The sequence below is a fragment of the Hoplias malabaricus genome, chromosome 17 (assembly GCF_029633855.1).
Source record: "Hoplias malabaricus isolate fHopMal1 chromosome 17, fHopMal1.hap1, whole genome shotgun sequence".
Lineage (NCBI taxonomy): Eukaryota > Metazoa > Chordata > Actinopteri > Characiformes > Erythrinidae > Hoplias > Hoplias malabaricus.
In genome coordinates this window covers 26,715,249-26,837,144 of record NC_089816.1, presented here as the reverse complement: position 1 = coordinate 26,837,144, position 121,896 = coordinate 26,715,249, and the positions used below count along the sequence as shown (strand labels likewise).

At 38.9% G+C, this 121,896-nt stretch overlaps 9 protein-coding genes across 18 annotated transcripts; 4 read left to right on the top strand and 5 right to left on the bottom strand.

Moving 5' to 3' along the window:
* Window positions 1-204: 204 nt before the first annotated feature.
* pcdh20 (protocadherin 20) lies at window positions 205-5,039 on the top strand. The gene is made up of 2 exons (XM_066649720.1): window positions 205-244; window positions 1,281-5,039. The coding sequence occupies exons 1-2, from the start codon at window positions 221-223 to the stop codon at window positions 3,807-3,809; spliced, it is 2,553 nt and encodes an 850-aa protein (XP_066505817.1). The 5' UTR covers window positions 205-220; the 3' UTR covers window positions 3,810-5,039.
* Window positions 5,040-13,889: 8,850 nt separating this feature from the next.
* Window positions 13,890-21,513, top strand: plp1a (proteolipid protein 1a). The gene is made up of 7 exons (XM_066649350.1): window positions 13,890-13,974; window positions 16,229-16,415; window positions 16,985-17,141; window positions 17,391-17,559; window positions 19,169-19,242; window positions 19,401-19,466; window positions 20,276-21,513. Exons 1-7 carry the CDS (start codon window positions 13,971-13,973, stop codon window positions 20,354-20,356), a joined length of 738 nt encoding a protein of 245 aa, XP_066505447.1. The 5' UTR covers window positions 13,890-13,970; the 3' UTR covers window positions 20,357-21,513.
* Window positions 21,514-22,540: 1,027 nt separating this feature from the next.
* rab9b (RAB9B, member RAS oncogene family) lies at window positions 22,541-26,606 on the bottom strand. Of its 2 annotated transcripts, none has more exons than XM_066648992.1 (2): window positions 26,427-26,606; window positions 22,541-25,524 (listed from the first exon to the last, which is right to left on the bottom strand). In XM_066648992.1, exon 2 carries the CDS (start codon window positions 25,481-25,483, stop codon window positions 24,875-24,877), a length of 609 nt encoding a protein of 202 aa, XP_066505089.1. In that variant the 5' UTR covers window positions 25,484-25,524; window positions 26,427-26,606; the 3' UTR covers window positions 22,541-24,874. The 2 variants fall into 2 exon arrangements, with proteins under 2 accessions (XP_066505089.1, XP_066505090.1); XM_066648993.1 differs by lacking the exon at window positions 26,427-26,606 and adding an exon at window positions 26,230-26,414.
* A 345-nt stretch (window positions 26,607-26,951) lies between these two features.
* Window positions 26,952-31,060, top strand: fut11 (fucosyltransferase 11 (alpha (1,3) fucosyltransferase)). 2 transcript variants are annotated; one of them, XM_066649528.1, is made up of 4 exons: window positions 26,952-27,152; window positions 27,922-28,605; window positions 28,807-29,429; window positions 30,406-31,059. In XM_066649528.1, the coding sequence occupies exons 2-4, from the start codon at window positions 27,922-27,924 to the stop codon at window positions 30,551-30,553; spliced, it is 1,455 nt and encodes a 484-aa protein (XP_066505625.1). In that variant the 5' UTR covers window positions 26,952-27,152; the 3' UTR covers window positions 30,554-31,059. The 2 variants fall into 2 exon arrangements, with proteins under 2 accessions (XP_066505625.1, XP_066505626.1); XM_066649529.1 differs by lacking the exon at window positions 26,952-27,152 and adding an exon at window positions 27,316-27,523 and having other exon boundaries at window positions 30,406-31,060.
* Window positions 31,061-31,123: 63 nt separating this feature from the next.
* Window positions 31,124-55,291, bottom strand: znf185 (zinc finger protein 185 with LIM domain). 2 transcript variants are annotated; one of them, XM_066649526.1, is made up of 39 exons: window positions 55,135-55,291; window positions 52,122-52,181; window positions 51,640-51,760; window positions 51,437-51,547; window positions 51,285-51,317; window positions 50,981-51,040; window positions 50,775-50,822; window positions 50,104-50,187; window positions 49,827-49,907; window positions 49,117-49,176; window positions 48,834-48,944; window positions 47,268-47,366; window positions 45,988-47,031; window positions 45,720-45,779; window positions 45,276-45,374; window positions 44,995-45,096; window positions 44,512-44,607; window positions 44,253-44,351; window positions 43,927-43,995; window positions 43,258-43,344; window positions 43,067-43,135; window positions 42,433-42,495; window positions 41,297-41,380; window positions 41,073-41,144; window positions 40,923-40,979; window positions 39,705-39,788; window positions 39,481-39,552; window positions 39,330-39,386; window positions 37,676-37,747; window positions 37,473-37,529; window positions 36,545-36,580; window positions 35,011-35,070; window positions 34,478-34,546; window positions 33,739-33,771; window positions 33,354-33,422; window positions 33,195-33,254; window positions 32,539-32,595; window positions 32,123-32,225; window positions 31,124-31,633 (listed from the first exon to the last, which is right to left on the bottom strand). In XM_066649526.1, exons 2-39 carry the CDS (start codon window positions 52,129-52,131, stop codon window positions 31,535-31,537), a joined length of 3,747 nt encoding a protein of 1,248 aa, XP_066505623.1. In that variant the 5' UTR covers window positions 52,132-52,181; window positions 55,135-55,291; the 3' UTR covers window positions 31,124-31,534. The 2 variants fall into 2 exon arrangements, with proteins under 2 accessions (XP_066505623.1, XP_066505624.1); XM_066649527.1 differs by lacking the exon at window positions 45,988-47,031 and having other exon boundaries at window positions 31,126-31,633.
* Window positions 55,292-58,542: 3,251 nt separating this feature from the next.
* On the bottom strand, window positions 58,543-65,594 carry nsdhl (NAD(P) dependent steroid dehydrogenase-like). Its single transcript, XM_066649354.1, has 8 exons — window positions 65,537-65,594; window positions 64,884-64,938; window positions 64,590-64,751; window positions 64,281-64,427; window positions 63,351-63,479; window positions 62,974-63,116; window positions 61,468-61,570; window positions 58,543-59,872 (listed from the first exon to the last, which is right to left on the bottom strand). Exons 2-8 carry the CDS (start codon window positions 64,902-64,904, stop codon window positions 59,540-59,542), a joined length of 1,038 nt encoding a protein of 345 aa, XP_066505451.1. The 5' UTR covers window positions 64,905-64,938; window positions 65,537-65,594; the 3' UTR covers window positions 58,543-59,539.
* Window positions 65,595-66,541: 947 nt separating this feature from the next.
* Window positions 66,542-68,890, top strand: cetn2 (centrin, EF-hand protein, 2). The gene is made up of 5 exons (XM_066649221.1): window positions 66,542-66,721; window positions 66,947-67,105; window positions 67,188-67,316; window positions 67,398-67,535; window positions 67,697-68,890. Exons 1-5 carry the CDS (start codon window positions 66,719-66,721, stop codon window positions 67,784-67,786), a joined length of 519 nt encoding a protein of 172 aa, XP_066505318.1. The 5' UTR covers window positions 66,542-66,718; the 3' UTR covers window positions 67,787-68,890.
* A 2,478-nt stretch (window positions 68,891-71,368) lies between these two features.
* Window positions 71,369-78,718, bottom strand: gcna (germ cell nuclear acidic peptidase). Of its 4 annotated transcripts, none has more exons than XM_066648434.1 (13): window positions 78,079-78,553; window positions 77,828-77,921; window positions 77,508-77,685; window positions 76,252-76,315; window positions 75,848-75,897; window positions 75,669-75,735; window positions 75,509-75,588; window positions 74,695-75,102; window positions 74,410-74,569; window positions 74,134-74,272; window positions 73,913-74,048; window positions 73,204-73,408; window positions 71,369-71,942 (listed from the first exon to the last, which is right to left on the bottom strand). In XM_066648434.1, the coding sequence occupies exons 2-13, from the start codon at window positions 77,912-77,914 to the stop codon at window positions 71,717-71,719; spliced, it is 1,800 nt and encodes a 599-aa protein (XP_066504531.1). In that variant the 5' UTR covers window positions 77,915-77,921; window positions 78,079-78,553; the 3' UTR covers window positions 71,369-71,716. The 4 variants fall into 4 exon arrangements, with proteins under 4 accessions (XP_066504531.1, XP_066504532.1, XP_066504533.1 ...); XM_066648435.1 differs by lacking the exon at window positions 78,079-78,553 and adding an exon at window positions 78,572-78,718 and having other exon boundaries at window positions 71,704-71,942; XM_066648436.1 differs by having other exon boundaries at window positions 71,704-71,942; window positions 78,075-78,553.
* A 746-nt stretch (window positions 78,719-79,464) lies between these two features.
* Window positions 79,465-95,415, bottom strand: ogt.1 (O-linked N-acetylglucosamine (GlcNAc) transferase, tandem duplicate 1). Of its 4 annotated transcripts, none has more exons than XM_066648460.1 (22): window positions 94,985-95,415; window positions 92,262-92,442; window positions 91,749-91,992; window positions 91,569-91,637; window positions 87,995-88,115; window positions 86,937-87,012; window positions 86,638-86,833; window positions 86,364-86,504; window positions 86,144-86,244; window positions 85,887-86,040; window positions 85,157-85,258; window positions 84,779-84,958; window positions 84,504-84,662; window positions 84,180-84,269; window positions 83,943-84,068; window positions 83,687-83,857; window positions 83,437-83,553; window positions 83,184-83,348; window positions 81,133-81,285; window positions 80,648-80,900; window positions 80,447-80,570; window positions 79,465-80,353 (listed from the first exon to the last, which is right to left on the bottom strand). In XM_066648460.1, exons 1-22 carry the CDS (start codon window positions 95,019-95,021, stop codon window positions 80,173-80,175), a joined length of 3,141 nt encoding a protein of 1,046 aa, XP_066504557.1. In that variant the 5' UTR covers window positions 95,022-95,415; the 3' UTR covers window positions 79,465-80,172. The 4 variants fall into 4 exon arrangements, with proteins under 4 accessions (XP_066504557.1, XP_066504558.1, XP_066504559.1 ...); XM_066648461.1 differs by having other exon boundaries at window positions 92,262-92,412; XM_066648462.1 differs by lacking the exons at window positions 91,569-91,637; window positions 91,749-91,992; window positions 92,262-92,442; window positions 94,985-95,415 and adding an exon at window positions 89,376-91,528.
* Window positions 95,416-121,896: the final 26,481 nt, after the last annotated feature.

The window sequence follows — 121,896 nt, the reverse complement described above, 5'->3', positions numbered from 1 at the left end:
GTTTTCTTGCTCAAATGGAAGCTGGTAATTATTTTGTGAAGAAATGTAAATAGGAATGTGGAGAAACCAGTCTTTTCTAGAGAAGCGTGCCCCTTTAACACCTGCTGCTGAGGTGAGACAGCTTAAAAGTTCCCGCCCTCTGAAAACCTGATCGTACTTGTGCTTCTTCGAGAACGGTTAATGTGGACATGGAGAATGGGAAGAAGCAGCTCGAGGAAACATGAACGTGGTGTGTCTGTTACAGGTGGGTTTCTCTGATGAATTATGGTTCCTATTTGTCCGTATGAAATATTCCTTTAAAGGTTTTTCATTCCAAACATTTTTTCCTTTGAGACTGCACCGCTAAGCAGGGGTTAAAGTCTGTGTTTTCTGTTGCGTGACTAACACTATGAAAGCCATTTGATAAAGGCAGTTGTAGCTCCTTACAAGTAGTAATGCAGTTCCTTAAAATAATTTCTAAGCATGACTTAATTAATAGGGCTTAGAATATAAAAAAAAAAAACTTAAAAAAATTCTGAATTATGGAAAATTTTATGAAATTATATCTGGGAATGGCTTTGAGGATTTTCTTTTTCTATCAACATATATTCTTCACATTTATAAGTTCTTTTATATTATCTCTCATTTATTTTCTATCATTTTATATTGATAGTGACCTTGGGTGTTTTGTAAGGTACGTCTATAACTAGTTTATTTATTTGTTTAAATGCATTGAAGAAAAATCTCCATTGTAATCTCTGTTACAGAAGATCATTTTTAGTAGCACTTACATGTTTTGGAAAATACCTCATGTATTACTTTTTCCAAACGTGATATTATTTTATTCACAGGTAATTACTTAATGCATTTTTTCATAAACATTAAATGTCAATTATTTGAGCTGTTCTGTAAAGGCTATTCAGAAATGTGTAATTCAAATGCCATGACCCTCTTGTTAACCGTCATGATGTAGTTTGTTATTTAGGCTAAATGACTCAGGTCTTGCCTAAACCTTATGCCACATTTCACTGATTAGGCATTGGGTAAAATTGTATTTGCATTACATTCAGATATACCAGAACAGATAATGTTCATGTATGAACTGTGCTTCAGGGAAAATGTAAAAGGTTGTAAGTGAGATTCATCCTTCACTTAGTGGGTCAGGAAACAGAGCTGGGCTGTCATCCTTTAGCTGACAAGTGTGCCTTTAAACATTGAGTAATTGTAGTTAAACTTTCATATGGAAAGAGGGGTGTTGCTTTCTTCTGTCTGCTAAGCCCTTTCTCTGGTTCTCTTTGTAGAGGGTGCTTCTGGTGGCATCTGTCAGGCAGATCATATGCCACACGCTGCAATTCTCGACACCGGAGGAGCAGGTGGAAGGAATTAATATAGGCACTCTGAGCAGAGCTTACTCCCCTCCATACCAGCTGCTTGGTAGAGGATATTTGAGAGTGAATGAAGAAACAGGGGATTTGTATACGACAGAGCAGAGAATTGACAGAGAGAGCCTATGTCCATCTCAGGAGGGGACAGAATGTACCATCTCAGATGAGGCACTTGTGGGCCCTAATCAGGAGGTGGTGAAAATAATAGTTATTGTGGAGGATATTAATGATAACTCTCCTTATTTTGAAACTAATAAAATTCTCTTAAAAATTCCTGAGGATGTATCGGTTGGAAAGAGGATCCTGTTGGACGATGAAGCTTGGGACGAGGACGTTGGCAGCAATGCAAAGATAAGCTACCATCTGGAAGGAGCTGGAGGCTTCTTCAGTGTGACCCAGGATGGGTCTGCTCTTGAACTGGTTGTGCAAAAAGCAATGGACAGAGAGATTCAAGATGAGCACCACATGTTGCTTGTTGCTGTGGACAATGGTTCTGTGGCTCTGAGTGCTACAGCCTCTCTCATCATCTCAGTGTTAGACGTTAATGATAACTGCCCAGAGTTCAACCCCAATAATCCTCCCACAGTTACAGTGCCAGGAGGAGCAGCACAGGGCACAACTGTGTGCCAGGTTAAGGCCACTGACCGTGACCTTGGCCACAATGCTCAGATCACCTACTCCTTCAGCCCTCAAATTTCCAAGCGGGCCAAGACCCTCTTCTCTCTGGACCAAGTCACTGGAAGGGTCAGTTTAGGTGTGGATGTGCGGTTAGACACCCAGGAGGAACATGTGCTAAAAGTTGTCGCTAACGGCCCGGACTGTCCGTTCGTGTCAACACAAGTAACTGTATACATGCAGCCGGTGGAGAGCCCGGAGCCAGCCTTGGAGATCAAGTTCGTGGCGGAGTATAAAAACCAAACAATAGTGTTACGAGAGAATGAGCACCCTACTGTCTTGGCCCTTTTGGGGCTGAGAGACCCCTCAAGCAATCAAGGTGTTCTGTCCTTGGAGGCAGACGGCATGCCATTCACTTTGAAAGAGCAAGCAGGCAACTATCTGCTTTCAACATCAAAGCCACTAGATTTTGAACTGTGCAGTGACTATAACGTTACTGTCGTTATAAGCGAAGCCCAAGGCAAACGTGTGCATGCAAGAAAAGTGATCAAAGTGGAGGTTGAAGATGTGAATGATAACGCCCCACATTTCGAGCTGCCACACTATCAGGCAGAGATAGAGGAGAACAATAAACCTGGTGTGGCTTTAATACAAGTGAGTGCAACTGATGCTGACAGCCAACTCAATGGCAAGGTGTCATACTATTTAATTCACAATCCTCCTATCTTTAATATTGATGAAACCACAGGTATCGTGTCTGTATTAGAGCCTTTGGACAGGGAACAACAGGGTGCTTATGTGCTCACAGTACTGGCCAAGGATCAAGGCTCTCCATCTCTAGAGGCCTTGGTATCTGTATCCATAAATGTGCTGGACCAGAATGACAACGAGCCCACTTTTCACAAGCCACATTTTGTCTTCTTTGTCTCTGAGAACATTCAGAGGCTAGGCCAAGTAGGGAAGATCGGAGTGATGGACGCAGATGAAGGGGACAATGGAAATGTCATAGACGTGCGTGTTCTGGATGAGGACACTCCCTTTGCTGTGGACATGTCACAGTTGACACTTCGCTGCACTGCTGAAGTGGACCGGGAAAAGCATGACCGTTATGTGTTAGTCTTACTGGCCATGGACGGCGGGAACCCTTCACGTTCATCCACGGCTTCTGTGACCATTTTTGTAGAGGATGTCAATGACAACCAGCCTCAGGTTATCCTACCCAGCAGCAACCTCTCCTGCCAAACCATATCTCCCAGTACTAAGGCAGGCAGTATAATCACCAAGATTTATGCTGTTGACCGTGACTCAGGCATGAACTCAGACATCACCTACCACATCACAGCCAGGGAGCCCGCCTGGCCAAAGCTGTTTCAGATTGACACCCATTCAGGGAACATCACACTAAGCCAACAACTAGCAGGCAGTGACATTGGCATGCACCACCTCTTTATTGTTGTGAGAGATGGGGGACAGCCAGTGCCTTTGCAGGCCACAGTGTGGGTAAACCTGCTAGTCAATGAGACCTTGGAACAATGTCACCTTTCCACCATTCCTCCATTTCCATCTCAACCCTCAGAACCCTTTGTGCTCTCAGCAATGGAACCACACAACAACCAAGTAAAGTCTTGTACAGAACCTCCTTGGTTCATACTGCTCTGTGGTCTGGGTTTGATGGTGTTCTCGTTCTGCATGCTTCTAGCTGCCATTGTGATTTTTGTGAGATATAAAAATCTGATTCGCAAAAGTAGAAGGAAAGAGCCCCATGAACTTAATCTTTTAGGCACGAGTGTGGGAAATGACTCCATACATACTTTTAATTATGGGAAATGACCACATGCAAGTTTTTACGTGTGGAAAAATATCCACATGTAAGCTTTTAAAGACATCTGTGATTCTGCGGAACTGAAGTTCTCTCTGGTTTGTTGACGTTTCTGCAGCTCTGTGTCCTTTAAGGTGACACGAAATGTTCATAGAAGAAAACGGCTGTTGCTTATGTTTTTTTTCACTGTTTGAATTGCCACACAGAGGAAGCCTACCATGTCTGACCAAGTCACTTTGTTTTCTTTACTTGTTAACTGACAGTAGGCTTTCATAAACAAATCAGGCCTGTTTCCAGCACCCAAAAACTTATTACAGTCATGAATTATATCAGAACTATATATTTTTTTAGCTGTACTTAAAAATACAAATGTTCAATATACAAATGTAATTTGGCATTTATTTCCTGTGTATGACCTTGCTCCAAAAGCAGGGTAATATCCGTAGAGCTAGCTAAATGACAAAGAATATAACAGTACTTGGAAGGAATTTTTCCAATGTCCAGTATGACTGAAATTTTAATTTGTAAACAAGAGATTTGCAGGAAATTTGGATGAACCATCACACAGCTCCAGGGGCCTGGAGGTTGTGGGTTCGATTCCCGCTCCGGGTGACTGTCTGTGAGGAGCTGGTGTGTTATCCCCGTGTCCGCTTGGGTTTCCTCCGGGTGCTCTGGTTTCCTCCCACAGTCCAAAAACACACGTTGGTAGGTGGATTGGCGACTCAAAAGTGTCCGTAGGTGTGAGTGTGTGAGTGAATGTGTGTGTGTGTGTTTCCCTGTGAAGGACTGGCGCCCCCTCCAGGGTGTATTCCCGCCTTGCGCCCAATGATTCCAGGTAGGCTCTGGATCCACCGCGACCCTGAATTAGATAAGCGGTTACAGATAATGAATGAATGGATGAACCATCAGTACAGTAGTGCCACATTTTAAAAAAAAGACTGTGGAAAAATGTGAGTACAGTTTGGTTTTCTATTTCAATGTTTGCAAAAACAGTCAAAGATATCAAAAATACTTGTAAATATGCAAGTTATTGAGTTAATATGCATGGTTGTTATTAACAGTGTCCCTGTATGTGGTCTACATTTAATCATATGGTAGAATGCTGTTCTACCAAGGGGTCCTTTGTAAAAGCTGAACTCCTTCACCCTTTTGTGAGCTTTTTTGAGTTGTCACAAATCTGCTAATGTTATACTGTGGTATAATTGTATATACATGTATTAAATACAGTTTTTATTTGGATATTTTACACCCTCAAATTCAGTTCAGCACTGTGTTCCCTTTTTTTTATGTTACACATTTACTTGCTCAGAAAGCATATTTAGCTTATGAAAACCTTTTGCTTCACGTAACCACCCGGCGAGCAGTATCCTGGCTTAATGTGTTTTTAAAAGAGGGACCTATTGAAAGATGGACTTTAGCACATTCCATGCAATGGCAGAGAATAACAGTTCAGTCTTGCGTCCAGACTTCTGTTTCTCTACCGCGATCATCCAAAACATTAAAGGAACACTAGGTAACACTAGGTATTTTTGCTCTTGTGCACCCCCTACAGTTGGAGTGCTGAGTCTGGAGTAGAGGCCCTATTCCCCCTACTAAAGTACAGTGGAGATACACAGTGGTTCTGAAACTGTAATTGTTAAGGTTAAAAATCTACATAGTTTCCTTTTAAATTGATAATTATACATTCATTGCTCATTTTATCTGCTCTGTTGACCCTGTAGGTGCACTCTGTAGTTCAGTTACCTTGTTGCTGAGAAAATCACCCAGCCCAATTATTCCTGCTCTCTGGTGCTTTTATGAGGTTCCTGACTATTTGAAAAACAGAGTGAAAGTGGGCAAACACAGTATACAGATAGACACGTGGACTACAAACTAATTGAAGGAATACAAAGTGTTACTCTGTAGTCAGTGGAGCTAAGAGAACAAACAGTGCGTGAAGAAACAGAGGTAGTGATACCGTTATCGCTAATTTGTGTATTTATAAGTAATTACGTATATAAATATATCTGTCAAGCCAATCTTTTTTAAAATACAAAAGAATTTGTCTTTTTATACGTCTGTTTGCATGAGTATTTTTCCTTTTGCTAACCCTGTGTTTATTGGAATGAAGCTGGTTTTAAATCATCACCACAAAAAAAGAACTCTGATGACAGGCCAATTAAAGCAATGATTGACGAGTACCCTTGTTGTAATTATTCTTCACAGTCATATTTTATTTGTCCTGTCACTCAGAGAACAAACGCAAAACTTATATGCTCCACGTTATCTGATGTCCCATTTTCACTTGAGTCACGATACTCCAAGCATACTCTTCCTTAATTTACCTCCACAGTTATCATACTGCCCACTACTCATGCTAACACTGAGTTGTTCTGGGAAACTGAGCTCTGTTTCTTAAATTCGAACTCAGCATTTAGGAATTTCCACCTGCTCTATAGCTGTATTATTTCAGCTTTATTTTACAGGACCTCTTTTTCTTAGTTCAGGGGGCTTGCAAAGGAGAAGCACAACTGTGTGTGGACTGATTGATGTATGTAAAGATTTGAGTGGGAATCTAGGCATGGTGAATTACAGATGGTTTTAAGACAAGTAAGGCGTGCATCCGAATTAATGTGAAAGAACAGGCATCTCAACCACAGGAATGCACTCCACCTACTAGGAAATTCATACAAACCACTTTTCTTTCACTGACAGGCTTCAGATTTCCTTATAATTTCAACATACAATGATAAGTTACCGTAAACATTATCTTAATAATCTGTTTACTGTGAATTGCAAAATTTACTCTTCAGGCATGAAAAGCAATGTCAGTGGTTTACTCTTTGTAAAGCAGAAATGAGCTTCTGTGCATGTACACACCCTTTACATGTTCTAAATTGAAGTTTGACAATTTCTCTGGCTTTTCTGTAAGTTGGGTACAAAGATTTGGGTGGTTTAAAGTTCAATAATTATGCTAAGAGGATAATAAATGGGTCTAGAGCTAAAAAAAAAATCTAAAAGACAAAAGCAGGGATCAGCCAGTTATTAAAGGGGTAGTTTTCATGGTGTGCCTTTTTGGGAGAGCTAAATGCTATTAGCTAAAAGACTGGTCAAGTACAATGGTTGGTAATCCTCTAGTTACCCTCAATTAGAGCTCTCTCAGATTGCCAACAATAATTGGTGGAAGTCTCAGGTGCTAACATCCACAAAAGGATCTAATGTTTCTCTTGAAGTGAGGTGATGAAAATCCTTCAAGGTGCTGCTCCGGGGGGTGGGGGGGGTGAGCTAGGGGGTGGCACTGGCAGAGTGGTGAGAGAAAGTTCTTCTCAAGTCTCACTGCTCCCCTTCATCTGATAGCAGCCGTTCTCACCCCATGCAGGCGGATGTGGGCCAGTGTCGCCAGAGGCTTGCCGCAATGTGCTCCATCTTCACTCATTCAAGATAGACAGGAGTCATTCTTGAAAGAATCAGACTGCGTAGTCAAAAATACAGTCCCATGCTATTTCGTACCCACTTAATTTGAGCCAACTGTTTATCATATTTCATATGGGAGATTCCTCAGTGACTAAATCTCTCTAGATTTACACTGAAGACTCTTACTAAAATTAGCCTTTTTTAATTTAAGCCCTTGTTTCTCTCAGTTACTGAGTTGAATGTGTTAGTCCTAAAATGTACAGCCATATTATTTAAGCACACTTATAATAATAGTCCAATTTTAAAGCATTTCAAATTAGAGTGAGAGTCGGTGAGGCTGAAGTACAGCTTCAACTAAATGACATTAGTTTTAAAATGCCAGCACTCACTTCAAATTCAGATGCTTCAGCTTGGTGCTGTATAATAGCTACTAAGACCCTTACTACAATGTGATTTTGTGCTGCTTCTTTCTTGGAGTGCTGAGAATTTAGAATTTTCCTGCTTTCTCACCCGAGTCTCTCCTATAACATCTCTGGTCCAACAGTTATGTGAGAGACAAACAAACATTAAATATGGTGAAAACAACAGTGGGGAAGAAAGGATGGAAAAACCCATGGAAATTGGCTAAAATCAGCTTCTGCTGCTCATTATTTGGCCCTTGCGCTGCACTGAGCTGTGGCTCATTCTCATTTAAATGAACAGTTGGTGAAACATGTAGTTCTGAATAGGGCTGTTTAGACAGGAGGAGAATGGTGCTGTGGAGTGTTATCCTTGTGGTGTTTTGCCTAAAGTGGTAATTTGATCAACGACGACAGAAACTTGATATATTAAAACAACTACAAAATGTCCCTTTTAGCACTTTTTTTTCAATAATTATAATTATTTTAAAGCATTTTTATATTCAGCAAATGGCAGACTCTCAAACCCAGAGTTACTTACAATTCTAATCTTACCCAAGGACTCATTCATATCTCAGGGTGTGAACAGCTTATCACTTTTGTTCACTGATTGTACTGAAGTGGGGTCAGATCAGTTTATCAAACACTGCACCAACTGTTTTTATCAAACGGTGCTAGAAAAGCATGAAAACAATATTTATATTTTATTTGTAAAAGGAAATGTACAAGCTGTTTGTGTAAAACAAGACTAGACAAGCTTGGTTATGCCAGACTGCCACTGACATCAACACTGGCAATGTCACACAGGTGTCTGTGACAGAATACAGAACGTACTCCTAGCCATCCCACAGAAAAAAAAAAAGACCAACTAAGTACTGATTGGGAACAATAATAAATACTAAGCTACTTTAAGATTTGTTAATAATGCACATATGAATGTATACATAGTCTGTTCTTATGCAATAATTATATTTGTATGTTAACCTGTGTTCAGATTTATTACACAAATGTAGGTTTCATACCGTCAAAATACAGATGTTTTCATCTGTCATTAAAACTAATCTATTCTGCTGTTTTTATATTTTTGTTTGGATATTTTTGAGTTCAGTCACTATGTAGTGCATTCTCCACAGAACTGTCAATGTTCACAATTATTGTGCTGGACAATACATAAAATAAAGCAATGTCAGCTCGATGCAGAGATGCAGCAAGATTTGTGCTTAGTTATGCAAATATCATAAAACAAGATGAAATTGATATTTCCTTAATCCAATTAAGGATGCAATTACAGTAAACTGATATAAATGCTGTATACTGATCTATATGCCATTCTTGGATCATTTCAATAGTCAAAAATCTGCGTTTGCTGATACTGTTCGCATCATCACTGACACAGAAAGAATCTTTAACGTTTATCTTTAACACTGATATTGCAGCACGAATTGCCCATATTCATTAGGGAATCAGGTTAGAAGGTATATTAAGATTTGATCTAGTCACCAGGAAACCTTGATTCTTCAAGCATTTCCAGGTATAGAAATATGAGACTTGACATTATCTTGAATAAACATAAGTGTTCCCTTTTTTCTTGCACAATGACACACACCACTGGCAAGAACTGCTTCTTCAAGAGTTCAGTTTCACTCCATTTGCACACAAAAATGGCCCATGGGTTCATTGTCCATAATACTGGCCTCTGTTCTCTGAATTTAACCAAATTCATGCAGTGAAACACACATTTACACACACACTAGTGAGCACGCTAGCCACAGTGCCCAGGGAGCAGTTGGGGGGGTTAGGTGCCTTGCTCAAGGGCACTTCAGTCATGAACCGACGACCTTCCGGTTACAAGCCCAGTTCCCTAACCACCAGGCTACGGCTGCCCCCAGAAATGCAAATGTACAAACAAATTCAGACAGCAGTATTTTTTTATGTCATAGTCCATAGGAAACAATGTCTTCAACTTGCGTAACAGAACTAATAAATAAAAGATGCGTAATAATTCTAAACACCCTGCACACAGCACTTTATAGTGTTTATAAAAATGTTCAGTGTCTAAAACACAGACAACTTTTAGAAGTAAAAATATACAGCAGCCTTAACAGCTAAATATAATACATTTAAAGTATAAGTAAGTATAATACAGTTTATAGAGTAGATGTTTTTTTGGTCCATATTGTTTTTAAAGAAATGTTCATACCACCAAATTTACATATCTGAAGATGAATCTTAGAATCTTCTGCTTCTAACAGTCCAGTATGGGGGGCTAGTCCATTATTCTAAGGCCACGAGACTCTTCTTTGTTCTAAAATTTAATCCAGAGCTTAACTACATATTCACACCACTGACTGATTAATGTATTGAGGAAGCAAGTTATTTTCATTGTTACTGGTGGTTCTGATTCCTTCATAGGCTGAATTACTAACTATTAGCTAATAATTGGTGGAGAACCTAAATTATTCAAATGATCCAATAAAAATGTGTGAGGTTTATATTTTGTCTACTTGTATTAATATTTATATTTATATCATAGCTTTCATAAATGTCAGGACATGGAATTAAATGTGCATTAAAAAAAATTAGATACCATGAACAACGTACTTGGACACAGATAAAAAGTGTTGACCTTGAAAATAATATAATTTAATATTAGCATAGAGTCTGAAAACAGGAATCGTGAAATCTGACCTTTTTTTTGTGATTCCTGCAAATACTTGGAATGCCAACTACTTTTCACTAGACTTACCTTTGCTCCTCATTTGAAAATAATGGCTCTCACTATAGTTTGCTGGACAATTAGAGTTCTAGTAATGTGATCATTTTAAGACTGTCATACTTCAGAAGAATTCTTTTGCATCTCTCCCAGGATATCTTTTGATTGTACAGCTTTCTGTTTAATTGATGTTTGAATTCAACATGTCAGTAATCAAGCCTGAGTGAGGTTCATTAAATTGATTCTAATTATTAACTCAGTTTGGTTAATGGTTTGATATAATCACTATGACAGAAATTACTATTTCACACACACACACAACCAGAAATTTACATACACTATATAAAAAGACACATATGCATGTTTTTCCTCACTATCTGACATGAAATCAGAATAAACCTTTCCCGTTTTAGGTCAATTAGGATTACCAACATAATTTATATTTGCCAAATGCAAGAATAAAGAGAGAGAGGGAATTTTAAGGCAATTTTATTACTTTCTACAAAGTCAAAAGTTTACATACATTTCATTAGTATTTGGTACCATTTCCCTTAAACTGTATGACTTGGGTCAAACGTTTTGGATATCCTTCCACAAGCTTCTCACATTAGTTGGTAGGAATTCGGGCCCATCCCTCCTGACAGAACTGGTGTAACTGAGTCATGTTTGTAGGTCGCCTTGTTCGCATCTGCCTTTTCAGCTTTGCCCATAAATTTTCAATGGGATTGAGATCAGGGCTTTGTGATGGCCACTCCAAACCAGTTTGGCAGTATGCTTTGGGTCATTGTCCATTTGGAAGACCCATTTGTGCCCAAGCCTTAATTTCCTGGCTGATGTCTTGAGATGTATGTCTTCAGTATTGCCACATAATGATCTTTCCTCATGATGCCATCTATTTTGTGAAGTGCACCAGTCCCTCCTGCAGCAAAACAAACCCACAACATGATGCTGCCACCCCCGTGTTTCACAGTTGGGATGGTGTTCTCAGGCTTGAAGGCTTCTCCCTTTTTCCTCCAAATGTAACGATGGTCATTATGGACAAACAGTTCAATATTAGTTTCGTCAGACCACAGGACATGTCTCCAAAAATTAGGTCTTTGTTCCTGTGTGCATTTGCAAATATTTATATATATTATATATATATCTGGCTTTTTTATGTTTCTTTTGGAGTAATGGCTTCTTCCTGGCAGAGGGGCCTTTCAGCCCCTGTCGATACAGTACTCGTTTCACTGTGGATAAAGACACACACTTACCAGCTTCAGCCAGCATCTTCACAAGGTCTTTTGCTTTTGTTCTTGTTTATTTATTTTTATTTTATTTTTTTTTTGGAAGAGCCAAGACATTTAAATGTAAAAAATGTACAAAAATATGAGAAACTGAACATTCAGCTACTAATATTCATGAATTTAGCCACAAGGTAGTCCAGTTCATGCAAAGAAGCACATCACAAATATGCTATCTGCTTGTGTTGCCATTTGCCCTAAAGCCTGAGCTACATATCTAGTTACTGAATACTTATATCATGCACCATGTATGCATATGTATTTTATTACTGGGAATTCCAATGGTTCAGAAACTTGTCTGCATATTTAAACCATTAAATGTAAGCACAGCGTTTTAGAGTGGTTTGCTGTGACATGATGACATAGAGAAACTTACCGAGTCAGATTTGTTCACAGCAGTGTTGAGCATTTAATGCCTTCAGAAAATACCCTCAAAGACATATTATTACATGTCAAGACAGATATTATTACACGCAGTTAAATGTCTTCTGACTAACTTTCTAGAAGCATTAAAGGCATGCCACTGCTGGGACCAAATGTATGTGTATATAGGGTGATTATTTTAAGGGTCCCTGGGCAACACATTCATTCATTCGTTTTTTTCTGTAACTCTTTCTTTCATCCTGGTCAGGGTCATGATGGGTCCAGAACCCACCTGGAATCATTAGGTGCAAGGCAGGAGCACAACCCGGACAAGGTGCCAGTCCAGCGCAGGGCATAATACACTCATACAACAGTGGGCAATTTTGTTTAGCCAGTGGAACTGTGCAGAAAACCCATGCAAATATGTGGAGAACATACAAAATTCCTAAGAGACTGTGACCCAAAGCAAACATCAAACCAGTAGCACCACCGTGCCACCCTGGGCAAGAATTCTAACTAACCCTCTACCCTGGAAAAATTGAGAAAAATTAAACGAGAAATAATAGAACTATCCTTAAATTTTCCTATTCTCTGCCGGAGAGCTATTCTTGCTCTTCATCAGTATTCCATACAAATCAAAGCATGTACACTGCGAAAGCAACCATATCATGTAATGCTCAACTACTTGGAAAATGGTTTCCTTTTGTAATGTAAAGATTTTATTTTTTATTTTAACAAATTATTTTTTTACAAATAATATATTTTTTCTTACTGTTCTGTTGTTTCTCACCAATCAGAATTTATCTGTCAGCTTTGGGCTTACGCTACGCATACCACACAGAGGGGATATTGGAGAGGGCATGTTTTGAACTAGATTTAGTACAGAACCTCCAAGGCGTCCAGGTGTGTCAGTATAGTGGCTGTTACTCTTAAAGGTTCTTGATTTAAACCAAATGAATACACCAGAAATCAGGTGCCTTCAATTGGTACATATGTCACAAAAAAGGCCTGGAAGTCTTACATTTAAAAAGATAACTCATTATTATTGCCTGGAGTAGCCTGAGATGGGCACTATATGTATATGGTGGGTGACTACAGAGGCTTGGGGTACATTTTCCACATCAGTAAATTAAAGAGAGATACAGAGAGAAGGAAAGGAAAGATATCCTTACCGATGTTTCACTTCACTAAACTGTAACACTGAATTACAGACCTACATTTTATTAAGTTGAAGTCATTTTAATTGCTACTTTCTCTTTGTAAATGAGTAGGCTTTGTTAGTTAATTCCATGCAAATGAATGTCACTTCTCTCCAAAAACTTGAAGCAGCCTGAGTTTCTGGAAGCAGGGAACCTTGACCTACTCATTCTTCTCCGGGTTACACTCGGCCCAGTGCTCTCCATAGTGCGACCACTGCAGTTCATTGAAAAGCGCCATTCAGCTGCCATCAGGCTCTCTGTTCATTGTTTGAGAACCAGACGCTGTGGCTTGTCGCCACCCGTATTCCGCCAATCCCCGCCCCTCAACGCAGTGATTGGCTGAGAGTTCACACACAAAGCAACCAGCAAGTCACCAGAGCCTCTATAAAGATAAAGACAAAATGGTTGCCTATAATAAGAATAGATTTTGCACATTCTCGAAAATATCTTTGTCGCTACTTGTAGACACAGGGTGTTGTATTATTGATAAAGTGTTACAGTTCAATAACGTTTTTTAAAAAAAGAAGAATGTAATTTATCAGTTATAAACGAATTACGATGAATTTACAGGAACAAAAGTGACTCGAATAACTAACATACATTTTTAAAGATAAAAAAATAAATGTAATTAGTGGAAGGGGAATAAACCGGGCCTGTATACTTCTAACCAATCACAGAGCAGTATTCAGGCTTTGTCGGAAAACGGGTTGAAAAGAAAACTAACAGCAGGCCTAGAGACGGAGACTGTGGAAGGACCCAGACACAGCTGATCTTCTCAACTCAAGTTTGCGCTGAGTTTCAGTCAGAGCCCGTCCTTCTAATAATGGGTGAGTACATCATATTTCATTAAAAGATTGTGTGAGGCGTTAAGGCCGTTATTTGTAGTAAATATACGTGAGAAATGAAGTTTAATGTCCATAAGGATGCCACTAAGTATTTGTCCCACTGATGTAGTATTTAAATATGTGTCCTGAAAAGTAAAGGTAGACATTCTGAATGGACAAATATCACTCCATGCAACCTGTGTCCATGTTTCATTAATCATTTGCTTAAATGTATCTTTATACATGAGTACGGTTTGTCAAAAGCACAAAAGAACAATTTTCTGTCTGTTTTAAATGTTGCCTTCATCATTAATTAAAATGAGGATTTTTGGTTGCTTTTCAGTTTTTTCAAGTATATAGTAATATTATTGAAAAGAAAAGTTGAAAGTATATTATTAATTTAAAGCATTGTCAGAAGGCTGCCTGTTGTGTATTAGCAAATACTGGGCTAAAAAACAATTTTTAAAAACACAAATAACACTAATTTAAGCAGAAGGAATATACAAAATAATGGCTTAGAATAATTAAACCTTTCTGAATGACTGAATATGCATGTTTTTAAATTTAATATTAGAAAATGTTTTCAGAAAAGCTGCTTTACGGCACCCACAATGTTCCAATAACGGACACTAGTTTAATTTGTTTGTTCTGGACTGTCCCTGTAGACTTTGACTAAAACATTTGGCAAGAAGCTATCCCCTCCTACTGATATTATTATGTGACCTAAAAAACAGTTGTTAAGTTTACTGTAATAAGTTCTGTTCAGTAAGTTTCTGCAATGCGCTAAACTTACATTTTGCGCATGAAAGAGCCTAAAGGCTATTCCACATTTATTTAGTGTTTTTACTGTGAAATTTCCATTGTGTAGTGTTTGTAAAGTGAACATCTGCCCACTCAGTTTTAATGTTGCCTACACCAACATTGATTTTGTGCATCCTCAAATAACTCTCAGATGAATTCCCTTTAAATATAGAGCCTGTACAAATGGAGTTTAGAGGAATGCACCTATTACTGGAGGGTCATATATGAGTTGTTTTTTTTTACAGTTGGGCAGCAGCAAAGTCCATCATTATCATGTGCAGTTAAGCTCCTACTTAAATAAGTTTTTTATCAGTCAGAAATCCCAAAGCCTAGCATCACTGGTGCTTTTGCACATTAGTCTGGCATCCTAGCAAGGCTGAATTCCACCACTTCTTCCCCAACCCCCATCAAGTCTTCTATCTCTCCTTTAGTCACGAGCCACCCCCAACCCCCCAAAAAGCCCAATATCAGCTTTCAAAAGTGGATCTGTTTGTGGCTGAGGTGGCTGTGGCCTTTTGTTTGTTTGACATTGCTTGCCCTTGTGTCGCTGAGCTGCTCAGAGACAAAGGCCATTGTCAGTGAAGCCACAAAAGGAGACACTCTCCCTCAGCGCCTTGGTCCTCCCTCTTTTCTCACACTCTCGTGGCCAGGCGTGCTCCATCTCCCAATCACTACACACTGGAGAAATCCCCACTTTCCCGTTTCCTCTCTGCTGAGCAGTTTTATGACCCCAGCTGGATGTTCAAACCAGCGTTGTGTTGCGTGTGATGGAATGCCTCAGTGTTTTGACCTTGGCATGTGTGTACATTTTTAGTGACATGGTCACTGTGGCCTTTGGTTATGAATGGAACTCTGTATTAGATCCCAGTCTGAATTTTTTTAACAATTGATGTCACAGCAGTAACAATGATTAAGGTCCTTAGAAGCCAAAGAAGAAAAACTGACCCGAGGAAACGTTTGAGAAATAATATTATTATTGATTTGATGATAATTGGCTTGAAAACAAACTCAAATATCCACTGGCCCTCGCCCTATAATAACTCACACTGACATTATGTAATATTCTGAAATTCAAAACAAATGAAACAAAAAGCTTAATGGTGATGGAGATATAGTCATAAATAGTACAGTGTATTCTAGGGTATAGTGTTGCCTTTAGAACCCTGTACATCCTTTTAATATGAATACGTTGTAATATAACTTTGTAATAAATTCTGCCAGAAATTTTGTCTTTTAAATGATATGATGAAGTCACAATGTTAAAAGACGTCCATAAAAATCTATTTTGATTTCAGGTGGACAATTATTACATGCGTTTGTCCCAATTCTTGGGAAACTAAAGTAGGTAGAAATAAAATATCACTGAAGATGGGTTATGAGAAGCACGTGTTAGAAACATAAAACAAAACCCTCAGATAATGATAATGATGTTGTTGATGAAACTTTTGGGTTGCAGGTTGTAACAAGTGCTGCATGCGGTGCCTGGGAGGAGTTCCCTACATCTCCCTGGTGGCCACACTCCTCTGCTTTTCTGGCATCGCTTTGTTCTGTGGCTGTGGCCACCAGGCTCTCACTGAGACTGAAAGGCTGATTGAGAACTATTTCACCCGCAACATGCAGGACTACATTACTCTGGCCTACCTGTAAGTGTCTATATTTATATGGGCCTCTCTAGTACTTTGCTGATAGAGTCCACAAAGCATACACCTCTAATGCAGAAAGACTTTTTGCACCATGTGTATTAAAGTGTAGCATTAGCTGCATGTTATTGTGCTAAATGTCATTGGCCTGTTTAGCAGTGGAAGTGTGTTTTCTCGATTGCACTGTCAAGTACTTTAGAGATTAGTCAACACTGTGTGTGATTCAAAACGAATCGTCCAGCATCAGTTCCTGACATTACTAATGTGGTGTGAACTGCTGAATGCAGTCAAATCCTCACTGTAATGAATAAGTAGGAGGAGGCAGGATTTGAGGAAAGAGAGAATTAGAAGAAATGTATGAGCATGTATCTACACACATTTAGCCAGATTACATAGCTGTATCATGAAGATGAAGAGGGACTTCTTTCATTATTTAAATCCTCACATCTTTCAATCCTGCTGTGTGACCATTATATTCGAGAAGGCATGTTGACAATGTCCCTTTAACTTTTAATATAAACTCATTTTAAACTTTATTTGATAGCTCTTTCATTTTTCACTTTCTTCCTCAGTATTGAATATTTTCAGTACATTATCTATGGCTTGGCGACCTTCTTTTTTCTCTACTGCATTGCGCTGCTTGCTGAGGGTTTTTACACGACCAGTGCAGTGAGGCAAACGTTTGGGGAGTTCAGGAGCACAGTGTGCGGCCGCTGCCTCAGCACTACGGTGAGCTCTGTGTGTGTGTGTGTGTGTATTTCTGTGTTTGAGAGAGAGAAACGTTTTCTTAAGAAACTTCAAAGAATGTTCCACAGGCCATTTTCCTGGATACCATCTTTAAAAAATCCTTCTTCAGTGATCATTTTAAGGAATGCCCCCAAACTGAATCATGAAAAGAAACTGAGAATTGATAAGAATGTAAAGAACATTGTAAAGATCATTATCTTCAGCTTTACTCATATATCTTTTCATTCACAGTTCATTGCAATCACGTATTTCCTGGCTGTCATCTGGCTGCTGGTTTTTGCCTTATCTGCACTTCCAGTCTTCTTCTTTTACAACATGGCCACCACCTGCCACACCATAGACGTCCTTTCAGAGACACCATCGAGCATCAACCAGCTGTGCGTTGACGCACGACAGTATGGTAATGAACTCTCACTTGAATCTTTTAATAACTTTATCACACCTGTTGTGCCTCCTGTCGGCACCAGAATTTGATTTGGCCCCTTGATACGCGATTAAAATTCCAAGGTTGTGTCTTTTTTGTGGTGCAGTAATAGGTGGGAAATGAGGCAATTACAAGCAAATGAACTGTGAGTAATTGGGAATTGCCCTGATGTCTAAGTCTGATTCTGAATATTTGTTCATGGACCCTCCAGAATTAACTTATTCTTACAGATTTGAATTCAGTCAAATACAATAGAGTTGCATTATATGCACTTTTTGTTACTTGTATACAATATACAGCTGACAATGAACCAAATTATTTTAATACATTACAATTCCCAAACGATCGTCACAGTTGTTGCTTTTATATTGTTAGGCAAAGTTATCAAATATATGAAAATCAGTGCTATAAAGCAGTAACTGCCACTTCTTACTCATGCAACAAATGTGCAAAATGCCTTTGATAATAAATTCAGCCGACAGAACACAGCCAGGCTTTATCTACAAATTGGTATCCCAAGGAACATTGGTGAGTCTCCCCAGGAGAGGCCCACCTGCCAAACTTTCCCAAAAGGCATAGAATAGGTACAAATCACAAGGCTTTCTAGCTTCAGCTATCAGAGTAAGAAATGGACCAGTAAAAAACGGTATTCGTTGAGGAACAGCAAGGCGGATAATACAGCTTACAAACAAGAAACATCAGTAGTGAGTGAGATTTCTCTAAGCCTTTAGGAATACTTTTCAATGGAAAGATCAGTCTGAAGTATAACTTTATGGACAACACAGGTTCCGTTGTTTCTGAGATAACAACATGGCAACATTCAAACATCCTGGTGCTTTGACATAGTTAAAGATTTCTGACAAGAAAATGATCCAAAACAGATAAGCTAATCTACAGCGGGATGGATGAGAAGAAACTACGTGTTTTGAAGTTTTGGAGTGGCCTTATCAAAGTCCTGATTTTAACTCAATACGGGCACAATGGCAAGGCCTCAAACAAATGTACAAAGATATCTGAATTAAAGCAGTTCTACAAAAATGTGGTCTCATATTCCTCTGCTACAGTATGAAAAGCCAATAAATAAATAAATAAATAAATAACCGTCTCTAACAAATATGCAGTGATTTAGAAAATTAGGAAGGCCATTTTTGTTTTTCATGTAAAGGTAACATTTAATTTATTTATTGCAGAAGTGTTTAGAGGTCAAGTATTTGTTAAAAGTAAAAGAAACACATGCTTTTCATTCTTTAAAGGAGCAGTGAGCTTTTTTTGGGTGGTTATTATTTATGTATTGAAACAGCTATTGTACTCACATCTGCCAGAAAATTCTGTACTCTACAAAGAACACACTTGTTCATTCAGGTACTCACCTTGTGTGTTAAACATAAGCAGAAAATTAGTAAGCATCATTAATATTCATATTAAATGTGACAAAAGCATTTTAAGCAAATGTGGTCCCATTCTTTCAGAGACTTTTCTTTCACTGAGGTTAATTTGGGACACCATCATTGTTACATTATGATTCATGTGATGGCGTGCAATAAAATAATAATTAAAGAAATCAAAAACGTCTTGCATCCTTCAGGTTTGCTTCCATGGAACGCAGTGCCAGGGAAAGCTTGCGGGATGACCCTGTCCAATGTGTGCAAAACAAGGGAGGTAAGTCGTGCCTCCGGGCGTAGTGTGATTCCACATCTCTGTGATTCCTCAGAGAGCCAGCCTCAAAGGCTTGGCAGAGATGGAACTGACATCAAACGTTAACGCTGCACCTAGAGGCATCACAGTTCTGACTTTGTGGATTCTGTCCTTCTTCGCAGTTTTTCCTGACCTTTGATCTCTACATCGCTGCCTTCGCTGGAGCCGGGATCACATTATTGGCCCTGGTGAGTACAAGGCCCAAAAAACGCAGCACACAATTAGTCATGTGTCCCAGTGACGGCATACAGCAGCTGTAGGTGTACAAGAATTCAAACCCTCCATTGGTTATGAGGTCAGCTGTGTGTGTCCGAGCTTAGAGCCGTTCCCGTTATTGTGAAAACAGCTTTTTGTGTATTTTATAGTTTGTGGTATTTCAGAGTTGAGTTGAGAATGTCATGGCATTGTGATGTATGCAGCTTGTGACTTTTGTCTCATTCTCTCAGCGTTAACTCAGCACAAAAGAGGTTTTCTGGGTTTTAATTTTCAGATCAGTCATTAATTACTGTGCAAACTAAAATATCAGAAAATCTCCATAATTGTAATGTTTAAACAGGAGAAAGGAATATATGATAATTGTCAGTGGAAGGCAATGTAAAAAGATTTTTGGAGCATTTCTATTGGTCCATTCATGGTCCAAGTAAACTAAAAAATCAACAAACATGGAGATACATTTTCTTTAGGACAGTGACGTTATACTGAGCATTTTAAATGTTATGATGCATTATATTCTTCTTACTATTCATGACAACTACAAGCTAAGCACAGTATTTATTTTATTTCCTTATATTATTATTATTCTCTTAATGTTTCTATTGATGGGATTCAAACCATTCTGATAAAGACTACTTTTAAATAATAATAATAATAAAAAAATATGGTAAACCATTAAAAGGTAATTACTCCTCTCTTTTCTTATGGTCTGTGGTGGTGTTGATAAAACTGACTCTGTCATTCCTCTTGGATTCTCTTTCTGCTTTTCTCTCTCTTTCTTTAGCTCACATATGTGGTCTCCACTACCTATAATTTTGCCGTGCTGCGCTATCTGGGGAGGAAAGGCTTAGCGCCACGGTGTTAGGCTTCCTGCACTGTGCAATCCATGCTGTCCACTCTGTTACCACCAACAGTGCACGACATGAGACATTCGAAGGAATCCTTTTACCCACCTGTCCAAGCAAACAGCCTTATCTCTGTCTAAGACTTCGGAGGAAGACTCCTCCAAGACTGACTCATTCTTTTGATGCCTATTAAAGACGCCCAGTTGAGTTTTTGTCCAGCAGGTGGTGCTGCAGTTCTGAACCACTGAGCCTTGTTGTGTAAGTTGTGAGCAATGGCTACTGATTAACACTGTTTGAAATGTCACTGTTTGGACAAAACCTTGTTTCTCCATTTTGGTTTTTATTGAGGGAAATATAAACTAATCAAATTGACTTGAAATAAATGTGTTATATTGACTACAGCTAAAAGTTCCATTTTGGAGAAACAAGGATTTGTCACAACAACTAATGCTCAGATTCTGCTCTACAGTGCCTTTTCTTCACTGATGTGACATCGTCAGTTGTGACACCACACCTAATCTATTCATGTTATGGTGTTTAGTAGAATTCAAATATTGGTATTTTTACTTTACTTTCTTTTGCTTTTTTTATGTAACTACTTGTAAAAGGCGCTGCTGTTTTTATTTGTGTTGTGATTTGCGAATCAAAATGGCATTCTTGTGTCTCTTAAACTAGTGCCTGCATCCTTTCTGCATACGGGATGCTAGTTTTCTTTAAAACCATCCAGTGTGGATGTCCTCCAGTATGACTTTAGAATATTCCCTTAGTTTAGTAGACTCTCCATTGTATGTGTGGATAAATGAATTAGATAAGCCATTTGGCAAGACGAAGATTAGCATTTACTTCGTGGTAATGTGTTATTGCTTGGGGTGCACCAAAAACAGGCCTCTCATTTTGCTGATGACTGGTTACTATAGTGACAGTCTTTCACATCTGGTTGCTATGGTGCCAGACAAACCAGTGTGCGCCTAGTTGCTGTGACTTCAGCACTTTTTTCTCACAGTCTTGAGAATAATAGAGGCAGACCCGCATAGTGAAAGGACCAATCAGAGTAGGCTCCTGTTTCAAACCCAACACCCAGGGTCAGCAGACCCCTACAACAAAAACAGGGGCAGAAAAACTGGATGAATAGAGCCCTGGTGTGCCTGGGATACGTCTAGGAGTCCTTGAGTTTGAGGGTTATTTCAGGCCGCGGTTTGTAAAAGTTGTGTTGTAAAGACGGTTTGGCAGGGGTAGGCTTGAGTGTGAGAAAATATCAGGGACTTTATACAGAGGACCTCACATTGACGGAGGCTGCAATGGAACATTTTTAATATTTCAGAAGGCATCTGTCATATACTATTATTTATTAGAGGGAGACTTCAGAGTTGTGTTGGATGGATTTGGCTCCCCCTAGTGTTGGGTAAATATTCATGTTGAAATACTTTAAGCTGGGGCTTTTTTTTCCCTTCCTTTTTATGTCCCTGTAACAATCAGGAGAGAATGTGTAGTTATTGTATAACATTTATTAGCTAGCTAGATTTGTACTAATCCTAATTAAAGTTTAGCCTACACTTTATTCATCTTTTTTCTGCTACTAACAATATTTGTTAGAATATTCTTTTAATAGTGCTTGTAAATTATAAGGCCCATGCTGTTTCCAGATATAACCTTTTGGCTGAGTATGTGTTAGCCCGTTTACATCCTGATTATAGGAGAACTTTGGTAATAAACAAAGTAAAATATTCCGTTTGTTTCCATGTGTGATAGAGCGCCCCCCAGTTCAAGTTCATTGTCCTTTGCACCTAGCCACATGGCAGCTTCTGCTGAAAAATCTACAACCCAGACGTAAGGAGAAGAAACAGTATGCCATGTTTGCTCTGATCATAGCAGCTGTGGCTGCTCCCTTTATGCTCGCAGCATGGTAATCCAAGCTTATTAGAATCACTAATGAGTTAAACTTTGTTGTGCAAGATAAGAGTCATACAAGTTAACTATTATTTTGCTACATATTAATAATACTGAGAAATAGTTGCTCATTTTGCATTTACTTTGACAGGAATGTGTTATGTTGATTATTTAAGGTGAGTCAGATGAAAACATTTTACAATTATGAAAGAAAAGACACCCATTTAGACATTCTCACATATAGCTCTTAATATTTTCCTCTGTTTTAAAAGAACTAGACTTTTGTGAAGAAATGTTCAAGGACACGCTGTCGTTTGTAAGGTTTATTCATTGCACTGGCATTGGATGCTGAATTAGTTTGCTTTGTAAACAAAAGCAGTCTTGACCTCTTTTATTGCACTAAGGAAGAGGTGGGAGACAGTGGGTTAGATCTTTGAGGAGCTGCCCAGCCATTCTCAGGCATCGTTACACAACTTGAACTCAGTTCAAAGCACATCAAGCAAATAGTTTGCGACATTAGAGACAGCAATTTTCTACTATGTCAGTACAGCATTTATGAATGAACACCCAGTGCAACATACACAGCATCTGACATCAGCTTGCCATCGATTCAGGGCAGTGATCACACCCATAGACTGGACCCACAATGTCATGTCAAGCATGTGCAGTTGTAAATAGTAGCCTGTGTGATGAAGTTAAAAAAAAAAAACAAGTTTACTATCAGTGGACTCTGTAAACCGTAAACCATAACCCAGACTATATGCTTTAACAGAATGTAATGTTAATAAATTATCACCCGCTGAAAGTAAATAAACGTAACATGTATCAGAGATCTAGGTTTTAGTCAAAAGAACATAGATAAACAACGTTAACAAACTCAACAGGCGTATCTGTAAACTATTCTCTTAAAATAGTCCGTTTCAACAACGGCATAAGCAGGTACCATGAATATTCCCTGGAATGCAACATCTGTAAAAATTTAAAGACTAAAACAAACTAATAAAACCAGATCAGATTCACAGTGAGCACACTGTTGCTGCTTATTTTGGTACGTAAATTTAAAAATACCGTCAGCATCTGGCAGTTAAATACTGTTTTCCAATACAGAGAATAAATATAGCACAGTGCCATTTCTGTTTCACAGTGAGCCATTCCCACTAAACATTGAAAGAGCTGTTTTCAGTGGCAATGAAAGGTTGGATGCCCAAATGAGCCCCGCCCTAAACAACTGGCAATATTGTAGCATTTAGCATTATGCTGTTTACATGCAAGTGTGAGCAGATGAAACCTTCCTTCAGGTTAATGCAAAGCAATGTTTTCAGGCTTTGAGAAGTGAGCAAACTTTTTTGAATATTTTAAGTGGAAGGGCACAAGCTACATCTGGTGCTTTGTATAAGCAGCACTAGTATATATACACAACTTTCAATCGGGTAAGATGCCACTCAAACTGGAACCAGATGTTAATAGTCTGGTAGAACACAGCAAACAGAAGGAAATCATGTTACACTTCAATGATATCCAAATTTTAAGTACCAAAGCTGGATAGTTTGACAGTCAGAGACTACAGGACTGTTCACAAGTACCATTTGTAACACTAAAAATAGAGTTAAATGCAGAACACCAGGGCAAATGTGCTTTGGTTGTTACCTTTTCACATTCAGATTAGATTGAACGGAGGAAATTAAAAGGGAGGGAACGGATAATGCTAATTATTCCTCAGTCCAAAAACAGGCAAGTAAAAGAGACTGAAGAAATTAGCCTTTTTTCTGCTTCTAAAAGATAATATGCTGCATTGAACCAAATTAAAGCTGACTTAGTATTAACTGCGTCAGTATGCTCTAATATGATAGACTAAATATGGATCCATACCAAACTATAGAAGGACATTCAATAAAAGAGGTTTGGGGGGTTGGAGCCCTCACAAATCTACAGAGAACAAATACAGCCCTTATTTCCAGCATGACTTTGCTAGAACAAGATCAAAATACAGTGTACCAATTCACACAGAACCGCTCCAAATTATACAACAATCTTCATCTAAGAATAAAATAATAATAATAATAATAATAATAAATGTGTACCACAAAGTTATTCTAACACTTAGTAATGCAAGGCCAATACCCATTCAACTCCACATCAGAGAATATTCCCTTTTCCCCAACACTTTTCCACATACACTACAACACTTTCTTATAACAGAATTTGATTTCTGATCAAATCACAAGCAAATATATGATATGATGTACTGGCAATACACCAGGAAAATACACTGTTAAACTAAAAGGACTGTTAACATTGGGTTAAGTGAGATTTGTGCAACAAATCTAACTGTGCTCTTGAGGATGGCAGAGTGCTGTGAAGAACACAGGAGCCCCGTGATCTCCAGGGTGAGTGAAAGCAGTGAATGTTTGAAAACCCAACACAGGACAAGCACAAGAGCCTTTGGCAGAAAAAGACAATCTAGACTATGGCATAATGAGTACCACACACATACGTAAAAGTACCGTAAAAGTTATTCTGTTACATCTGTAGCTAAGTGCACAAACAAGGCAAACACCTGTTCCTACTTCATTTTGTACCACAAGCTCTTGCAAGTGTGCAAGTATGGGGAGTCCAGCTACTGCAAAGGCACCATGGGAACTGCGGGCACCTCAGCAGCAAGAGGAGCGTGGTGCTTTACGGTTGCCATGGAGGTCAATGGTGCTGCTCAGCAAGGCGTGGTCAATCTGATCTTCATTGGCCAGCACCTCCCTTACAGCTGCCTCAAAGGCGGCACTCACATTGGTGTCGTCTTTGGCACTGGTCTCAAAATACGGGCAGCAGCCGTTCTCCTCGCACCATGCCCGGGCCTCATCCTCGCCCACTTCACGGTCCTCCTTATCAACTTTGTTGCCCAGCACCACAAATGGGAAGCGCTCAGGGTCACGCACATCTGAGTAGTACATGAACTCCTTCTTCCAGCAGCCCAGGTTCTGAAAGCTCTGCAGGTCATCCACAGCGAATGTAAGGAGGCAGCAGTCTGCACCACGGTAGAAAGGAGTGCGGAGGCTCTTAAAACGCTCCTGACCTGCCGTGTCCCATATTTGCAGAGTGACTAGGCGCCCATCCACCTCCAGGTCTCGGTTCAGGAACTCCACGCCAATGGTGTGGAAGGATTGCGAATCAAAGCGGTCAGTCACATAGCGATTCATCAGAGAACTCTTCCCCACCCCACCATCACCCAGTAAGATAACCTTCAGAAGGAGACTCTTCCCACTCATGTCGCCAGCGAAGGCTGGGTGAAACACAGGCTCAGCATAACCTACAACACACACAAAAACCTATTAAATAAGAGTCACGGTTATTCAAACAGGGGTCCCAAAATCAGTCTAACCTTTTTGCAAGTGGGCAGCAAGCATGCTGAATGAAGCAGAGAACTTCAACTTCAACAAGAGCTGCGGTTGTGCAGTGTTTGACTGGGCAGATGACCCTGAGACTTTGGACAGTGTACATTCCTCTTGCAGGGCATGCTCAGATTGGATAACTAGAGTCATTTGAGGAAATGTGTTTGAGAGATTGGCTAAATGCAGTGTTTGGGGACCTAATTGACATAAACATGTTATTCTGGGGAAATCATATGCCTTATTAGCATACACTGCATTAATTATAGACCTTGTACAAATTCAAACATGCTGAATAAAAGACAACAATCAGATTATGTATAATACATGTGATAATTTGTTATTTATAAGCATCCAAATATAGTTTTGAGTAAACAATAACGACTCATTAAGATAAGGACACTAAACAGGAAAACGTGATCTTCCTCCTCTAGCCCCTTTGCGCATGCGCCCAAAGGGCTGACAGGCAGCAGTATTATTTTCAGTATGCAACTGTTGAAACTGTCCTGTTTACGGATTTGATTTGTCTGACACAACTCCCAGGACTTAAATTATAACGATACAATTTTATGTGTCTGTAGTCTTGGTTTGTACAGCTACTAATAACGAGTTTTGCAGAAACAAACCGTAAACCCCGGAGGCTAAGGTTAGCCTTCAGTTTAGCTTCATCATCCTCCGCGTTGTTCAGGCGAAATAAATGCCACTGGACACGTCTATGGATTCGAATTGAAACACCCTCTGTCCAAACAGACGCCGAAAACATCGCACAAACCCCGAAGCCGGGAGTTGTTTCACTTGTGTTTGAGTGTTTCTGTTTCATTACCTCATTCTGAGCGATGGACGCGCGCTGCCGAGATTTTGACGCGATGCGCGCGTGCGGTCTGCGTCCACGCGCGCGGTCCTAACGTCCATTCCCACTTCGTACCATAAAAAAAACTCCTTAAACATATTTTTGGAGCACAAAACACGGGAGAGATCAGTGAGTCAAACGTCGGTCTTCGTGTGTAACTGCGTGAATCAATTCGAGCGTTTTGCACTTTATTTACTTTTTAAAAGCTGGGAATAGATTCTAAAAGAATCGATTCTCGTTTCTATGCCTTTAGTAATTGAGAGTCGACTCTGAAGGTTCAGACTCGATTCCACAAAATAATATCCCCCTAATCTCGTTTATAGATAAGTGTAGTACTCTTATTATTAATGTATTTAATTATTTTTGCCAGATGTCTTTCTACATGTTCTGGATGTTGGTTATATTGCTTTAAGTGGCGATTTCATTCATTTTCTTTCAATTGGAATCAATTTTGAAACCAATCTCGGTTTATTCCAGGTGCAGAGGCATAAACGCATCCCAAACTGTAGGTGGTGGTAAAGCGCAATTCCTCGGTTACTCCCTTAAAAAATGGAGATGGAAGAAGATTCTGTAGACACTCATTTTTGATTGTAAATAAATATATTTATCTTTAATGTCATTTTTAAACAAATAAAACCAAAGAATCTTCGGGTTCCGGAAGTGAGACTGTTTCATGAGCAGCGAGGGGCTTTTGTCCAGGTATTTTTCGTTTAATTTTACGAACAGGATGAAGACGTGGAAACGCTGCAGGAAACTTATCTAGCGGCTCCCACTGATTGTGTGTGATGTTTTGGGGCTTATTTCTTGTTTTTAAAAATTAAATTCTCTCTAGGTCAGATCCACATGTGTACATTTGTGAAGAGTTGAACAACAGAGTGGCTAGTCTAGATTCTGTTGTAATCTAACGTTTGTCTTTTGTCCATTGTTACTTTGATTTATCATTTATTTGACGAGAAATGAGTCGGTCAGTATTGTTCAGTGCTGGTGTTACGAAACTGAAAAATGAAGTAGTGTCCCAAGAATCCATCTCGCAGGAAGTTATAACACAAAATGGATGGTTGTTTTGAGTAGTAAGTAAAATGACCATATTTGTATTGTAGGCATTGCATTGTTAAACTTGGTTCATATCATTCTGGAATATTCAAAATGCCTTAACACTTTTATTTAGAACAGCTTCACAAGGGGGTGCAAAAAAGTGCTGTGTCAAAGACACCATGGCCCTTATTCATCAAATTTGAATATGAACAACTGCACATTTGACCGTGCTGAATGATCTATGACGCCTGAATATTTTGACTAGTGTGTGATTAAATAGTGCTTAGATTTTTTTATTTTTGGTATTTATTTAAGAAGTGTATTTTATAAAGAATTGTATGAATGTGTTGTGTGATGAATTAACCACAAATCGTAATGTCAAATGTGTCTTTTGTCAATGGGAGAAACCAATCCAAATGTTTTGCCTCTCTAGATGGGTGTGAAAGCTAGGCTTGTGTTGTCTTGGTGGCTTGTGCAGCTGTGGATCCTACCATGCAGAAGTCACGAGCTGGTAGACATGGCAGACAGAAGTGTGTTCCTACCCCAGAGTGCCCTCTCAGATATGGAGTTTGTATCTGTGAGTTCCTATCGAGGCCCTGGCAATAAGGACCTGCGCAACAACAAAGAGTTACCCATTATCCTGTGGTGGAGCGCCAATCTCTTCCCTCATTTTCCCGGTGATACTGAGAGGGTGGACTGTGCCCATTCGTCCTGCCTTGTCACACGCAATCGCAAAGTCCAGCTGCACCGCCGAACTACGGCCATCATCTTTTACGGCACAGACTTCAGAGCCTATGAGGCACCTTTACCTCGTCTGCCCCACCAGACGTGGGCACTCTTCCATGAGGAATCACCCATGAACAATTATGTTCTGTCACACAGCCCAGGCATTCAACTCTTCAACTACACTGCAACGTTCAGGAGGGAGTCGGATTACCCTCTTACTCTGCAGTGGCTGCCATCACTGAGCTACCTCCTCACACCTCCCTCAGTCTCTATTCAGGACAAGAACCGCTGGAGGCAAGCTGGCCTGGCTCCAGTGCTCTACATGCAGTCCCACTGCGATGTGCCTTCAGACCGGGACCGCTATGTCCAGGAACTTATGAAATACATACAGGTAGCTTTAACATAAATGTACTTAAATGTTTGAAATCCCTTTGTACTATTAATATTTGGTGAATTAAAAACGTAAATGATCATCCAGTACATGAATACATTGTAATAAGAAGAATGTGTTAATTTATATGTCCCGTAACAATTTGGATGTACAAAAATATTCAGTTGACACAGATGTGTGTTTATGTTCACTGTTTTGTAGGTGGACTCTTATGGGAAGTGTCTCAACAACAAGCCCTTACCAAAGCATTTGGAAGACACCAGCACAGCCACTGGGGAGGACAGAGAGTTTATGAGCTTCGTGGCACGGTATAAATTCCACCTTGCCATGGAAAACGGTTTGTGCCCTGATTATATGACCGAGAAACTGTGGAGACCCATGCATCAGGGTTGCGTGCCCATCTACAGGGGCTCATCCTCGGTAGCTGACTGGCTTCCAAATGCACATTCTGCCGTTCTAATAGATAATTTTGCATCACCTCAAGAACTAGCCGAGTTCATCAGTGCTCTGGATAAGGATGACGAGGAGTATTTGCACTATTTGGAGTACAAGTCACCCAGCAAGATCACCAACGTCCGTCTCCTGGAAGGGCTGGAGGCTAGAGAGTGGGGTGTCAATGACATGAGCAAACCCAACTACCTGAATGGTTTTGAGTGTTTTGTGTGTGACCAGGAGAATAAACGACTGGCAGCAGTCAAAGCTCACAGAAAGGATCCTGAGAAGTATTCTGCACCCCAGCCAAAGATGGCCAACATCAGCCATATGGGCTGCCCACTGCCTAGACCTGGCTATGGACCCATAGAAGGAATTGACGCCAATGATAGGTAAGTTTGCTCGTTTTCAAATGCTGCATTAGAATTGTTAGTAGTAAATGTGTAACTGTGATTGCACCCATGACTTGATTTTGAAAACCAGTAACCACTGTAAAACAAATTTGTAATCTTATATTCTACCATGGGCGGCACGGTGGCGCAGCAGGTAGTGTCACAGTCACACAGCTCCAGGGGCCTCGAGGTTGTGGGTTCGTTTCCCGCTCCGGGTGATTGTCTGTGAGGAGTTGGTGTGTTCTCCCTGTGTCCGCGTGGGTTTCCTCCGGGTGCTCCGGTTTCCTCCCACAGTCCAAAAACACACGTTGCAGGTGGATTGGCGACTCGAAAGTGTCCGTAGGTGTGAGTGTGTGAGTGAATGTGTGTGTGTCTGTGTTGCCCTGTGAAGGACTGGCGTCCCCTCCAGGGTGTATTCCCGCCTTGCGCCCGATGATTCCAGGTAGGCTCTGGATCCCCCGCGACCCTAAATTGGATAAGCGGTTACAGATAATGGATGGATGGATATTCTACCATGATTCATTGGCAGTGGCAAAAAAAACACTCATAAATCTATATTTAGCATATTTTTACTCTTTACACGCTGCTGTAAATATAAAGGGTTTCTCATTTCTGAAGATATTAACAGCTTCCATAGCATGGATAGGTAATTAATTAAATGTTGAATTTTTCTTTATTTTTTTATATTATATTTTGTTATAGTACTGACTAATTTGGTCAGGATTTTTTTTCTTCATGTTTTTATCAAGGAAAAATATTCTTCACTTCATGAATGTAGCGAGTAAACCCTTTCTTTAACACCTTAATGTGGTTTTCAGTGGGTTGAAAATCCCATCTAAAAAAATCCACCTGTGACAAGTGCATAGATTCAGAATTTGCCAAAAGAGAATTGCGGTTCCTGTAAGAATAAAGGGTTGTATTTTTCTTTTTCTTTTTCTTATCCTGTATTCTGTATCCTGTACATGTTTGTGTTTAGCTGGCTTCAGATGTGGCCACAAGACTACTGGCAGAGCCTGGACCAGGCGGAGGGTCTGGTGTCGCTGATTAAACACAATGAGTCTGACCCTGGACTGCTATGGGAGCACATTCACAGCATGGCTATAAGGAGAGGCAGCGGCCAATGACACTCTCCAAAGAACTAAGTTACCTCATGATCTTGTGTTTGGGAAGGAAATTTCAAATTGTGGACTACTATTAATGTACCAAAGTATGCCCTCTCTGGCTAAAGCCAAAATATCAAAAGCTGGAACCCAAGTTCTGTCCAAGTTCCACGTGAGCTGAACTGAGCTGCTTGTGATGTTATTATCTACAACTATAGGTCATTCATGGGCATGACTGAATATAATCATTTCCATGTTTCCTTTGTAAAGTGTAATAGCTTTTTTTAATGAGTGTTAATGGAGAAACTTTTCAACATGATCAGCAAAGGAACAGGATCATTCTTGTTCTGCATTTATCTCTTCAGCTGTTATAAACAAGCCCTTCTGTGATTTATGAATAATATATTTTTCAGGCTGTGGAACTTGCCATTTAAATTCAGCTGCTGTTCACTTTAAAAGATCAAGTTGAGTAATGTCAGGTAGTGTAAGTCTTGCAGGACTTAGCTTTTTACATGTGCATATTTATATATTTATATATATTTTTATATTCTGAATATTTTGTATGCTGAATTGTCAATTAAACAGGATATACATAATAAACTTTATTTGCTTTGTCATGATATGGTACCATAATATATGATAAAACATACAATATTTATTCACAGTTTAGAAAAAAAAAATACTCTGCTTATAAAGACTGAAACAACAAGAAATCCAATATTTTTTTAATTGCTAAGTATTATAATATGAAAAGAAAATAACCCTGAAACTAGACTATTCCTGCCATTTTCCCCACCAAAACATAAACATTTATTTTAAAAGAATTATATGACTATATTAAAAAGAGTAATTGTATTAATAGTAACAATCTACTGTAGATACGCAAAAAAAATTAATGCATATCTTTCTGATTAAACTTCAAAAAGGACAAAATCTCAGGACATAAAATATCTCAAGATGTCTACATTCATATCTAACATTCACCGGTCGTGAAGACGGAAGCTGCTAAAGAAGGTTGGCATAGCAGCTTTCACAATGGACTGTCCCTCGGTGTAGAAACATGTTGTGGATGAAATCTCCCATTGGTTTACTGCAGATACCACACTGAGGAAAAAGATGTTAAGTTGAAGAAGTTAAACTTCTGAATTCAACACAATATCAGAACTGACACCTTTACTATATTAATAAATATGCCTGTTTACATTAAGCATTGTTCTTTGTGGCATATCATTAGGAAGATATAAGTTTAAAGATTTCCCAAAATGTTCATAATAATCAGATGTTAACAGCCTCTAACGTTTTTGGCTAGGTCACCATGAACCAGCATGCTGTGGAAATAATATTCATTGGTAAGATTATGTTATGCTATTTGAACAAAATCTCTGTTCTCTTGTATTATGCTGACATACATATTGTGTCATAAAATTCACACTTAATTGATGAATAGAAGGTGTCACAAATGACCGAGTAAACATTTGCAGCATTACCTTCCATTAAAATTTAAACACATTTTCACCTTCTGTAAATTTATTATTTTGGAGGTTTTGTTCAAACTGTGATTATAAACAATATAAATTCTGCCTTAAATAGTACCTTGAAGCAGTCAGGATGGCAAGATATGTTGAGGTGTTCAATGGTGATCTTAGCATCATTCCCCACAAAGCCTCCACAGTATGTGCAGGCGGTCATGTTTGTGCTGGTGTTCAGGAAAAAAACAAGAATAGAAAATTAGTTCCTGGTAAATATCAGGAGTAATTCTAAGGCATAACTAATCCAGTCACTCATTCAGTAAGTTAGGAGTTTCCAACATTAGCTGCACTGCTTCACAGAATGGGAAATAGGACATTGTTTGTCATATTCTGAATGCACTGATATTATTACATATTCAGAGTCCTCGGTGTTTCATAAATGCTTGAGAGGCCTTTTGTCATCCAGCATAATAGCCTTTCTAATATGGTCCTCCAGGCCGCGGGCTAGCCTTCATTAACCTAGCTAGTCGCATCTATTACCTGGGGGGGCTGCTGTATGCATAGCTGGAGCTGGTCGAGGTCACGTAATCCAAGTCGCTGTGGGCGAGAACACACACATTGGCCTTTTTAATACAAGATGATAGCTTCATTCCCTGATCATTATATTGCTCGGTCCACTGCACCGCCAAATTGAACACAATAACCGCTACAATTGCTTTGTGTTTTGGTGATATGATTAGTACACTTGCACATTGGCATGTTTTATTCTCATGTTATTCAGCATTCAGCTGCCTGCTGGAAGGTGTGTTTGACCAAAGAAACCATATTAAAACTGAACCGTGTAAATATTTTATTAAAATTAGAGGCAAAAAAATGCTAAGTAGCATGCTAAATGTAAAATAGGAATTCAATATTTTTTTAGCCATTCAATCAAACTGAAGGTCACAAATGAATATACAATACTACAACATTATACAGATGGGTATATGATGCAGAGTACACATTTAAATATTAAAGTACAAAAAAAAACAGCGAGGGCATTTCTTTTTTCTTTAAATGTCCCTAAAAAATATCATGTAACATTAAGCTTCTATGAAACTGTGATTATCCATTTTATACAGCTCTATGAATTACATTTGAATAGTTTAAGATTAACATAAGCCCAGATTCTATTCGCAAAATGCTGTACACTCTACCTGCTGCTGTATGTGGAATGCCCAGGTGTGTTCACATACTCTTTGACGTAAACAAGGTTCCTGAAAAAGGGGAAAGGTCAAAAGGTGCATGAGTTTTATAAATAAATTAAAACATTATTAACAGGGTATAATTTAAACATCTAGAATATGATCACATACTTTTTACTGTCAGTATCCTGTGGCTCCAGTACGCTCCTGTCCATCCTTCTGGTGTAGGCTGTGTAAGTACTGTTCAAGAGAAAAGAAAGCATTGAAATCACCAGGAGGTAAACTGCTTTACACTGTGTGCTTTAACACTTCAAACTCCCTGGACTTACTGGTATGTTATGTTATTAGCAGAGCTTTTTAATCTGCATTATAGCTTGGTTTTGCACATGTAATGAAGTATGACAAAGGCCCGTTAAAAAGGACTGTTAACATGATTTTACACCATAATGTAATCACATAACTTTTAGACTAGTTTGGTGGGTTTGTTCTATCTATTCCTTTAAATGTTTTCTAAAAACTGCTGCAGATCGCTGTTTTAAAGAATCATTTTACTTACCTCTCCATTGGGTCTGGGTCAGCCTTTGTCTCCCTGTGAAGAAATAAAATACAACTGATGAAGTCACAAACCACAACCCAGCCCTTTAAACCAGGTGTGTTTAGTGTGGATCTGTCCTGCATTAAGTGCAAGTGTAGAGATAATGCCGGCTTGGGCCTGAACCTTGACTTCTTCCAACAAATTTAACCCCTCACCTGCCACATACACAAGTGGCTATTCAATTGTGCTCTTTATTTTTATTTTATTTTCCATACTAGACATACATTGCTAACCATTAATCAAGTCTTTGGTGATATATGGCAATCATAGAATCTTTAAAATACTGTTATTGCATTTTAGTCAAATTTAATCCAGCTTCAGAGATATTTAGATACACATTGTAACACACACATTTTTTAAATATAATGATTTATTACCAGGCTGCAAGTGTAAGTAATTATCATGATATTACACTTTAATATCAGCACAAGTCTAGTCAATATGCCTAATCCATATTTTACTTTTGTTGAATTTAATAATTATTATCACAATCTAGATCATGGTGTGCCATCTTCATTTTTACTAGAATGCAGTGACATCAAGTCAGAAGTAAGTTATTACACATAGTAATATAAACAATTGCAAAACCAACCACATACACAGTGCATACTGTATTATAGTGAAACCTGGAGCGTATTATACAAAGCCAAACCACATATATTGAAGTGAATTGCTAGAGCCAGATGATGTATGGGTGTACCTTATCTCTGTTGCAGTGTTTAGAATAGGAGATGTCCATCTGTCCCACGGGGAGGTTTTGTCAGATGACCTAAGACATGGACATAACAGCTTCAGGTGGATACATTTCATGCATTGTCAATACATTGTGAAAGGTCAGTGGTGATGCCTGGAAAGAGTAATTGGATATACTTCAGTGGTAAAGAAAAGTAGAGGATTTGCTATTTGGTAAAGCTGGCCATGTCTAGGCTACTTTTATGGAAGCACCAATGTACAATCAGTTCTAGGTCACCAAGCCAAGTGTGGGCATTAATAATACAAGCAATGTGACTATTGTGGTGTGCTCAGGCATGAGAGCAGGAGACAGAGTGAGTGAAACAGGAGAGAGAGAGATACGAGTCACTCCTCAAATGTGACTGAAACGGTCTGCTGCATGCTCCTCTGGCTCAAAGACAGCATTCAAAGGTCACACACCAGACACGCGCACATACACACACACACGCACACACACATGCTCACTGTAGAAAATGTCCACTAGAGGCTTTGATCACTCACCTCTGATATGTGCTGGGCTCACTGCTGTCAAAATGCTGCTTTGAAGTGTCAGTGCTGAGGCTGGAATGCACAGAAAGGGACAGTTGCATGTTTGTACTCAGTATGCACCTTTGGAAGTGCCATTACACACAGGTGTTTCCCTGACATGGTCAAAACGCTTTACAAATGCATTACCTTGTGATATCTGTGCCAATTGGACTGACTTCTTCAGGCAAGGGACTCAGGGCTTTGGCAGGCAGATCCCCATTGTGTAAATAAAAGTATACGATTTTTTGTCTGTGTTTACCTGACCATGTTTTTTATTCACTAGGGGCTGAAGCTTAGTGAGTTGTCTACATACATTCTTTGGCCACTTTTTCCAAAATGGCACAGTGCAAAAACCAAAGACCATTCTTAGCTTGGTTTCCCATTCAATTTGCCCTACAGTAAGTAAATCCTTTCTCAGCCAAATCAGAATTGGGTTTTGGATTGGATATTGTACCAATGCAAATTATAATATCAAATGTATTCTCAATTTACTGAGCGCACCCTTTGCCCTTTAGTTCAACTTTTGTTATTTGGGAGATAGTCTTGAATTAATTTTCTGCATCTCATGAACCAAGCAATCCTTATCAAATTCAGTGATGTTGAGGTCTGGGTTCTGAGACGGCAATTCCGTTGATGAGACAACATCAGCAGCCTTTTGTTTGTTTAACAAATTTTCTTTTTCATCTACTTCCTATTATTAGTAAACACTTGACAGCTATATGCTCTTTCAGACCCATGATGTTTAGCTGTCTTCTCACAGTCAAAGTATAGAGAAACATCAGGGATGTTTTCTTTCTATTTCAGAGCTAAACAAAGGGAGGTGTTTTATCTTGGCCATAAAAGATGAACGCTAATCCAGGTGTACAAACCCCTTTTTCATTCCTTTTTAAATTGCTTTTACCAAACCATACCATATCATTGCTGCAGTCACAGCCTCTACTATTTTAGAAAGACCTTACACTACAGGACATAATACCCCTATATAATAGCCAATGATGGGCACTGTTCAGTAGAAAAAGTGTTACACAATCTATGTTGTACTTATTTTGACATGTAATGTAATAATGTAGGTCTACCTAATAAACTACCAACACTGAAAATAATAAAGTTGAGCTTGAAATCAATGAGACATAATCAAAGGGCTAGGATCCATAGCACTGAATCAGTTCACATATCAAACAATGCCAATATGAAGATTCTTTTCAATCAATCAGAGCCATCATTGTTATTCCAGAGGGAATCTCACTCTTATAAAAGCTCTAAATCATCTGTCATTATCATCTTTGAGCTTATGTGTGTTGTTCTCTGGACTTTTCATTCCCCCGGGCTCAGCTATGTCATAAGCTCTGTAATTATACTGATATATCGCTGAGCTGTTTTGACATTGTCCTTACATTCATCCTGCCCACCTTTCACATTACTATAATTATTATCACCATCACCTTCATCACCATCATCACCATCATTCAGCTGTGTTATTTTTTTTTCATTGGGCTTGTGCACATACCTGTCCAACATCAGAGGATCAAACAGCTCAACAGGGCTGCCAGAGAAAGAGACAGAGAGCGTTGTGTTTGTAATAGGTGTGATGTGTACACAGATGATTGCATTACATTTGGAAATTGTCACCTTTAAGCCCAAATCATTACCTCTTTGTGCTCTCGTTCACTATCGCAATAGGATCAAATGGATCAGCAGAGCTCAAAAAAACAATTTCACACTGATTTCACTCTGAGAGGCGAGCACACACTTTGTCATATGCAAATTGAATTCTGATGTGACTGTTAATAGGGACCCTCTCAATTCCACACAGCTATGGGCGGAGTTAGAGAGGCCTCTACTGCCCCTATTGGACAGTCAAGTGTGGCACAACAACACCATGCTCTTTCTCTTCTGATGTGTGTAATACGTAATAAAAATGTTCAAAAATTTGAAGACACCTATTCTAATAAATGAAAATTGTTCTATGTATATGCTCCATAAAAAGCCTTTAAACTTTAAACTGCAGCATTTCTAAGGTAGTCTTAAGGAATCAATCCTGTCACCTTGTGGGGCATGGATTTTGAACTCCAATCAAGGGGCAGAAGTTTAAGTGGAAATAAAGTCAGGGACTAATCACTTATTAAAAGATCTGTGCATCCTGAAAGAAGGTAAAGATGTACAGCTCCATCTCTTACATCTAAGCCACTTTTAAAAGAATTTTTTTCTTGGAAATAAGTTGAAGGGGTTCAGCTAATGACGGGACAGGACATTAATTCAATAAACACGTATTGTTATTTTTTATTCTTATTTTTGGCCTGAAATATCACCAAATCCAACAATTTTCTGTAATTTCATATTGAATTGTTGCTATTGCTTTGAAGTTTATTAGACAATATTATTTCTATTTTATTCTTCCAAAAAGAACAATAAACACAGTCAAAGTGTTGATGTACCTCTTTGTCTCCTCCACAGTTGTTGTCTGAACTTTGCTTTTTGTTTTGTCTGGGAGTCTGGGAGGATTAGAAAAGTAAAAACAAAACATACTATTACAAAATCAATATGCATATGCAAAAATCAGACACATACAATGCCTTGATTTTATAGCTTTAACATATGCTCTGTTTATGAAATTTCAGTATGGAAAAAAAAATCGCACTTGTCCTTTGTGGTATCATCAAACTCAAGAAAATCCGGAAATATCTGAGTCTTCTCTGATTGGAACAGTGAGCTGAGAAAAAAAAACAATGACATGAAGAGATCACAATACAAGGCCTATACCAGTGATTCTATATCTAAATAGGTATTTTAAAATAATAGTATTTTTATCTATAATCAACTTTCCCACAATTTTGATGCCATCTCTGTGTAATGTATTTGTAAGATACAGTGTAAATATTACTTTGTGTTGAAGAGGAGTTCCAACAATTCTTCAACCAGATGTCTGCCTCTAAAAGCTTTTTTATTATAGGAATATATTCGAAATGAATATGAATACACCGCTGGATGCGTGGGACATTATTTTATGACAGCTCTGAGATACAGAGGCATTACAGGGCACGATAGTAGATTTACCACTGTTTTGCCAATAAATATAATGAAAGAGTATTTGGATAGTAAACAGAATGGTTATATGAATGTTATAGATATCCCATCCCTTTGCTTCTGTCACAAAAACTGTTAAGAAATTAAACAGGTTTCCAATTTTCTGTACAATTAACCATTTTGCATCTAATCACTCTGAATAACAGTTTGCATTTTAATCAACTGAATTTTGGAGCTATTCTAAAACATCACTGGAGTTCCCATTTAGGCTTCTATATAGCAAAAAATGTTACAGGTACAGTTGGAACTTTGGGTGGGGTTGGGGTGTCAGCAAGGTCTTGTACAACTCCATGCATAAACAATGACATTATACATTTAGGTTATTTTATGAATTATGATGAGTATATTTTTATATTCACCACAGGAGTTTTGCATACACTTGTTATCCACTCATTAGCACTGTATTATTCAAGCTCTAAAAACTTCAGATAGCTATGTTTTTCTGTCTGAGAGTGGAGAAGGAATCCTGCATAAAAAAGCATGTTCCAAAATAGTTCCAGGGAAGTTAGAAACTGATCTATGATTATTTCAACATCATTAATTTCTTTACCAGGTCTTGCGTTAATATAGAAACAACAGCACAACTGTTGCATCACTGCAACATTAATATGTTAAAATTCCTAAAAGCAAATGCTTTTTCATTCTATGCCACATAAAAGCCTCTGGGAAGTCATTTGTGCTAGATAGCTTGCTGTAAAATTATGTATTTTATCACCTTTTAACAATAATATCTGAACTGTGGATGGAAACAAAATATCGATATAACACCTAATGAATGTAAAATAACCACATTTGTGTGCGCAGAAAAAAGGTACACAGAGGTACATTATTGTCACTTAAGATACCAACAGTGTAAATGTAGATTTAAAAGTACAACAATGGTTTTAAAGTCCAGTTTTGTTCCTTAAAGGTACATTACATACTCTTCTCCAGAAGGAGATGTGACTATTTGAAAGCTTTCATTATAGAAATGTGTAAAATAAAACAACACCATATAAGTTGAAATTAAGTGTATGAAAACATCACAGTCAATATACAGTTATAATATTAATAATAATAATAATAAAGAACAATTATGTTCCCTATTTAAAGGCACTAAATATGTACCCTTGAGGGTACCACCACAGCAACAGTTTTTCGGACAAAACTATAGAATTCCTGCAGAAATCCTACAGAGAAGTGAATGTAAGGCATGTGCAGGACAGTACCTGTTGGGTGTGATGACCTCAGTTTTGGTGGTTTTGATGGTGACTGTTTCTGATGAACTATTAAAAGATATAATTGCAGAAGATTAGAAAGATAAAAACCCTCACCAATAAAACCCTTCTCCAGCATGACCTAAATCAAGAGATTCTGTACCTATTTGTGTCCTTTGACTGCACAACGGTTTGGGTGGTCTCTATCTTGGGCATTGTTTTATCAGTGCTCAGTCTGAATATGAATCAGAGACAAGATAATCAGATAAAAAGTGATAAACATCTAAAAATATTTAATATGATCAACAATATGAAATGTTGTCATTTCTAGATCCCTTTAATTGTACAATGTATACGACCTTTAACAGAATAAATGAAAACCCTCACTTGTCAGTGTTGGTGTCAATGGGGATTACATCAAATGCTAGCAAGTCCAGAGACGTTTGAGTCTTCTTAGATTTGGGCAGATATCTGTGGGCGTAGATGAGTATTAGGATTTAATATGCAAACTGTTTCATATTGTTTATGAACTTCTGTCATAAGAAAGAAAGCCTTTAAGGTGATATTTTAAAATTTCTTGGCCACAAACTATAAAAAAAGACCACCCACTCAGTAATTTGTGTGCTGCCTAATTCAAACAACATGGGATAAAATGAGCCGTTCTGGAACTGTTTCCGAATCTTACACATGGCTAAGAGACATTTGAATAATCGCACCTTGTCTGAGTCTGTCCAATCAATATTCATTAAATATCTGTATGTACCTGTGAAATTTATATCTGGTCTTAAACAGATTATGAATATGCTTATTTGGACTAAAAATAGGTATCAACAGAGTTCTGTTAATTTTATTCAGCACATATATATATATATATATATCATAATGTTATGACCACCTCCTTGTTTCTACACTCAACACCCATTCTCTCATCTGTACTGATCACGCATGAGCATTTTGTAGTTCTACAATTAAAGACAGTAGTCCATTTATTGCTCTATATACTTTGGTTTTCAATTTTCACCCTATTCCTTAATGCTCAGGACCCACAAAGGACCACCACAGTTATAATAATAGTAATAATAATAATAATAGTAATAATAAGTTGGGGGTTCATGTTTCACTCCGGGTGACTGTCTGTGAGGAGTGTGGTGTGTTCTCCCTGTGTCTGTGTGGGTTTCCTCCGGGTGACTGTCTGTGAGAAGTGTGGTGTGTTCTCCCTGTGTCTGCGTGGGTTTCCTCTGGGTGCTCCGGTTTCCTCCCACAGTCCAAAAACACGTTGGTAGGTGGATTGGCGACTCAAAAGTGTCCGAGTGTGTGAGTGTGTGTGTTGCTCTGTGAAGGACTGGCGCCCCCTCCAGGGTGTGTTCCTGTCTTGCACCCAATGATTCCTGGTAGGCTCTGGACCCACCGTGACCCTGAACTGGATAAGTGCTTACAGATAATGAATGAATGAATAATAATAAGGAACAATTATGTTCCCTATTTAAAGGCACTAAATATGTACCCTTGAGGGTACCACCACAGCAACAGTTTTTTGGACAAAACTGTAGAATTCCTGCAGAAATCCTACAGAGAAGTGAATGTAAGGCATGTGCAGGACAGTACCTGTTGGGTGTGATGACCTCGGTTTTGGTGGTTTTGATAGTGACTGTTTCTGATGAACTATTAAAAGATATAATTGCAGAAGATTAGAAGATAAAAACCCTCACCAATAAAACCCTTCTCCAGCATGACCTAAATCAAGAGATTCTGTACCTATTTGTGTCCTTTGACTGCACAACGGTTTGGGTGGTCTCTATCTTGGGCATTGTTTTATCAGTGCTCAGTCTGAATATGAATCAGAGACAAGATAATCAGATAAAAAGTGATAAACATCTAAAAATATTTAATATGATCAACAATATGAAATGTTGTCATTTCTAGGTCCCTTTAATTGTACAATGTATACGACCTTTAACAGAATAAATGAAAACCCTCACTTGTCAGTGTTGGTGTCAATGGGGATTACATCAACTGCTAGCAAGTCCAGAGACGTTTGAGTCTTCTCAGATTTGGGCAGATATCTGTGGGAGTAGATGAGTATTAGAATTTAATATGCAAATTGTTTCATATTGTTTATGAACTTCTGTCATAAGAAAGAAAGCCTTTAAGGTGATATTTTAAAATTTCTTGGCCACAAACTATAAAAAAAGACCACCCACTCAGTAATTTGTGTGCTGCCTAATTCAAACAACATGGGATAAAATGAGCCGTTCTGGAACTGTTTCCGAATCTTACACATGGCTAAGAGACATTTGAATAATCGCACCTTGTCTGAGTCTGTCCAATCACAGCACTGGACCAATGTTTATATGAGAGCACAAAGATGAGGTTAAACAGAGTTAGAAAAACAGGACTCACAAAGGACCACCACAGAGCAGGTATGATTTGGGTGGTGGATCATACTCAGCGCTGCAGTGACACTGTGTTGTGCTGGTATAAGTGGATCAGACACCGCAGTGATGCTGGCATGGACAGTGAGTTGCTACAGACTCACCAACACCACATCAGTGTCAGTGCAGTACTGAGAATGATGCACCACCCAAATCATAGCTGCTTTTTGATGATCCTGTGTACTGAAGTGTACAGTGTGAAAGGGGCAAACAAATTATGCAGAGCAACAGCTTACAATCTGTAATTGTAGGACTATGGAAGTGCTGTTGTCGGTGGAGCTGAGAAAATGGACAGTGAGATGTATATATTCATTATTTATATTCATACTGATATTGGGATATTAACCTTATAATCTGTAATATGTCATTTAATATGATATGAATCTGTCAAAGTGTTTTATAAAAATTGCTATGGTTAGTTTGGACATTCATGCTCATCTAATCATGCTATTCCATTACATTAGTATGTGGGTGGGTGGAACCAGTGACACATTCATATCTCCAAATCCTGCTTGGCCTGTTATCCCTACATCCTCCTACACACAAGTCCTCCCTCGAAATTCACATAAAAACTCCACAAGAGACTCAGCCAGAGCTATTTTCATCTCTCTCTCTCTCTCTCTCTCTCTCTCTCTCTCTCTCTCTCTCTCTCTCTCACTCTCTCACTGCATTCATTCTCTCACCTGTCAGCTCTTATCAACAGCTCTGAATCAGAGGGGAGACTGTCCATAGGATTCTGAGGTGAACTGAGTAGTGAAAGGGGGGAAGAGAGAGAGAGAGAGAGAGAGAGAGAGAGAGAGAGAGAGAGAGAGAGAGAGAGAATGTGTTAACTATGTGTGAAATAGAACACAAAAGCTCAAACATGATGGCACAAGACAAGAGGGAGGTGATGTAGTTTCTCTGCAGTTTTCTTTAAAAGGGAACTGCAGCCCAGCACCATTCTTCCTTTTCAAAATCTCTGCCACTAATAGAGCTCTAGTGCCCTCCTATGGACATTTTATTTCTGCTTCATAAAATGTTAAAAGGTACAATATATGTCTAAAAACTTGAATGTAACTACTTAAATGTGTATACATTGTGGACAAGTATTCACTTGTGCAACGGAACAACAGCAGAACTGTGTTCTCTGGAGTCATCATCCTACATCTCTGGGATGAGTTGGAATGGCTTTTGTAATCCAGACCTCATAATCAACCTCAGTCCCTGATCTTACTAATGTCTGCATAGCTGAATGCCATCAAAATCTCACAGTAAGCAACATTTTTAGTGTGCACATTTAGTGCAGTGCTTTTGCTGAATATTATGTGTCACACGGACCTCTGTGTCAGACCAAAAAGTTCATCATCACCCAAGACTTTGGTCTTCTCTGCCAGGTTTGTGTCAACCCTGAGGAAAGAAAGGAGGGAAAACTAAAGATGAGATGAGGACCTAAGCTGTTAAGGGTAACAGTGGAATATATGAAATACTGGATAACAACTTCTCTTTGATATCATCACATTCTAGCTTGCCTTGGTTTAGGAGTTGGCTCTGTTTTGGGTGTTGGTGTTGGTTTTGGTGTGGAAGGTGTTTTTGGTGCACCTGGAACAGCTGGCACACTGAAGAAAAGAGAAAAGAGAACTCTTATCATAATGAAAAATAAATAAATTATTCATTCATTCATTCATTATCTGTAACCCTTATCCAGTTCAGGGTTGCGGTGGGTCCAGAGCCTACCTGGAATCATTGGGCGCAAGGCGGGAATACACCCTGGAGGGGGCCCCAGTCCTTCACAGGGCAATACAGACACACACACACATTCACTCACACCTACGGACACTTTTGAGTCGCCAATCCACATACCACCGTGTGTTTTTGGACTGTGGGAGGAAACCCACACAGACACAGGGAGAACACACCACACTCCTCACAGACAGTCACCCGGAGCGGGAATCAAACCCACAACCTCCAGGCCCCTGGAGCTGTGTGACTGCGACACTACCTGCTGCGCCACTGTGCCATAAATAAATTAATATATCATTATTTTGTAGTAAAACAGAGATATATATATGAAATAGGCTCAGTTACACTGAAGAACAGAAAAGAATGACAGAGATAAGAAATAAGAAATAAAGACCTACTCTTGTAATAACAATAAACATATATTAAAGTTGTTGCTGAAAATCATGTTTCACACTGACCTCTGAGTCAGGCCAAAAAGATCATCATCATCCAAGGTTTTAGTCTTCTCTGCCAGCTTTGTGTCAACTCTGAGGAAAAAAGTTGCGAAAAAAGGAGAGATGAAGAAGAAAGCGTTAAGCAAGCCCTGACTCTTAAGTGTGACGGTAGACATGTTCAATATTGTGGAACGAGGATACCAATGTCAAAATCTTAATCATGACATGTTTCTCCATTACAATGCCAGTATTGCATTTTAATAATTATATATTTTGCAGTGGATTGATCAAAAAGGTTAAGAAATAATTAGATAATAATTTATTTTTAATAATGGCACACTCTAGCTTACCTTGGTTTGGGAGTTGGCTCTGTTTTGGGTGTTGCTGTTGGTGTTGGTGTGGATGGTGTTTTCTGTGCAGCTGGAACAGCTGGAATGGGCTCAGTGACACTGAAGAAAAGACAAAATAGCAGACAAAATAAGGAATAAAGATTTATACCCGTAATAAACCAAAAAAAGATGAATAAACAATTATTTTATTATTATATTTAACCCAGCATTAATTGTAAATGTATACATGCAGATATCTCCTGTAAAGTAAGAATAAAACCTTGGTTTAGGGGCGGGCTCTGCTTTGGGTGTTTGTGCTGGTGTTGCTGTTGGTGTGGATAGTGTTTTCTGGGCAGCTGGAATGGGCTCAGTGACACTGAAGAAATGAGAAAATAGCATAGAAAATAAGAACTAAACACCCGTATTTATAGCATAAAAAGATAAAATAATATATCCTTTTTTAGTACAACAATAATTGGTATAATTGGTGTGAGCACAAACTCTTTTTCTTTCTAGGAATGACACTGATTAGACGCTTTGTATTACACTTACTGCATTTGTTCTTTCTAGGTATAAGCACTTTCTAGGTATAAACTCAGAGGGAGTTTGAACTCTAACCTATTTGTACTAGCTAGGATATATATTCTGTCTGAACACTTTCTGAAGCACATTTGTGAGTCACTCTTGCTAAGAGCATCTGCTAAATGCTGTAAATGTAAATGCATAAATATATGTTGTATCTACTGCAAACTAAGGATAAAACCTTGGTTTAAGAACAGGCTCTGCTTTGGTTGTTGGTGCAGGTGTTGCTGCTGGTGCTGGTATGGATGGTGTATTCTGTGCAGCTGGAATGGGCTCAGTGACACTGCAGAAAGAAACAAATAAAATAGAAATAAAGACCTACACATTTAATATATATAAAATATTATTTTATTATTTAATTCTTAGCATATTATTATATTTAATTAATTAATATGTTATTTTCAGTGCAACAATTTTGTAAATGGATAAATATATGTGTCTAATATAAAGTAATGATAAAACCTTGGTGTAGGAGTGGGCTCTGCTTTGGGTGTTGGTGCTGGTGTTGGTGTAGCTGGGGGTTTCTTTGCAGCTGGAGCAGCTGGTACTGGATCTGTTTCACTGAAAAAAAGGAGACAGAATACATTTAATTAGAATTGCAAACTTGTTATAAATAAACAGGCTATTTTATATTTGCTGTTGTTGTTAATTTCAGCACTATACACATGTATACATCATCTATGAAAATATAATAAGCCTTGGTTTTGGTGCTGTGAATGATGTTTTCTGTGTAACTGAAGCAGCTGGAGCAATTGCTTCAGTAACACTGAAGACACAGCATAGGTATTTTTTTGAAATAATAATGTAATATCAATTTTTAGAATTATCACATAAACAAACCTGACAAGACTATGCTAAAAATAGCTATAATAGTAATATAACATTAATATAGTAACTGAAATAAACCTTGTTGGTGTGGATGGGGTTATCTGTACAGCTGGAACAGCTGGAATTGGGTCAGGGACACTGAGAATAAAGAAAGAAGAACAAAATGTAAGACATGGACATCTAACTTGGTGCTGCTATGATGATAGACAGTTCCACGTACTCCCTAAATATGTCACTAGACAGAGATCCTATACTATTGCTGTATTATTAAAAATAAAGCAAGTATTTTAATACTGAAGACTAAGAACAGAGAATGGAATTACATTACAAGATAATTATAAAGCACCTTGTTTTAGCAGTGGGCTCTTTGGGTGTTGGTATTGATGTCAGTGTGGTTGTTGGTGCTGGTGTTGGTGCTGGTGTTGGCGCTGGTGTTGGTGTTGATGTTGGTGCTGGTGTTGTCACTGGTGTTGGTGTTGATGTTGGCACTGGCACTGGTGTTTGCACTGGCACTGGTGTTGGCACTGGAGCTGATGTCGGTGTTGATGCTGGTTTTGGTGTTGGTGTTGATGTTGGTGTTGGTGCTGGTGTTGATGTTGACACTGGTGTTGGCACTGGTGCTGGTGTTGATGTTGGTGTTGGTGCTGGTGTTGATGTTGGCACTGGTATTGGTGTTGATGTTGGTGCTGGTTTTGTTGTCACTGGTGTTGATGTTGGCACTGGTGTTGGTGTTGGTTTTGGTGCTGGTGTTGATGTTGATGTTGATGTTGGCACTGATGTTGGTGTTGATGTTGGTGCTGGCGTTGTTGTCACTGGTGTTGATGTTGGCACTGGTGTTGGTGTTGGTTTTGGTGCTGGTGTTGATGCTGATGTTCGCACTGGTGTTGGTTTTGGTGCTGGTGTTGATGTTGGCACTGGTGTTGGTGTTGATGTTGGCACTGGTTTTGGTGTTGACATTGGCACTGGTGTTGGATTTGGTGTTGATGTTGGCACTGGTGTTGGTGTTGGATTTGGTGTTGATGTTGGCACTGGTGTTGGTGTTGGATTTGGTGTTGATGTTGGCACTGGTGTTGGTTTTGGTGTTGATGTTGGTGTTGATGTTGGCAATGGTGTTGGCATTGATGTTGGCACTGGTGTTGGTGTTGGATTTGGTGTTGATGTTGGCACTGGTGTTGGTGTTGGATTTGGTGTTGATGTTGGCATTGGTGTTGGCATTGGTGCTGGTGTTGATGTTGGCACTGGTGTTGGCGTTGGTGCAGGTGTTGATGTTGGCCCTGGTGTTGATTTTGGTGCTGGTATTGCTGTAGGCGTTGTTGTTTGTGTTGGTGCTGGTGTTGATGTTGGTGTTGGTGTTGTTGTGGATGGAACAGTTGGACCTGTTTCAGTGACACTGGGAAATGAGAGAAAGCAAGACAGCTTTACACATATCCACAGATGTGCTGTTCAGACCATATTACACTGAAAGGGATAATAATGTGAAAAATCAGACAGAAAAACCAGACAGTGAGATGGACTAGAGACTCCCAACGTAAGGTTACAAAGTTAGGGGTTCCAGTAAATTGGCCACATGAACACATGAATGAATGAATACATTTAGACCTAAATTAAGATGAGAGAGTAATAAACCTCGGTTTAAGAACGGGCTCTGCTTTAGGTTTGGGTTCAGCTGCTGGTGTTGGCACTTCCTTGGCAACTGGGGCAACTTGAGTGACTGAATCAGGGACACTGAAAAAAATTATACACAAAATGGTTCTCAGAAAATTAAACAATTCTGCCAAATAAATACATGCTTTGTCTCCACTGTTTTTAGGTTTGTACGTAATTATATATAAATGTAGCCAACAGTTAATTGAAACTAATATCCACCAATTACTCATGTATGAATTAATTTGAATAATCTGTAACAGCTGAACATCAGCCTAAGTGTATAATGCTAAATTCGTAATGCTACTTTCCTTAGCATTTGACTGTCAAGCTGTGCAAATGTTGAGATGATTTGGAGTGGATTTTGTGATCCAAAAATAATTATCAAACATCAACATTTGACCTCACTAATGCTCATTGAGATTTCTGGATTACTTTTTTGCCTGAAACATTGTTTAATATACTGTTGTTAAATATCTGCCACATGAATAATTACAGTACCAGTCAATCACATGGCAAATACCTTTCTTCATTTTGAATAAGGAAAACACTGTAAAAGCTCTGTTTTGGCTTTGGTTTTGGGGGCTGTGTCTGGGACTTTCTAGCCTTTGGAGCTAGGGGAGTGACTTCAACAACTACCTTGGAGACACTGGGGAAGAGAAAGTTAAGCACAGAGAATGAGATATGAATGACTGTGATATCTCAGGAATCTTTGAGGGGAGAAAATGAGGGTACATATTAAATGCGCATCCCAGGAGATCACACTTATGATGCTCTCTCATACTGTTTTTTGTATTGTTATGCAGTCTGGGGTGCTACAAAAAAAAATCTCCTCACAATGAGCATAGTAGGAAGAATGAAGGATCTAGAGTGAGAGAAATAGAGGGAGAAAGTGAAAACCCCATGAAGGGGATCATTCGAGGAAATAAACCTGGGCCGCATGCATAAAGAGGACAAGAACAAGAGGGTTGATACAACAACCGGGGGTTTTTCTTTCTTTTTTGCGATCAAAAAAGAGGTCCCAGAACAGCAGGCCAACACTCAACTTGTTGGTGTCATGTCAAAAATTGTAATTTCACCATTTTGTTTCTGAATAGCTGTTAAAAATGGCAGACACTTTTAAAAATTTGTGAATATAATCAAGGCTTTATGTTTTATGAATGATAGTTACACTTATATAGGGCTTTTTTAGTAACTCAATCTGCACCATTACACTCATCACACTACAGCTGTCAGTAAGAAAACAATAGAATTTTTTTTTTTTGGCAAGACAGGGTCAAACCTCTACTATTTTCAAGGAAATCTATCTATCTATCTATCTATTGTGCTTGTCTCTGATTTTAAACTGACTGGCTTCTCTTTTATCCTGATATTAACATACATGTAGTTTACACTGTTAAAATCTACATTAAACATGTTAACTGGACTAAACTATATCAGTATGCCACTATATAATATTTGTTTGTTAAATATAATACAATTGTTTAGGGTTAAAGCAAAATCTATAGGATTCTGTGGATTCTGGTTTAATGAGGACTAATAGTGAACCTCTGTTCAGCAGCAGGCAGTGACTGAGGGGCTGGAGAAGAAGGAACTGCTGGGAGGTCGGCTGCTTTAGGTCCAACTGGATCACTGTCCTCATCATCAGTGATAATGACCCTACACACACACACACAAACACACACACATAAACACACACACACAGAGAGAGAGAGAGAGAGAGAGAGAGAGAGAGAGAGAGAGAGAGAGAGAGAGAGAGAATTAAGGATAATGTCGTATAACAGACTGATTTCTACGCATGGAACTTTGTCACAGAAAACAAACTGATTACCTCTTAGCAACAAAAGATATGACTGGTGGCTCAGAGCTGTTTGGTTTCTCTGGTGGAGCTCTAAAAAACATTCAACATAAATCAATAAACATCAGCCAATAAATGAAAATCAGTAAACTGAAAATGAATATGGAGAGGAGTGTGTAGAGACCATGAATGGGTTGTTAGATAAATCCATTATAACAAAATTATAATTTGGTCTCAGTGTCTAACTATACATGTTATGTTGAAACAATTATCAATCTCTGTCATTTATATTTATGCATATAATTGCCAATTTTATCATGAACATAAAATATAGTTTAATTTTATGTGTACACTTTCATGATGCTTGAAAAACTTGAATGCTTAAATTAGGACACATATAACTTGTATATATTGCCATCATTAAGGAAAGATGGAGTGCTTTTTTCCCCCGTAATTCATCAGTTTTCCAACACATTATTTTCAAAACCATTTTCACTCAGTTTTGACAAAGAAAAAAAATATATATATGTATAAATATTCTAGTTGCACTTTTTCCCATTTTCCGAGCCTTGGGAGGACCACAGAAAAGGCTCTTGTGGTCACAGCTGCTGAGAAAAATGAAAATAAAAATTGCACACCCATCATTCTTGCACACCAAAATAGGGGGACGCCAAAAAAAAGAAGAGGGTTGCAAGTGTTTTTACAGGAAAAGACTATAGAATATCTATTAGCATCAAACATACTCATATTTCTTTGCAGCTGAAAGTACATATGATCTCTGCCTGGCTGCTGAGGTTTTCAGGGCATTACTAGCCACCTCTGTCCTAAACACACACAGAGCAGAAAAAGAGAAGCATTAAGGGATATACTCATACCTTATATTAGCTAGTGGAACATTATGAACAATGGATTATATGTCAAAAATTTACAGAACACAGAAGAGATCTGAGTGAACTGATAAGCCCTTAGCTTAGTTTAGCATTCTCAGTCGAAAGTACAGAAACTGAAAGTTCCCCTTACCTTCTGTCCTGTTCCTCTTTACTGATTGTTGGTTCTTTCTCTGGAGCCGGACTCTCCACGGTTGTACGAACAGTATGAGGAGCACTGGGAAGAACAAACAATATCCCATAGTTCATACAGTTGGACAGTGGGATAATTCTGTCACTTGTGGAAGAAGGGATATTTTTTTATGATTGCAATTTGACAAAACACTTTTGTCCTTTATTTATATTGAGTAGAATATAGATGTATGTCTTAGCACAACTGACTAAAATATATCGTTCTAATTGTGCAATTAAATTTGTTGGTATGCCATTGTGGGTAAGACCACTTTTCTTTTTATCAAACCTCCACTCGGGTAAGCCCAAAAATATTACAGAGCATAAGCAGAGGTAGCAAAAGTAAAATGTAAAAGTAAAACCCTGCCTGGCTAATCTCACCATCTCAAATATCAGAACACTTCTGTCTTAAAGGATTTTTTTAAATGCTTGCTTTAATAATTCAAAGAATGTTAATGAATGTACTGAAATGTACTGAAAATAAAACTTCCAGAGGAAACCAGGTGTCCTCAAATTGCAAACTCTACTTATCTGTACTAATATTTATTGCATTATATTGTGGAATCATAAATGTTTAGATTTTTGTCATTGGTTAATAAATGACTCAGTTGATCAAACACATTAGATGCTTACATTTTCTTGTATGCTTCTGATGGCTTTTTGTTGAAGCCAGATGTTCCACTAAGAAAGAGGGGGCAGAAAAATAACACAGACCAAATTCTTAATATGAGAAGATCTTTATCTAAATCATTTCATCAAAAGAATTCACTGCTTGAAAGTTCCTCTTTTCTGCCGAATATTGCGGATACCTCACACAATTTAAAGGACTGACTACATACATGTGGCCATTGCTGGGGTTCTGTGGAGCTGGTTTGTTGTCTGTCTTTGTGAAAACTCCTCTGAAAGAAAGATGTTGGAGTTCATAGCTTGCAACGATATAATAACACTGTCTAATTCTTATAATATCACTGCTGTACGACCAAAACCTTGTATCTCTGTTAATAAGCTGAAAATACCAAGTGTTGTTTACACCATGTGAATGTCATAATGAATAAACTAAAAATAAGCTTCTATCATAATTAAAGAAGTTTGATTCTTCTGGAGAAACAAGGTTTGGTCACTCAGATAAGTGTCCTCACTAACCTGATCAGGTATCCAGATGTTGGTGTTTTAGGACTGTGAAAAAGTGAACCAAAAACAATGTCATGCACACAGTATTTGAAATATGGTCCAACCCATGGCCAGACATTCTTTCATGAAATAACGTGCCAGAACTGAAGCGAAGGTTTGCTGACCTGTCTGTGCTGGGTTTAGGCTGAGACTCAGGCTCCGGTTGGGTGGGGGTGTTTTCTAGGGCTGCATCATTGAATGCACCATTGAGACGACCTGCACGCACCTCTGCGAGCCTTTATAGGACATTTAGGCAAAGAAACATTATTTTTCATATGCCTATATATACATATATATATAGAAAGACCATTAATCTCTCTATATTCACCATGGCTTCTCTTCCACCTCCTCCTCTTGATCAGGATCTCTACGGCGCTGGATCCAGCTGTTGTCATTTTTCAGCGTTGTGCGGACTTTTGTCTTCCTCAAAACAGACTGTCGGTCTCCCTCTAGACTCACACACACACAAAATCAGCATCTCTTAATTTCACAGCTGTCCTGGTTATGAATTTGTAGCAGAAAACTAAATATGAATCAGCACCAGCTCAGTGAAACCTTTGTAAATAGACACACAATGTAGAATAGTTTTTCCTGATGACACTAAATGTGATATGTTGAATGACAGGTTTTGACTCTTACTACACCCTGCTGTGGTGTGGCTTTTGAATGAGGAAGGACAGTTGTGGTATTCATGCACACATCACTGATTTGCCTTCCATTACTCATCAGAATTCTGGGCTTGGTACAAAGAGCCTTTGGTGATTGCATTAATGTGTGTAAGAGGGGAAAATAGCAGTACATACAACATACCTTTAGACATAGCTGACACTTTTCTATATCCAACGTTCACCTGTAATGAAAGCCTGGTTCCTGTAAGGAAAGAATGTCTGCTTAAGGTTTGTTGACATGAAGAGATGTACATTTACAAAAGGCATTTCATCCTAGGATCCTGGGATGCTTCTTTTCATTTCTTCAGAGTAAAACACTTTTGTGTGGGTGATTCTGAATATAATAGCATAGGGAATAGTACCGACCTGATTTCACTAATGCTACTTAAAAGCAGTATTCCACAGAATTAGATGCAAATGTAAATACGTCAAAGAAAGCAACTGCCTAAATGATAACAATCTGGAACACATTAGGCACTTTTTTAAAGGACAGTATTGGAATTTACGAAATTTGACCTCAACGACAAATAACGGTTTACTCTCTGGGTGGTAGAACTCCTCTACCTTTTCCTTTTATTTCCGTTTATACAGCACAATACTTATTGTGCAGGTAGAATTCTTCTCTAAGCATTAAGCTGTGCAATTATATTGTATTAGTGGCTGTTCAAAAAAATGATAAAGCTTAGAAATGATGTTTAGAGGAATGTTAGTTTAGTTGTATTGTGTGACTGAGAATTGGAATTAAATTGGGTAAAATTATCCAGATACTTTTTGTGGCCACTGTATAACATGTGCTTTCTGAGACATGAAACATAGTTTGACCTTTGCTGGATATAACAATCAATGCACACAAATTTCCTTTTATACCATTGAAGTTAATAATCCAACACTGGTTTGTTGTCATAAGGTGGCTTAGGTATTCCACGTATGTAGCTAAGAACTAATAGATAGATATAATTATATCTATGCGTATATTGTACGCATAAATCATCACACACCTCAAATTTTACAGATCTACTAAGAAATCTAAATTTTTTTGTGTGTAGAAAATATGCAGGCAGATTTAAGCTCAGATTTAAACAATGCTAACTTGCAGACTGCAAATGTATATTATTGTTCACTACTTGTAGCTTTGTAGTTGCATTCAAAAACTAAAGAAGCAAACTTCAACACCAAATTGTATTGTTTGCTTTCAGGGACATGAGTTACTTTTAATGCTGCCCATGTATAGGGGGCTATTTACTCAAATCTGAAATCTGGAATTCCTGACTCATTGCTCAGAAATGTCATCCAGCCTGTCCCACCACTTTCTAACCACAAGCTCTCTCTCTTATGCATACATATTTAAGATAACATACATTGTGTTTCAACCTCAACTGTACGACGGTGAAAAAAAAAAACATTTTGGAATGATGTGAGTTTCCACATAAAATGATTATACAAGCTGCAAAGCTGATATTTTAATTATCCTGGTTATTGATGAAAACAAAAGTAAACATTTGGTTAAATACTTAAAAAGAGAGCCACTGAAGTTCTAATAATTACAGTCAGTGTGCGGGCAAAAACACGTGCAGTATTACATTTTGTATATTTTAAGGAGCACAGCAATTATTTTTGACTTTCAATCAGATGTTTCACTCAGTTATAACAGGGTGTGCAATGGCCTGCTATATTTACACCCAAAACAATAAGCATAGCTAAGCCTCAGCAAGCATTTTTGCTAACAACATTTTTTACATTTACTATAAGAACGCACAGGATATTGGATATTACCAGGGCTGTCGCAATAACTAGACATTCAACTTATTGCATTAATGTATCTTATTTGTTCTTTTCATATTTGAATTTCTTACATGTTACAAGTGTTATGACAGATTTAGAGGGCAGCACTGAATACTGTTTGTTTACTTGAGCTCAAGCTACTCAGTTGAGACACAACTATGCAAAGCCCAATGATTTGGTTAATTGCTAATCACAATTATAAAAGTGAGTGTGTGAACATTTCACACTTTTCCTATAAAATGCATAAAATGAATGAAGTGGCAGTGTTTTTTTGGCAGGTATAGAAAGAGTTTAGTTTATGGCTTGCTAATTAAGGACACTAGTTCTTAGATTCAAGTGCTCAGAAATGCTTAAATCACTATCTTTGTTCTGTTTTTCCACAACTAAAAATCCAAGAGATGAAGCTTTATTTCTGTGAGAGTAATGTAAATCACAGTGCCTGTTTAAATTTCAGTGCTTTTATTTGCTATTATGGAGTTCAGATCAGATTTTAAGAACCATTCAAGCAGGAATGTAAATAATTCCAAATGGTTAGGGCAGTTTATAAATCAGTGGGACTGGTATGGCAATTATTTTTTTCTACTTCAGTAAGATTCCTATCTGAACAGTCATTGTGACCCAATACACATTAACAATAGTGGTATCCAGTTAAACCAAATATGGTCAGCTGTAATTGACAGTGGTTCTAAATTAAGGGGTAGAGAATAAACAAATGGGCTTCTCCCTGATTGAGTACATATGACTGAACCCAGGAAAAGTTGTAATGGGCTTCAGCCATTGGTGAATCTCTCCAGAACTGAGGCTTCCAAATGAAAATGGGAACATTACCCTAAAATAAACATTAATTATTTATAGAGTCACTGGTCTGTACTAGTAAACAAATCACAACACGTCTGACTGCCTGGCCCAAGCCCATGCTTCAGCATAAACAGAGCCTTGCACCAAACAATGCAGTGCTAGATTAAACATTGCGACACTGTCACATGAAACAACTTTCAAACACAAACAGGCAGGACTGGATGAGAGGGAAAAGAAGCAGTCATGGTGAGCAAACAGTGTGACAGGCAAATTGTTATATGAAGGCAAACAGTCTTAGAGCAGCACTTACTGTCAGAGGAAAGACCCATAATAAATGCTGCTCTTATATCATCTCCCTTATCCCTAGTGCCACATTCTTTAAGATTATGATAAGCATATCTCAGCCCAGCATGCTTGAATATGTCCCTGTGAAAAGGGCACAGGTGTGACAGGGTTTAGCCGGCCTGATAAAGGATGGTTAATAAAGATGTTTAAAAAACACAGCACTAATCAGCCGCCATGTTGCTCAACATTAGTCAGAGCTGAAGCTGAACCTTGTAACTCAGTAAACGTACCTTATCGTAGAAAATACACATCCAAGTGCCTGAAGAATTGCCAATTTTGGGCCCCAGTGGCACAACTGAGGCTGGATGAGATGAAGGACTGAACAGCAGGAGTATGTTCTAAGTTAGTACACACACAGAGTGATACTAAGGAAGGCTGCCTGTTTGACAGTTGTCTACTGAAGTGAGCAGGTCCGGGCGTTGGCACACACGGACTAGCTGAGCCAGTTAGAGAAGCCTGGCTGCCCAAGGTAGGCGTGTGCGTGTGTGTGTGTGTGTGTGTGTGTGTGTCTGTGTGTGTGTGTGTATGTGTGAGTGTACAAGGGCGTAACTGGAGGAGTATCATTCTATTTACCTAAATCTCACTTTTTTTTTTCTGTGTGTCATTCACCCAAAACAAAGCAAAGACAAGTGGTGTGTGAGCTCTCACACAGGTCCAGGATCAGTGCCAATTTCCTATCATGACCATCCGAGGCCAAGGCACTCATGCAGCTCCAAGATCAGTTATTCAAGTTCAGGATGTCTCCTACCAGTGGGTCCCAAAGGGACCATCTGCATAAAGCTCACTGAAAAACTTGCATGGTGTGCGTGTGGTTTTAATTAGAGCAGGGCATCAGGGGAATACAGTCACATCATGATCAAAAGCTTTCAAAAACTGCTTTCAGTTACAAAAATGGCTTATACATTGGATGCTGCAAAATGATTCAGTGAGGAATGTTCAGTGTAATTCCAGGGCTTCCCTGCACTTTTTAATTGGTCTTTTGAGATTGTGCTTTTTTTTTTACTATAAGCATCAACAAAAGAACAATGAATACGTTTCTAAATATTAATGTTGAAGGGTAAATTGGTGTCTGGCATTATTATAAAATATATTGGCTGAGAATACACAAAAAAGTAGAAAACAATTAAGGTACCTTCAAATTCTCAGTAGAAACTTAGTTACACTACTCAAAAGAAAAAGCAAAGAGTGTAAACATTCCTGTCAGTACTAACTGTTCAAAAAAATGCAAGAGGACAGCTCACAAAACCACTTTTCCTTGACAAGTGATTTCCCACCATTCTGTCAAACTAATGATATGAAAGATAACAGAGAATCCAGCCATCATTCAGCAAAAAGTAGCCGCATGACCTGAAAACAGCACGAACAGCTGTTACAAAGAGAATAATAAGCAATGAACTGCACTGTCACCCTCACCACTACACCCTTCTGCTAAAAATATTCAATAATACATGCTCTAGAAAAAAAAACTTTTTTGAAGCAGTGTACTCTGACCACACTCCAAAGAAAGGAATATGAGCTTGTCCTGTTTGGATAATGAAGAGTTTTCTGTATGATTCAAACAACACAATATCCTCAGTGAAGTATGGTGGTGGGAGCATCATGATCCAAACCTAAGAAAGCAAACTATGAAAAACTTGTCTTGGCCAATCAACTGCATTTGGAGGCTACTGTTAGTGAGCCTGTGTGTGGAATCACATCTGTGCTGCCAGCAGGGTAGGAAAGAACCACTGAGTGGCTCTCTGTGGAGATGTGGTGACAGCATTATTTACCTCTGGGACATGCAGTGTTGTCAGTGGTAACACAACATAGAGTGAAAAGGTGTGGCTCAGAATATAAGCAATGCAGTGAAGCAATGCAGACTATTCAGTAACCTTCTAGAACTGTGTGAACAGCAGAAACGTTAAGATCCACCACCACTACAGATAGAGTACACTGCATGTCCAACACTCTGAAGAAGCTGCACATGAGCTTGTCACAATGTTCAAGGCCAGGCATCAAGTACAGAGGTATGAACTCATTCAGCACTGCAGTGACACTGGGTGGATGGAGCTCTACCCAATGAATCTGACATGAATGGAGATTGTGATTCAGAACTAATCAACCAATAAATCTATCTGACCTCACTCACAGAAATGTTTCAGCATCTTATATAAAGACTTATCGGAAATTAAAAATAAAAATGTAGAAGCTGTTACTGCAGGAAAGGGGGACAAAAAATAAATACTAGATGAAATGGTGTCTAAAAGGTTTTGGCCATGTAGTGCAGTACCCTCTGAAAGCTCAGGTTCACTGCTTGTTTTGGAGAGTGAGTCAAATGAATTTATTCGTGGTGTAGAGTTTGTGACCCTTGGTTTGTAGCAACTCCAATCTATAGAAATCAGTTGATACATTAAAAAAAACACTCTGAAAGTCTTTGTTTGCATCTTAATGCAATCCTTGAATAATGCAGAAATGTAATGCCCAGAAGCCAAAAGCTCTTGACAGAAGTTGGGAAACGCTGTCCTACAATATTCATTAACTTAAACTGCCTTCAGCAAGTGCAGTGTGTTCACATTTTAGTGAGAATCCTTGTAACAGTTTCACCCCATCTGCCACCTACTTCCACCTCACCAATGGCAAAAAAAAAAACAAAAAACAAAAAAAAACAGGTTGGACGACCTGGGCTCATGGCCGTGAGTCACTGGCTCAGCTGTGGCGTGTATCATTGTTCCAGGAATGACAGGTATCTCATCAACATCCCCCCCGTCAGAAAACGAGAGCAGGAATCCCAGCAATGTGCTGCCAGACAGGCTGAGCCGCATCACGTCTGCCTGGCCACTGTGATGTATTGTGATGGAGTGGAGATAAATGGGTGAAAGGATCAGAGAGGGCTGAAGCAGGGCGTTTGTGATCACGGGCGTGGAGTGGGAATATGTGAAGTGCATTGTGCAACACAAGCATGAGGCACAACTCAACCATCCCTGTTCTCTAGAACTTTTTATATTGTTTACATTCTTCTTCTTAAAAATGATACAGATACTACTTAAGTTCAAGTTAATACATGCAATGTTACTACTTAAGACACTCCATACGGCCAGTTTGACAAATCTGTAATCGAGGATAATACCCTAGAACCAATACTGGAACATTTCTATGGAATTTTGATAGCATCTGCCATGAGAATATTAATGATGCCAGGAAATTAAGTTGAATTAGTTCTGAATTCCAAACACCACTCCAAATCATATGAATGTTTTTGGAAGGAGTCCCATTATTCCAGAAAATACAGTTCCGTTGCCACACAACCAAGAGCTAGGGGTCTTAATACCCATCTATCCCACACTTAACATTGGACATGGTGATTTCAAACTCATGTGCAGCCACTCCGGAGAATGCCAATTCAGTTTATTCTTTCTACTGAGATTATACACAAGGCACGTGTGCACAACTGAATGTCGTTTCATAACGGATGCAAATAAAAACTGTGGAATTACTGATTCTAAAGGGTATTTACAAATTTTAAGCTTAAATTGTTTATTTTGCTTTCCATTGTTTGATTCCAATATATTGAAGTTAGAGTTTCCAAAATATCCTTAGATTGTGAACATGAATTCATCAAAATATATTTATTATCTGAGAAATGTTAACAAATAGGGCGGCACAGTGGCGCAGCAGGTAGTCACACCGCTCCAGGGACCTGGCCTGGAGGTTGTGGGTTCATTTTCCGCTCCAGGTGACTGTCTGTGAGGAGTTGGTGTGTCCGCTCCCCGTGTCCGCGTGGGTTTCCTCCCACAGTCCAATAACACACGTTGGTAGGTGGATTGGTGACTCAAAAGTTTCCGTAGGTGTGAGTGAATGTGTCTGTGTTGCCCTGTGGCAAATGGCGCCCCCTCCAGGGTGTGTTCCTGCCTTGTGCCCAATGATTCCAGGTAGGCTCTGGACCCACCGCGACCCTGAACTGGATAAGGGTTACAGATAATGAATAAATACTCACTTCTTGTTCCATAAAAGACCATTTGTGCGAATACCTTTAAAAATGGCTAAAGAACCTTAAGGTCTAGTGATGGATTTTGAACATTTCTTCACACACATTTCTCAAACACATTCTTTATTTAACCAACGTTGGTTCTTCTATGTCATCGCTAAGGCAAAAGGTAGTACTCACAAAAAATGTATTCTGAGACACAGCAAACGGCCCTGGCTAGTTGAAAATAATGATTATAACAATTCATATAGACCACAGTATAGGTCTAAGTATAATATTTGGACAAGTATGAAAAAGTGCTTTGTTAATATCAGGCCACCATTGCAAACACAACTAATCCTGGAAATGTATCAAAAGACTCAAACTGTAGTGTCACAGCTGCACCAGGGCTGAGATTCACAAAGCATCTCAGAATACAAAAGCTGTGTTTGTATTTGCCTTGCAGCCAAGATGTGTGTACACAGGCAGGAATTTGACTGCAGATGAGCATTCACTCTATACTTTATGAATACTAGCACAGAAAATATAAATGGCAGTGAACCAACACAGCAGCCAGCATTGTAAAGTATGAGAGACTAAATAAACATAATTTGACATCATACTCTATATATATTTCTATAAATACAGTCCCACAAACAGCCAATGCATTTAAAATGGGTTTGGTAAGAAAACTAGGCTCCTCTCCTTAGATGTGGGTAGCTGACCACAGTTCTGGTGATAGCGTCTTGTAAACGGACCAGAGGCTGGTAGCCCATGTCCTGTTTGGCCCGTGCGCAGCTGTAGTAATGGTGGGTTCCAGCCAAGGCCACACGCATAGGGGTGAATGTGGGCTTTATGGTTACCAAGGGGCGCAGCAGCAAAGTTAACAGCCAGAGCAGCAGAGCTATTCCATAGACCAGAGTGTAAGGCAAGTGGTAGCGAGGGGCATCGTAGCCCAGACCCACCAGCACCTGAGACATGAAGTCCCAAAAGCGGATTGGTTCATCATTGGTTATGTGGTAAGCCTGTATGGAAAGCAGAATGAAAAGATACAATGGATTTTTGGATGACTGATTTAAATCATGTTAACAGTTAATATCCTGTACCCAGCTGATAACAGCTGATAAGACAGTTGTCTTTTGTTAGAAGCTATACATCTTAAACTTATTGGTATAGTGCAATTCAGGAATAGTGTGAAAGCATGGATCAGACAGGGCAGTGCTTCCAGAGTTTTTAAACACTGTGTCCACTCATTGTCCAACCTATTAAACAAATATTAGTCAAATTAGTGACAAATGGCTCATTTCTTGCTGCACAGTGTGTGTTGATCATTCTCTAGTCCTTCCTTAGTGGTCACTGTATGCTGCCCCCAGGACACTTTTGTTTGGTGGACTATTCAAGCAGTGAATACCTGCTGTGTGCTGGTCCTGAACATTGAAGAAGAAAACAACAAATGCACAGAGCAATAGATGTGCTACAGTCTGTAATGACGGAAACAAAAAGCGCACCTGTATGGTCACTGTAACTCACTACATGGACAGTGAGTGCAGAAACACTGAGGTTGTGTCTGATGTATAACTCTATTGTCTAAATGACTAAAAATATATTTTAAATGATTAATCAAGGAGTATATTATTAATAGGAATATGAATAGAAAAGTGCTTAATGAAGTCAAGAATAAATCAAATTTAGTGGGTGGATCCCAACTCCGGTCCCGTGTTTACTGACAATCTTCCGCAAACAGGTGACAAATCTAGCACACATTAACCCTGGTATTTAACTCATGAATTGAATAAGGTGTGTTTGAGCAGGAAGGTCAACAAGTTGTTGAGGAAAGGAACTACGGGGCACCTTAGCAGAGTATTTTATCAGTTTTCTGGTCCATTATTTCCTCACATTATTGTCTGAAACATGTATTATTTAATATCTAAATTATCTAAAATTGTATTGTAGTTCTCTTTGATGTGTTGTACATTCATTCACATTTTTGCCATTATTGTCCTTCAGTCACCTAAAAAAAAAAGAAAATCACATACACAGCACTGTCATGTTCTTCATGCTACAAAAGCATGTATTATTCATCAGGAATGAGTACTTGATTCCTTGAGAAACATGTTTAATAATGTCCCTTGAACTGTTAAGGTTTAGTGAGGCTTTGGCTTGGTCTAATAACCTCTTCTCTGAAATGGCCCATTGTGTTTAATGTACAAGAGACCTGCAGCTGCTTTATCTTATGTCTGAAACCTCACGCTGTGATCTAATAATGTCCTAATATGTGCACTGTAGCCTGTAAGTGATGTTTTGTACAGGCATGAGATCTGCAGCACAGAGAGCATTCAAACAGCTCAGCTCAGTTTATACTGAGTAAAATGAATGTAGAATACAATAAATGTAGTAAAAGATGTAATTGGACTAATTCACAGGAAAATAAATATCTTCCTAATATTTGCATAAAATACATTTATAAATAAAATTTATAAATGTCTTAAATCCAACAATGAATGAGTCTTGCCTCTGCTTTTTAGGGTGGTGACTTTCTTAATCTTCAAAACACACTATGTGTGATGTATGCTCAAGTTTCCTCTTAGTCTTCTGTATTACCAAGTACACACACACTCACCTTTCCACAAAGAGGGGAGTCTGACTTCAGTTGTTCTGCAGCAAGAACGTGACCATGGACGACATTCTCCACAAAAGTAAAATCGACCAAATTTGATCCATCTCTGAAAAAAAAAAAATTCACAGAAAAGTCCACATTATGTCCCCAGTTGGAAATATTAATCTACAGCCCACTGTGCTGTCTAATGGATGGAGGCAGTCAAATTAGTTCTTGTTGCATATCAAATATTGATCTGATCTTTCCTTCCAAGCCACAATAGTGGGATCTGCTCCTTCCTTTTTCTGATTCAGCTCATGTTTGCATACCTTTCATCATTTAAGCCTCCCACAAAAAATATGATTTTGTAGAGGAAATGGATGTGAAAATAAAATGTATTTGATTTGTTAAATCTTTCTAAATCTGATTTGATTTGACACACTCTACATTTTTTGTGCGTTTCATTTGTGCAATAAAACATAGGCCATTTCCTTTTGTGTTTAACCCTTGTGATTAAATGGTTAAATATGTTTGTTCTCACATTAATGTATTTGTGCACACTGTCATTGTAATTTCATATATATATATATATATATATATATATATATACATAAAAGTTTACATATAAGAACACTGTCATATACAGGACATTATTAAAACCAGTTAATGCACTTGTGCTACTTATTCATTCATTCATTATCTGTAACCCTTATCCACTTCAGGGTCACGGTGGGTCCAGAGCCTACCTGGAATCATTGGGCACAAGGCGGGAATACACCCTGGAGGGGGCGCCAGTCCTTCACAGGGCAACACAGACACACACACACACACATTCACACCTACGGACACTTTTGAGTCGCCAATCCACCTGCAACCATCCGCCAATGCACCTGTTTTTGGACTGTGGGAGAAAACCAGAGCACCTGGAGGAAACCCACGCGGACACAGGGAGAACACACCAACTCCTCACAGACAGTCACCCAGAGCGGGAATCGAACCCACAACCTCCAGGTCCCTGGAGCTGTGTGACTGCAACACTTCCTGCTGCACCACCGTGCCGCCCTTGTGCTACTTATTTAAATACAAAAATCACAATAAATTTTTGACAAAAGAAAAATGAGGTCTAGTGCTTGAGGCACATGGCTTTCAGAACATATCAGGACATATATGTGTATGTGTGTGTGTGTGTAAAACAAATGGATATGACTGATGCTCCCCATATCCCTGAGGCCTGTCTGCCACCTAGTGGTTTTATGGTGTAATGCAACAATTGAAGTGGCCTGTAAAAGCAGTTTCTTTGTAAAACATACAGCAGTTCAGAGTTAAATGTATCAGTGTCTACTCTAAAGCTTAGAAACTCACTTTATTTAAAGAAAAGCTGGAAGTTAATGCTTTTGAAATACAACTACAACAAAAAAGTTGAGACTTGGAAATGTTTGGAAAAAGGTGAAATCTGAATATCCACTTATGTTTAATGGTTAAAGGAGCTTGAAGGTATTTCCTGACTCGCACAAATGTGCTCCCACCTACCCAATGATGAACTTCATCTTGCCTCGCCGGGCTGTATCAACAAGAATGGGCACAAGCTGGGGGTCTCGAGGGCCAAAGATACCATGAGGACGAATTGCCACAGTGAAGAAACCCTCCTCTTTACTGCAGGCATCTAAAACCAGCTGCCATGCAGAGAGGAAGGGAGAAAGAAATTATTCGTCATCCACATGATCTGACCTTGTATTTTAGTCTTTGAGGCAACTTTAAGTTTCATGTTTTCTTTGCACTCAAGTAATCATAATAATCACATTCTTGAACTGAATCAAATGGAACTGGAGTAGCAGCATAGTAAAGCAGCATTCATGTGGTGAGAATGTATCATCAGTAGACAAATTGCTTCAAAAAGTCATATTTACCTTCTCCTGTTGGATTTTGGTCTCTGTATAATAGTCAATAGGCTTTTTAGCGTAAGGCAAATCCTCTTTTCCATTCTTAATATCAGTTCCTTCAAACACAACACTAGCACTGCTGGTTAGAACTAGTTTCTGCAAACATAATACAAATTACATTTAGATTATAGAACTGGAGTCTCCTATTAGGGCGGCACGGTGGTGCAGCAGGTAGGTGTCGCAGTCACACAGCTCCAGGGGCCTGGAGGTTGTGGATTCGATTCCCGCTCCGGGTGACTGTCTGTGAGGAGTTGGTGTGTTCTCCCTGTGTCCGCGTGGGTTTCCTCTGGGTGCTCCGGTTTCCTCCCACAGTCCAAAAACACACGTCGCAGGTGGATTGGCGACTCGAAAGTGTCCGTAGGTGTGAGTGTGTGTCTGTGTTGCCCTGTGAAGGACTGGCGTCCCCTCCAGGGTGTATTCCCGCCTTGCGCCCGATGATTCCAGGTAGGCTCTGGACCCCCCGCAACCCTAAATTGGATAAGCAGTTACAGATGATGGATGGATGGAGTCTCCTATTTAAAATCCTGCAGTAATTACAAATATTAAATCCCAACTATGTTTTGCTTCCTGTGCTACATGGAATTGATCTTTTCAAGTAAGGTTGCTCTAGCAATAGGAGCTACAGTCTGAGTATGTGGAGGTGCTGTGTAGTACCGTTCAGGTTTAATAGGAGACTTAATTCTGTGATATCATTTCAGCGTGCAGGAGTGTTAGCTAGTTTGTAGTGTATTGGTAGAACGGAGGATCCAACAGTAACACATGATTTTAAAGGTCTATTGGATGTGAAATCTCCATCTACTCATTCCTAGTACAATGCCAACCGTTCTATCATTTGGTCAGAGAGTACTAGCAAAGTAAACAAAATCTAAAAATGGATGAGAACATCTGGTTGTTGACCTGGACTCCAGCCTCTTTGCAGGCTTGAATGACTGTACGTGTGCCCTCGACATTGACCCTCTGGAACAGAGCCTGGTCATCACTGGAAGGAGCAGGAGAGGCACAGTGAAACACTAAAGATACATCTTTCAGAGCGAGGAGTAAAGCCTGGGGAAAACAAGACAGAAGAAATAAAACAAGGTATAAAACCTATGTGGGATGTCTTAAACTACACTGCATATTTGAAATGATAAAAACTCAAGTGGAGTGTGTAAGGAAAGATGAATTTCTTTACTGTATCTGCTCTTCAAAAATGTACAGTGATCTTACTTGTTTATCGCAGAGATCTCCTTTATGAAATGTCACTCCAGGAAGCTCATAACTTTGTCTGATGTCATATACAGCCACAGAGTATCCTTTGTCCACTAACTTCTCAACAAGGTGTCTGCCCAAAAAGCCAGACCCACCAATGACAGCACACCGCCTGCTGCCCTGGGGAGAGGAAAACATTAAGCCAGCATATGATCACTAGACAACTATCAGAAATGCATTAAACAGAAATTTTATTGTATGCAAACATGCAGTAAAATCTAAGAAATTCTATTATAATAGTTGTTAACTCACCTGCCGTATACGGGTCGTCATAGTTTTGTACTCCCCTAAACAATGTGGAATAGTGCTGAAAGACAATCACACATTTAAGTCTTAAATGTAAGCTGCGCCAGTCCAGCAAGACACCAGTGTGGGGGCCTTATGGGCAGCAAATTTTGTTTACAGGTCAAATGTTATTGTCAGTGATAGGACCAGAAAGGATTAGACATCATTAGAAAGCTCATCTGAACTGTATGCAACACAATATGGAACCATGTGGGGCTCATATATAGAAATTAATGGGGCTGCCAAGATATATCTGATTTATGAAGCCCACCTGGGTCACACTATTAACCCATCTGGAACCCAGCTAATCCAACCCATGTGAGTCCCAAAGGTGGGATATTAACTATCACCACTACTGTCAAGAATTCAGGGGGAGTTAGTTGCTCTACAAATAACCATTTCACATCAAACCATTCTTAATGACTTTGTTTACGTTACAACTGCTGAACTGTACATTCGAGTTTCTTTTTTTTAAGTTTTCTGTCCCTTTTTTGACTAAAATAAGTACTTTTTACACACAAATACAAATCATAACAACTTCAACAAGCACACGCACAAACAACACAGCTAAGGCTCTCATACACAGAATGTATAGTATTCTTAAACAGTTTCTCACTCACCTGTAAAACCCAGAGTAGAGCTTGAAGCTTGTAGCGTGTGAGAAATATATGGAACTCAATCGGCAGAGACTGGGGGACGCTCCCATTGGCTGAGCGCATTCTCTCCCGGCGAAGTAACATTCAAGTCAGACCAATGGGAACGAGCTGACGTCATATTACCTCATCCAAAGGACTAATCAGCTCGCAGTTCTGTCTCAGAGCCCGCCCCTTTAGAGGGAGGATGAGCCTTTAGAGGTGGACACTAGAGCTGCCCTGACTTTTTGCACACATTTATTTAGAAGTCAACGTCTGCTATTTTAGAAAGGCTACAGATTGAATTAAGTTGTCTAGATTTACCCTAGATGTGGCCTATAAAAAAATATATTATCATTTTAATGTTATGTTATTAATAAGGACATTCGTGCAACAAATGAAAAATAACGTTTCCGGAAATTTGCAACATTTTTGATCTGTTTATTTGGTTATATTTTGCAAATATAAACATAATTTTAATGTGATACATGTAACACTACAAAATAAGCTGTAGAAGCAAATTAACAAATATATATATTTTTGCACTTTACAAAATCTACAAAAACTAAAAATAGGATTATTAATAAGTATTTCATTTAATTCTGTTTCTCTATTAAACGCATTGCTCAGAAACACGTCCTCATACTTACCACATTCAAATTAAACGTATACACTTTTCCATTCCGCACTGTTTAAGACTATGCTTAGTATTTGAAACGGCGCACATGACCGATCCTAATATGACAGTGTGCCAAATATTTCATTTGTTGTTCATTTTTAAAGATAACGCATGCTTGTGCGTTTGTTTCTACGCATAAATCGTGTCTACTAAAAAGACGCATTGTTTATGCGGGAGAAACTGAAAACACTATAATCAGATCTATGCTGATCTGTAGTTCATTGAGAAGGTGGGCTTGAAAACCAGGGCAACCAATCAAAATCACCGAAGCCCACCCAGCCAACCGGAACCCACCGAGCCGAGGACGGGGTGGAGGGAGATGCTGAGAGGGAGAATGTCGTGAGGCTCAGGGATGAAGACTCTACATCCATCACAGGGGACATAAATCTGCTCATTCGTTTGATATAGAGACGAGTGATACCCTACACAAAACATACTTTAACGGCGGGTGAAAAACAGCTCTGATCGTTTGGTTGCTTCTCGCGGATGTGATGGTAAGAATCATAAACAGTGTAAGTGTAAATCTGTATTGGAAAACTGAATACTGTCGAGGATGCAGCTTTCAGGCTTTACGTGATTCGTGCCGTAGATCTAATCCTGGGCTGTCTATAGGCTCCAGCAGCTTTCTTCTTCCATGCGTTTTAAAAGGTGGTTGAATTATCAGTATAATCTGGCTGATGTGTGATTTATTCACTTCCATTGCCAATTGTTTCTATCAGGCCACAAGCGCCAAAAGGCCATCTCTTGGGGCAGTAGCTCCTCGTAAGAAAAGCAGTCCGAAACCCGAGCTGACAGAAGAAATGAAGCAGGAGATAAGAGAGGCCTTTGAGCTCTTTGACACGGATGGTTCTGGACACATTGAGGTGAAAGAGCTAAAGGTGAGGTTTCAGAAGTTGCTGTGGAATAATGGTTGACATGTTTAGGCATTCATCTTCATTAATAGAGTTTTTCATTGAGCAGGTGGCCATGAGGGCCCTCGGGTTTGAGCCCAAAAAGGAAGAAATCAAGAAAATGATCTCAGATGTGGACAAAGATGGCACTGGCAAGATCTCTTTCAATGATTTCCTCACCATCATGACCCAAAAGATGGTGAGATATAGTTTTGGTATTGAGTTAAACTATGATTACTGCCAAATAAGTTTGTTTACCAGTTGGTTGTCTTCTCTCAAGGCTGAAAAGGATTCAAAAGAGGAGATTCTAAAGGCCTTCAGACTGTTTGACGATGATGAAACTGGCAAGATATCATTCCGTAACCTAAAGCGTGTTGCCAAAGAGCTGGGGGAGAACCTCACTGATGAGGAGCTTCAGGTGAGTCCCTTACACACTCATCACACCTAGTGATGGTGTGTGGTGCAAAGCTAGTCTGTAATTACATACTATAAGATGGGCTCTGCGTGATTTTTGAATCATAGCTTATTGCAAAATGCAAATCTCCATGGTTTGATATATTGTGCACACTCCATCTTTAGGAGATGATTGATGAAGCAGATCGAGATGGTGATGGAGAAGTGAATCAGCAGGAATTCCTCCGTATAATGAAGAAAACATGTTTGTACTGAATGAGTGGATTATATTAAGTATAAAGGGGACCGTCGTATCAGCAGTGCTTTAATCCAGCAGGTCATTTGTACAGATTTCAGTAAAGTTTGTAAAGCTTTTACTATGTACTGAGGACATAGTAAAAAAATGGTCATCAAGCTAAAGATATCACAACAAATATGGTTAAAAATATTGTAGCATGAAAATGGCGCTGCTTTTATAAACCTCATGGTTGATCTGGCTGTTTACCAAATTCATATTTATATAAAAACAACACCAAAACCTTTAGTTGTTTAAAAAGACATGATAAACACATTATCCTACAATATGGCCACGAACCCTCCTCATTGAGATCTACTTCTGCAGAGTTCAGATATGAATACACATCTTGTATGGTGCACCTGCAACTAACTGAAAAATGATACTTGCTCTAATTAAAGCAGACTTGAAAAACAATGAACCCTTTAAAATGTTCTGTATTCCTGTATAAACACGACCTAAAGCACTGTCAGGTGTTGACTAGTCAGAGAGGTGAAGAAACCATTTAAACAACAAGACAATATCAAACCCAAGTCATTTATTCACTGAGTGGCAGAAGAATTTGAGCTTCAATGAATTTACTGGGAGGTTCTCAGATGAATTTCTCAGTATTTAACTTGAGCTGATGGAGCAAATAGACCCTGTTAGTAGTAACCCAAACCTGCTCCCACATGGTCTTTGACAAGGGACCATGCACTCTTAGAGCTTCTGTTCTTCTGCAGTCTGCATTACCTTCCACAGTGCCTAAGACTGGCCTTTGGTGGTACATAGTATATTTTGACCTTAGTGTCAACCCCTTCTGAGGGATTTTTCTCTACCGTGCGCAAATATTTAGCCTGACTGTGCTGCTTGCTACTCCTCTGGCCCTACTTCAGGGAGTTCTTTTGTGTATAATTCTTGTGCCAATCTTGTTGTGTGCCTGAGCTTTTGAAAGAGGGAACTGTAACACCTTCTTTCTTAGATTCACAGCTGTTCTGTAATCTTGTAGCTGTATTTCTCCACTTTGTAACAGATGTCTACTCTTTATATGATCTATTCTTTAACTAGTATTAAGTGTTTTGTACAGAGCATAAATAAAACAGATCAAGCAGTTGTTCTTGTCAGTGCACATTGCCCTCGGTGTGTGTCACCTGCACATTATTAAGCAGAAAATGAAACACTTAAAGGTCAACCCAACTGTGCAAACAATGACACAATTGACTAGTAGTTAATCATAGTACACACACAAAAAAATGTTTTTTAAAAAATTCAATACCTTTCCATTTCACTTGTTCAGCTGAAAGCACTTAATTATGTACACACACAAAAGCATCTGCACCTAGGCTACTGCAGTAATTCACAATAAAAATGCTGTGTGTACAAAGCAAAGCAAGATTTCTATAGAAATGGAGAACAAAACATTGCACACAAACATTTTCAAACACATCCTGTATTTGCATTCTACTAAATTATTTGTTACTAAACGCTCACTAACCTGCCACTCCACTATCATTTCTCTTTTTAAATGTTCACTGTTATTGAAAGGATGGATATAAATAAAATATATACATTAAGATACATTTTTATAATCATGAAATAATAATAATACTTTATTTTTTTCTGAGATAAGTAAAGAACATATGAACAAGACGGTCCATGCAAACAAACCCAGAACACAAGAAACTACCTGAAAGAATATCTTGTAACATCAGTGCACATTAAAGTTTACATTTCTATTTTAAGATGAAATTCTGTTACAACAGCAGTGTTCTGATACATACTGAGTATCTCTTCAGTACCTCTTTCCTCTTTTGCTTGGGTATTTAGGACAAAGCAGCTGCAGACTAGCAATAACAATGTTATAATGGGTCTCCAGTACCCATGTATGATGCTGTGAAGTAGTAGTGCTGTCATAACGGCCCAGGGTCCACTGGTTATCATTTTGTCAAATTATTAATTATAGATGCATGGGCTGAAATGACTACAGATGAAAAAGTAACATTCTCAGTGTCCTCAGCTAAACAAATCCATAAGCTACAATGAAAAGCCCCACTGCTTTTTAAAGGCTAATTTAGTTAGTTTCATTGCATTACTTTATCGATTCACATTGACACGGTTGCATTGTCTGATTTTCTTGAGCCTGTACCGCAGCTGCCTTGAGCGATATCCATACACGAGAGGTATAAGTGACACTGCCACATTGTAAATAATATTAGCTGTCAAGCCAAAAATTTCATTGTGTACAGTGAATGGAAGAATTTGACTCTCCAGCACCACAAACACCAAATATATGAAAGATTGCACCATCTGCAAAATCAAGGTGATTGCTGCCCGTCTGTACCTGGATACCAGACCCCTTGTGTCCCAGCACAGAAAAGCAAAGCAGACGAGCATTATCAGATAACACAGAAATATTACTAGCATATTAGTCAGGAGACAAAACACGTTCAGAGTGAGTTGAGAGGACAAACATGGCTCCAATACCTGGTAACTGCATCGAGGCAAGGCAGCATTCACCTGCACTATTCTTAGAGCCAAGCACAGTTCCATTAGTCCCAGTATCAAGGCTAGAATCCATATAACAGCTACAGTGGCACGCCGGAGCATGAGGCTGATCAGGGTCTCGTAACGTAAGGGATATTTAACAGCCAGACAGCGATCCACAGAAAGAGCTGCACTGACCAGCAGGACCACAACAGACAAACTGTAAGATACAAACCAGAAGCCCAAACAGTGTGTCACTGGAATGGTCCCAATAAAAGTAAACATGGCAGTTTTGGCAAACATCACCAGCAGCTGGAGGTTATCACAGAACAGTAAGTGGATCAGCAGTAGGAACCGAAATGTACTCAGTAGAGAAGGATGATGAGAAATGACCAGGAGGAGAGGCACACTCAGCAATATGTTGGTTGTGCAACTCAAGCTCAACATGCTGAGCTTGATGACATGATAAATGTGCAAGTCCATCTGATGTTGGTTCTCTAATCCAGTCTCATTACAGAGCCTCATGATGTCAACTGTAGTACAAACAAGAAAAGAGAACAGGTCTGAAGTCATTCTTAGTTTACAGAGCTATTGTCCAACTATACGTTGTTCTTTAAAAATCTTAAGACATAAGTCACTGAGGAAAACCATTTGCAAAATACTTGGTTCATGTTTATTTTGTTCCTACTGTTAATACAGTTGACTTGGCTGATAGTAACTATTAAGTAAAAGAATATTTGATTTAAAACTCACCTATCAATCCAGTTCTTCCTGATTTACAAGAGCCAATTACAAATAAATCCACAGTCTCATACTGAAACAGAACGATAACATCAAATCCAAATGATCTCTAGAATTTAAATATAAAACTATGGCCCCCTCCCTCAAGGGAGCCACTAATATTTATTCAACAAGGTGCTAACAGCCAATACCATGGTCTATTTACCTAGCCACCTAAACAAATACTTTTCACTTTCATGAAACCAAAGAAATATGCTCCATATGTAAACAGATTTTGATTAAGCTCTATTCATTCACAGGTTAGATCTGTCAGTGTGGTTCTATATTTCAATATTTCAGTGAGAAATGTAGTTCCCTTTATTGAAAATAACATTTAAAGGCTGTAAAACATGAACATATAAAATAGAGAAGATTTTGTAACACACAACAATACACACAAGTCACATTAACAGCATATAATTGAAGTACAAATGGTATGTTTTTACAGTTAAACGAATCTGAAGCATAATGCCCAAGGCAAAAAGTGGTTTCACTGTAGTATGTAAAGCCAGCAAGATGTCATCCACAGTCTGTTCCCCACAATTCATGTAATTGCAAATCAGAACAGCGAAGGCAAAAATATTCAAGCTATAATCAAGTAATCTTGCCCACAAATTTGATGGATTCCTCTTGCAGGACAGTTGAAGACACGTGAGGCTGATTTAAGATCAGCTCTGACTGAGGCGCGTCTTGCTAGCAAAGTCCGCACTGAGCTTCCGCATGACATCTGCATGACTTTGCCCAGCCTGTCGAACTGTCCCATAGTTCTCCTTCACAAAGTTGGCGAATGGCGTAGGTTCCCGGGACTTGCATGGAGTGAGCAGGACGAGCTGCCCAGTGCACAGGGAACACACATACTTCTGAGTGTCCAGTGACTTTGAGTGACGGCCAATCCTGGAGAAAATCACAGAGATTTACTTTAATATACACATTTGCATTCAAAGATTTTTGCACAGTTCCATTCAACTGTTATTGGCAATTAAATCAGCAATAAACAACAACACTGAGATCAATTCAGTATCAGCTGATATCTGCTTAAAACCAGGCAAGTCCAGCTTTACTTGAACACAATCATCTGCTAAGTATTTTAAACACAAGTATAAGAGAGGTTGTATTAATTCTTGCGTGTCTAAAATCTACAAACCTCTTATAAGACGAGCATGAGAGTTATTTAGACTTGTGGGTAGCTTGTGCTGTGTTTTGAAAAGTGGCATGTGATATCTTTTATGATTCATTCATTCATTATCTGTAAGCGCTTATCCAATTCAGGGTCGCGGTGGGTCCAGAGCCTACCTAGAATCATTGGGAGCAAGGCGGTGCCAGTCCTTCACAGGGCAACACACACACACACTTACACTCATACCTACGGACACTTTTTGAGTCGCCAATCCACCTACCAAAGTGTGTTTTTGGACTGTGGGAGGAAACCGGAAACCCACGCGGACACGGGGAGAACACACCAACTCCTCACAGATAGTCACCCGGAGCGGGAATCGAACCCACAACCTCCAGGTCCCTGGAGCTGTGTGACTGCGACACTACCTGCTGCACCACCGTGCCGCCCCTTTTATGATTCATGTTTAATAATTTCATGTGATTCTCCCTAGTTAAGGACCTAACAAAACATATTTAAAATAATAGGAATAAAGTAAATGATAATTCAGATACTCCAGGAACCTGGAGGTTGTGGGTTCGATTCCCGCTCCGGGTTACTTACTGTGAGGAGTTTGGTGTGTTCTCCCGGCGTCCGCGTGGGTTTCCTCCGGGTGCTCCGGTTTCTTCCCACAGTCCAAAACACACGTTGGTAGGTGGATTGGCGACTGTGGTAGGTGTCCGTAGGTGTGAGAGTGTGTGTGTGTGTGTGTGTGTGTTGCCCTGTGAAGGACTGGCGCCCCCTCCAGGGTGTGTTCCCGCCTTGCGCCCAATGAATTCAGGTAGGCTCTGGACCCACCTCTACCCTGAACTGGATAAGCGCTTACAGATAATGAATGAATGAATAATTCAGATAGGTAACTCACACTGTTGGATTTCATTTTTATGACATTAAATTGTGAAACCCTGTCATTCTATTGTAATTATTTTAAATAGGACAAATGTACCATCTAGTTTGTTATTTATGTTTTTAATTTTTTTTTTAATAGAGATGGTCACTTACGTGTTCTTGCAGCGGTTGCACTGATACTGGTACTTGTAGTTGATGTCGTAGCTGTGGCAGCGCGTGACCATAGGCAGCTCAGGATGAGCCAGTGTGGCTTTACGTGCATAAACCTTCCAGAAGGGCCCATGACCATCACGCACATTGTTTATCAGCCATGTAGCCGCATGGCACATTTCATGAACTAGTGTGTCCCTTAAACGATCTAAAAGGGAAAAGGACATCAACAAATGAGACAATATATTTTACACTGGTTAAAATTAAATAAATAAATAAATAAATAAGCCGGGCTACACAGTAAATGGTTTCATCATCATCATCATGAGCAGCAGCATGCTGGAGGTTCAAGTAAGGCAAATTAATTCAAAGATATGCAACAACCCATAGCAGTGTATAGATACACACACGGTAAATTCTGTATCACAATACTTAATAAAATACTGGAAGACATTTTGCTTTTATTATATTTAATGTTGGTTTAATCTATTAATTTCCTAAATATGGCAATACATTTACTTGTGTAAGCAATGTTGTTTTTTTGTGGAGGAAATCAATATGACTACATTAGCAGCAGAAGGGGCAGATCTGATAGTAGCAATGGAAGAACACTCCCTTATATACTGTCAGAGCTTGTGTTTCGTGTGACCATTTGTTGTGGACTCGATGTCCAATAGTGTCAATGTTTTAATAACCAGAACATCAAAATTACCTGCAGAGTCACAGACTTTAACCGATAGTTCAATTCGGGCATAACGTTTGCCAGTGACACGCTCCTGCCCTGTGATGCAATATCCGGCTGTTTTCCTCATTTTTGTATTCCAGGTCACAGACATGTCAGTGGGCAGCTGTCGGAATGGACATTCTGAATTAGCACCGCTTACCATTATCATATGGCTTAATTACCAGCATCAGACAAGCTCACATACTGACCTTGCTCTCGAACACACTTGTGTTATACAGTTCATAGAGTTTCTTGGTGAGCTCCTCTTTGTTCTGTTTAAAGCTGCGGCAGTACACAAAGCTGGGAACAGCCAGAGACTGCAGGAAACAGCCTGGAGTTTTACACACCCTGTCAGATTTAAAATATTAAATTCTATTTACATCTCTGCAAATTAAAAAGAAACATTGTCTATGCAATCTTCCTGTAAGAGAATATTAATTTAATAGCCAAAATAGTACTTTAAAAAAGTAATAATAATTTTCTACCTGCTGCTGAAGCCTGCCCTGGGCTCAGTCTGGCTTATAGGTCTGCTAATAGGGAGGTTTGCTGGAGTCTTGTCCACACAGGATACCTTAACTGCTGCCCGGTCACTCTGCTTCTGATCTTTGACAGTTGGGGTCACACAGGGTGTTGTGGCTTTATGCTCTAAACAGAGGAAATCAGCTAGACGTTAGAAGCCAAATGACAACAAACTGTATACAATTACAAACTGCACACTTAAAGCTTTCCCAAATTTTCTACTGAACTAATAAAAGGAGCAATGGTTTCACCTGCTGGAGGCTTAGGAGAAGCATGTGCACTACTGCTTCCTAACTTCTGATTTTTTCTGATGCGGTCTAATAAGGACTGGAACTCGTCCTCTGAGCTGACTGAGTCATCTCGCCATCCTGTGTGTGTGGGAGGAGCTGAGGAAGGCACTGGTGTGTGGACAGAAGTTAGAGAGGGAAAGCATGTCTTTCTAGGTTCACATTCTTTACTGGAAATGTCACTGTCCTGTGAAGAGGGCCTGTTTGTGGGTTGGCTCGCTGGCTGACCGTGCCGAGTCCTCCAGGTGCTTTTGATTACTATGTCACTGTCGTCGTCACTGTCACCGAGAAACACTGGGGAGTCATACTGAAACAGTGGTTTCTTCTCTTTCCTTTGCAGAGACTTGGGAGTTTTTGGGGTCTTTGTTTTACCTGTATGTAAACATAGCATCTCAGTTAGTGCAAACCGCTTTCCTGGAAAAGTTGTCAAATTATGTAAAATACAATGAAAATGGCTGAATCTCAAATGTCTCCCTACACCCAACGTAATGCATAGTGTGGCTCATAAAACAATGGTTTTATGAAACCAAAAGTAGTGCACTGTATGTGTGATTATAAAATTTATATAAAAACAGGGTGTTGCTGTCATAAAGTTCTAAATTTATATTTATAAAATAAAAAATTGTGTCAGTAAAACTTTGGAAGCCTTTTCCATGTATTAGTCTGTGAAAAAAAAATATTCTATAGAATAAAATAATAATAAAATCATACAATTGGTGATATGATAATACATGAAGAAAAACATACAAACTACTGCAAGAGATTTTTTAAAGGTTACCTTTAAAAACAGATGGCTTCTTCTTCTCTATAACAAAGTCTTCATCGGAGGACAAATCATCTACTATGAATTGTTTGAGGCTGTAAAATAACCAATTATTCATTATCTCTTAATTATCACAGCTAATTAAATCTTAAACACTAGCAAAGCGTTCACAGACCTGTTGTCACTTCCACTTCCAGACTGCAAGCTGAGCTTAGTTTTTGGTGTTTTTATGCGACTCAGAACTAAAAAAAAAAAAAAAAAAAAGTTTAAACACTTTTCAAATTCAGTCATTAACATGAACCACACACATAATTGAAACATATACAGAAAAACAACCAAGCAGAGATAACTTACAGTTTTCAAAGCCATCATCGCTGTCTGAGGATGAAACAAGTATAGGCTCCCTAAAGAGACAAAGTGATGAAGTATCTTTGTTTGGCACAACTGAAGGAAAATGATTACATGCTCAGTCAAGTCCGATGCCATGTCCAAATAAATTACCTGAACATGCCTGAGGCAAATCATTATTTGATCGTCTGTCACATTCAACAATAATTATTAAAATCTTCTAATGATTGAGCAGTGTTTTTATTATTGTATTGATTTAACCCAACAAAGCACCAACAATTTAAATCAAATAAATTGTTGGTGGTGTGATTTCCTCTAGCTTCCTGTTTGGGTTTCATGGCAATTGCTATTAAAATAGTGTCAAATAAATAAAAAGGAAATGAGTTGCAATTATTAAAACCATGGCCTACCTAACTTCCTTAGCAGAGGAGACTGATTTGCAAGCAGGTTTGATGTTAGCCCTGTCTGCAAGAACTGAAAATAGAACAAAAAGACAAGACTGCTTATTATAATCACATAATTCCTTTTGTGCCTTCACTGGGACTGAGAGATACATTTTTATATTGAAATTGCCTTTGAAATGTAACCGTTTTATAATCTCAAACGCTGAAACTGTCTGCCTTGTTGCATGCTGTTTGCCACTCTGGGAAAGATTCTAGATGTCCCTAGAATAGCAGCCTTTTGGCTCAACGTAAAACAATGTGTTTGTCTCTCTCTTTCTTCGTGTCCTCCCTTTTCATCACCTCAAACCTTCCCTGACCTTTATACCCATCAGCATGCCTTTGCCAGGTTTTTCCTCACCTAACATGAGCCAATAGTTAAATAGTTTAAAATGCAAAACAATTAATTAAGATTTATGGCATGGCAATTTCTTCAGCTTTCATGGCTCAAGTTAGATAAAACAAATATGGTATGCTGTTCTTCTTTGACATTTCCCCCAAATTGTATAGCTAAAGTCACAAAGACAGACTTAGACTTTATTGATCCCACATCAGGGAAATTCACTTGTTACAGCAGCACACAATCTTAAGCACTGGACTTAAACACTTACATACGCACAAACATGTAAACCCATACAACCAATACAGAGATCAGGGGATTAAGTTATTGCACATGATTATTCACATTGTCGGGAAAAGGGCAGAGGTAGTAATACTGGTAGTGCAAAGACAGATAGTGCAAAAAAATATATGCAAGATAATAGTGTATATTACATTTTGTGAGTGTTGTATAATCTAACAGAAGTGGGTATGAATGACCTTCGGTATCTCTCCTTCCTACACTGTGGGTGTAACAGTCGTCTGCTAAAGGAGCTGCTCAAGGCCCCCACTGTCGCATATAGGGGGTGAGAGGGGTTATCCACAATTGATGTCAGTTTTGCTAACATTCCCCTCTCCCCCACCTCCTCTATGGAGCCCAGAGGACAGTCTAAGACTGAGCTAGCCTTTCTGACCAGTTTATTTCGCTTCTTCCTGTCCCTATAAGAGCTTCCACAGCCCCAACAGACCACAGCGTAGAAAATCACTGAAAGCACCACAGTGTCATAAAAAGTCTTTAGCAGTGTCCTGCACACCCCAAAGGACCTCAGCCTCCTCAGCAAGTGGAGACGACTTTGGCCCTTCCTGTACAAGACATCTGTGTTTATTGAAACAAAGGGCTTACTTACTTTGATTAAAATCATCATCACTAGAGTCCAGATGCGAGAGTTTTCCTTTACCATGCTTATTCTCCTTGCCTAAGCTGCCACTGTAGGATAGGAGCGGCTTGCACATAGAGTCTCCTCCCAAAGCAGAAGGGCTAGCCACAACAGGATGCCTGCTTTTCAAGGTCTTTTTTAACTGAGTCTACAAGAAGATTAAAGCAGTAAAGGTGAAAATTGTTATTTTTTTCTAAATTAGATTGTCACCAAAAAAAAAAAACCTAAAAACATATCAATATGTTTTTAGGAAATTAACCAATTATTCATAAATTATAAACAACATTTACATCGTGAACTCGATGAAGAGCCCCAGGTCTGTCCCAGCCAAACTTTTCAGCAACTTTCTGAAAGTGATTCTGATTACTGGGCTCCATCTGCAGTCTGTAAAAAAGGAAAGCAAACAGGGTAAAATACCACTGACCTCTTCTTAACTTAGGTTCTTGCTTGTGTAAGACTATTAATATATATATATAGAAATTTATATATATATTTAATACTATACTATATTTAATATCTGATACAGCAGGTAGCTACCTACAGATTAAAATTAATTTAGCAACAAGTTCTCAGATGGTGTCTGTACTCTGGACAAGAACGGTGGTCTCTTTTTTCGCGGTCTCTATCCGTTGACTAATTGGTAAGAAATCCTCAGTTTGCCGATGGAAGTAATACATTGAACGGACACTTAAATACTCGTAGTAACATTATATTAAACCCAGATGTCGCGTTATAAACTTCTAAATACTGTCCCTTTGACGCGTGATATGATATGTTCATTAATTTGCGTTACATTTATGTTCGCATGTATAACTATCGCAATGTTAAAACGTCGCAGCTGACACTCACCGACCGTTAGCGACCGGGGTGACAGCACAGCGCTCTTAGTTGAACAAAGCTCAAATCATTTTGCAAAATACATCCATGAGTCTAACGAACAATCATCGGAGAAACGCTTTTGCTTCGTGAATTGAGTTAAGCTTTGACAAATGTGATAGCACGTGTTTAAAGTGTGTTTGAATATCAAAACAAACCTAAGAGATTCGCGGAGGTTTTAAATTTTACCTCCCGGAACTCGTCACGACTTCGGAACTTCCTTCCTGTCGAGTAGTTTACACTGGGATGTGGCTCCGTCCCAAACATACGTTTAACCCTGTCCCATTTCTTCCCTCTGCGCCATAACAGCTATAACGTATAGGACACAAGTGCGCACTCGCAGCAAGTTGGGAACGAGGGGACAATGGGTCCAGAGAAAACTAGGGTTTGTTAGTGCTAGCATGTTTGTCGTGGTGAACGTAGCTAACAGTCAGTGGCCAGGCTAAGCGTTTGTGCTTTGAAACCGCACAGTCCACAAGGCCCTCTTTAACAGGCAAATTCAAATATCCAGACTTTCGTAAACGTAGACACATATAGCTTTAACATTAGAATTCCCTAAATTAATTGGTCTAAACAGCCCAATATGTTGAGAACCTCAGAAGTGTGAAACGGGTGCATAAAGGAAATATATCTTTCACGCCTCCACTGTCACAAAGCAATCTTTTCATAAGGGTTTACCCATATCATGCAGCCCTGCTTTGAGACATTAAGTTTGTTAGAAGGTGATAATGACCCCACCCCTTCCCTGCATCAGCAGAATGCAGCTTTGACAAGTCCTGTTTTTGTGCCTCGTTTGTCAGGTCCGACCAGTCTATCGTCTCGATTCTCAGACTTGGCTTTTTACAAGTGTAATTATGCTGCTCCAGAGCCAGATCAAGTAAAAACAAATCCCAAACCCTGATAAGTTTTACTTATTCAGAAAAATCTAAAATCTTGCTCAAGGTAATGCAGAACATTTACAAGAACATTTAAACTCCTCTGATAAAGAAATGTATAAAGTAAACACGAGAAACACACATTTGGAAGCAAGGTACAAAACTCATTTGAAGGTTTGCCACATTTCTTTATTTCAGCTTAAGTAAGAGCCTTGCAGAACTTCACTGACAGCACATAAATAAAATTATCAATAGGAAGACAGTGTACAAACTGAAGACAGCTTAGAAAATACTTACCTACACCTGTCCTGGTAAAAATAATAAAACCATTTAGCAAGAGGGGTAAATTCTGGGGTAGCTTGCAGGCCATTTTCACTGTGTACTTAGAAGCTGTTCAGTCGAGCTTGTCCATGTAGATTTTGAGTATGAATGATGAAAAACAATACAACTGAAAGTTTTTTCATTAAATGACATAAAAAGAATTAACATATTGGCATCAGTGGGGGAAAAAAATGTGATCACTCCCATCCAAACACATTCCACATTATTTTAAGGTCATGATGAACAGGATAAAACTGATAAAGCAGTATATCTGCTAACTACAACGGCTTGTTGTTGTTTTTTTAAAGCCATTCATTTATTTTAGTACCATATCACAAGTTCCAAGGTATATCACTGTCCCTCTGACCCATGAAAGAAAAGCCTTCATCTAAAGACATAGATCACAATGTGACATTAGGGGGTCCTTGAAGCCCCTTCTCAGGCTCTATAGAGTCTCTGACACAGAAGAATCTGGGACGGGAGGTGCATGGTATTCAGTTTGCATATTGAGGGAAAATGTCTGGTGCAGTAAGGGAGGGTGGGCCATGCGACTGCAAGACAGTTCAGGAGGTCTCACTGCTCTCAAGTGTCTGCATCTTGACCAGGTGGTCTGGTTTAGCTCCAGTGGCGTGGTGGTCCCACATCTGCAGGTACAGCCGTTCCAAATCTATGGTGTACTGCTTGGTGTTGAAAAGTGGGCTGCAGATGCGCTGCTTCCAAACACGGGAACGAACCTTTTTCAGGCTACAGAAAAAAATGAAAATAATTTTTTTAATGTACACCCTTTTCCTTTGGAAATACATGTGCAACTGAAAGTAACTGAGCAAATTAACTTACTACTCCATGTCTGTGCCAAGCTTGACAGCAACATCCTCATACTCCTGTCGACTTTGGGCAATGAGCTCAGGACAGCCAAGGCAAGTCAACTGAGAGGCAGCCACTCTGGAGGCTAGAGTCTCACCTGCAAAACCATTTGAACGTCACATACATTGCCTTTTTAAACATCTTTTGAAAGTGGAAATAAAGGTGGTGTCTCACCTGGCATCGTTACCATGGGAGTGCCTGCCCAAAGCACATCCATGCCAGTGGTGTGACCATTGCAGAGTGGCGTGTCAAGGCACACATCGGCCAGCTGGCCACGCCTAACATGCTCCTCTTTGGGGGCTACTGGGGAGAAGATGATGCGATTGGCAGGAAGGCCCATATTCTGGGCATACTGCTGGATGTTGGGCTCACCCACAGCAGGAAAGCGCAATAACCAAAGCACACTGTTAGGCACTCGTTTTAGAATCTGTTAAGGGGGGAGGGGGAATAATAATAAAAAAATGGGTTACTGTAATTTTCATTTCATTTTTGACTCAATCAAAAATTTGACTCATGACTCAATCAATGCAAAAATCACAACTTGACTTGTGACATGCTGACTTATGAATATTCAATGTATTTTCTGTTTGTAATTCCTGACATTACTGTCCAGTTGGCTTAAGTGTAGATTTCCACATATATATTTTGCCAGTGCTTACATTAGCCCACATCTGCAGAGTCGGAGGATCAATCTTGTAGAGTTGGTTAAAATTACAATAGACAATGGAGTCTTCTGGGAGACCATACTGAGAGCGGGTGGTTACCACAATCGTTCTAGGAACCTCCTCTCCTGTAGCAGCCTTGTTGTTTATCTGTAGGGGACAGAAAAAGGGGGAAAAAAGGCATCAAAAATGTACTTGTGTTAACAAAGAATATCGGCTTGTGCTTTGTTTTTTTGAAAACATTCAGACTGAGGTTTGCCATTTGTCAAAATGCATTTAAACAAGAACAGTGTGTTGATGTGATATATGAGTCACATATCAGTCATACCATTTAATGTAGATTTGAGCTCAATAGTTTAACCATGATTAATACATTTAAAAATATTTAACATCAAGTGCTGTTTGCAGTTAAATTATCTAAAATATCAGCTAAAAATAAAAATAGAAAATAAAACTAATAACAAACAGGACACCCAATACAAAATTGGCTATTTGCTTACATGTAAACTGAAATAAACAAATACTGCACCCATCCCATGTTCAGTTAAAAACATTAAATGAATGCTCATTGTACACTATGGATAAGCTCCAAACAATAAAACAAACTCTTAAGCCTAAGAGCACAAATATTTGCTCACAAGCCTCAAAGTTCCATCTTGTCCCTGGCTCCCAAATAGAAACATCTGCATTAATTGAGGCATGATTCATATAAGCAGTTAAATGAAATACTGGTATGTAGGGCTGAAAGATTTATCACTTTTATTTTGAAATCCCAAAATATTATCAAGACCACTGCCTTTATATCTTATGAACATGGGCATTCAGTTTATAACTGAGCCACCAAACACTCCTATGCCTGACCACATGTCATGGAATTAAATTTCAAAATTTAAAATCGAAAATCACAATATTGTTCAGGAAAAACTCAATTATATATTTTCCCCAAACCGTTCAGCCCTACTGGTAAACTGGCCCTTGATTTCATGCAGTGAATTTGATTACTCAGCTGTGCTCAAATCTCCACTTGTTTAAACGTGATACAAGCGTTTCATGAACCAGAATATGAGTAAGATGTATGTCATTCAGCAGTCAAATCCATACTCATTTACAGGCCATACAGACAGTTTAAAGATTTTATAGTAGCTTAATATCTCCACAAATTAACTTTTCCTAGGACTTGTGCATTGATTTTATTGTCCCCAGGTAAGGCAGAAAATGAAAACAAATCTTGGGCGCACACAAATGCTTCTTAGATTTTTACTTAGTGAAGATATGTTTCTTGCCGAAAAAGCATAAAGTATTTCTGTCCAACTGACAGTCTCACCATGAGTCACTAATCTATTGTTAAATAATTATGACAAATACAAAAATCAGTCTGAAGTTGAACTCACACAAACCATCCAACTCGACTACATCCCATGTGTGTCATATATAGCTGTGCGAAAGGCCCAGGTGATTTGAGGAATCTGATAAAGGACTACTATAGCACATTCTCCCCAGAGCGTGCTCTTCTGCACCAGCTAAAATGTCCTACCTGCAAGGCTACAGTTCCAGATACTACAACCTCCTCGAGAGTAAAAATCTGAAAAACAACAACACGTAGTGATATTCCATCCCTGTCCACTACGAAAATAGCGTAAATTTAAAGGGTTGGTCTTGATCTTCCTGCTGTGATTGAAGCACCAATTAAGAACTCATGCAGATCTGAAAGAAGGGAGAGTTTTTTTTCCCCAGCATGAACTTGCGGGAAAACAGAAATACCATTTCATTCCAATATTTTTCAATCAGAGAATCCCTCAAGCAGAGTTAATGCTACCTGCCAAACCTCTAGTTATCAGCAATGTCAATTAGGACAAAATTATGATTTCATCGCAATACATGTTAATGACTCCACAAATCTAAATAATTACAAAGAGCATCAACATGATAAAACACAATCAGAAAGAAAAAAAAATTCAATAAATAATAATATTGCAGCACCCACAGACAAGAAGGCAAATAACTCCTTTGCCAGCAGGTTTTGAAGACTAGTTTTTGGAAGACTCTACCTGGGTAGTAGCCAGACCATTGCTGACAGTGAAACTGTTGATTGTGACTTGGATCTGGCCCTGGTTGATCATGTTGATAATGGCTTCAGCTGCGGTGTTCATAGGGATAACTGGCATGGAGAGGGTTCCATTACTGTCTGTGGCTTCCTGGCCATCACACTCCATCTGCAAGGAGATCAATTGAAGAAAACATCAACAAAGCATTTAAGTAGATGTAAAAGTTTGGAATCTAAATCAGGTATAAATCACGTACCTTGATGACTTTGACATCCGGCAGACTGTCTAGGAAAGCCTTGAGATCAATGCCATTCAGCACAATGCGATTGTCGAAAATGTGTCCATTAGACTTGAAATCAATCACTGCTTTTTTCTGGGGGGTATAAAAGTTAACAGTAAAAAATCTGAACACTGAAACACTGGCCCTCAAGTCAACAAGAATAATTCTTGTTGTTGAAATATCTTAAAATATTACAGCAGCTTAAGCTAATCAGATATTGTCTTACCTTGAGGTGGGGGAACATGTTGGCATGATCTCCAATAAAGAATGTATGAGGCATGTAGGCCATCTTCTCAGAGTACTGCTCACTCAGCTCAGCGGGGGAAGTTTCCTTATCTGTAATGATGTAGTCCATGAAAGGTGCTCCACTGGTGCCAGGATATCCAAGCCACATAGCCTGAAGAAAAATTACTACTGTTAATCAGCAATAATTTTAAAATCATACATATGAATAATGACCATGACAATTACCAGTTACATACCTGAATGGGAGCTGGGCGGAGGGCAAACAGCTCATTGCGGGCTCCCTTGGTGTAGCCATTCATGTTTACAAGGATGTGAACCCCATCTTGGTGAATCCTGTCTGCAGCCTTTCCATTGCAAGGGATCTATGCAAAATGAAACATTAAGAAAGCAAAACAATGAATGTGGAATCATTAACAGAAATGCAAGCAAAGCCAAAGACATTATATTCTGCTTTATGTCCTGTGTTCTCTCACCTGGGAGAGGTCAATAAAGTGATGTGCCTCAGCCATCACTTTAACTCGGAAGTTAGTGCTGTCATCGGGACTGAGGGCATAACAGAATACCTACAAACAAAATGAAAAGGAAAGGTATTGAGACTTTTCAAGCACCATGTAATTGGAAACATCAGATGTACACTCATCAACCATGACATTATGACCACCTCTTTGTTTCTAAGCCATCCTTCGAGTGTTTCATCGGTGGTAACTTGCTGCTGCCCACAGGATGCTTTTGCCTGGATAGTTTTGGCTCATGGACTACTCTCAATGTTATGGCTGATTGTAACAGACAAAACTCACCTCAAACTTTTCAGAGTTATGCATGCCAGGAATGGACTGCATGAGATGAGAAGTTGGATGGTTGCCAAAATCTGAGCTGACATAGCCAATGCGTAAACGTCCTCCACTTGTTTTAAGGTCCTTAGGATGCTCATAGGAAGGTTTATGAAGAGCATTGATCTGGAACAAATTCAACACATTATCTATTCAACTGAAAGCCAAACATCCTTATATTACCCTAAAAACATGCAAAAATTTGGTGTGTAAATATTTGTTTATACAAGGCAATCTTGTACCTTATCCAAACAGAGGTTGCCATGTCTCTCAGCAATGGCTTTGCGGAAGCCATGGGAAAGAGGATACAACATGCTGTGGTGGGGGTGAACTGAAGGCAGGCGATTCTTTTCAAGCTGGTCAGCAACAATGCTCACAAGTTTCTTCATGCGTTCATCATAGTCAGTCCAGTCACACACAATCTGAAAAAGAACACAGTTTGCATTGCCATGGCTGAAATTAAATTGGCACAATTTAAATGTGAATCATTGTGAAAGATGTAAATTCACACAAAATGTGATTTTTTTCCCTCTCAGAATTGATATCACAGTTTTCAAAGAATCTTTGGCATCTAAATATTTTCAAGAATATGTAAATATTAAATAAAGCAAAGTACATACCTGAAGACAGTGAGCAAGGTTGCAGTAGGCATCAGGAAAGTCGGGCTTGAGCTTCAGTGCAGTGCGGTAAGATGCAATTGCTTCTGGAATATTTCCAGAGTCCTATGGAGTGTAATATACACAGTAAAAAAAACACTCTGAAACTAAGATAAAAATAAGAAAACCTTTGCTGGCGGAAGGCTGGTTCATATCTATTACAAATACAGAAAAACAACCCGCCTGTCTGCATGATGACACAAATACACCTCGATCACTCACTGGCAATGGTAGATGTGTTACAGAATTAGGAATAAGGTGTCTAGACCGAAGATAACCTGCTTTCTTAGAATGTGTCTTGAAAACATATGCATTTGTTGATGTTTTTGTGTTGTTTGTCATACAGAACTTGTACTTAATATTTTGACAGGAAAATAAACAAATGTGTGTTCTCTGATATTTGCACAGTGTTGTATGTGTGTACTATCTACACCTGCACTAAAATAAGAACCTTAGTGGTGGTGGTGGTAACAACATCACATAAATGGTTTTTAGGCATGTGGACAGAATGTCAAGAGGATTATGAAGCGAGGATAGTTCTAAGCGAGTCACTTAGAACTACACAGTTATCAGAGACAGTGGCACTAGTGGTAAGAAGCAATGCAAAGAGTTCAGTGCTAATGTGTACACACCATGCTGAGTTTGCACCTGGGTTAGGTATGAATCAGCTTTAAAGGACAGTACTAAACAATACCTTGTGAATGGAAGCCAGGTTGCTATGAGCATCTGCGAAAGCAGGGTTGATCTGAATGGCACGTGTGTAGCACTGCAAAGCCCCTTGCACATCCTGCATTTCCTTCAGGGTGTTTCCCATGTTGGAGTAGGCATCAGCAAAAGTGGGGCTGATTCTATGGGTTGATGGTTTTTAAGGTTAATTTGAGAAACTATTAGATTACTAGTAACTACTACAAATTAGAAACTAAACAAAAAGAAAGGGAAAAGTAAGCTTGCCTAATAGCTTCTTTGTAGTGCATGAGTGCTTCTTGCAGCTTGCCCTGCTGCTGAAGAACACTGGCAAGGTTGGAGTGGGCTGCAGCAAACTCTGGAAACACCTGTCAAACACAAACATTTCTTCAGGAAATAGTACTTTTTGAAATTTCTCCAAAATGGTTTCCATAGACTGCAGAAATAAATAAATAAATAAATAAAAAATAATAAGTCACAATTTCACCTCCAAAGCTTTTCTGTAAAGTTGCACAGCTTCCTCAATATTGCCCTGCTCTCGTTTGATGTTGGCCAGGTTGTTGAGAGAATCTGCATGTGTGGGGCACAGACGCAGTGCAGTGTTGTAGCATTCCTCTGCTTCAGACACCTGACAGAAGGCAGAAAGTTAGCATTATTCAAGTACTATTATTATAATAGTGTAGCATTATTACAGCATGAAACTTTCAAAGACATCAAAATACATAACACAGGATATACTAGAAGAAAACATAATTCCTTACATTGCCTTTCTCCTTCAGTGCATTAGCAAGGTTACAGTAAGCATCAGGAAAGTGAGGCTGCAGTTCAATGGCACGTCTGTAGGTGTCGATGGCAAGGTCAATTAGACCTTGTTCATAGTAAACACAGGCAAGGTTACCATGGACCACAGCATGGTTGGGGCTTAGACTGAGAGCTCGGAGATAACCAGCAACAGCTCTGTAATGAAAAGAAAATTCAGAATATGTGCGAATTTCACGATAAATCAGTGATTAAATAAAAGTAATGTTAACATTATTAGGGGAAATGCAAAAATGCTCACCTGTCAAAAATACGAGCTTCTTTAAGAACATTGCCCAAATTAATATAAGCATCCAAAAAGTTAGGATCCAAAGTTACTGCCTGCAAAACAATCAAGCATACAGAAATATGATTATAAAGCTGCACTGCATCAAAGTCATTAGGGGTACAATACACAAATTTCACAATAAAATACATATTGCTGTTTTTGCTCCATGATACAATACATTTTCGATACAATATGGAGAAAGAACATGATTTTAATTTCCCTTTTATTTATTTATGTAGAGGTCAAAGAGGCCAATACAAATGCAACAGTATATTTGGAAAGTATGACTGGTACCAAAAATGTTCAGAACATTTCCATGAAAATAAAAATATATACAAATTTGGGACATGGGGCTAACATAAGTTCTATCTAAAAGCAGAGCTGTAGTTCCCAGTTTTTCTTCACTGACCTGCTGCTCTCAGCGGTGCAGCAAAAGAACCCCCTGTAGGAGGGACTGTGACTCCATTGGCTGCTGACTGGCTAAATAAAGATGGCGACCATACAAGAAGTGCTCTGTTTAGGAGCTGTGAAGCATCTGCCCCACACTGCGGTTGAGAGAGAGCTGCGAGTTTGTCTCAAACAATTGCCATAACAGTGTGATCCCAAAAATACAGAACAAAACGTGTCCCATACGGGTTAAAAACGGAACGCATCTTTTAGTGTCCAAATACGGAACGATTTTTACGGGACGGCTGGCAACACTAGTTCCAGCTCTTGCTCTCTCCATTAGCCATTTCAAGAATAGCATGGCATTGTTTCCCAAGTAGCGCTAAACACTACGCATTCCTATTACACACCATGCCACTAGAGGTCGCATGAAACTACAGCATGTCTCAGAACTATGTCCTGCTCTGCAGATGGCTGTAACTCAGTAGCACGGGTTGACAAACAGCTCAGAAATGTTTTTAAACTAAAAATCTTAATGTATTCAATTCACAATCGTATTCGTATCGTTTTGAAAACCCCATATCAAGAAAAAGAGAATATTACTATGTTTTGTGACACCACTAACAGTCATGTATGTAATTCACTTGCCTTCTCAAAATGGTGAATGGCCAGCCAGATCTCTCCCTGGGCATTAAACACACAACCCAGATTGCTCCATGCCACGGCAAAATTTGGCTGAGTCTCGATTGCCTTCAGGTAGCATGCCTTAACAGGTCAACAGTAAAAATAACAGGAGGAAGAGGGGCAAAGAGGAGCAGTAGACAGGGGAGATGGGGTTGTAAAAGAAAATAAAAGATTGAATAAAAAAAAAGAAAACAAAAAGGGCAGAGAAAGCCAGAGTCAGTATCCATTCTCCAAAAAGCAAAAAGTGAGTCTACAGCGTGGGCTCGCAAGCGCATCAATCTGCCGCGCTAAGCTGCACGCTTTTTCCTGCGCTGCGCAAATCTGACCAGCATCTCCACTCCAACTGACATTCTTCAGTTATGGTCTCGTCACAGAAAATTATTATGAGACATTTTAAAATAACCTTAATTTGAAATTTAGTATTATACTAGTAAGGTTTAACACATTTAAATTTTCTAAACCATATCAAAAGCAATATCTGACAGTATTAACCAGATTACATTCACAACCTTAAATGCCTGTGCAGTGTGTAGATGGAGGTCCCTGTAATGCAAGCGCAACAAGCCACACGGGCGGCCATTGTCTTTCGCCACGCCGCGGTCGCTGCTAGCGCCTTGTCTGCTGTTCGCTCTCGCCAGCGCTTACTCCGGCTCAGAGTGCAGACCACAGACCTAGAGCCAAGTACTCCAATCCCACCAGACTGGCACACACTCTGAAACCCACCACCCATCAAGAACTCCGCAAGGGAGGCCAAGAACAAGGTCAATTTGATCTGAATTCATGTAATGACACTATAATGAAAATATAACACAAACAACTAATGTTACAAATGTTGCCAGTGGTTTCCTGTGTTGGGCTTGGGGTCCACTGGGTGCCATGCTAGCAGGGTGGGCAGGCAGGTCTGCAGTCCACAGGCCGGGAGGAAAGGGGAAGGGGAGTGTCTGTTTCGCATGCGCGTCTTTGGGTCGCATTAGAGGGCATTGTGTCGCTGCGCAGCCCCTGCGTCGCTGCAGACTCACAGCGCATCATCTGCTCAGAACGCTGCAACTCCAAATCAAGAGGAAAAAAAATGATAAAAACAAACAGGAAAAAATAAATCAACATGTAAGTGTTAGAGGGTTTTTACTGTGTTTTTGTTTGTTTACTGCATCCAATCCATGTTTCTTTTAATTACTTGTTTGGGTGATGTTAAGTTTTACAAAAGGTAATACAAATAATACTCTTTTCTCAATTACTTTTTTTGTTCTTCAAAAGTAGCCACAAGACAGAAGAACTCAGGCATGAAGTAGTTTTTTTTTTTTTTTTTTTTTTTTTTTTTTTTGGCAGTTACAAACCCGTTACCATATTTTTGGACTTTGTCTGGGGGGGCGGCCGCAGCTGGAAGAAGAGGAGAGGACTGATGCTGCCCTAGTGTTCCTTTCCGCCGGACCGCACCTACGCAGGAATAGTGTCACCCACCTGAAACCTTCTAAATAACAATATCAGTGGTGGAAAAAACCAAAAGAGACAAAATAAGAAAACAAGACCGTTAGTAAAAGTTGGCAATCAATACATTTGTTTCACATGGACATGAAAAAAAAATCTATTCACAGAAACAAACCAAGAATATAAATTAATAAAACATCCTACTCAATTATCAGTCATGCAATGGTATACGATTTCAAAATTTCAAAAGCGAAAAGTAAATGCTTATAAGGGAAGAGAGAGAAGAAAGGCTTTGTGTTTTTGTTATTTAATAAAAATATCATAATTGATTCTTCTTTCAAATGTAGAAAAAAGGAGGGAAGCTAACTGGCTTGATCTTCCCCAAATTAACTGAACACATTTCTTTGATGATAATATTAATCAATGCATTAATCATAATGGGAGAGACAAAAAATAAGAAAATACTCATTAATTATTTTCTTTTCTTTAATTTAATTCTTGGTTTACATGGTTTAATACATTGTTTGCTTTATCCTGTCCTGCCTTCTTGAATCCTGGCCAATGGGTAAAGAAAAAAGCCTGTGGTTTAATGATTTGTATCTAGATGCCTCCACAGCTCTGAAATAAAGAGGTCAATGCTTGTGCTGCGCATGTGTATTTCTTTCTCTCTATTAACGCTCTTACGCGTGCAGTGGAGTGCAGATAGGGAGCTGCATGCCTGGCACAGCCCAGGGCTAATATCACAGTGCTGACAATACATAACACCCAAAACATCCCAAATGCAATTTAGCCATTCTGCAATGAAGGGAAAAGTACAACAAAAATGTTTACAACATTCAAACAGTGGGCAAAGGGGGACTTATTTGTTAAAGCACTGTGGAACCCTCAGAGAGCATCAGTAGGCTTGGCTGGAGGGTCAGACAGGCAGCTCTAAGCGCGCACACTCCACGGGCCCTGAGCAAGCGCGCGGGGGGTCAGAGCGACAGAGCCAATGTGGTGGGTGCTGGAACCCCAGTGCTCCTCCCCACTCCTCCCCCCTGGGGCAGAAATAAGAGGGCTTCTAACCAGCGAGGAGAGATCTCTCTCTGCATCTTCATCTGAGTCTCTTACAAATCGACTTAAGGTGGTGGACCCAATAACAGCCTACATAAGTAACTGTCGGTAGGGCAAAATGTAAATAGAATATGTAAATCTGTAGTGTTAGCCAAATTATTTTTCCTAAGCCTTCAAGAGTATGTGAATGATAAATTGCTCAGTAGAAAATAACGAATCGGAAACATGTCTGTGTTAGAAGCCATCTTATTTCCAGCATAGCAAGATTACTAACTTCATATCAGTCCATTGTGTTTCTTTCAAGACCGAGCCAGCATAATCCCTCCATAACACTAAAGCAACAACATGCCAGAACAGCAGTGTGTGTTAAAAGTTTCTCCCTTTGGTGAGACACAGAAGGCCCTCAGCCTTTCTTCCTGTATGAAAGGGCACTGACATAGAAGCCAGGCCAGGATGAAGTACAGTGTTTAAACACAGAGAAGCTGGAGTGAGACAGGGCAAAATAGGCAATGGAAAGAAGAGGGGAGGGGTTAATCTAATCTAGTCATTAAATAAAAAATAAAAAGAAAATAAAAAACAAACCAGGACAACAATAGCAGTAGACATGGAGTTTCCATTTTTGGTTGTAATGAAGGTGTTTGGGGATATATTTGGGGTAAAAAGGGGAGACAAAAAACATTCCCAATGATAATGATTTGTTTTCCCCAATTTAAAACTTATGGGAGTATTCAAGGGCTCTGGGCTGTGTATACAGCAGGGCTTAGACTAGGCCTGTTGAGTAGCATAGGGAGTGGTGGCATGGGGCTAGAATGGTGGGCCAGGGTAAAGGTGGGCAAAGGGAATGAGTACAGAGCACTGTACTCAAAATAGAAAAAAGAAAAAAACAAAAACAAACAAAAGGCCTTAGTGTTGGGTGGAGAAGAAGCACTCACACCAAATGAACAAAAGACTATGTGTTAAATTATAAACTAATAAATACTTTAAAGAAAAATAAATAAAATAAATAAATGAGGAAACAAAACAAATGCATGCACAGGCTGACATGTCAAAACAGACCTTTGCTTCTTCCAGGCGTCCAAGAGCTTTGAGAAGGTTGCCCAAGTCGCTGCGCACACAGTAGAGATCCTACAATGAAAAACAAATATCATAACTATCAATCAAACCACAGCTACTGTATAGAAGGATAAAGTGCTAATTTTGTATTATGGCTGTGAAACTTGCATTGTGTGAACTCACAGGATTGTATTGGAGAGCAGACACATAAGCCTGCACGGCTCCTTCCATGTCCCCGGCGGCAACCAAAGCTGCAGCCAAGTTGATATACCCATCGATAAAATCCGGCTTAAGTCGGAGTGCGTGGCGATAGTGCTCGATAGCCTCCTGCAGTTGACCACGCTCCTTGTATACGTTGCCCAGGTTTGAGTAGGCCTCAGCTAGCATGGGATTCTGCTTGATGGCTAGAGTACTGAAGTGTGCTGACCTGAATGACATACATGACCAAGAAAAGAAATTGAATGCAAGAAAGTCTCTAAAGCACCTAAAGTAGATAAATCAGCTACTCTAAAAGAACATTACTTCATTAGACATGAGACATACAAGGTATTACACATAATTTCTTGCACTGTCAAAAAATCACCAGAAAGACCCCAAGTAACACTCTGGATTTGCCCATACATCCTTAAAATGTAGAAGGGGCAGGCTCAATTTTCTCCAGACAAAAAGGACACAGGCCTTCCCCAACCACCTCACCTGTCAAGTCTACGGCACTGGAAATGGATGGAAGAAAGCAGCAGCAGGACGCCAGTATTGTCAGGTTCCTGCCTCCACAGCTGCATGCAGTGGCGCTCTGCTGCCTCAAAATCGCCTGACTGATACTCGCGGTGTGCCAGCTCAGCCAACCCTTGGAAGGAAAGCATACGTTTTGTAGGTTCTGTGGCACCAACACAACCCGAAGGAGGAGGGGGGAAAACAACATGTTAGAAAAATGGAAATGAAGAAAAAATAAAAATGACAAGAACAGAAATGATGACTTTTTTTTTTTTTTAACTCAAGCAGACATGCTAGAAAATGCTATGAGTAAACTGGGTTTCTCAAAGCACAAGATGGCAAATATAAAAGGCATACTAGAAAAAAAGGACAAACAAAAGAAAATTATTTGCACGCACAAACTAAAACAAAAAAAAGATGTTTGTAAAACAGCTTAAAGAATGAGCTCAGGCCAAAATGAAAAATTGTCTTATGTTATACTATAGTCTCACTGAGAGTGTATTGTTAAGTTTCTTGTATAGAGATGTATATTAACTCCTGATGATTAAATCTTGATTAGTTTTAAAAGCTGAACTCATTCTTTGAATAAAAGAAAAATGCAGATGTAAGGAAAAGGCATGCAAATGAGATTGACAAGACAGTGGCAACTGTGAAGAGAGTTTTGGTGGAAGTGAGAAGCTGCAAATGGATACACATCCTCTGATACAAAAGTGTGTCCAATCCTGATCCCGATCTATTATCTAGAATTTCTTCCACAAACAGTCAATCATTTAAGTGCTTTATTTATCATCAAACAATGTTTTTGGGTTTTTTTTAAGACTAGCTGTGTCAATCCTTTGTGTCAGTATTTACATCTACCTTAGAATTTCAGCTCCCCACCCAATAAGACAAGGCTTTATTTCGAAGAAGATGATAAGCTGTTGTTTCAACTGAGTTTACTGAATATGCTAAATTATTTTATTTGTTTGTTTACGTGTTGGGGGGCACGGAGGCAGAGCAGGTAGAGTCACAGTCACAGTGCTCCAGAGATCTGGAGGTCGTGGGTTTGAGTCCCACTATGGGTGACTGTAGTCTGTGAGGAGTTTGGTGTGTTCTCCCCATGGGTTTTCTCCGGGTGCTCATTTCCTCCCTCAAAAACACACGTTGGTAGGTGGATTGGTGACTCAAAAGTGTCTGTGTGTGTTGCCCTGTGAAGGACTGGCGCCCGCTCCAGGGTGTATTCCCGCCTTGTGCCCAATGATTCCGGGTAGGCTCCGGACCCACCGCGACCCTGAACTGGTTAAGCAGTTAGACAATGAATGAATAAATGAATGTTTGTATGCTTGTAATTCCACAATTTCGGATTCTACAGCTGGGGTACCACGTGTGTTTGAAAATTTACAAATCCTTGTGTAAGGGTATAGAAAAATAAGTAACGTGTTCATAACCTACAAGCATATTTCAGATAAATATATTTAAAGCTGCACTATTTAAGTTTGGCAAGTTTGGGTGACTAATTATCTCTCTGATGGAAAATATAAGTGCTCAAAATTGTGAGTTCATATATGGTAAAAGAGTATTCAATGATTATAGGATTAGAACTGAAGAATTGATTAGAATGTATAGAATTAGATTGGTGCCTAAACTATTTAATACAAATTTTCAAAATGAAAAAAAAAAAAAAAAAAAAAAAAAAGACATCGCAAATGATTGGCTAAACATTTTGAGAAAAATATGTTAATCTTTTAGGCTGTGAATGAGCCTCTCTCGACAACATTTTGGACATATGTTGTATTTGAGAAAAGGGCATGCCTCTCTTTGCCCAGCCCCCGCATCAAAACAGGGTCAAAAATGAAGCACAATGAAAAACAAGATGTTCAAAATAAAGAAAAAGGAGCAGAGATCCAGGGAAAAAACAGATTAAAAAGGAAGAGGAGTGTAAATAACAATGAAAAGTGGTTTAGTTTGTAATTATGCCATTTCTACAACTATTAAAAGACAACAAAATAAATCCATAATTTATGGCTTTAACTGCTACTAAAGAAAGCTGTATTTTCACCTGTACTTGTCCCCAATAAATACAATTTTTTTTAAATATATTATCATTGAATTATGGAATTTAAACCCATCACTTTGATAATGAATTGGTTTAACATGCTCATCATGATATATTTTAGGTTATGAAAATTGTACATTTACCTGAACATTTACTGAACTCTGATATCTGCACACAATGACATCATAAATTTATATTTGTAAAAAGAATTTTTCATTTTTTACCGCTGTAATCCAAACTATTATCAGGATGTCCTTTAACCATTAGCAGCTAGGATACTAACAAAATGCATGCTGTACATTTGCTGACTCTATACTAAAGACCCAACCCTATTACTCATTTAAGCTATAACATAACATACTACAATACGTACTAAGACACTTCAAGCAACACATTTAATATGCACATGTCTTTGACATCATATTTAGTCATTTATGGCAGTATGTGTCTCGTCCCACCATTTTTGGGTGGTAATTGTTGTAAATAGCACGAATTTGAGCCTAATTTAACACTGAAGAGATTTAATCTTTAATTTTAGGAGTTCCAGTGTCTAAAAACCCCTCGACGTTTGTAAATTCCTACACATATTAATCTACTACGAATTAGTTCAGTGCGTAAACGTTAAAGGTTTACAGGAACCCGTCCGCAACGTTTCGTTGGTCACGTTTACCTGTGCTGTCGGCCACGTTTCCCACTGAACTCGCCATCTCCTCTTCGGTCCTCGTGTCTCTCTGAGCGGTCGACAGTGTGACAAAAACAAGCTCTAAACTACAGAGTCAAATTGGTAACAATAACAACGGCTCGCAGCCCCCTGACGAGAGGCAACGGAAAGCGTTAAAGCGTTAATATATTTAATACGAATTTTACAAACTGTTGGAAACCGGTTTTACAGACAGTCGACCTCCGAGTTCTTCAGATCACGAGTTTTTAATCGAAGGTAGACTCTGAATTCACCTTATTTACGACTCGTCTAAAATCATTAACAGTTTCTCCTTATTCTTGTACAATGAACTGCAAACCTGTGAATATTGCGGCTCAAATTTAATCAAAATCAGTCACACTGTCGATTATTGTCGTAATCGCAGTTCCGTTGGTAACAATAGCTTCAACCGAAATGGCGGAATATGGACGGAACTTCTTTTTGATATATAAAAAATAGACCATGCTTTTTTACTTTGCCAATTTGTGCAAGAAGATAGATAATATTTTGTATTTATAATTCTACATTCAATTAATAATTAATATTGAAAAAATATTTAATAATTAAAGGAGCATTCCCAAAAGCATTTTGGCGGATGAATATAGCAACATTCCGTTGTCACGCTTCGATACTTGGCCCTCTTGGTATCATTGCGCCAACTACTGCGGTAAATTCAGGAAACGTCCATTTTCCGCGGAAGGGGAGAGCACCCTGAAACAGCAAAAAAAAAATGTGTAAATGAATTACTTGACTAAGTACTGATACAATCATAGAGGTATATTCTTCTATGTGCGATATTTAACATTTTTATAAGATGAAAATATAAGCAGTGAAATAAAACAAACCTAATTTGTAAAACATAAAAACGTGCTAAATCGCTCAGCCCATTGTGAATGATGACGATGATAGATTTAGTTCATAAATATTCATTTTGTTCGCTACTAAGTAATGAACGTATCAGTTTATTGAGTTCATTAGTTCAGTTTGTTTATTATGTTATTCCAGCCTTGATAGGCTAAATAGATACATTTTCTGTTTCTAAATGTCTATGTATACGCAGCCCAGAGCCATTGTATACTCCCATCAGTTTTAAATGGGGGGAGGAAATAAATTCCTTGAAAATATATTCGACAGCATATTGTGCATATTAAAACATCTGTAAATACTATTTTGTTCATATTGGCAGGACAGTGGGGTTACAGGTAGTGTCACAAAGTTTATATTGTGATAGATTTACAGTTCACGTGAAGTATTATAGTACTCAACCAGTATGTACATTTTTTTCCAAGAGACTATATGAATAAGAAACCTACAACAGAAAAACTGTGAAACATGGATGGCTTATTTTATGCTACATGTCAAATGTATTCATTCCAAGCTCTTTAAAAACCATTAATGACAACAAAAATATCTTCTCTCCATATGCAAAAGTGTTTTGGTAAATACACTGTATATATTTTGATTTATTATATGAGAAAATGTGCCTGGAGTCAAGTGCTACAGTAGTAGATTTTCTGTTTCCACATAACTTTTGGATATAATCATATGGCTAAAAATTTGAGTTTTACAACTAGAGGCCAGTAGAGGGCAAAAGAGGAAAGGGAGCTAGACTGAGACTGCCTTTGCACGTTGTTCCTTTCAGTAAAGCTAGTAACTCATTATAGTACTTTTTAGAGACCTTAGGATTTTCACATTTTCTTTAGATTGTCTCTGCCTTTATATATCACACTTGATTTATGAAAAATATATATATATACTGTCAGCAACCACACAAAATTTGAGGGGTACTGTGTCCGCAGAACTGTTGCACAAGTGTTTCTTTAAAATTGTATGTGAAAGTATAGTCTATAGGTTCTTCGTGTATTTAACCTGGAGCCCTTGATGTAACTATTCACATACAAGATTTGTAGAAAATGTGAATCAATATATATGTCAGTATTGGCATCAAATAAGCCAAGTACAACATTGCACTTTTAGGCAGAACAGTTTATTAAGTGGGCAATTCACATTTATATATAACATCGGCTTAGAAATCCCCTGCCCAACAATTGCAAAGCACTGGAATCACACAAGCAACTATTAACAACAACTGTTCTTTTTGCTAAAGTTCACAACATGCTTTCTATCACATGTGGAGTCCCATCCTAAGTTGTAGCTATTACAGCAACCAGCAAAAGTCTAGGGCGAGTCCCAGCAATGTCCTGAGTTGAGTCGAAGTAAGGGGTCAGCACCATCGTCTGTATTCTTCACCTCTGTAGTGCTGGCTCTTTGTCATCAGGAAGTCCACAGTGTAGGTATTATTGATACCTCAGCAGAACTTGTGCTCCAAGGACTTCTTCTCCACAAAACTTTATTGCCTGTTATTTTATGTTATATTTAGGAATGGGCTATTTATGTTTAGACAGACTTCAGCTGTGTTCTTCCTGTTGGACAGTGTGCCAGACTGCTTAGTCGTACTGGTCATAGAGTTGTTATAAAGCTTTCCAAAATAATGAAAACCTAATTAAATGATACTGCTCATCTCCTGTGATGGAGGAAAGAGAACAGTGACCAGTGTACTCCCTCCTCACTTCCCATCCCCCATTATAATTTCAATTCATTTCACAAAGCTTTAATTTCAGTCAGAAAAAAATCTCAGACACGCACACGAGGAAAGCAAACACACAAGCAACTTATTCAACCCCATGTCTTGCCCTGGCCTCTTGGGCTGATTGACATGTCAAAAGAGCCCCTGAAGGCTCAGGCCTCTGATGTGAGAGTCTCATTAACTTCCCTAGTTTTTCTCCCAGAGCCCAAGTGCAAAATTGTTTGCCTCTCGTCAGCTCTGTATGGGAAAGGGTTGACATCATCGGCTCGGACGGTGCAGCAGTGTGTGCCTAGTTCATGTTGCTACAGTGTGAGAGCTTGCCCTGGTTACCCCACTGCCCACCACACCACTTGGATGTTGCCTTGGGAAAAAAGCGATGGAAAACGACTTGGAGAGTGATGTCATATTTGTGTCTTTGGTGATTGCATGTGACATGCTTTATCTTTGTGCAGGCTTGGTGTACACCTCTCCTTTGATGAGCCAGTGCTGGTTTTTCCACCCCATTGGCTCTTTCCCATGGATATTTTAGGCAACACGTGAACCCTTGGCAGGTCATGTATCTAAATGTAGATAGGCTCCTGTCTGTGCTCCTGAGGTTTGGGCATGCTGCTAAGAAATAAATGGAGCAGACTCATTCACTAATTTTCTAAAATTTGTTTTTTTAATTGTCTGATTTGAAGTCTGAGATAGTGGCCCACATATTTCAGGTCGAATCAGCTCACAGTAGCCACAAAACAAAGAGCATATTTATTTCAGCCGTGGACATATAACACGTTCCAGCTAGGGTGTTTTGCGGGAGACTGTGTATTCTCTGAGGGATATTTGCACAGTCATGGTGACTGCTGTGTAGACAGTGCAAATGCATACTATTGAAACAGTTTGCACCTCTTATACATTCCCATGAGGCACACTAATTGATGGTTGCTTGCTCTCATTTTACTTTTCCATGTTATACATTGTAAACGTAATGCTTTTCCCATGTACCCTGTGGTGGAGACCGCTGTAAAACTTCAGAGGACTACCACTGATACGTAGTTTGTCCTGTGTTCAAATCCAGTGTTCAGTTCAGTCCCTGATATATCATGCTATTTCCAAAAGTAAACACAACTGCCATATTTAAATGGCAGTAAATATAGAATAAGCCTTAAAGAGGACTTCCACTATATTTCATTAAAAGGAAAATCATATTCTACAGAATTTATATACCACCATTATGTATAGAGTTTTATATTGTATGGACTTAATTAACACAAGCAAGGTCTTCATTAACAGACACACACACATACACACAGAGCTTTAGCATTGACACCAACTAAACTTTTGGGAGGAAAGAAAACTCTCTGAGGCTGGAGGATCTCAGGTAGTAGGGGGTCTAGGAACAACCCCAGTGCAAACTCATCCTGGACATTTACATTTGGGGTAAGCCTGCCACAACATGATGCTCAGGCAAGCAGCTATTTCTGTCCCACTGTTGAATCTTTGGCTGCAGTTTCACCAACACTTATGGGGCTTGGGCTTAGCCAAACTACCACAGGAGTGGAATATCAACTCAACAAATTGCTGAATTTATCCGCTGGCAGGTCAGTGGACACTTGTAACACCACTTCTTCAAGTGCCACTCAGAGCTGCAAGACTGTATTCTCATCCAAATATGCCCATGGGTGTGCCACATATCCTGTCTGCTTTCTGCCACTGTGCAGTTGGCACTGCTGGACTTTTGTGCACTGCGTTTGGGGGTTTCATCATCCTCTGCCCACTCAGTGCCATCATCTGCCATTGTGCTATAGCCACCATCATGTTCCCAGTTGTCACTGGGCTCAAAGATCATCAGTGTTTCCAGCTACAGATAGCAGCAAAGCTTATGACCAGCTAGTTCCATCAGGAACCCCATTCACTCTGCAGCTTGAGCTTTGAAACCATCCTCATTCGGGAGTTCAAGCCCTTAACTTTTATTTCCTTAACATGTTCCTGCTTTTGATATGAATTTAGCAAATTTGTTAAAGAAGGCAAGATTGATTTGGCTCTTAATAGCTAAATGCTCTTTATTAACAGACCAGAAGTGGTAAAGTCAGATCCATAATTGGTTAAATGGTTCTTGGTCCAAATTATTCCCAGAACTTAGTGTTAAATGCATTGACAGCTCTGAGATGGTTTGAGATGATTAGAGAAACCTGTGCTGTTCTGATAAATACAAAATGTTCTGGAGTGAACTGAACAGTTTCTTATTTGAGAATGGGGGACCATGAATCAGGTGAACCACATAGCCCTTCTTCCTTAAAGCTCCACTGACATATAGGCACCAATATGTTAGACACCTAAATATTTACTGATCTTATTAGGATAAATTAGAATACTATGAGTATTATCTTTCTTTTACTACAGTCAATAATGTAAGACAAAATTGGCTTCGGTTTGGCTTTTTAGTTTGATCTAAATTTATGAGAATCTGATTTCTTATTAGCTACATTAGCTTTATAGCTCTAATGCAAAACTAATTAACAAACATTCATCCTTCAACAAGGCTTGGACGAGTTTAGAGACATACCGTATATGTTGTTTTTAAGTTATCGTAAGATATTGATGAGTCATGAAGTGTCTAATAGTTTTCCATGACCTTATACTGTGTGAAAGTAACCGAAACTTAAACCATTAAAAGGGTTAGCACACCCTATAGAGGTCCTGTAAAGTGAAGTATTGGTCATGTGATGGTCTTCTTTTGGACATAGAGACCCAGTACTGTTTTGTTCATAAAGACAATATTGAAAGAACCCATAAACAATTAACAAGATATCCAAGCTAGCATTAACTCACAGGTTACAGAGCAGGGTTTAGCATAATGGAGGAAAATGGGCTTAACAAAATAGCACAATAGCTTTGTTATTATTATGAGTGAATTGGCCTCTAGAGGCCAAAGGTTCCACCACATCCACATTCATTTTCCTTAGAGTCAATAAGAAAACATAATAAAGGGATCACGTCTAGAAAAAAATAAATGGAGGACAAACATTAGCCCAAATATATATATATATATATATATATATATATATATATATATATATATATATATATATATATATATATCTTTTAGCACAGTGTTAACATGGTTTTACGTTTTCATTTTTATTCATAGCAAAAATTATTGTTTAGTAGTTTAATGCTGTTTATACGGGTTTTATTTAATGTTCATTCAACACCATTTAATCAATCAAAAGTTTCTTTCAGCATTCATGATTCATGTCCTGAAGATCCAGTTTTTAAGTACATACATAGTATATTGTTGTTCAAAACTATTTTTATAATCTGCCCTTGATTTACAATATTTTTTTACATGGTTACTCACCTGATGCAGCTCATGATTCCAGTATATTCCAAATGACAGATCTAGGGAAAAACTTCAAGTGAATGTAACATTATTTATTCATTAATTTATTTCATTAAAATGAGAAAAACACTGACCTAAGCATAAATGTACTCAAAAAGTGTAATAAGCGTACTTTTCTGTTTCTGTTTAGAGAAAATTGCCCTTTGTTCAGGGGCAGGCAATATAAAATCAGCTGCAATTACACTTAGTGGTGGTTTCCCAGGCAGGGATTAAACCTAGTCCTGGACTATGTTTACTACATTTGAAATTGACACTTTTTCACTACACACTGCCTACTTGCTGCATGTTCCCACAATGTTTAGATGCAAAAAAAGCTTGAGTCATCACCAGGCGACTGAAGTCTGCCCCACACAGCTATGTAATTCAGCTCTAGACAGACCATTCCAATATTCTCACCTGGCACAGTCGCTAATTTCTGTGTTTATAATTTTGTGCCAAAAACAGTTAGTAATGGTGGAGGGGGAAAAAAAGAAAACAGAAAAAATGCCCTGACTGCCAGCTGCGAGCTGTTAAATATCAGGTGTTGGGTGTTTGATTCACACCTGTGTCCTCTGTTTAATACTGTTGTAAGATGTATGTCTGTGGGAGGGGTGGGCATGAGGGGCGGGAGGGGGGTGTGATGCACAGCTTTTATAGCCTTACATTTTGTGGTCAGATTTAGTTTGCCCAAACAACACAAGAATGTGGAAATATGCACCATTTTAAAACCTGGGGAGATTCTGTTTGAAGTCACAGGCTTTTTATTGCTACAGAGCTGGAAACCATACCAGGTTTCCTGTAGATCTATGGCTCACAGTTTGTAATGTCTTGCCTTCAGCTATTACTCAGACATCCAAATAGCAAGGCCTCCACATTCCCACTGTGGGAATATCTGATTCACAAATATTTCCTCTCTTTCATAGGTCAGTTATAGAACCACTATAATGTTCTTAAAAGCGACTTTCATTTGTTATTCTAAATATCTGTTTAAGTAAATAATTAGGGAGTAAACCAAGTCATTTTGAATGATTTATTGAGAAATAAAAAATAGAAAATCTTCAAAGTGTTGTTGATAGGAACCAGAGGTCTGTGAACTGTTATTGTTATTGATATTATAAGGTTTAAACACATAAGAAGATGCATGTAGGTTATCTGGTCATTTTGGATAGTAAATAATGTGGAAATATTTTCATTTCAGAAATCTTGACTCTTGGTTGATTTAAATCAAGCCAATATAAATGGCATTGTTTATATCCCAAACAATATATTATGCAGATATTTTAAATGAAAATGTCTCTTGAATAAGTCATTAACACTATCTAACATGACTACTCCAGTCCACTCTTGTTGTGTACATACAAATTGACAAAGATTGATTGTTTCTGTGGCATTTAAACAATTTTTGTTATTGTATATTTAACCTAAAGTGTTGGTCAATGCGCCCTGTGAAGGACTGGCGCCCCCTCCAGGGTGTGTTCCCGCCTTGCGCCCAGTGATTCCAGGTAGGCTCTGAACCCACTGCGAACCTGAACTGGATAAGCGGTTACAGATAATGAATGAATGAATGTTGGTCAATGCAGGCAAAAGAAGTAATCACAGACCAAATCCATAGTCAACAAACAGGAACAGGCAGACAGGCAGAGAAATATGAGAACTAAGAACATTGTGGAACAATGGCTATGTGAGACTTGTCAAAGCCAGAAACAAGAAGAGTGAATATAGAAAGAAAGAATGATCTTAAGGTGAATTATATTTAGTATGAAAGGGGACATGGCATAAGAAAGATAAAAATTATTTTTAAAAATTCCAGTTTTGGAAACTACTGTTGTTTTAATATTGTCATTTCCCTTATGCATGTGGATGTTATTTATAATCTCTGTGGAGAGCTTTTGGTAAAAGAATAATCTGAAGAATGTTTTGAAAACTGGAAACTGAAGGGTGTTCTCATGGCTTTTGCACATAAATGTAATCCATTTTGAATTTACGTTATCCTGCTAAACTGAATCCTCAAAGGAAGAGATAAACATGCTTTATAATACAAAACGTGGGACTATGTTGCTATATGCTTTTGGTGTGCACGTTATCAACTAAAACCTAACTCCCTTAAATCATTTATCCACACCTATACCCCCAACTAAACCGGTCCAGCACACCTTCCCCATCCCCCCTTCTGCTCAGATGGTGTGTTAGCAGCTGCCAACAACTCTGCATTGCGCCCCTACTGTGACTGACCAAAACACAGTCTAGTTTTTCTGTGTTTATTATTTTAGTCTAAGCTAGAATGTACCCTTGCTTTGGGGAGTCCAAATGCAGAATTAGGTCATGTTAGTCTAAAATTCATCAGCCTAAATTTATTAATAAACACCAGGCATGAGGAACTTAATATTTTCCCTCTCTCTAAAGACTATCAGAAATGTATATGTATATCCAGAGGAAAAGGTTATTACTCATATCACTTATTTGTTATTCTCCAAATATTCCATATGAGAAATAAAAGGGTAAAAATTAATTCAGATAAAATAAAAATAGTTATATATAGCAGGGTTCACAACCTTTTCCCACTGTGACCCTCTGGCAATTTTTGGTGCAGGGGTTTGTGGTTGGATCATGGTCATAAATCCTCAGCCTATTAGAATGGTATACAAATTTTGACCAATTAAATTTTTAATGCAGTTCTTCTTCTGATTTTCACTGATCGAAAAGTGAGGTCCACACACTCACACCCCGTTTGAGCATTGACATATTCAACAAAAAATGTTCTTGAGCATAAGCACAACTATTTGTGTGCAAGCAGTGAAAATTCAAATAAAAAAATCAATTTTTATTCGTAATAGAACATAGATGACAGATCAAAAGTTTAATTTGAGTAAATGTAACATTTTAAAGGAAAAATATGTTGATTCAAAATTTCATGGCGTCAACAAATCCCAAAAAAGTTGGGACAAGGCCATTTTTTACCACTGTGTGGCATCCCCCCTTCTTCTTACAACACTCAACAGATGTCTGGGGACAGAGGAGACCAGTTTCTCAAGTTTAGAAATAGGAATGCTCTCCCATTCATGTCTAATACAGGCCTCTAACTGTTCAATCGTCTTGGGCCTTCTTTGTCGCACCTTCCTCTTTATGATGCACCAAATGTTCTCTATAGGTGAAAGATCTGGACTGCAGGCTGGCCATTTCAGGACCCGGATCCTTCTCCTACGTAGCCATGATGTTGTGATTGCTGCAGAATGTAGTCTGGCATTATTTTGTTGAAAAATACATCTGAATCTTTTGATGATGTTATGCACGGTTGATGATTATAACTTAAAAGTCTTTGCTATTTTACGCTGGGTAACACCATTCTGGTATTGCTGCACTATCTTTCTGCGCAACAATGGTGGAATTGGTGATCCTCTTACCATCTTGGCTTCAGAGAGACACTGACACTCTGAGAAGCTCTTTTTATACCCAATCATGTTGTCAATTGACCTAATTAGTGTTAATTGGTCTTCCAGCTGTTAGTTATATGCTCACTTTCCTTTTTCCAGCCACTTATTGCTACTTGTCCCATCTTTTTTGGGATTTGTTGACACTGTGAAATTTTGAATCAACATATTATTCCTTTAAAATGTTACATTTACTTACATTAAACTTTTGATCTGTCATCTATGTTCTATTATGAATAAAATATTGACATTTGCCATCTCCACATCATTGCATTCAGTTTTTATTCACAATTTGTTTAGTGTCCCAACTTTTTTGGAATCCGGTGTGTATAAGTATATGTTATACAATAACTATAAATATACTTTTAAACATATACAAATTATTTGATTGATATAATAAATGAGTCTTGTAAAAAATACTTAATTTAAAAAGCATTCATTCACTCATCCATCCATCTGTCTATCCATGGATCCACACATCCATTCATCTACATTAATTAATTCATTCATTCTTCTGTAAACACTTACTCCTGTGTAGTGTCACAATGGGTCCAGAGCCTAGACATGGTGGTATTTCATTGCAGGGCAGCACACACTTACCTAGTCTGTCTTTAAAAATTATTGTGCTAATTTTTTAAAAAGTGAAGTTCAATTGTTATGCTGTTACTTCCCCATGTGGTTGTGAGCAATTACTCTGGCCCAATGACGAATGACCCACCCCATGGAACCTCTAATTTGCAGTATTAAAACTGAAAAGGATCTTTGTCTTTAAACAATATATATTGGGATTTCTTTCATTCTTTTTTCTCTCTGACATCATTGTTATCTAGGAGAAACAACAGAGTTATTAAGAAGATGTTCTTTTTTTAAAAATTTAGATTTTTGTACACTAATAATCATGACGTATGATGAAAATCTACTTTCAGAAGATTAATAAACATAAGAAAACTTTGTGATTCTTCTCATGTGCACATTGTGTTTTGGAATGAATCCTTGCTGCTACGCAAACTCAAAATGTTTGGATCATTATTGTGGCACTAATTATTTAGTGATGGAAACTTCCTGGCTTTGTCAGTTCTCATTTGGATCTGTTTTATGGCTGAAAAGTGCAGAAAGCTGTGGGACGAATGAAGGGGATTAGGGGCTCTCTCTGGGTTTCTCAACCTGTGCTTATGTGCAACTTCAACGGAAAACTGTGAAAATTCCTTTGTTAATTTAAGTTTCCCTGTCATTTGGGTTGACACATTTGGTATTTCTATGTATGTAGTTATGTACACTGTTATATATTGCATCATCAATGTTAAATCTACTACAGCTTTATCCTTGATATAGCACCCAGCCTTTATAGGGTCATCTATATCTCTTTTCATCACTCTAAGCTGTTTTTTTAACAGTGATAATAGATATGTTATTATTATTGCATAATCACATGACCTCAGTTATCGTCCACAGTTGTCAGATTTGCATCAGTCTGAAACAGAATGTGTACATGTCAGGTTGAGGCAGGTGTCTGTCAATAGCAGCAAGCAGGAAAGGCACAGGAGCACAGGAATGGCAATAATGAGTAATCCTTGATTATTTGATCACTATGAGGCTGAACCTGTCATCAGTTAAGAGCTACTACATGTCAACAGTTGAAACCAGTTAGCCTATTTGACCAAATAAAACTTGTTGCGTAACTTTTTTTTTTTTACTTCATAATTTGACTTTAGCAGTTGTTATATATATTGTGTTGATTATTTCATGATGAGTGGTTCAACAGAAAGCTGTAATAAAATTTAATCTGTATAGCCATCAATATAAAAAATGTATGTAATATAAAATACATTTCATAGAGATAATCTTGTTTACTAAGTATTAGAATCAGTCTTGTTCATAATCAGTATTCTGATTTAGAAGTAACCTTGCTTTGTTTAGGCATGTCTGCAGTTCTGTCATATGTAATTGTGTCCTACGGCACTACTGGGGTTGTGTTCACTAATGTACTCACACTCCTTATAATTACACCGTAATTAAATTTACGTTTTGTGTCTCCATAACGACTGAGATCAGCAGACAGTATAAAATACTAATAGGCAGAGTAGATCTGGCTGAAGCAGTTTTCTCGTATGTTTTTTTGGAGCAGGTGCCCCTGCCGCCAGTAGTTACAGCATATTTGACCCATGTCCAGCCTTTTGCCAACAGGCCTGTGTAGTCCCCGGTTCGCACGCAGAAAGTCATGCCCCTTGCTTCTTTTCCAGGAAAAAAAAAAAATGGATCATCAGCCTAAAGCTGGTCCACCCCTTTCCTGACAATTGCATAACAGACTGTACCTTATGAGGTAGTAGGAGCAGAGGGAGGGTGAGTGAGGAGGGAATGGCCAGATAGTTCCTGTCCTGCCCCCGTGCAGAAATCAGCCTCAATCTCCACTTGCTCTGACACAGTACAGTTCTGTTAGAGCAAAGCTAGTTATAATGACCTCGAGTCAACTGCTCCAGTCCAAAACTGGAAATATATATATTTAAAAAAAAAAAAAAAAAAAAAAGCATTTGACTTTTTCATAGGCATAAACATAGAGTGGTTTTTCTCCCTTCCTCATAACACACTCTTTTATGTTTACCTCTGAGTTTTTATTCTAATTTAAACATATTACCTTAATCATCATTTATATTGCTTATTTTATGGTATTACATTTATTAAATTTAACATTGCATATTCCTCTGCACCATGCATTGTGGCTGTGATATGAAAAGTGTTGGCCCAGTGCTGTGCATTACATGACACATTAACACTAACACCTAAAAGAGTCACTTCCAGTATTGTGTTCAGGTAAGGATTAACAATTCTAATGGATTGCTACACCTCAATCCCACCCTTCCTATTTCCTTCAAGTTTTCCTGCTTACATTTATTTACACTATAGAGATTTGAGGAAACAAGTACGATTTATAACAGACAATCTAGGCACCTATCCATTGTCAATATTGGCTGACATCTGAAGCATAGATTATCCAGTCTAGGGTCAAGAACACTGCACCATGCTTTCATGGTGAATTTGGCCACTCCACAGACTTGAGGTTTCTGACTGATGCTTATGATGTGTGTGTGTGTGTTCTGTTAATTCCAGTTTGTGCTTGACCCTCTCTGGTGTGCCCGTGAGAAGAGGAAGCAGGATTGACCGACGGTGGCCCCTGGAAGTGCCTTGAGAGGAAGCTGCAGGAAAAGGCGTGTCAACAGTAACCCAAGCCCAGGACAATTAGAACAGGTTTGTACTTATGCCTCTATAAAAGAACAGAGACATGACACATATTAAACTCCACCACCTCCAACCCAAAAAATAATTAACATCTAGGTAGTTTTTAATGTCTTGCATAAAGCTTTCAGAGTGTTAAGTGATGTGTCTGGAATCACAGTAGATCAGTGTACCTCATACTTTCAGCTTGAAATACAGTATTCATAGAATAGTATATAATTAAAGTTTTTCTTTTCTTTTTTTTTCTTAGATCTAATATGGTATAGGGCGGCACGGTGGCGCAGCAGGTAGTGCCGCAGTCACACAGCTCTAGGGGCCTGGTGGTTGTGGGTTCGATTCCCGCTCCGGGTAACTGTGGGGAGTTGGTGTGTTCTCCCTGTGTCCACGTGGGTTTCCTCCCACAGTCCAAAAACACACGTTGGTAGGTGGATTGGCGACTCAAAAGTGTCCGTAGGTGTGAGTGTGTGAGTGAATGTGTGTTTGTGTCTGTATTGCCCTGTGAAGGACTGGCGCCCCCTCCAGGGTGTATTCCCGCCTTGCACCCAATGATTCCAGGTAGGCTCTGGACCCACCGCGACCCTGAACTGGATAAGGGTTACAGATAATGAATGAATGAATAATAGGTTATAGGTATTCTTGAATCTGCAGGAAAATTAAATTCCATTCAATTAAATAAAATGTATTTGATGGTCAGTATCATATGTACAAATAATCTAATAACGTTTATGGATTACAATTTGCATGGTGTTTTGTTATACAGTGAGAAATAAAGCCAACCAGTGCTTTTTATTCATTCGTTCATTGTCTGTATCCGCTTATGTGCGCAAAGCATGAACATGCCCTTGAGGGGGTGCCGTTGCTTCACAGGGTGACACACACACACACACACACACACACATATTCACTCACACCTATGGACACTTTTGAGTCACCAATCCACCTACCAACCTGTGTTTTTGGACCATGGGAGGAAACTGCAGCACCCAGAGGAAACCCATGCAGACACAAGGAGAACACATCCAGAGCGGGTCCCTGGAGTTGTGTGAGCAGGTCCCTGGAGCTACATGCTGCGCCTCCATGCCACCACTGCTTTTTATTATTTATTTCAATCACTCAGTTGTCGTTGGAAAGCTCCACACACTTGAAGGCTATTTTATTCACATGGAAATGTATATATTACATCAAGTGCATTCAATTCATTACACTGTTCAGTATAAAATTGGCACTGAAATTAAATATTAAGATGCCATATCTTTCTTTTCTTTGGAGAAATTATGGTTCCCTAAAAACATTTTCTTCAAGTAGTTAAAATCATATATTGAAAGGTTTTTCAAGGGAACCAGAAGTGATTCTGCAGCACGGCTATGAAAGAATGTTTCAGCACCTTTAGTTTAAAAAGTGTAGCGGGTTTTAAGTGGCCTTGGCCCAGGCTTCACAGGAGGTACTAACTGAGCTATAACTTCGATGGTCCTGTGACAGATGGCTGAAGAGATGTGTGAAAGCAGGTTTCTACCCCACTCCCTTGTGTTAAACAGCAGCTGAGTCGAAGGAACAGAGCCCTTCCACTTTCACCACCACTCTGTTTATAGACCAGCCCAAGCCTAGACTTGTCAAACACCTTCAACACATTGCTGGGTCTATAAATGATAGCATAGTGATTATCAACCCAGGGAGATCATTTTTGCAAGAAACTGTGGTCCCTGGGTATGATTTGGAAACTTTAAATTTAAGTTGAATAGGTGTAATGATCTTTATTTTGAAAATAACATATGATAAAGTGCATGAGGTGAAATGTGTCATTATCTGAGTTTACCCATAACAGTACTTATATACACTCATGTACACATATGGGTTAAGTAATTATAAAAGAGTCACATAGTCTGCTCTATCAGATCGCTATGGATCACAGGTATAACTTTTTCATTCATTCATTATCTGAAACCGCTTATCTAGTCCAGTGTCGCGGTGGGTCCAGAGCCTACCTGGAATCATTGGGCACCAGGCGGGAATACACCCTGGAGGGGGCGCCAGTCCTTCACAGGGCAACACACACACATTCGCTCACACACACACCTATGGACACTTGAGTTGGAAACTGGAAACCCAGAGGAAACCCACGCAGGACACTGTGAGAACACATGAAACTCTTCACAGACAGTCAGGTATAACTTTTGTTACTCTGAATTATACATTACTGTATCATCGCTATCAGGTAGTACTCCAGAATGGTTTTTTTCTTCTTTTTTTTTAACAAAAAAGAAACATTCATAACTTTGGATGTCTTTCAAGTTATTTTTGACCATTTCAGTTCATCTGGACATTTTACTACTACATAAAAGGTAGCTGGCAAAAATGAAAAATACAGAAATCGAGGTTATATAATGCTGCTATTGTCTTCAGAAATAAGTAGTTTGTCTCTCCTTAGCTGGTGTAACAACCTTTTAATGTGTCAGTGTGATGTTCCCTGTCACTGTCAATACAGCATTTTATTAACCCATTATAATAGGTATTGGTGTGGTGATTAAACCAACTGTTAAACACCACATTAACAGTTAAACACCTATATCAATGAAAGTTGCAGCACTTGAAGTACTTGAAGTACTTGAATTTTCCAGTTAGAAGGAGTGTCTAAATAAGTTTGGACATATGTTATAACTTATAAAGTGTAACTTATTTGTGACAGTATAATTTGTTTTCAAGTGAGTTATTACTAAAGTAACTTTCAGTACTTTCCACTCCTGTTGGGATAACAATTATTATCTGCATCAGTGATAAGCAGAGTAAGGAAGAAACCACATAGATCAATAAAGCCACGTGAGTGGTGAAATAACATTTGATACTGTGTTGATTTAAAGACTTCAGTTCTGTATACAATTAATTTTGTCACACTTTTTCAAAAAATGATTTTCTTTCTTTCAAAAAATCTTATCGCTGTCAGTTGAAGTGTTTCCACTCACTACAAAATTTCCCAGCAGACAGGGAATAGTTTCTGTAATTCAACAGAACGTAGCCATGACTCATTTGTGTTGTCAATATAACTATAGGGGCTTTTCTTGTTTGTAGCGTAAGGTACTTTTGCCAGGCAATAAATGATTGCTGTGAAAGAATAACCAATAGTAGTGACTAGGAGAAACGATTGCCCGTGTATCTTCCATGGAAAGAGACTTGATACCCTGACATGTCTGAGCATTTACAACTCACTGAGATTTTTTTCCCTTTCTTTTTTTTTTTTCTCAGAAGACTGATCAAGCATTAAATCTGCTGTTTCACAAGAAAGAATGCTCTAACTCTACAGGACAGCTCAGCATTTAGTGTGGACAGCAAGACTGACGTTTTTTTTTCATTTTCAGTTTCACTGATTTGTCATATGACCAATGCCAATTTGGAGCCCACTTACTGGTGTGTGCAGAACATAACCAACATTCCAACGAAAGTCATTCATCTACTGGAGAAAGTGACCATAAATATAAGTTTTAGAAATATTTGTGCTCTGAGTGACAAGCTTCTAAGCTCTAGTCCATTAGAAATAACCAGTGTGATCCTAAGACCCCTAAAGGTTAAAGACCCCTCATGGGGAGTTACATATGGCTTGTTGGAGGTCATGAACTCTGTCACTGATAACCCATCCTTGCAGTCATTTGGTCAATTGGCACTGTTACCAAAATCTTTAGAATTACACAGTTTTTTAAAAAGATTTTTGGACTAGCTATGAGTAAAACTGGAGATTCCCTTCCCTAAAAAAAGGCCAAATAAATGACAAGACTCCAAAACATTAATGTTAGAAGTTTTTACAGAACAGATACCTATGGTCAACTGCTAAAGCTAAGCTTTTGTCAAAGCCATTTAAAAATATGTATTTATTTATTGATTTAGTTTTTTATATCTCTGCTACTGTCTGCTAAAAGCCAATGTGTAATGTGAACATACTTGTTTGAAGATGCCAGTTCAGTTATTTTTCCAGCTTCAGCTAATTTTCAGAAAGTGCTGTTTCTTCATGAATAAGAGCATCATCCATCCATCCATCCATTATCTGTAACCGCTTATCCAATTTAGGTTCGTGGGGGGCCCAGAGCCTACCTGGAATCATCGGGCGCAAGGCGAATAAGAGCATCATTGTAGGCTAAATTCAATACTTTTTTAAGTTCATCGATGGGTTAATCTCTGAGAAAAGACAAATAACTTTAAGTTATTTTACTTTTTGAAGAATATTACACAAGTACCAGTGAATTTCAACTATATTATATAGATTTCCAAAGTAGTGTACCATGTGTATGTTATACTGAGAAGTTTAATTACAGTAATTTAAGCATTGATTATTGAATTTAATAACTGACGCATTGATGTAAATGAACCTTAACTGAAACTACATTCCTTTCTGTTACTCACAAAACCTTTTTTGTATCAGGCAGAAAAAAGCATTTTAATCAGGGTACTCTGGTGTCTTCTCCATTTTCTCTTATTTGACCTGTTGAGCCCCTTGTTTGAAACTTGATGTGCATTTAAGAGCAGTGACTGTCATCCTCCACACTTTTTCAGACCTGCTTCCAAGCATGTTATTTTTCTTCTATAGGAAATCTTAGTAATCATCTGTACAACCCTGCTGAGCTTTTTGTGTTTTACACACAACTGACATATCAGTGATTTGTACCAGACACTTAGTGACCCTGACTGACCTGAAGAACTGCCCCTCTTCATCCTCATTTGTTTAATTGCCTGCACCAGGCTTGTTAACTGAACCTGTCCCATTGTAAAAGGGTTTTATGATTCTGGCCTTGCAGGCGGGGAGGAGTGACTTTGATGTGAATAGCAGCCCATAAGTGCCAAACAAAGGAAGTTGGTGCATTAGAAGACTTGTTATTGGCCACATTAATCAAGATTAAGGTGCTCACTTTCCAGGAGTGTTTTTACTCCGATAAAATTGTGTTTTCCTGAAAATTTCAATAATGAACACTGGATTTGTTTACATTCTAGAGATATTTATCTTTAATTTTCACTGCTCTAAATCATTAGATGTTAGCGTCCAAAAAAAAATGAGACTGGCCAGCGTAACTTATCACAAATAAATCTCTCTGAAGCCCGTAAGTGCCAAACAAGGGAAGTTGGTGCAATAGAAGGCTTGTTAATAGACACATTAATCAAGATTAAGGTGCAGACTTTCCAGGAGTGTTTTTACTCTGATAAAATTGTGTTTCCCTGAAAGAGAAATGTTAAAATTTCAAAAATCAACACTGGATTTGTTTTCCACCTAAGAAATCAGGAGATTTTAATCTCCAGTTTTCACTGCTCTAAATTAGTAGATGTTAGCATCAGAGAAACATTAGACTGGTCAGCATATCTTCATTGGTATCTCAAGATCAAACTGTTCTGATTGATTTCAATCCTCAATGTGTCAATTGTTTATTACCTAAATAAATCTCTCTGAAATTTACATGCTGTTTACCAATTCTGAGAAAGCAACAAAGACTTGCAAAATAAATTGATGGCCTGACTGACACCAGTGGTTTTGACAGTTAGTATTCACCCACATTGTTCATGCTCATGCCTGTGTCGCCAGATGTGTTGGATTGTAATGCTGGCAGCAATGCTGAGACTCTGCAACACTACTGTGGGGTTCTCATGCTAAGAAGCCTAGTGTTTGGCCTGGATGTGGAGAATTAGCTTGGTGAAACTGCTGCAGAGATGCAGCTAGGCAACCGGCACGCAGCCGTGCACAGTGCCCAGGCATGAGGAGCTCCATTCTCTGCTTTCTCAAGTACTGAAAGCCTTGAATTAGCACTAGTAAGAGTATCTCAACAATTCAGATTGCCCAAGACTAACAAGAGCTGCTATACCAAAGTAACCACTTTCCAAATTTTGTCACTGTTATGAAAGAAAATGTCCAGTAAGCAAAGAGAGTGTGTTACAGTGATTTTAATATGGTGAATGGATGTTGTTAAGCACAGCGTGGAACAGAATTAAATCCCCTGAACCATGGTAAAATTACTGTAACCACTACCACAGCTTCATACTGTTATAAGACAACCATAATTGTTTATTTATCTGAGCATTGGTGGCTGAGTACCAACACATTTTATGGCACAGCTAACCAAAATTGTACATAATTATGTCAATGCATACAAAAACAGATTTCATCTTTAATAACTTTTATGAGATCTTGAAGAAAATCTACATTAAATTATGAACCCGGTGTTAGCACTAAAGAAGCTTTTTTTGGTCAGCAACTAGATTTATTCCAGAGAATAAAATTCAACAAACAAAATAGTAACCCTAAAGCAGACCAGAAACCATACTGCTACAGGAAATACATCTCAGATCTACAGTATTTAGTTCTAATGTTCTGTAGGTATGTTAACATTTCAGTTATGGTAAATTACACAATGCACAAGGATTATTTCATAAGCAGTTATGGAAAGTTGTTTAAATATCCCAAACTACATTTGTACATAGAGAAAATGTAGTCAGTAATATGTACATCCATTTCTATGCAACAAAATGCAAAATGCTACAGAATGCTAATGATATAAAAAAAAAAAAACTTCGCTAGTAATGGCCTAAAGCTCTTCAGAGCCAGCAGGACAAACCCATCATCAACAATCATGTGAGGGAAGAAGAGATTAGCAAAGTCACAGCAGAGCACAGTTATAAACAAGCATTCCGTTTATCTCTGTGTGTTTTTAAGTGTGTACTGTGTCATTAAGAGCCCACTGGATTTTTCGGTAGCCGCACATTTCAGAAGCTCCCCTTCCTTATGTTCTTATGCAGAGCACCTGGTGGTAAATGGAATAAAAGCTGAGCCTGAACCATATTATTAATGCACTTAGATAAGTACTCCTTTGCTTCCAAGAGATTACATCATGCAAGGTTCTCCATATCATTTGAAAAACAAATCAGCAAAAGGAGGGGAGCTACAAATAATGAGCAATTATACTAGATTAACATTGTATAACCTGCAAACAATTGTCAAATATCTGTCTCAAAGTGCACTGACAATACTGAATGTTAAGATAATTTCTAAAACTATGTGATGTACTTTTATCCAATAAAATGGACAATGCTGGAAAATTCAAGATTCTAAAAGGCTGATTTTACTGTTTTTAAACTATGCAATGTATTTTGTTATTTTATATTGTATAAAATACAATGCGTGATAGTGTTATATACACCACATGAAAAAGTTTGTGAGATACCTACTTACATTTTTATTTACTTAAAATTTTCAGGTTTTTTCCAGAATAATTTGTTGCTAATAAAATATATATTTGAATCTGCTGTACAACAAGCAAATATGGAGAGTGTGCTACAGCATAAAAGCTTAGAAAATGGAAAATAACCTGTATCCATTCATTCATTATCTGTAACCATTACCCAATTCAGGGTTGCGGTGGGTCCAGAGCCTACCTGGAGTCATTGGGCGTAAGGCAGGAACACACCCTGGAGGGGGCACCAGTCCTTCACAGGGCAACACTCACACACTCACACCTAATCACACCCAATCCACCTACCAACGTGTGTTTTTTAACTGTGGGAGGAAACCGGAGCATTCGGAGGAAACCCACGCAGACACAGAGAAAACACACCTCACCACACACACCGGAGCAGGACTCGAACCCACAACCTCCAGGTCCCTGGAGCTGTGTGCCTGCGACACTACCTGCTGCGTCACCGTGCCGCCCAACCTGTAGCCAGTAGTGTACAAAATTTTAGTGATCTAAAAAATAGGATTTAAAATGCAGTTTGCTCAGAAAATTTTATTACAACAAATGCAAAGGTATTACTTAGATAAGTAGGTATTTAATGTATGCCAGTTATTTCCTTACTTGTATAATTATTATACAAATAGTATTTTGTCTAAACAGTCTTTCCTCTTGTTAAATCTGATGTGCTGGTAAAGGCGTAAAAAAAATACTTTTAAGTTAAGGAGTGCCAACATGAATAGCACTTGAATGCATACAATGCTTCTTTCATTATTAAGGAGTATGCAAATGCTATATAATAATGGAATATACTGGAGTAACCAGGTATTACTGTTCCAAGCAGGAACACAGCAACACAATATAACCCATAACGTCAATGCCTTATCTGTGCTTCCAATTTCAGTTCACTGGAGCTGAATGTGACAGAGAAAATTTTCAGCCAAGCGCTTACCTGAAAATAAACATGTAGCAATGTTTTTACAGTATTTCTGAATTATTTAGAGAACACTTGCTAGACTTGTGCTGTCAGGCCCAAGAGACCTTATCATGTGATCAAACACAGCGATCTATTTATAATGTGTGAAATAGACTGATCTCTGAAACAATGCACAGTACAAGTATAGACATTATGCACAAATACCTTAATAACTCATTACTCTAAAAAAAATTGATCACAAACATCTTGTATAGACATATTTGTTACTTTCGATCAGAATTAACCTCATCTGTTTGAAGTACATTTTAACCTAATTTAATTATCTTGTTTGTCCTGTTTTTGGTATGTGGCCATATGTTATAACTCTTTCTCTGAACACATTGGAAGGCACTCTTTACAGGGCATCTGTCATTAGGATGCTATTGAAGTGATCAAATTTCTTTGCATATGTTTTTCATGGAAACTTTGAGCATGCTTATGAAAAGTGCTGTAACTTTAAGATAAAGGCCCTCCAAAATGTTACCCTGGTTAAAAATGAATGAGAAAAAAGTCTTCAGAGCCATCTTTCCACTGAAATTTAACTCATTGTTAACCATGAGAAGAAATACTTTGATGAGCTATTCCTTTAAGCCTATCCTCAGTTCAATCAGCATGTCCCAAAACAGACACTCCTCCCACTGTCCCTTTTTAGCATCAACAGACAGGTGTGGACCGTCAACAACAGGATGACAGGCCTCAACACCTCCCATGTTGTCCGCTGACTTCCTCTCGCTGATCTACGAACAGAGCATCCCTGTGGGCCCACTGGGGGAGGGCAAGGCCCTGCGGGGTCTGTTTCTAGTTGAAAGGCATCAAGAACAATGTTTACACAGCACCACATGAGTTGAGCTAGAGCAGCAATCAGTCAAAAAGGGATCTAGGCTCTCAATGATAATTTCTAGCTACAGGGGGTGGAACTTTGACCCTGGTTTTTGCTCATCTGGTGGGAGGATGGCCATTAGAACTGTCCAGAGCTGTTTTCTTGGCTTAAAACAGCTTTAACCAAAGTCGAAGCCTTACTAATCTTTTGTGTATTTGGTTTCATTGGGCCAACGCAGATTTCACATCAGAAATCTGAGAGACTGTAGCATGCACACATGAGATGTAAACAGGGACACATGGCTTTGTTTAAACTGAAACCAGCTGGAGTGCTTTTGCTTTAAAATTGATAGACTACTACAGCAGGGCATTTTATTTTATGATCCAGATGAAGTTGGAGGGTTGTTTTTTTTTACAGAACGTGCACAGTCATTGTAGTTTTGAAGTTTATAAATATATACATTTGTAATATGCACGATTCATTAATTCATTCATTCATTTTCTGTAACTGCTTCATCCTGGAATCCATGCAGAAAAACACCCTGAACAGGGAATCCTGGCAGGACGTCATTATTTTCATTATTTTGGTAGTTAATTTTTTAATCCATTTTCACTATTCATCCTGTTCAAATTTCATGTCCTATGGGCTCTGATGACCGAAGCAGAGTATTTTAGGTGTTTTCCATCCATTCCCAGTCTGACGGAGAAACAGTCCAGAGTTTAAGGGGGATTTACTGTGTTTGAATATTCAGGGGGGGTCAGGATGAAAGAGTGGACTTAAGCTACAGGAGGGTCTCTGCTCTGGTTTCCCCATTTTATCATATTTTCCACTGTTAGAGGCAGCAGAAACAGTAGACTAAAAACACATCGGAATGTCATGTGTGTTTGGATTGAAAGCACCCCATCAGGCCAAAGAGGAATTTTGTTCTGGCTGTTTTTTATAAAGTGCGATTGGGGGTGTGGGTAACATCAAACTGGATGTTTTCAGATTAAATGGGGTGTTTTTGCTGCTGTACCTTTAAGACAGATGAAAATAACCTAGGATCTGATTGTCTGCCATATACATGATACATGTAAATACTGTATATGAATTCAAGCCAAAAAATCATAACGGTCTTTTTTTAAACCATGTTAATTTCCATGCACAGACAAAAATGGGTAAACCTGCTCATCAAATTTCTTCTAAAATAAAGGATATCAAAAAGAATAGTCCTCTCCTTGCTGCAGTAAAAGCCTCTGGGAAGGATTTACACTGCATACTGAACTGTATAGATTTAATTGCACTCGTAAGAAAAGAAGTGAGACATGGGGTTAATTTTGCATTATTAATGTAGTATAACATCAGCCACTTCAGCTCATTCCAGAGGTATTTAATAGTGCTTCATCAGCCTAGAGAATGTGGTTTCACTGTTCAACACATTGGAGCTTAATATCCATCTGTACAAATGATTGAATGGATGTAAAACTGCTCAAAAGTGTCACAAGTCAGAATTTGATGCTTTTCTGTGGAGATTACACACTGAAAGGCCACTGGTTATGAAAACCCACCTTGTGCTACAGTTTAAAAGCCCTCTGCATCACTGAAGATTAATTCACTATTAATTATTTTATAATGCTTATAAAAAAATATTTTTTAAACAAATACTGTACCTCATTCCTGGAATTAAGTATAATTCTGTTGACAGGTACCTCATTGGTATCATGATATTGATTCTTTAATTTGAAACACATACTTAAACGGGCCAAGGGAGGATAATAGTTGATAATAAGAGTAATTTGGTCTGGATGGTGTCTTCATTGAGAAAAGTTTTTTTTCTCTCTCATTAAGCAGTGCCTGGTGTTTTCTTGCCTCAGCCTCACACAAAGCAACCTAGCAACAGCATGTCCAGTTTCCTTGCTTCAGCCCACATTGCTGTGTTGGCTGGCCATCGCTACCCTGCCCACACTTGTCACCCCTCCTCCTTTGTGAATTTTTCTTCCTTTCTGCCTATGCCAAGCATGCTGGATCTCTTTTTCCGTTGTTGTTGGTGAGAGAGTGAGTGTACAAGCTCTCACAAAGCACAAAACTTGACCCAAACCCCACACCCAGCACTAGTCATTGATTTTATTGACTCAAGCAACAGAACACTATTGTGAACTCATTTCCTCCTCTAATGTCCCACTTTTTCGGTATCCAAAAGTGAGATTGTGTCACTAGACATGGACTGAAAGTTATTCTGATTTATGGGGCCTTGAAGAAAGTGGCAATCATTGTATGGTGAGAAAAGAATGGACCCTCGGGTCAGGGTCTGTGTAGCTGGAAACTGAAAGAAGTATGAGTCATGAGTCTGAAAAGTCTTTAACAGCAGGAATATATCATGAGTTGTCAGAAGACCAATATCTGACTCTAACCAAAAAATGTTAGCAACTTTTTTTAACACTATAAAATCCACAAAAGGTTATTTTACAGTATATTTAATAGCTGAATAAGATCAGTAATACTTTAAGTACAATATATACTGCTACATCATATAAACTCTGGCTTTTGTGTAATTGTTTTTCTTTTAATGAAATATACAACAAAAACATTTAAAAATGAAATGCTATTACCACCTACTATTGTACTTCCAACAGGAAGAAAGAGACGAAAAGCAGAATATACACTAATAAGCCAAAACATTCTGATAGTTTGATGCTAGTGGAGGGTGTATAATGTTCTAGACAATATTCTGCTGAAAAACACTAGGCCCAGAATTTATGTCGATGTCAGATTTACTTCTGCCACGTACAACACTGCTCACTAGGTACACTGTTTGTGGCAATGGTATTCCAACTTTAACCAGCTTCTTACTTTTTACCCTTCTACACTGCACACATCAGTCAAGGTGTTACAAACCTCATTGAAACACTCATAAAATATAGGTTTTTGTGCTCACAGTGATCTTTCTCTTTCATGCTGCTGATGCCATTCTTTCCACTGACTGGCTCAGGAAAATCACAGCAACAAATTATATACCTATATGGCATTTTAATCAGCTATTTTAATTGGACATGACAGCCTACCAATCCTTGAATCCTGCCTGAGGGGACAGCATTCCTCAGTGTCCCAGATACAGACAGTGCCTTGCTTTTGTCCACAGTGATGACGTTTTAAATGCTGAGGTCACACAAGATGTGTACACTGCCAGCGGAGGCTGTAAAATGGATCACGGTACGGTCAGAGGCATGGTCAGAGGGTAGCTTGTTTAACCAACATCTTGGTGGCCCAGGCAAAAGGCAGGCTGTATTGTTATGTAACAGTTTAGTGCTAATGAATGGAGGCCTTGGCCAAGGACTGTTGAAAGGAAGGCCTTGGAGCAGTAGCAAGAGAGATTGGGTTTGGGGTGTGTGTGTGTGTGTGTGTGTGTGTAAGGGGCGGTAATCCCAGATGCAATCCCTTCAGGGCCTACCTCACATCACATGCATGTTTTCATTCACGTTTACACAAGGTGGCCCTACCACAGTTGGGGAAGGGGTGAACCTAAGGCCTTCCCAGTTTTGTAGGGATGGGAGCAGTCCCACTTCCTGAAGGGAATTCCAAATCTTCCTGGCCCCACTGCCCAAGAGAATAGCAAGGGTCCCCCACAATCCCCTGCTGTGGTCCACCACTCAGATGTCCACCCTTAAATTTAACCCCCCTTCCAATACAGGGCATCTTGCCAATGGCTCCATGTAGAGTGACATCACTACTTGGCATTCAGGGCCTGTTGATGGGAAAGGGGGAGTAATGAGGTCGAAATGGCCAAGGCAATAGAGTGTGTGTGCGAATGAATGTGTGTGAATAAGTGTGTTAGCTGAGCCAACAGAGTGGATGTGAATGAGGGGGCCAGAAATTTACGGGATGAGGATCACGTAGAGATTTCCCCCCGCCTCTAAAATTAGGAACACATTTTGTATTGTTTTAATTTTTTCTGAAAGATTCTTGCAGGATAAAGATGTGTTTGAACTTGTCTAACTCCGAAGAAGTTTTCATAGGTTTTGCTGGAAAAGGATTGGGGAAAAAAAGTGTATTAATTTACAAACATTATTGTTTTTTTGGCTACACCAATGCCCCCAATATCACAGTTTTAGTGAGCTCCAATTTCCACACACTACTAAGGTCTACACATGGTTGTACCAAGCCTGATGAAGGCATGATGAAGACTAGCACATATTTCCTTTGGGGCACTCCGCAGAGACTACATTATGTAGAAATCTAACTTTAAAGAAATACTATAGGTAAGATTTGGGACCAAAATTTCCTCCTGGGACTACCCCTAGTGTAATTACTTTTTACAGCACAGTACTGAAATCAATGGGGAGGGATGGCTTCCTGCCCTCTTCCAAACATTACATAGTGTAGTTTCTGCAGTGCTGAGCCCAGATTAGCCACGGCAGAGGCTCTATTCTCCTTATTATTATTATTATTATTATTATTATTATCGTTACACTTATATAGCGCCTTTCTAGACACCCAAGGACGCTTTACAATCTACACTGCTCAGAACGCTCAATTCACACACACTGGCGAGAAGCGGCAGCCAAACGCGCACAGCGTACTCTCAACCAGAAACGACCGTCCACCTGGAGGACTGCATCGGGCACTAGGGTTTAACCCAGGACAGAGCGCCAATCCATATCTGGGCTCACACATACAGACATTCATTCACACACCAGGACAGTTATTAGAGAAGCCAATTCACCTACCCTCCATGTTTTTTTTTGGACTGTGGGAGGAAACCGGAGCCCCCGGAGGAAACCCACGCAGACACGGGGAGAACATGGAAACTCCACCCAGATGGGACTTGAACCCAAGATCCCAGCGCTGGGAGGCGAACGTGCTAACCACCAAGCCACTGTTATTACAGTGATATTGTGATTTTAAGATAAAAATATAACATATTTGGCTGGCGCAGTGGAGCAGCAGGTAGTGTCGCAGTCACACAGCTCCAGGTGACTGTCTGTGAGGAGTTTGGTGTGTTCTCCCCCTGTCAGTGTGTGTGTCCCCTGGGTGCTCCCGTTTCCTCCTACAGTCCAAAAACACACGTTGTTAGGTGGACTCAGAAGTGTACATAGGTGTGAATGTGTGTATGTCACCCAGCAAAGGACTAGTGCCCCTTCCAGGGTGTGTTCCTGCCTTGCACCCAGTGATACCAGGTGGGCTCCAGACCCACCACAACCCTGAACTGGATAAGCGGCTACAGACGATGAATGAATGAATGAATATAACAGTGTTTCTTTAAAAGCAGCACCTGTGTGATCCACTTTAAGAAGTCATTTGCAGGTGTTG

Excerpts from the sequence above, each read along its gene's own strand:
- znf185 (XM_066649526.1), bottom strand. Across the intron at positions 39,387-39,480 it reads CAGTCAAAGGACACAAATAG|TTCATCAGAAACAGTCACCA; the intron begins GTACAGAATCTC and ends ATCTTTTAATAG. Across the intron at positions 36,581-37,472 it reads ACTGTGGAGGAGACAAAGAG|CCCTGTTGAGCTGTTTGATC; the intron begins GTACATCAACAC and ends TTTCTCTGGCAG.
- nsdhl (XM_066649354.1), bottom strand. The coding sequence starts at position 64,904 with ATGACGACCCGTATACGGCAG. Across the intron at positions 64,752-64,883 it reads TGACGACCCGTATACGGCAG|GGCAGCAGGCGGTGTGCTGT; the intron begins GTGAGTTAACAA and ends TCCTCTCCCCAG. Across the intron at positions 64,428-64,589 it reads GAGATCTCTGCGATAAACAA|GCTTTACTCCTCGCTCTGAA; the intron begins GTAAGATCACTG and ends TGTTTTCCCCAG.
- fut11 (XM_066649529.1), top strand. The coding sequence starts at position 27,922 with ATGGGTGTGAAAGCTAGGCTTGTGTTGTCTTGGTGGCTTGTGCAGCTG. Across the intron at positions 28,606-28,806 it reads AACTTATGAAATACATACAG|GTGGACTCTTATGGGAAGTG; the intron begins GTAGCTTTAACA and ends ACTGTTTTGTAG. Across the intron at positions 29,430-30,405 it reads GGAATTGACGCCAATGATAG|CTGGCTTCAGATGTGGCCAC; the intron begins GTAAGTTTGCTC and ends GTTTGTGTTTAG.
- cetn2 (XM_066649221.1), top strand. Across the intron at positions 67,106-67,187 it reads TTGAGGTGAAAGAGCTAAAG|GTGGCCATGAGGGCCCTCGG; the intron begins GTGAGGTTTCAG and ends TTCATTGAGCAG. Across the intron at positions 67,317-67,397 it reads CCATCATGACCCAAAAGATG|GCTGAAAAGGATTCAAAAGA; the intron begins GTGAGATATAGT and ends TCTTCTCTCAAG.
- gcna (XM_066648435.1), bottom strand. The coding sequence starts at position 77,914 with ATGGAGCCCAGTAATCAGAATCACTTTCAGAAAGTTGCTGAAAAGTTT. Across the intron at positions 77,686-77,827 it reads CTCTTCATCGAGTTCACGAT|ACTCAGTTAAAAAAGACCTT; the intron begins GTAAATGTTGTT and ends ATCTTCTTGTAG. Across the intron at positions 76,316-77,507 it reads TGATGATGATTTTAATCAAA|TTCTTGCAGACAGGGCTAAC; the intron begins GTAAGTAAGCCC and ends TTCTATTTTCAG.
- rab9b (XM_066648992.1), bottom strand. The coding sequence starts at position 25,483 with ATGAGTGGGAAGAGTCTCCTTCTGAAGGTTATCTTACTGGGTGATGGT.
- pcdh20 (XM_066649720.1), top strand. The coding sequence starts at position 221 with ATGAACGTGGTGTGTCTGTTACAG. Across the intron at positions 245-1,280 it reads ACGTGGTGTGTCTGTTACAG|AGGGTGCTTCTGGTGGCATC; the intron begins GTGGGTTTCTCT and ends TTCTCTTTGTAG.
- ogt.1 (XM_066648460.1), bottom strand. The coding sequence starts at position 95,021 with ATGGCGAGTTCAGTGGGAAACGTGGCCGACAGCACAG. Across the intron at positions 86,245-86,363 it reads TTTACAGAAAAGCTTTGGAG|GTGTTTCCAGAGTTTGCTGC; the intron begins GTGAAATTGTGA and ends TGTGTTTGACAG. Across the intron at positions 83,349-83,436 it reads CGGATGTCAAAGTCATCAAG|ATGGAGTGTGATGGCCAGGA; the intron begins GTACGTGATTTA and ends ATCTCCTTGCAG.
- plp1a (XM_066649350.1), top strand. Across the intron at positions 16,416-16,984 it reads TACATTACTCTGGCCTACCT|TATTGAATATTTTCAGTACA; the intron begins GTAAGTGTCTAT and ends TTTCTTCCTCAG. Across the intron at positions 17,142-17,390 it reads GCCGCTGCCTCAGCACTACG|TTCATTGCAATCACGTATTT; the intron begins GTGAGCTCTGTG and ends TTTCATTCACAG.